Source organism: Hemitrygon akajei, chromosome 18 (genome assembly GCF_048418815.1).
Source record: "Hemitrygon akajei chromosome 18, sHemAka1.3, whole genome shotgun sequence".
Lineage (NCBI taxonomy): Eukaryota > Metazoa > Chordata > Chondrichthyes > Myliobatiformes > Dasyatidae > Hemitrygon > Hemitrygon akajei.
The window spans coordinates 18780481-18924659 of NC_133141.1; the positions used below are offsets into that span (position 1 = coordinate 18780481).

At 42.7% G+C, this 144179-nt stretch overlaps 4 protein-coding genes across 7 annotated transcripts; 3 read left to right on the forward strand and 1 right to left on the reverse strand.

Moving 5' to 3' along the window:
• The first annotated feature begins 9603 nt into the window (after positions 1 to 9603).
• On the forward strand, positions 9604 to 15795 carry LOC140741562 (uncharacterized). 2 transcript variants are annotated; one of them, XM_073071865.1, is made up of 5 exons: positions 9604 to 9986; positions 11913 to 12009; positions 13464 to 13570; positions 14365 to 14537; positions 15067 to 15795. In XM_073071865.1, exons 1-5 carry the CDS (start codon positions 9881 to 9883, stop codon positions 15343 to 15345), a joined length of 762 nt encoding a protein of 253 aa, XP_072927966.1. In that variant the 5' UTR covers positions 9604 to 9880; the 3' UTR covers positions 15346 to 15795. The 2 variants fall into 2 exon arrangements, with proteins under 2 accessions (XP_072927966.1, XP_072927967.1); XM_073071866.1 differs by having other exon boundaries at positions 15070 to 15795.
• An 8627-nt stretch (positions 15796 to 24422) lies between these two features.
• LOC140741564 (uncharacterized) lies at positions 24423 to 30611 on the forward strand. Of its 2 annotated transcripts, none has more exons than XM_073071867.1 (5): positions 24423 to 24812; positions 26732 to 26828; positions 28284 to 28390; positions 29186 to 29358; positions 29888 to 30611. In XM_073071867.1, the coding sequence occupies exons 1-5, from the start codon at positions 24707 to 24709 to the stop codon at positions 30164 to 30166; spliced, it is 762 nt and encodes a 253-aa protein (XP_072927968.1). In that variant the 5' UTR covers positions 24423 to 24706; the 3' UTR covers positions 30167 to 30611. The 2 variants fall into 2 exon arrangements, with proteins under 2 accessions (XP_072927968.1, XP_072927969.1); XM_073071868.1 differs by having other exon boundaries at positions 29891 to 30611.
• A 9018-nt stretch (positions 30612 to 39629) lies between these two features.
• Positions 39630 to 46044, forward strand: LOC140741565 (uncharacterized). Its single transcript, XM_073071870.1, has 5 exons — positions 39630 to 39835; positions 41758 to 41854; positions 43312 to 43418; positions 44180 to 44352; positions 45662 to 46044. Exons 1-5 carry the CDS (start codon positions 39730 to 39732, stop codon positions 45992 to 45994), a joined length of 816 nt encoding a protein of 271 aa, XP_072927971.1. The 5' UTR covers positions 39630 to 39729; the 3' UTR covers positions 45995 to 46044.
• Positions 46045 to 54671: 8627 nt separating this feature from the next.
• Positions 54672 to 111244, reverse strand: racgap1 (Rac GTPase activating protein 1). Of its 2 annotated transcripts, none has more exons than XM_073071026.1 (17): positions 111166 to 111244; positions 107165 to 107253; positions 102896 to 103098; positions 93902 to 94041; positions 91989 to 92058; positions 90761 to 90814; positions 90058 to 90123; positions 82558 to 82675; positions 76803 to 76939; positions 74180 to 74344; positions 70646 to 70741; positions 69883 to 70081; positions 66773 to 66878; positions 65547 to 65679; positions 64940 to 65066; positions 58147 to 58258; positions 54672 to 56801 (listed from the first exon to the last, which is right to left on the reverse strand). In XM_073071026.1, exons 2-17 carry the CDS (start codon positions 107235 to 107237, stop codon positions 56732 to 56734), a joined length of 1869 nt encoding a protein of 622 aa, XP_072927127.1. In that variant the 5' UTR covers positions 107238 to 107253; positions 111166 to 111244; the 3' UTR covers positions 54672 to 56731. The 2 variants fall into 2 exon arrangements, with proteins under 2 accessions (XP_072927127.1, XP_072927125.1); XM_073071024.1 differs by lacking the exon at positions 111166 to 111244 and adding an exon at positions 107900 to 108372.
• Positions 111245 to 144179: the final 32935 nt, after the last annotated feature.

Consider the following 144179-nt stretch of genomic DNA (forward strand, 5'->3'; position numbering starts at 1 on the left):
ATATTTCATCTCTTCCCTTCTAATAGCTTTTTAAATTGCCTTTTGTTGGATTTTAAAAGCTTCCCAATCATACAATTTCCCACTCAATTTTGCAACCTTATAAGTCCTTTCCTTGGCTTTTATGCAGTCCTTAACCTCCCTTATCAGCCACAGCTACTTACCCCTGCCATTTGAGAACCTATTCTTCTGTGGGACCTATCTGTTCTGTACCTTGTGAACTATCCCCAGAAAGTTCAGCCATCTCTGCTCTGCTGTCATACCCGCCAGTATCCTCGTCCAATCCACTGGGCAAGCTCCTCTCTCATGCCTCTGTTATTCCCCTTATTCCACTGATACTGAAATATTCCCCCTCTTGCAAACTGACACCAACTTGATTTTCCCAATCCCTTTGCATATTGAAGTCCCCTATTACAATTGTGTCATTGCTCTTATTACACTTTTCCAGCTCCCTTTGCAATCTCAATCCCACATCCTGTCTACTATTTGGAGGCCTATATATAATTCCCATAATGGTTTCTTTTATCCTCGCCAATTCTTAACTCTACCCACATTCTCTGACACTATGTCACCACTTACCAACAGAGCCATGCCACTGTCAATGCCTTCCATCCTGTTCTTCCAAAACAAAGTATATCCTTTGATGTTAAGCTCTCAACTATGCCTTACTTTCAGCCACGACTCAGTGATGCCCACAATGTCATAACAACCAACCTCTAACTGTGCCATGAGTTCATCCATCTTATTCCAAATGCTACACACATTTAAATACAGCACCTTATTCCTGCATTCTTTGCCCTTTTGAATTGTGCCTCTGTGGTACAATTTACCTCTTTGCTCTGTCTGCGTTTGTACCCAATCATTGGCTTGTCCTTCCTTACATTCATGTTACATCCATCATTTACTTGTAAACCTGCTATTTCATCCTCAGCTCTATCATACTGGTTCACATCTTCCTGCCATATTAGTTTAAACCATCTTCAACAGCTCTAGTAAATCTGCCTGCAAGTATATTGGTACCCCTCGCATTCAAGTCCCTTTTACACAGGTCCCACATGCCCCAGAAGAGGTCCCAATTGTCCAGAATCTGAATCCCTGCCTCCTGCTCCAATTCTTCAACCACACATTTATCTGCCGCCTCATTCTATTCCTATCCTCACTGTCAATGGCACAGACATCAAACCTGAGATAACTACCCTTGAGGTCCTGCTTCTCGGCTTCCTTCCTAATTCCCTGTATTCTTTCTTCAGGACCTTCTCTCTTTTTCCTACCTATGTCATTGGTACCAATATGTACTATGACTTTTGGCTGCTCACCCTCCCTTTTCAGAATGGCATTCAGAAACATCACGGACCCTGGACCTGAGAGGCAAACTTTCCTTTTCATCTCCACAGAATCGTCTGTCTGTCCTCTTAACTATAGAGTCCCCTATTACTGCTGCCATCTTCTTCAGTTCCCTACCCTTCTGAGCTACAGGGCCAGAGGCAAGGCCACTGTTGCTTCCCCCAGGTACAGTAGCTCGTTCCCCACCAACAGTACTCAAAATGGAGTAGTTAGGGGACTTCCGGTAAGATGGCGATTGTTTAGCTGCTCTGAACTTTTGTTCCGTTACTGTCGCTATCTTTGCACTAAATGTCTCCATTTTTTAAACCTTAGTTAGGAATTATTTCGGTATCTCTTATTTGCCTGTGAATATATATAACTTACAATGTCTAGCAAGAGTTCTAAATCCGGGAGAAAAGAATCTATGACCCCGTCGGATGAGACCCTGGTTGTGCTGGGAAAGCTCCGAGACGAAATCTTAAAGGAATTTAAAACCGCTTTCAAACAGTTAGAAGACAAACTGGATCGGATCAACGATAAACTGGACAAACATGCTGAACACTTATCTCGCATCGATTCAACTTCTGAAGATTTAGAAAGTCGTGTTCGATACTTGGAGACTCTCTGTTCCAGCTTAGAGGAAAAATCTAACAAACTTCTTTCCAAAATGGTGGATCTCAAAAATCGCAGCAGACGCTGCAATATCAGAATTCTGGGATTGCCAGAGGTGACCGAAAAGGGATCAACCGTGAAGTTTTTCGCCGAGTTTCTCTGTGAGTTATTCGGGAAAGATTTGCTTCCGAAGCCTCCCGAGCTCGAACGGGCACACAGAGTTTACGTTCCCCCCGGAATTCTGGGCTCCCGCCCGCGACCAGTAATCTTGTGTTTCCATCAATACCAGATAAAACACAATCTGATCGTAGAGGCGCGTCGCAGGGGGTCTCTTCCTTTCAAGGATACAACCATTCGCTTTGTGGAAGATTTTGCACCCCAGACCTTAAAGATGCGCGCTGAGTTTAAAGGCGCAATGAAAGTGCTTTTTGATCGTGGTTTCAAACCTTCCCTTCGTAACCCTGCCGATCTACGAATCAAGCTTAATACCGGGAAATACAAGTGGTTCAAATCAGCGAAGGAAGCTGAAGCGTTTGTGGCAAGTCTTCCGGCTATCCAGTCATCTTCGGAATCTGATCGGACCTCCTAAAATGGTGGATAAGTACTCCTCGTAGTAAAATTACTTTCTCTGGACTCGGAATTCACTTGAATCACTCAGACATTATTCATTGAAACTTTAAGGGCTGTTGACAATCTCTCCCGTGATTTGGTGTGTGTGTAATCTATTTTTATTCTTGTATAACTTTACCTACAGAGTCCTACAACTAACTCTAACTTGTTTTGGAGGTTCGAAGTCTTTAGTGAAGGCCTCCCTGTTTGTCGGTTCACAGTTCAACTGCTGATTTATTTTTCCTTTGTTTTAAATATTTATTTATTTTATCTTTTTCTTTTCTTCACCCCTTTTTTCTAATCTCTGAATTTTTTTCTCCCTTCTCTGTAAATGGTTGATAAATACTCGTCTTGAATTTATAATTTTCCCCTTCCTCTTCTTTTTTCTTTTTCCTTCTTACCTTTTTTTTCCCTTTCTCTTACTTTATTCTTCGATAATTTTTCGCGGGTAGGTTAGTTTTGGTTTTCTTCCAATTTTCTCTGTATTAAGTTTTATATTTCTGCAGAAGGTGTTCTAATCTGTAGTTATGTTTTCTAGTGCATAAACTAGTTATTATTTGCTATAGTATTTATACGGAACTGTTGTTAATGACACAGATCTGGAAGTTGTATTTGGGTTAATTTTTTTGGTAGAGCTAGCTACTTGTTTTGGTAGCCGTCTAGTTTTGGGTTGTGCGGATGGGGTGGATTTTCCAGTTCCAACATCTCTTTATTGCTTAGGACATGTTTATATTTTGACCTTACGAATCTATGTTTACATCTCTGCTCCCAGACTGCTATTGTACTGCTTGACTTTTTATATGCCTGCTGCCTTTTATGCATTAGTAATTGCTAATGGCTAGTGCACTTAAATTCGTGAGCTGGAATGTAAAGGGATTGAACCACCCTGTTAAAAGGAGGAAGGTATTCTCACATATTAAACAACTCAAAGCTGACATTGCTTTCCTCCAAGAAACTCATATTCGTTGTTTTGATAACTCCCGGCTTCTGTCAAAGTGGGCGGGTCAGCATTTTCATTCATCCTTTGCCGCTAAAGCTAGGGGAGTTTCCATTCTTATTAACTCAAATATTCCTTTTGAACTCCATAATAAAATATCTGATACAAATGGCCGTTTTATTATTGTTTCTGGTAAACTATATAACACTAAAGTTGCACTAGCAAACCTGTATGCCCCCAACTTTGATGATGTTAACTTTTTTGAACGGTTTTTTTCCTCACTACCAGACTTAAACTCATACTCTCTTATACTGGGTGGTGACTTCAACTGTTGGTTGGATCCTAAACTGGACCGATCGTCCTCTGTTACCAGATCACCTACTAAATCTGCCTTAGCTATTCAATCGTTTCTCTCTAATTTTGGTATCTCTGATATATGGTGTTTCCTCCATCCTACGGAGAGAGATTATTCTTTTTTCTCACATGTTCACCATACCTTCACTAGAATTGACTATTTCTTACTCGATAACCAACTTATCCCATTTGCCCACTCTTGTGACTATCAGAGTATACTGATTTCTGACCATGCCCCAATTACCCTCTCTCTGAACCTTCCTGGTCTCCCTCAGAGGAACAAACACTGGCGGTTCAATTCAACTTTATTATCGGATGATGATTTCGTAAAATTTATTAAGGATCAGATAACCTTTTATTTTAACACTAATACATCACCTGAAGTGCCATCCCAGATTGTCTGGGATGCCATGAAAGCATATCTGAGGGGTCAAATAATCTCTTACACAACAAATCTCAATAGAAGATCCCGTGCAGATCGAGCAGACCTCATTAACCAGATTAAAGATTTGGATCAAATATATGCCCAAACTAAGAACCCTGAATTATACAAGAAGCGCGTTGAACTCCAAACTAAATTTAACCTTCTGTCCACTCAACCTGTCGAACGCCAACTTCTCGAAAGCAAGAGCCGCTTTTACATTCATGGGGATAAGTCTGGTAAATTCCTAGCCAATCAGCTGAGGCGTTCCAAAGCCAAACAACATATTACAAAGATCTGGAAGGAGAACGGAGACTTTACATGGGATCATTTAGAAATTAATGATGCATTTAAAAAATTTTATTCTCGGCTTTACTCCTCTGAATCTCTGAATGACAATATCTCTGTGGATCAATTTTTACAGAATCTGAATATCCCCTCACTTTCATCTGATTTCAAAGCCAAACTCAATGCGCCTATATCACCTTTTGCAATTTCTGCACTGTCCTCAGGGAAATCTCCTGGACCTGATGGGTTCCCTGTGGAATTTTATAAATCATTCTCTTCACTTCTTTCTCCTCAGTTACTTTCAGTATTATCTGACTCGTTTAATTACGGCAAATTGCCACCCTTTTTCAATGAGGCATCTATTATTCTTCTTTTAAAAAAGGGCAAAGACCCAACAGAGTGCTCCTCGTACAGGCCGATCTCTCTGCTCAATGTTGATGTAAAGATCTTAGCTAAAGTGTTGGCTCATAGATTAGAAACCGTTATTCCCTCCATTATCTCTGATGACCAAACAGGCTTTATTAAAAACCGTCTCCTTTTTTTAACATTCGGCGTCTATTTAATATTTTATACTCAGTTCCAACTGGGACTCCTGAATGTGTTATCTCCCTTGATGCGGAGAAAGCATTTGACCGTATAGAGTGGAACTACCTTTTTGCAGTCTTAGAAAAATTTGACCTCGGCCAAAGTTTCATCTCTTGGATCCAATTGCTGTACCTGTGTCCTACTGCTTCTGTTCTAACTAATTTTCAGAAATCCCAAGTATTTAATCTCAAACGTGGCACCCGTCAGGGATGCCCCTTAAGTCCCTTTCTCTTTGATTTGGCTATAGAACCTCTGGCGATAGCATTTCGAAATTGTCCTGAATTGACCGGGATTTGGAGAGGGGGTGTTGAGCATAAAGTTTCTCTCTATGCTGATGACTTATTACTCTTTCTCTCAAATCCGTCTACATCCTTACCTCTAATGTTTTCACTTCTTGACCAGTTTAGCCAGATCTCTGGCTATAAACTCAACTTACATAAGAGTGAACTTTTCCCAATTAATAAAGAAGCACAAGAACTACCGGTAATATTTCGTGATCTCCCTTTTAAAGTAGTCCATAATCAATTTACTTATCTTGGAATTACAGTCACAAGGAAGTTTAAAGATCTCTTTCGTGAAAACTTTGTCAGTCTTTCATATGCTATAAAACAGAGTCTGGTACCCTCTATCTATGTCCTTGGTAGGTCGTATTAATGTTGTTAAAATGTATGTTCTCCCCAAATTTTTATACTTATTTCAATCTATCCCAATTTTTATTCCTAAATCTTTTTTTGATTCCTTAGACTCTATTATTTTGTCATATCTGTGGCAGAATAAGCGCTCTAGAATTAATAAAATCCACCTCCAAAAATCTAAAAAAGAGGGTGGCATGGCTTTACCTAACTTTCGCTTATATTACTGGGCAGCTAATATACGTTGTGCTGCCTTCTGGTCTTTTTTCCACGGTCAACCCGAGTGCCCTAACTGGGTGGCAATGGAGTTGAGCTCCACTAAAGAATTATCTATATCTGCACTTCTTGGCTCTGCACTCCCTAGCAGTCTGCCCAGATCAATAGCTAATCCTCTGGTTAGACACACTTTGTGTATATGGGCTCAGTTCAGGAAATGCTATGGTTTCCAGGGGTTTTCCGTTTCTAGCCCTGTCGCACATAATCACCTTTTTTTACCTACTACGTACGATTCAGCATTCCATGTTTGGTACAGGAAGGGCATTAGACATTTTGAAGATCTCTTCATTGATAATCGCTTCGCTTCTTTTCAGCAGCTCTCCGTTAAGTTCAACCTGCCTAACGCTCACTTTTTCAGATATCTCCAAATCCGACACTTTACTGCTCCTTTAATTCCTAACTTTCCTGAAATGCCTGCGAAAAATGCTATGGACCTATTTCTTTCCATTAATCCACTAGGTAAAGGTTTAATTTCAATTATCTGTGATAAACTAGCAGCCTTACGACGGGCCCCTGTGGATAAAATTAAAATGGCCTGGGAGCAGGATTTAAATATCTCCTTATCCGAGGAGAGCCGGGACTCGGTTCTCAAATCGGTTAACTCAACCTCCCTTTGTGCTCGCCATTGCCTCTTACAGTTTAAGATTGTTCATAGAGCCCATATGTCTAAATCTAAACTATCTCGATTCTACCCTGGCATTAGTCCGCTCTGTGATAAATGCAAGAGGGGCATGGCCTCTCTCATCCATATGTACTGGTTCTGTCCTAGCTTGGAGAAATTCTGGAAAGATATCTTCACTACATTATCGGGTATTCTGAATCAGCACCTAGAACCTAACCCCTTAATTGCTCTGTTCGGTTTTTGGGGCGAGACAGATTTATGTCTGGGTCCGACCAAATGCCGAATTTGGCTCTCTCCTGGCGAGACGCTTGATCCTCCTTAGATGGAGAGATGTTGCCCCGCCCACTCATGTGCAATGGCTTAACGACATTATGGCCTGCTTGGACCTCGAAAAAATTCATTATTCAGTTCTTAATTCGGATCTAAAGTTCCATAAGGTCTGGGGACCTTTTATCGAGTACTTTCATAACCTTCCTCTTGACTAGGGTTTTTTTTTTCTTGTTTTTTCTCTTCTTTTCGGTCCCTTGCTTTCAGCTCCCTTTTTTTTCTGGTAGTAGGCATTATTATCCTCTGTTGCTAAGTGTATTCACAGTCTAGGAGTTTGACTGTCCGGACTTATACTCTTTATACTGTGTGGTGGTTGGTCTGGAGTTGTTGTTTTTTTCTTGTGTTGGGGAGGACACTAAGCTCACTTGTCTTTAATTTAGGTGCTTTTTTGATAAATTCTCTTCCTTTGTAGCATATTGTTATTGTATGCTTAATCTTGCACTGTATTAATGCTCCTCATTGGGATTTGGGGTTTTTAATTTTGTAAAATGTTTTGAAAACTAATAAAAAATTTAAAAATAAAAAATAAAAAATGGAGTAGTTATTGTTGAGAGGGATGATCACAGAGGTGCCCTCCACTATCTGATGCTTTCTCTTCCCTCTCCTGACAAGTCACCTATTTCTGTCTCCTGTAGCCTTGGGGCATCTACCTCCCTGTAGCTCCTGTCTGTCACTGCTCCATGGTTGCATATATGTACTTTGCTAATAAATTTACTTTAAACTTTGAAATGGAACATTATTTTCAATATTGTTCTGAAAGGATAAATGAGATGTGTGTCGCTAATAGTCTGGTTTCAAAATTTAAGTTAGGAAAGATGTTGTAACAAACAGGTACGTTCCCTTGGGGAAATCTGTGTTGTTGTCTGTGAACATTTTAAGAGAACTACTGACCACTGCCTGAAGCATGGAGAGACAAACCCAGAGAGACAGAGACTCTTTGTGTTCTCTCATGAAGCCCTCCGGAAAGCCAAAGTTCGACTTACAAGAGATGTTGCATGTGGCGTGACAGTGGGATACAGCAGTGATTGTGAGTGAGCAAACAAGCATGGTAAATTGGCATCAAAGAACAGGTGCCAGACTTGCACCATTGGTTATGAAGTGGTTAATGAGAAAGGAAGAGAGAAGAAACCTGTCCTGCCGAAGGGTCTCGGCCCGAAACATCAACTGTACTTTTTTCCACAGAAGCTGCCTGGCCTGCTGAGTTCCTCAAGCATTTTGTGTGTGTCGCTCAGATTTCCAGCATCTGCAGAGTTTCTCGTGTTTAAGAGAGATAATTATTTTATCTCTGGTTTCTTGCCCAGTGGTAAATACTTCAACAAACCACACATTTCAATCATTTACCGTACCTGTTTATTGGATTTGTACCAGGTAATGGTACCCTCGTCTAGTCACTCTGGGATCCATGCTTGCTATACTCTCGTTTATGCTCAGTAAAGTATACCATTTCCTGACAAATAAACCCTCTTCAGTGCTGATTTCATAGATGCAAACAACACACACTAAACGCTGGAGGAACTCGGTAGGCCAGGCAGCATCAATGGAAAAAAATACAGTTGACATTTAGGGCTGAGACCCTTCATCAGGACTGGAGAAAAAAAGATGAGGAGCAGAGTGAAACTCCGGGGGAGGGGAAAAAGAAACACAAGGTGGGAGGTGAAATCGGAATGAGAAGGGATGAAGTGAGCAGCTGAGAAGTTGATTGGTGAAAGTGATACAGGGCTGGAGGAAGGGAAATCTAATAGGATAAGACAGAAGGCCATGGAAGAAAGAAAAGTGGGTAGGAGCAACAGAAGGAGGTGATGGGCAGGTGAGGAGATAAGGTGAGAGGGAAAAGGGTGTGGGGAATGACGAACGGTGGGGTATTACCAGAAGGTTGAGAAATCGATGTTCATGCCATCAGGTTGGAGGTTACCCAAACGGAATATAAGGTTTTGTTCCTCCAACCTGAGTGTGGCCTCATTGCAGCAGAAGAGCCCATGGGTTAACATATCGGAATGGGAATAGGATGTGGAATTAAAATGGGTTGCACTGGAAGATCCCGCTTCTCTGGAGGACAGAGCGTAAGTGTTCAGCAAAGCAGTCTCCCAACCTACGTCAGGTCTCACCAATATACAGGAAGCCACACCAGGAGCACCACACAGAGTGTATAATCCCAACAGACTCGCGGGTAAAGTGTCACCTCAGCTGAAAGGACTGTTTCGGGTCCTGAACGGTGGAGAGGGAGGAGGTGCAGACAAATTGAGCCAGTGAAATTTTGACAAGAATATTGCTATGCGAAAACAGTCCCTCTGTTATCTAAGTTGTGCAACACGACTCAACTTCAGCAAATGGTTTTCTTTATTTTACTAATTTGGGTTGCATTGTTAAATCATATATCAGGCAGCGGAAAGCCGACCTGAGGGCCCAACACATCATTCGCACACTTAGAATGGAATCAAACTAGACTTTGATGTCTTACTCTGAATGTGGAGGGAAAACAATAGGTTAACTGCGAGAATATACCGGGGTTAGACATTAAAGTGCGCACACTCACTACAACGACAAGGCAATGTGTGTGTGTGTGTGTGTGTGTGTGTGTGACTGCGCTTGTGTATAGAGTGCATCTGCCGAGTGTCTCTGTCACATTTAGTTACCAGGAACTGTATTATATAATAGAAATTCCACATTTCTGCATTACAACCATGACTCTCCAGGAAACAGGTGCTGATTTCTTGTTCTATATCACTGAATATTAGTTACTAGGGACTACATTGTACCATGCACTTTTTCTACAACAGCCGATTGCTGGTCGGGACGGAAACGCGCGCCATCTGAGGTAAAAAAAAAAGCCAACCGCTTCACGTCGCATTTGAGGCTTCATTGTGTGCTCTGTCGATTGACAACGGCTGGTCAGAAAGATGGAGCGCATTCTAGTGAAATGTGCGGCGACAGATCTGGCTATTCAGTGGTTCCTCTGGAATGCGGCAAGCATCTTCCAAACCAAGATGTTTCATGATTTGGCAGGTTGGTGTTGCGATGGCGCGCGGCGGTACCGGACTCCAGTGACAAGAAATTTACTGTTAAATGTGTAGGTGGTTTCCCTCCCACAAGTTGGGGCAATTGACCAGGAGTTTGAATTGACTCCCCCCCCCCCCCCCCCTCTCCATCACCTCTCTTTGTCGATACTAATAATACTTTCTCCGCTTAATAATTTGAAGGACTTCAAGTGGGCTTGCTTCGATCGTTTGACGTTGTGTTTGAAAAGATTCAAATAGTTGAGACCGTTTGATCTTCTTGACAGCAGTGGAATCCAAGAATCAGGCGTCGAACAAGATTTACATGGCGAATAGTGGTAAAATATCCATCAGTTGGTTATTGGAGGAAAGAGAAGAGATAAGATGACTATGTTTCATTCACTTCCTTGAAGGGCAGGGAGGGCAGATCCTAAATTAACAAACAACAAAAGAATTCGATGAGTATTCGGAAAGGGGGAAGTTTGATGGCTTGGGGAAGTAGTTGTCAGAGTGGGACAAAATGAAATCTTTTCAAAGAAACTGCAGAGGCATGGTGGATTGATAAGCTCTCCCCCTCCCACCACCACCACCACCACCCCGTGCCAGTGCTCTAGTTCTGTCATGATTTAGCTGCAGTTGCTTCAACTAAAAAGTCATTAAGAAGGTAACGATAGAATATGAAAGTAAGCAAGCCACTAATATTAAAGAGAATATCAAAAGTTTCTTCAGATACATAATGTGTAAAAGAAAGGCGAGGGTAGGATATCAGACCCCTGGAAAACAATGCTGTAGAGGTAGTAATGGGGACAGGGATATGGTAGATGAACTGAAGAAGTATTTTGGATCAGTCCTCACTGTGGGAGACACTAGCAGTAAGTTCAAAAGTGTCGGGGCAGAAGTGAATGAAATTACCATAACTAAGAGAGAAGGTGTTTGGGAAGCTGAAAGGTCTGAAGGGCGATAAGTCACCTGGAACAGATGGACTATACTCCCAAAGTTCTGAAAGAGGTGGCTGAAGAGATTGTGGAGGCATTAATAATGATCTGTCAAGAAGCACAAGACTCTGGAATGGATCCGGAAGACTGGAAAATTGCAAAAGTCACTCCACTCTTCAAGCAGGGAGAGAGGCAGAAGAAAGGAAACTATAGGCCAGTTGGCTTGACCTCAGTGGTTGGGAAGATGTTGGGGGTTGCCTATTAGGGATTTGGTTTTTGGATATTTGGAGACACAGGGTAAAATAGGCTGTAGTCAGCATGGTTTGTTTGAGACCACTAGAATTCAGAAGAATAAGGGGTGACCTAATTGAAACCTATTGAATAGTGAAAGGCCATGGTAGAGTGGACATGGAGAGGTTGTTGCCTCGGGTGGGAGAGTCGTTAGGAGAGAGGCATCCTTTCAGAATGGAGATTAGGAGGAATATCTTTCGGCAGAGAATGTTGAATCTGTGGAATTCATTGCCACAGGCAGCTGTGCAGGTCAAATCTTTTTGTACGTTTGAGACAGAGGTTGATAGATTCTTGATTGGTCAGAGCATGAAGGGATTCGGGGTGAAGGCAGTAGGTTGGGGCTGAGAGGGAAATGGATCAGCCATAATGAAATGGGGGATCAGACTCAATGGGCCATATGGCCTAATTCTGCTCCTATAACTTATGGTCTTGTGGATATGAGGACAGGTGGTATGTGGGATTTTGCATGCCATTCCTGCCAAAGATAGACATGGATACTGCAGTGTGTGCTTGTAATTTCTCTGCCAGCAGTTTCTGTGCTATATATGACAATAAACTCCACTTTAGCCATAAGTATTTAAGTTGGTAAGTAAAAGCTATGATAGGTGTTTCTCTTCTCTTTCTCAGGTTCGATAGTTTTATCTCTAAGCTGCTGACAAATATCTTTCAAATTCTTCATGTCAATTTACATGTAGTTCACTTTTTTCCAGGATCAGCGACTTTCCTATCGACTCTCCTGAGTTCCTGGTGGAATGGCACTAGTTCCTTGGGACATAAAATACCTCTGTTTACCACATGGGGCTTGAGGTGAGAGTACAGAAGAACAGATTGAGAATGTACATCTGAACCTAGTCTCCAGCCTGAAATGGTAAATGGCTGCAAATATACTAAGCAAATTGGCTTGATGCCATTTAATCAAAAGGATCATGGCTTGGCTTCGCGAACGAAGATTTAGGAAAGGGGCTGCCCATGTCTGCTGCAGGCTTGCTGGTGGCTGACAAGGCCAATACGGGACAGGCAGACCCGGCCGCAGCAGCTGTAGGGGAAAGTCAAAGACGTGGGCTTGTCCTTCAGACTGTGCAATGTTTTTTTTTAGATGGAGTGCTGGGTTCACGGTACTGGCCCCACCCTTTACACCCGGGGTCATCTGCCATAGCCTAGCAAGCTGGGACGGTGACAGCGAGGTCCTCGAGGCGTAGGAGTTACGTCGGAGAGTCCTTCTCCTAGGTGGATGGCCTGACAAGGCTGACAAGCCCCACCTGCCCGGGTTTGGAGTCAGAGTTGTCCTTCTCTTAGGCTGGCTGCCAACAAAGGCTAATGAGCCCAGCCCAGCCTACCCATCCAGTTTTACCGCCGGACACTCGGTCGCGCCATGACGTAGCAAGCTTGGTGGAAACAGGGGTCACCGATGAGAAGGTGTTGCTACGGATACAGTAGTGTAGGAGAGGCCATTTGCAATGCCTCCTGCCTAGCAAGCCAGACAGTGACCACGCAGCCAGCACTACACCGGGACAGGAGAGGCGATGTATTGCTCGTGCACTTTCCCTGGGTGAGTGGGACGTCAGGCCCAGACGTCACCCGCCCCCCCCCCCCAATCAAAAGAATAGTGCAGCTGAAAAAGGAGGCCATTCGGTTCATTGTGTGCTTGCTCCACTCCCCTTTACTCATATCCATATACTTTATTCAAAAATTTAGTACTTTTGGTTGGCTGGCTGTTTGACTGTAATGTGCATCGTCATTAAACCCAGTTCTGCCCACAATTGTGCATCTTCCATAAGGTATCAGAATCATTAATGACATCCTGCTCCTGTGCAGAAAGTAACAGTGTTAGTGTTTCAAAGCTGTTGGTCTTTGTCAGAAGGCCATAGTACTGAAATTGCAACACTTTCTTGATCCACAGCCTGTCAGATCTGCTGGCAGCTCTGCACCATTTTCTTGCTCCATTATTGTTGGGATGCTTTTGAAATCTTAAAATTAAAAATAAACAAATTAAAGGCATGGAATGATCAATAAATTGTCACTTCTTTAACACAATGCCTTTACCAATAGCCAGGAACTCAGACTAATTCTACCCTAATATTGACCAGGATATTGTGCTGTATCTCTCTACGACGTTATGTTCCCTTGGCCAATAACGAGCAGAGGAGCACTCCTGTCCACAACAATCACACCTATGATAACTTGTGCAGTGGCTCAATGAGGAACGGAACTGTGAAGCCCACTCCAGCGCAACGTCTGAATACTGTTTTGTTTGATTTCAGTGTGAGACTGTTCCTGTTCATAAGATTGATAAAAGAAGGTCAGTATCGATACTTCACTCAAGTTCATAACAACCGTAGACGCTTCTTTCCTTACTGGACTATTGAAGGTGAGCTTCCTTTGCACATTAAGTTTCCTTAAGTCTATTTACTGATTGTCTGCTCTTCACATTCAAATGTTTTGAGCTCCCTTCCTCTAGCTGGCAGGGTGATTGCCACTGGATCAGATAAAAGATGGAGCCAGGAACTGTGACTGGTGAGGAGCGCAGCAAAGGGTGTGTGGGAAATATATAGATCCCACACAGTATCAGTCCATCAGAAACTCACAAGGGAATTTGGAGATGGGTAAGAAATGCTGGCCTTGTCAGGAATGCCCATATCTCATAAATATACTTCAGAAAACCATTTAACAATCTTTTATTTCATTATATTGCAGGAGAAATAGTTACGCCAGTGCACTCCCAGTTCTGTTCTTTGTTTTCCTGAGGCTGACTAAAAGTCTGCTGCACTGTCCCATTTACCCCTGCTCAGTTGACGATGTTGTTGGGAATGGATAACAAATACAAGCATTGTCTACGTGCTGTGGGGAAAATTTAAAAGGAATTCATGTTGATTGGCTCCATATCAGTTATACTGCTACTTAATGGTAAATGGTGTTGCTGATCAGCTCCTGGTCCCGACAATCTGATGGAAGAATGCAATTGATTGAACGGCATCTGTAGGGAAAAAGAATGTTTGGCACTTCAGGACATGACGGAGGGTTCCAACCCAAAACATCGGCTATCCTTTCCTCTCACAGATGTTGCTCGACACCCTGGTTCTTGCAGCAGATTTTTGCTCCAGATTCCAGAATCTGTGGTGTCTTGTGTCTCCAGCTCTTGTTCCCAATGTTTCTGATTTTCAGGTATCTGGATCTTCATCACACTCCTCCTAGCAGTCATTTTAAACCTTCAGAAAGAGGATACACCTCTTTATATCCAAAACGTTGCAGGATGGACGATCTGGGCTTTCGGCTTCATGGTAGAGGCAATTGCAGACCATCAGAGGTGGAATTTCAAAAGTAATTCTATAAATGCTGTAAGTACTCCTGCATGGATTTGTACCCCATTCAGATCTGGTAAGCAATAGGTCAGTGGTTTATTATTGTATAGACTTTATTATAAAAAGATATTACACACCTAGACAATTCCTGGGATAGGTGTAGCAGGACTGAGCCAAGAGATTACATAGGCAGGGAATAGATTCCTTCACTTTTAGAAATTAATCTTATTTGAAGCAGTTATTAAAAGTTTTGATGTTGTTGAATAATGGAAATGTGATTCTGCTCGCACTAGGGAAAATAGAATAGCGGAGTAGCTCCATGCAATGAATTGGCCGGTCTCGACAGAGACAGGGAATTATTCTTCTGTAGCAAGTTATAAAATCGTGTATATTCCAGGCTCAAAATAATAGGTTCTTAAGTATTAAGGGAACTGATGCTGAGCTGATAGAATAGTTACATATTTAATTCTTACAACTTATCTTTTGTTTTGTTTTGTTGGGTAGAGGGCAAACCCAAGGCTATGTTCTTGCAAGGATTCACTGCATTGCAATTTTTTTCTCTCAGCAGGACAAATTCAGTTGCCATGGGCTCTGGGCTTACAGTCAGCATCCAAACTACTTGGGTGAATTGCTTCAGTGGATTGGCCTGTTCATCTCTGCTTCTAGTGTAATGAATGAAATAGAGTACATCGGTGTCTTTTCACTCGTAATTATGTGGGTCTTTTACTCTCAAACAAGTGGAATTCCCATTCTGGAAAAGGAAGCCATGAGAAGGTGGGGACATGATCCTGCTTACCTCAAGTATGTCAAACATACACCATCTGTCTGGCCATTCAGATTTTAATGCAAATTTCGTTCATTAAGACCCACAACTCACCCCACATCTCAGTTTCTGGTGTAAATTTGTTTTTGAAGTGATTTTTCAAAGCAGAGGGAGATCTGGAACATACCAACTGATCACCCCCATGCTTTAAGATTTGTTCTATTATTGCATTGTTTTATTCTCCTTAGGGGACGAGCACTGTTGTGATTGAGATTACAGTGGACTCGTGAGATGCAGCAGTATTTCTTCTGTTTGAAAACAGTTCTGGAACCAAAAGTTAATTGATGTTAATTGTTCATTGTCATTTACTGAAAGAAAAACATTAACTTGGCATGGTTTTTTTGCAACAGTTGGGTACAATTTTTCACCCTCAGTGATAACATTTATTCTCTCTTGCAGTTACCGTTACTTGGGGGGAGGGATTGGAGAGGTAATAGCTGTGAGTAGCAAAACTCTCGCTCGTTCAGTCTTGGGGAGGAATTAGAAAGCTTTGTAAATTGTTACTTGAAGTTAATATTTAAAAAAAAATACAAATTGCCTGATGAAATGCTTTGTTATTCTTGTCTGATTTATTTTCCCCCATGATCCCATTCTCCTGTCTTCTCCCTGAAAACTTTCATGCCCCTGCTAATCAAGCACCTATCATACTCCTTTTTAAATATACCCAATGAATTGGTCTCAACAGCCATCTGTGGCAATGAATTCCACAGATTCAGCACCCTCTGGCTAAAGAAATTCTTCTTCATTTCTGTTCTAAAGGGACATCAATTCCGAGGCTGTACCCTGTCATCCTAGACTTTCCCACAATTGGAAAAATCCTCTCCTCACCTAGGCCTTTCAATATTCGTTAGGTTTTAATATACGCCATATACTGTATATTTACATCTATTAGCAATTTACTGTGGTGTGTTAGTCAGGGAGTGACATGCAACAGAAAACGACATTCAGCAAATATAAAGAATTATTTAAAACAATAAATTTGGAGTACCAATATGGAATAAAATGTGCATAAATACATAATTACCAGCATGCGTTATAAAGAGTGGCTTAAAGTGTTTACAGTGCAGTGACGAGGTAATAGAAGGAGGTGGGGCTAACTAGAATTTCATGTACCCCATTTCAATCCTGCTCCTGTCTCATGTCTTTTAGTTCTCTTTACTGAAATACTGATACGTCTCTGACTTTACTTTTTTCCTTTCAAACTGCAGGGTGAATTCTATCATTTTATGATCACTGCCTCCTAAAGGTTCCTTAATGTTAAGCTCCCTAATTAAGTCTGGTTCATTACACAATAAAGAATCCCGAATTGCCTTTCCCCTGGAGGCTCAACCACAAGCTGCTCAATAAAGACATTTTGTGGGCATTCTACAAATTCCCTATCTTTGGTTCCAGCACCAACCTGATTTCCCAATCTACCCTCATATTGAAATTCCCCATGACTATCATAACATTCCTCTTTTAACATGCCTTTGCTATCTCTCATTCTAATTTTATCCCACATCCCAGCTGCAGTTTGGAGTCCTGCATATAACTTCAATCAGGGTCTTTTTACCCTTGCATTTCCTTAACTACGCATAAGGATTCTACAACTTCCGATCTTATGTCTCTTCCTTCCCAGGAACATAAAACATAAAAACCTACAGCACATTACAGGCCCTTCAGCCCACAAAGTTATGCTAACCATGTAACCTACTCTAGAAACTGCCTGGAATTTCCCTTCCGCATAGCCCTCTATTTTTCGACGCTCCGTGTTCCTATCTAAGGGTCTCTAAAAAGACTCTATTGTATCCGTATCCACCATCTTCACTGGCTGTGCATTCCATGCACCCACCACTGTCCATGTGAAAAACCTACCTCCGACATCCCCTTTCTACCTACTTCCATGCACCTTAGAACTATGTCCGCTCGTGTTAGCCATTTCAGCTCTGGGAAAAAGCCTCAGGCTATGCACATGATCAATGCCTCTCATCCTATACACCTCTGTCAGGTCACACTCATCCTCTGTCACTCCAAGGAAAAAAGGCCAAGTTCACTCACCTATTGTCATAAGCAATGCTCTCCAATCCAGCAATATCCTTGTAAATCTCCTCTGCACTCTCTCTATAGAATCCACTATAGGATTTGATTTCATTTTTTACCAACGGAGCCTCCTCACCTCTCTGCCTATCTACAGTACCTGCCTGGCCTTTCTATACAATGTGCATCCTTGGATAGTAAACACCCAACTATAATCTTCCAGCCATGACTCAGTGATGCCCACAATGTCATAACTGCTTTTTCTAGCTGTGCTACAAAATCATCTATATTACTCCGTACACTGCGTGCATTCAAATATCACACCTTTGTCCTGTATTCATCATCCTTATCCCTTTCTAACTTTATTCTTTTTTTATTCTGGAGATTTCTGTAACCTGTCATGTACTTTCCTTCCCGTTTATCTTATCCTTATTTTCCCAAACTGTGGAACTCACCCTCTGCCATTTATATTAAAGCCCTGGTTCTGTGATTCACCAGGGCCCTGGTTACAGTATAGATCAGGTGGAGCCCTTCCCATCAGAACAGCTCCCTCCTTCCCCAATACCGGTTTCAAGGTCCCATGAATTCAAACCCATTCTCCCGCACAAAACTTTGAGCCACAGATTTAGCTCTGTGATCTTAATTATCCTGTGCTGATTTGCACGGAGCTCAGTATTGTAGGTGCTGGCCTGCCCAGTCTAACTGAGTAAGTGTAACCAAGGACATTGAATGCCTGGGAGAGGACACTGATGATGGTTCACTTGTCCCTCCTGTGGATTTGGAGGATGTTGTGGAGACGGTGTTGGTGGGATCTCTCCAGGCCTTTGAGGTGCCTACAAGGACCAGGGTGCAGGATCAAAAGAGGCTGTAAGGTGTGCCAGCTACAACACAGGCACAACTTACCCCACCAATAAGGACATCTGCAAGACGTGGTGCCTCAAGAAGGTGGGTCACTGAGGACCTTCAAAGTCTGAGACGTGCCCTCTTCGTGATACTACCATCGAAGAGGAGGTACAAGTGCCTGAAAACACACTCAATGTTTGAGGAAAGGCATCTTGCACATTGACATCAGACTTCTAAACGGTCCATGAACAATACCTCAATATTCCTCTTATTCCTTATTTATGTTTTGTAACTTACAGTATTGCAAATGTATGTCAGTCCATCACAGCCTGCTTTCAATGTGCCCAGTTGAATTCCTCAACCAACACCCCTCTCAGCTCCTGCAGCTCCTGCTGGTCCTTCGATGACTGTGGTCCCACGTCGCCATAGATTTTGTTGGTTACCACCTTCAGGGGTGGGGGAGGGCATGCTCTTCCAGTCTTCACCCTGCTAAAAAGAGTCATCTGCCACTCAATTGCAGAAGTTATCCTATAAAAATTATTATAAAAGTTATCACTCGCTGCTCAGTCATCTCTGCGGCTCTGCATTTTATGATACACATATATCGAAAAACAGTGAACAGCAATGTTTTGCATGCAATCCATACAGATCACTTCAAAATCTTAGTACCTCAAGATAGTACAAAGGGAAAAAAAATAACAGAATGCAGAATAGATTGTATAATTAAATTTACAGAGAAGGTGGAGCCTCGATATCTGCATTAAATGGGTATAATCTCTTATTTTTAAAGTGACCCCTTGTTCTAGATTCTCTCACAAGAGGATATGTCTTCCACACATCCATCACGTCAAAGACTTGGTCAATACTTTGCAAAGCATTTATAGCACAAAATGGACCATTTGGCCAATAAGGTGCAAACTGGCATTTATGCTCGACTGAAGTCTCTCCCAATCATTGTCTATATGTTTCTCCTTCCTGTAGAAATCAGCTACCTTGTAAATACAAATGTGCTATTCTCCTGAACCACTCCACGTAATGGCAGGTTCGACTCCCTCCACCATCATTAGGATCATAGGAACAGGAGAAGGTCATTTAGTCCCTTGAGCTAGTTATACCACTCAATGGATTGTTGCTTTGCAAGAGTTGAACAAAGTCCAAGTTGACCCACAGATGTCTTTCATGACAGGAATGTTTCTTTTCCTCTCTCATAGCTCTGAATCGTCACTACTTCTGTCATCTTTTATAACAATAGATCCATCCAAACTATCAGAGGGCTCACTGGCCAAGTTGGTATGTTGGATATTCACAGAGGCATAGAAAAAGTGACAACCGAGATGGTGGAACTACTTGTTGGATCAGGCTGAAAGAAACAGACTTATAATGTTTTAAGCAAATGATCTTTCATATTTTACTGGCCTGAAATATTCATGCTGTTTCTCTTCCCACAGAGACTGCCTGACCTGCTGTGTGTTTCCAGCATTCTGTGTTATGCCTCCTTTCTATAGTGTAAATGATAGTGGTGTCCCTTTCAAGTAGTTTATCTATTTTGGTGTAAAAGCAAATCCTGCAGATGTTGGAAGTCTGAAAACAAAATAGATGCATCCAACATCTGCTAGATTTTATTCTTATGCCACAGAATTGACAGACAAGGTACTTGAAAGGGGCACCACCATCGATCATGCTATGGAAAGGAGGCAGCAGCTGCTTAGGACGTAGAGCTTTAGATAGGCTGGATGCCCAGAGAGCTGGGCATTATAAATGGCAGTCTCGTAGCATCAAGATTACTTACCTCAACCCTGAAGCTTACATTAAAAGCGAGTGATTCAACATTAAAATGCGTGTAGGTTATACCTATAATTAAGTTGTTCAGTGTTAAGAGTCATTCTGCAGCAAGCCACAGTGCCCAGGGTGTTGGATGCTCAGGTTGAAGGCTGTCGGGTGACCAGGGATATCTGCTCCAGTGGTGGCTAATGTCTCACCAAAAATAACTCGCTAATTTATCCAATTAGAAAATATTCACCAGGAAATAGATTTGGGCAGTTATAAACTTAGTTCATGATTGAAAGCAGGACATAAGATATATGATAAAATGCAGAGCAACAAAGTAGATTAAAAATAACTGCATGTTAATTCTACTTGCTACATTGATTCAGGAACTCAGGGCCATTCTGTCAGGTTTTCCAGAGTCGACGTCGTTGCTTATTGTTGGATCCCCTTGCTGTTCCTCAGCTGTTTACTCCTGATACTTTAGTATTTGTAAGTCTGACTGAATTGTATTGAGTTTCGGGATTAATGTATCATGTAAGATCGACATGACTTTGCCTTTAATCCATCTGATTATTCTTTTTTAATGTTCCCTTTTTTAAAAAAGTTAAAGCATATGAAAATTGAGCTAATGGGATTTTTTTTTGCAATTCAAATTTTTATTATTCTTTTACAAAGCAGCACAGCATATCATAGAGCAGATACAGTACAGCATATTTACACAGCCATCCCATGACAGGAAAACATATAAAACTAAGAAACAGAAACAAACTTCTAATTTAAGTTGAATTAACATTCAACCAAAACTGATCCCATGCGTCTTGCACTTTTCCCTCACTGTTAATTCTTCCCAACATGTGTTCATATGATGAAATCTGAACCATTCCCTCAGTCCATTCCCTCACAGTCGGACATTTGGATTTTTCCAGTTTTGCAATATAATTCTTGCAGCTGTGATGAGACCCACCTTCAAAATAGTAAATTTGTCATTGTTTACATTAGGTATCATTGTCCTATCACCCAGGAGACAAAGCCGTGGGCACAAGGGCAGTGTAGAACTCGACCAATTCCCCAACAAATCAAGAACTTTACACCAAAATGGACGAACCATGGAACACTCCCAAATCGTGTGAAAACATGTGCCCACCTCATTTTTACATTTCCAGCATAAATTATTATCAACAATCCCCATTTTGTAGAGTCTAGTTGGTGTCCAATAATATCTGTGTACTATCTGATACTGAATAAATTTCCCTCTCGCTTCCCTGATATGTCTACCCACATTTGATAAAATATTTGACCACTCATTATCTTCAATATCGCTTCTAAGATCCTTCTGCCATATTGCTTTGAGATTGTTACACGGTTCACCCACAGAGTGCTTGAACATTTTATAAAACACTGATGCTTTATGAACTTCCTGTGGTAGTGTAAAGTATTCAGTTAAAGGGTTACTTTGTGGGCCGCCATTCTTGAATATGCTACTAACGCAATATCTTATTTGTAAGTACTTCCAGAAATTCCCTTTATCTACAAAGTTATATTTCCTCTGCAAATCCACATACAACATAAAAACCCCATTCTCAGAGATCACCTGCTGTATTTACAACTTTAATCCTCCATTCTTTCCAGTACACATCCTTTTCCCAATGCATATCTCAGGGTTATTCCAGAGCGAGAAGTATAATTGATTTAAATGTGGCATTCTACAAGCTTTATGTAGTGTACTCCACCCACTCCTTGAGTGAAATAGTATAGGGTTTAGATTAGTCTTGTTTTCCTTTTTTTTTCTTTTTCTTTTTTTTAAATTAGTTTTTCAAAACATTTTACAAAATTAAAAACCCCAAATCCCAATGGGGAGCATTAATACAGTGCAAGATTAAGCATACAATAACAATATGCTACAAAGGAAGAGAATTTAACAAAAAAGCACCTAAATTAAAGACAAGTGAGCTTAGTATCCTCCCCAAACCCCACAACACAAGAAAAAAACAACAACTCCACACCAACCACCACACAGTATAAAGAGTATAAGTCTGGACAGTCAAACTCCCAGACTGTGAATACACTTAGTAACAGAGGGTAATAATGCCTACTACCAGAAAAAAAAGGAAGCTGAAAGCAAGGGACCGAAAAGAAGAAACAAAAAAGAAAAAAAACCCTAGTCAAGAGGAAGGTAATGGAAGTACTCGATAAAAGGTCCCCAGACCTTATGGAACTTTAGATCCGAATTAAGAACTGAATAATGAATTTTTTCGAGGTCCAAGCAGGCCATAATGTCGTTAAGCCATTGCGCATGAGTGGGCGGGGCAACATCTCTCCATCTAAGGAGGATCAAGCGTCTCGCCAGGAGAGAGGCAAAGGATAGTATTCGGCATTTGGTCGGACCCAGACATAAATCTGTCTCGCCCCAAAAACCGAACAGAGCAATTAAGGGGTTAGGTTCTAGGTGCTGATTCAGAATATCCGATAATGTAGTGAAGACATCTTTCCAGAATTTCTCCAAACTAGGACAGAACCATAGTCTTGTTTTCCACATTTTGTGAGAGAATGTTAAGGGGAGAATGTGGTGCAGCCAGGCTCCGTTCTATAACTACCCAGTCTAAATCAACATCAGCCCTGTCCCGATGTTTAGCTAACTTGGTCATTTCAAAGGATAATTTATATGCCCTGACATCTTGTAGACTGAGCCCACCCATGTCCCTGGACATACACATCTTACTCATTTTAATTCTGGGCTTCTTCTTATCCCATAAAAAATCACTAATAATTTTGGTGTATTGCTTGTAGATCAAATCTGAAATATTTAAAGGAAGTATCATAGAAAGATAGTTAAACTGAGGTGCTATGACCATTTTAACTACATTGACTTTACCCCAGAGTGACAGTCTCAGTGTCCCAACTTATCCAGATTATTTCTTATCCTACTCAATAATGGATCGTAATTTAAAGTAATTATTTCATCCAAATTCTGACTGAGTTTGACACCTAGATACTTTATTCCAACTGGCACCCATCTGAAATTAAACTAAGATACTGAATTTGAATAACATAATTTTGACATTGGCATAGCCTCAGATTTACTGCAGTTGATTTTATAACCAGACACTTCAGAATATAATTGAATTGTTTTCATTAGTGGGGGTAAGGAATTAGGAAGGTCACTAATCAGTAATAAAATATCGTCAGCATATACCATGGGGATCTGCCTTTAATGAAGCCAACCTGGTCAGTGTTAATTATAGATGGCAATACTTTCTCTAATCACAAAGCCAGTCAGTATCTTACAGTCCACATTAATTAAGCTTATAGGCCGATAATTGGAAGGAATCTATTGCATCCCTGTCTTTTTTTGGTATCAACAATATTAATGATTCATTAAATGTATTAGGTAAAGATTCCAAATTAAATGCTTCTGAATATATTTTTGTTAGAATAGGAGCCAATACATCCAGAAATTTCTTATAATATTCAACTGGGAAGCCATCCATGCCCGGAGATATCCCCATTTTCATAGCCGCAATAGCCCGTCTGACCTCATCCTCAGTAATTGGGGCATCCAAGGACTCAGCTTGTTGTGCGGTTAATGTAGGCAATTTTATATTAGCAAAAAACTGATTCAGCTCCTCCTGGTCATGATTAAATGGTGATGCATATGGATGTTCATAGAACTGTTGAAAGACTTCATTTATTTCTTTAGATGTTGACACTAATGTATAGCCAATGGGATTTTGCCAAGTTAAGAATTTTGCTATGCAAAACCAGTCCCTCTGTTGTCTAAGTTGTGCAAAACTACACAACTTCAGTGATTGGCCTGGGTCTGGTAATAGCCAAAGGAATAGTGGGTCTGCCAGGTTGTGTCATCCTATGTTAGATTCATGAGCAAGGGAAATAATGGCTGGAGTCATCTGGCAGGGCTGCGTCAAAAATCGATTTTGTGAAAACACTTTAAAGAAAAATACCACTATTTACAAGCCTAGATCTACAAGTAAACATAGTATTATCATCTCTGTGCTCATTGCGCGTCGAACGTGAATCCCTGACAGCCCCTTATCTCCCCCTCGCTGACGGGCAATGAGGTCCTTTGTCATTCGGCACTAGGACGCACCTGAATTAGAAGATGATCTGCTCCACAATGTGGAGCATCATATTACAGAATAAAGAGAACTGTTCACCTCAAACAGAGTTTACAAACAACGTTTGCATACCTCCATTACTAAAGAAATGGAATATTCCGCCGTGTATGGCGGGAACGGCAGCGGAAAGCCGACCTGAGGGCCCAACACATCATTCGCACACTTAGAATGGAATCAAACTAGACTTTGATGTCTTACTCTGAATGTGGAGGGAAAACAATAGGTTAACTGCGAGAATATACCGGGGTTAGACATTAAAGTGCGCACACTCACTACAACGACAAGGCAATGTGTGTGTGTGTGTGTGACTGCGCTTGTGTATAGAGTGCATCTGCCGAGTGTCTCTGTCACATTTAGTTACCAGGAACTGTATTATATAATAGAAATTCCACATTTCTGCATTACAACCATGACTCTCCAGGAAACAGGTGCTGATTTCTTGTTCTATATCACTGAATATTAGTTACTAGGGACTACATTGTACCATGCACTTTTTCTACAACAGCCGATTGCTGGTCGGGACGGAAACGCGCGCCATCTGAGGTAAAAAAAAGCCAACCGCTTCACGTCGCATTTGAGGCTTCATTGTGTGCTCTGTCGATTGACAACGGCTGGTCAGAAAGATGGAGCGCATTCTAGTGAAATGTGCGGCGACAGATCTGGCTATTCAGTGGTTCCTCTGGAATGCGGCAAGCATCTTCCAAACCAAGATGTTTCATGATTTGGCAGGTTGGTGTTGCGATGGCGCGCGGCGGTACCGGACTCCAGTGACAAGAAATTTACTGTTAAATGTGTAGGTGGTTTCCCTCCCACAAGTTGGGGCAATTGACCAGGAGTTTGAATTGACTCCCCCCCCCCTCTCCATCACCTCTCTTTGTCGATACTAATAATACTTTCTCCGCTTAATAATTTGAAGGACTTCAAGTGGGCTTGCTTCGATCGTTTGACGTTGTGTTTGAAAAGATTCAAATAGTTGAGACCGTTTGATCTTCTTGACAGCAGTGGAATCCAAGAATCAGGCGTCGAACAAGATTTACATGGCGAATAGTGGTAAAATATCCATCAGTTGGTTATTGGAGGAAAGAGAAGAGATAAGATGACTATGTTTCATTCACTTCCTTGAAGGGCAGGGAGGGCAGATCCTAAATTAACAAACAACAAAAGAATTCGATGAGTATTCGGAAAGGGGGAAGTTTGATGGCTTGGGGAAGTAGTTGTCAGAGTGGGACAAAATGAAATCTTTTCAAAGAAACTGCAGAGGCATGGTGGATTGATAAGCTCTCCCCCTCCCACCACCACCACCACCACCCCGTGCCAGTGCTCTAGTTCTGTCATGATTTAGCTGCAGTTGCTTCAACTAAAAAGTCATTAAGAAGGTAACGATAGAATATGAAAGTAAGCAAGCCACTAATATTAAAGAGAATATCAAAAGTTTCTTCAGATACATAATGTGTAAAAGAAAGGCGAGGGTAGGATATCAGACCCCTGGAAAACAATGCTGTAGAGGTAGTAATGGGGACAGGGATATGGTAGATGAACTGAAGAAGTATTTTGGATCAGTCCTCACTGTGGGAGACACTAGCAGTAAGTTCAAAAGTGTCGGGGCAGAAGTGAATGAAGTTACCATAACTAAGAGAGAAGGTGTTTGGGAAGCTGAAAGGTCTGAAGGGCGATAAGTCACCTGGAACAGATGGACTACACTCCCAAAGTTCTGAAAGAGGTGGCTGAAGAGATTGTGGAGGCATTAATAATGATCTGTCAAGAAGCACAAGACTCTGGAATGGATCCGGAAGACTGGAAAATTGCAAAAGTCACTCCACTCTTCAAGCAGGGAGAGAGGCAGAAGAAAGGAAACTATAGGCCAGTTGGCTTGACCTCAGTGGTTGGGAAGATGTTGGGGGTTGCCTATTAGGGATTTGGTTTTTGGATATTTGGAGACACAGGGTAAAATAGGCTGTAGTCAGCATGGTTTGCTTGAGACCACTAGAATTCAGAAGAATAAGGGGTGACCTAATTGAAACCTATTGAATAGTGAAAGGCCATGGTAGAGTGGACATGGAGAGGTTGTTGCCTCGGGTGGGAGAGTCGTTAGGAGAGAGGCATCCTTTCAGAATGGAGATTAGGAGGAATATCTTTCGGCAGAGAATGTTGAATCTGTGGAATTCATTGCCACAGGCAGCTGTGCAGGTCAAATCTTTTTGTACGTTTGAGACAGAGGTTGATAGATTCTTGATTGGTCAGAGCATCAAGGGATTCGGGGTGAAGGCAGTAAGTTGGGGCTGAGAGGGAAATGGATCAGCCATAATAAAATGGAGGATCAGACTCAATGGGCAGAATGGCCTAATTCTGCTCCTATAACTTATGGTCTTGTGGATATGAGGACAGGTGGTATGTGGGATTTTGCATGCCATTCCTGCCAAAGATAGACATGGATACTGCAGTGTGTGCTTGTAATTTCTCTGCCAGCAGTTTCTGTGCTATATATGACAATAAACTCCACTTTAGCCATAAGTATTTAAGTTGGTAAGTAAAGGCTATGATAGGTGTTTCTCTTCTCTTTCTCAGGTTCGATAGTTTTATCTCTAAGCTGCTGACAAATATCTTTCAAATTCTTCATGTCAATTTACATGTAGTTCACTTTTTTCCAGGATCAGCGACTTTCCTATCGACTCTCCTGAGTTCCTGGTGGAATGGCACTAGTTCCTTGGGACATAAAATACCTCTTTTTACCACATGGGGCTTGAGGTGAGAGTACAGAAGAACAGATTGAGAATGTACATCTGAACCTAGCCTCCAGCCTGAAATGGTAAATGGCTGCAAATATACTAATCAAATTGGCTTGATGCCATTTAATCAAAAGGATCATGGCTTGGCTTCGCAAACGAAGATTTAGGAAAGGGGCTGCCTACGTCTGCTGCAGGCTTGCTAGTGGCTTACAAAGCCAATACGGCTCAGGCAAACCCGGCCGCAGCAGCTGCAGGGAAAAGTCCTAGACATGGGCTTGTCCTTCAGACTGTGCAATGGTTTTTTTTAGATGGAGTGCTGGGTTCACGGTACTGGCCCCACCCTTTACACCCGGGGTCATCTGCCATAGCCTAGCAAGCTGGGACGGTGACAGCGAGGTCCTCGGGGCGTAGGAGTTACATCGGAGAGTCCTTCTCCTAGGTGGATGGCCTGACAAGGCTGACAAGCCACACCTGCCCGGGTTTGGAGTCATAGTTGTCCTTCTCTTAGGCTGGCTGCCAACAAAGGCTAATGAGCCCAGCCCAGCCTACCCATCCAGTTTTACCGCTGGACACTCGGTCGCGCCATGACTTAGCAAGCTTGGTGGAAACAGGGGTCACCGACGAGAAGGTGTTGCTACGGATACAGTAGTGTAGGAGAGGCCATTTGCAGTGCCTCCTGCCTAGCAAGCCAGACAGTGACCACGCAGCCAGCACTACACCGGGACAGGAGAGGCGATGTATTGCTCGTGCACTTTCCCTGGGTGAGTGGGACGTCAGACCCAGACGTCACCCCCCCCCCCCACCCCAATCAAAAGAATAGTGCAGCTGAAAAAGGAGGCCATTCGGTTCATTGTGTGCTTGCTCCACTCCCCATTCCTCTTATCCATATACTTTATTCAAAAACTTAGTACTTTTGTTTAGCTGGCTGTTTGACTGTAATGTGCATCGTCATTAAACCCAGTTCTGCCCACAATTGTGCATCTTCCATAAGGTACCAGAATCATTAATGACATCCTGCTCCTGTGCAGAAAGTAACAGCGTTAGTGTTTCAAAGCTGTTGGTCTTTGTCAGAAGGCCATAGTACTGAAATTGCAACACTTTCTTGATCCACAGCCTGTCAGATCTGCTGGCAGCTCTGCACCATTTTCTTGCTCCATTATTGTTGGGATGCTTTTGAAATCTTAAAATTAAAAATAAACAAATTAAAGGCATGGAATGATCAATAAATTGTCACTTCTTTAACACAATGCCTTTACCAATAGCCAGGAACTCAGACTAATTCTACCCTAATATTGACCAGGATATTGTGCTGTATCTCTCTACGACGTTATGTTCCCTTGGCCAATAACGAGCAGAGGAGCACTCCTGTCCACAACAATCACACCTATGATAACTTGTGCAGTGGCTCAATGAGGAACGGAACTGTGAAGCCCACTCCAGCGCAACGTCTGAATACTGTTTTGTTTGATTTCAGTGTGAGACTGTTCCTGTTCATAAGATTGATAAAAGAAGGTCAGTATCGATACTTCACTCAAGTTCATAACAACCGTAGACGCTTCTTTCCTTACTGGACTATTGAAGGTGAGCTTCCTTTGCACATTAAGTTTCCTTAAGTCTATTTACTGATTGTCTGCTCTTCACATTCAAATGTTTTGAGCTCCCTTCCTCTAGCTGGCAGGGTGATTGCCACTGGATCAGATAAAAGATGGAGCCAGGAACTGTGACTGGTGAGGAGCGCAGCAAAGGGTGTGTGGGAAATATATAGATCCCACACAGTATCAGTCCATCAGAAACTCACAAGGGAATTTGGAGATGGGTAAGAAATGCTGGCCTTGTCAGGAATGCCCATATCTCATAAATATACTTCAGAAAACCATTTAACAATCTTTTATTTCATTATATTGCAGGAGAAATAGTTACGCCAGTGCACTCCCAGTTCTGTTCTTTGTTTTCCTGAGGCTGACTAAAAGTCTGCTGCACTGTCCCATTTACCCCTGCTCAGTTGACGATGTTGTTGGGAATGAATAACAAATACAAGCATTGTCTACGTGCTGTGGGGAAAATTTAAAAGGAATTCATGTTGATTGGCTCCATATCAGCTATACTGCTACTTAATGGTAAATGGTGTTGCTGATCAGCTCCTGGTCCCGACAATCTGATGGAAGAATGCAATTGATTGAACGGCATCTGTAGGGAAAAAGAATGGTTGGCACTTCAGGACATGACGGAGGGTTCCAACCCAAAACATCATCTATCCTTTCCTCTCACAGATGTTGCTCGACACCCTGGGTTCTTGCAGCAGATTTTTGCTCCAGATTCCAGAATCTGTGGTGTCTTGTGTCTCCAGCTCTTGTTCCCAATGTTTCTGATTTTCAGGTATCTGGATCTTCATCACACTCCTCCTAGCAGTCATTTTAAACCTTCAGAAAGAGGATACACCTCTTTATATCCAAAACGTTGCAGGATGGACGATCTGGGCTTTCGGCTTCATGGTAGAGGCAATTGCAGACCATCAGAGGTGGAATTTCAAAAGTAATTCTATAAATGCTGTAAGTACTCCTGCATGGATTTGTACCCCATTCAGATCTGGTAAGCAATAGGTCAGTGGTTTATTATTGTATAGACTTTATTATAAAAAGATATTACACACCTAGACAATTCCTGGGATAGGTGTAGCAGGACTGAGCCAAGAGATTACATAGGCAGGGAATAGATTCCTTCACTTTTAGAAATTAATCTTATTTGAAGCAGTTATTAAAAGTTTTGATGTTGTTGAATAATGGAAATGTGATTCTGCTCGCACTAGGGAAAATAGAATAGCGGAGTAGCTCCATGCAATGAATTGGCCGGTCTCGACAGAGACAGGGAATTATTCTTCTGCAGCAAGTTATAAAATCGTGTATATTCCAGGCTCAAAATAATAGGTTCTTAAGTATTAAGGGAACTGATGCTGAGCTGATAGAATAGTTACATATTTAATTCTTACAACTTATCTTTTGTTTTGTTTTGTTGGGTAGAGGGCAAACCCAAGGCTATGTTCTTGCAAGGATTCACTGCATTGCAATTTTTTTCTCTCAGCAGGACAAATTCAGTTGCCATGGGCTCTGGGCTTACAGTCAGCATCCAAACTACTTGGGTGAATTGCTTCAGTGGATTGGCCTGTTCATCTCTGCTTCTAGTGTAATGAATGAAATAGAGTACATCGGTGTCTTTTCACTCGTAATTATGTGGGTCTTTTACTCTCAAACAAGTGGAATTCCCATTCTGGAAAAGGAAGCCATGAGAAGGTGGGGACATGATCCTGCTTACCTCAAGTATGTCAAACATACACCATCTGTCTGGCCATTCAGATTTTAATGCAAATTTCGTTCATTAAGACCCACAACTCACCCCACATCTCAGTTTCTGGTGTAAATTTGTTTTTGAAGTGATTTTTCAAAGCAAAGGGAGATCTGGAACATACCAACTGATCACCCCCATGCTTTAAGATTTTTTCTATTATTGCATTGTTTTATTCTCCTTAGGGGAGGAGCACTGTTGTGATTGAGATTACAGTGGACTCGTGAGATGCAGCAGTATTTCTTCTTTTGAAAACAGTTCTGGAACCAAAAGTTAATTGATGTTAATTGTTCATTGTCATTTACTGAAAGAAAAACATTAACTTGGCATGGTTTTTTTGCAACAGTTGGGTACAATTTTTCACCCTCAGTGATAACATTTATTCTCTCTTGCAGTTACCGTTACTTGGGGGGAGGGATTGGAGAGGTAATAGCTGTGAGTAGCAAAACTCTCGCTCGTTCAGTCTTGGGGAGGAATTAGAAAGCTTTGTAAATTGTTACTTGAAGTTAATATTTAAAAAAAAATACAAATTGCCTGATGAAATGCTTTGTTATTCTTGTCTGATTTATTTTCCCCCATGATCCCATTCTCCTGTCTTCTCCCTGAAAACTTTCATGCCCCTGCTAATCAAGCACCTATCATACTCCTTTTTAAATATACCCAATGAATTGGTCTCAACAGCCATCTGTGGCAATGAATTCCACAGATTCAGCACCCTCTGGCTAAAGAAATTCTTCTTCATTTCTGTTCTAAAGGGACATCAATTCCGAGGCTGTACCCTGTCATCCTAGACTTTCCCACAATTGGAAAAATCCTCTCCTCACCTAGGCCTTTCAATATTCGTTAGGTTTTAATATACGCCATATACTGTATATTTACATCTATTAGCAATTTACTGTGGTGTGTTAGTCAGGGAGTGACATGCAACAGAAAACGACATTCAGCAAATATAAAGAATTATTTAAAACAATAAATTTGGAGTACCAATATGGAATAAAATGTGCATAAATACATAATTACCAGCATGCGTTATAAAGAGTGGCTTAAAGTGTTTACAGTGCAGTGACGAGGTAATAGAAGGAGGTGGGGCTAACTAGAATTTCACGTACCCCATTTCAATCCTGCTCCTGTCTCATGTCTTTTAGTTCTCTTTACTGAAATACTGATACGTCTCTGACTTTACTTTTTTCCTTTCAAACTGCAGGGTGAATTCTATCATTTTATGATCACTGCCTCCTAAAGGTTCCTTAATGTTAAGCTCCCTAATTAAGTCTGGTTCATTACACAATAAAGAATCCCGAATTGCCTTTCCCCTGGAGGCTCAACCACAAGCTGCTCAATAAAGACATTTTGTGGGCATTCTACAAATTCCCTATCTTTGGTTCCAGCACCAACCTGATTTCCCAATCTACCCTCATATTGAAATTCCCCATGACTATCATAACATTCCTCTTTTAACATGCCTTTGCTATCTCTCATTCTAATTTTATCCCACATCCCAGCTGCAGTTTGGAGTCCTGCATATAACTTCAATCAGGGTCTTTTTACCCTTGCATTTCCTTAACTACGCATAAGGATTCTACAACTTCCGATCTTATGTCTCTTCCTTCCCAGGAACATAAAACATAAAAACCTACAGCACATTACAGGCCCTTCAGCCCACAAAGTTATGCTAACCATGTAACCTACTCTAGAAACTGCCTGGAATTTCCCTTCCGCATAGCCCTCTATTTTTCGACGCTCCGTGTTCCTATCTAAGGGTCTCTAAAAAGACTCTATTGTATCCGTATCCACCATCTTCACTGGCTGTGCATTCCATGCACCCACCACTGTCCATGTGAAAAACCTACCTCTGACATCCCCTTTCTACCTACTTCCATGCACCTTAGAACTATGTCCGCTCGTGTTAGCCATTTCAGCTCTGGGAAAAAGCCTCAGGCTATGCACATGATCAATGCCTCTCATCCTATACACCTCTGTCAGGTCACACTCATCCTCTGTCACTCCAAGGAAAAAAGGCCAAGTTCACTCACCTATTGTCATAAGCAATGCTCTCCAATCCAGCAATATCCTTGTAAATCTCCTCTGCACTCTCTCTATAGAATCCACTATAGGATTTGATTTCATTTTTTACCAACGGAGCCTCCTCACCTCTCTGCCTATCTACAGTACCTGCCTGGCCTTTCTATACAATGTGCATCCTTGGATAGTAAACACCCAACTATAATCTTCCAGCCATGACTCAGTGATGCCCACAATGTCATAACTGCTTTTTCTAGCTGTGCTACAAAATCATCTATATTACTCCGTACACTGCGTGCATTCAAATATCACACCTTTGTCCTGTATTCATCATCCTTATCCCTTTCTAACTTTATTCTTTTTTTATTCTGGAGATTTCTGTAACCTGTCATGTACTTTCCTTCCCGTTTATCTTATCCTTATTTTCCCAAACTGTGGAACTCACCCTCTGCCATTTATATTAAAGCCCTGGTTCTGTGATTCACCAGGGCCCTGGTTACAGTATAGATCAGGTGGAGCCCTTCCCATCAGAACAGCTCCCTCCTTCCCCAATACCGGTTTCAAGGTCCCATGAATTCAAACCCATTCTCCCACACAAAACTTTGAGCCACAGATTTAGCTCTGTGATCTTAATTATCCTGTGCTGATTTGCACGGAGCTCAGTATTGTAGGTGCTGGCCTGCCCAGTTTAACTGAGTAAGTGTAACCAAGGACATTGAATGCCTGGGAGAGGACACTGATGATGGTTCACTTGTCCCTCCTGTGGATTTGGAGGATGTTGTGGAGACGGTGTTGGTGGGATCTCTCCAGGCCTTTGAGGTGCCTACAAGGACCAGGGTGCAGGATCAAAAGAGGCTGTAAGGTGTGCCAGCTACAACACAGGCACAACTTACCGCACCAATAAGGACATCTGCAAGACATGGTGCCTCAAGAAGGTGGGTCACTGAGGACCTTCAAAATCTGAGACGTGCCCTCTTCGTGATACTACCATCGAAGAGGAGGTACAAGTGCCTGAAAACACACTCAATGTTTGAGGAAAGGCATCTTGCACATTGACATCAGACTTCTAAACGGTCCATGAACAATACCTCAATATTCCTCTTATTCCTTATTTATGTTTTGTAACTTACAGTATTGCAAATGTATGTCAGTCCATCACAGCCTGCTTTCAATGTGCCCAGTTGAATTCCTCAACCAACACCCCTCTCAGCTCCTGCAGCCCCTGCTGGTCCTTCGATGACTGTGGTCCCACGTCGCCATAGATTTTGTTGGTTACCAGCTTCAGGGGTGGGGGAGGGCATGCTCTTCCAGTCTTCACCCTGCTAAAAAGAGTCATCTGCCACTCAATTGCAGAAGTTATCCTATAAAAATTATTATAAAAGTTATCACTCACTGCTCAGTCATCTCTGCGGCTCTGCATTTTATGATACACATATATCGAAAAACAGTGAACAGCAATGTTTTGCATGCAATCCATACAGATCACTTCAAAATCTTAGTACCTCAAGATAGTACAAAGGGAAAAAAAATAACAGAATGCAGAATAGATTGTATAATTAAATTTACAGAGAAGGTGGAGCCTCGATATCTGCATTAAATGGGTATAATCTCTTATTTTTAAAGTGACCCCTTGTTCTAGATTCTCTCACAAGAGGATATGTCTTCCACACATCCATCACGTCAAAGACTCGGTCAATACTTTGCAAAGCATTTATAGCACAAAATGGACCATTTGGCCAATAAGGTGCAAACTGGCATTTATGCTCGACTGAAGTCTCTCCCAATCATTGTCTATATGTTTCTCCTTCCTGTAGAAATCAGCTACCTTGTAAATACAAATGTGCTATTCTCCTGAACCACTCCACGTAATGGCAGGTTCGACTCCCTCCACCATCATTAGGATCATAGGAACAGGAGAAGGTCATTTAGTCCCTTGAGCTAGTTATACTACTCAATGGATTGTTGCTTTGCAAGAGTTGAACAAAGTCCAAGTTGACCCACAGATGTCTTTCATGACAGGAATGTTTCTTTTCCTCTCTCATAGCTCTGAATCGTCACTACTTCTGTCATCTTTTATAACAATAGATCCATCCAAACTATCAGAGGGCTCACTGGCCAAGTTGGTATGTTGGATATTCACAGAGGCATAGAAAAAGTGACAACCGAGATGGTGGAACTACTTGTTGGATCAGGCTGAAAGAAACAGACTTATAATGTTTTAAGCAAGTGATCTTTCATATTTTACTGGCCTGAAATATTCATGCTGTTTCTCTTCCCACAGAGACTGCCTGACCTGCTGTGTGTTTCCAGCATTCTGTGTTATGCCTCCTTTCTATAGTGTAAATGATAGTGGTGTCCCTTTCGAGTAGTTTATCTATTTTGGTGTAAAAGCAAATCCTGCAGATGTTGGAAGTCTGAAAACAAAATAGATGCATCCAACATCTGCTAGATTTTATTCTTATGCCACAGAATTGACAGACAAGGTACTTGAAAGGGGCACCACCATCGATCATGCTATGGAAAGGAGGCAGCAGCTGCTTAGGACGTAGAGCTTTAGATAGGCTGGATGCCCAGAGAGCTGGGCATTATAAATGGCAGTCTCGTAGCATCAAGATTACTTACCTCAACCCTGAAGCTTACATTAAAAGCGAGTGATTCAACATTAAAATGCGTGTAGGTTATACCTATAATTAAGTTGTTCAGTGTTAAGAGTCATTCTGCAGCAAGCCACAGTGCCCAGGGTGTTGGATGCTCAGGTTGAAGGCTGTCGGGTGACCAGGGATATCTGCTCCAGTGGTGGCTAATGTCTCACCAAAAATAACTCGCTAATTTATCCAATTAGAAAATATTCACCAGGAAATAGATTTGGGCAGTTATAAACTTAGTTCATGATTGAAAGGAGGACATATAACTCGGAGTCCTGCCATGTGCAGAAGTTCGCTGATGACACGGCCATAGTGGGGTGTGTCAGGAATGGACAGGAGGAAGAGTATAGGAAACTGATACAGGACTTTGTGATATGGTGCAACTCAAACTACCTGCGTCTCAATATCACCAAGACCAAGGAGATGGTGGTGGACTTTAGGAGATCTAGGCCCCATATGGAGCCAGTGATCATTAATGGAGAAAGTGTGGAGCAGGTTAAGACCTACAAGTATCTGGGAGTACAGTTAGACGAGAAGCTAGACTGGACTGCCAACACAGATGCCTTGTGCAGGAAGGCACAGAGTCGACTGTACTTCCTTAGAAGGTTGGCGTCATTCAATGTTTGTAGTGAGATGCTGAAGATGTTCTATAGGTCAGTTGTGGAGAGCGCCCTCTTCTTTGTGGTGGCGTGTTGGGGAGGCAGCATTAAGAAGAGGGACGCCTCACGTCTTAATAAGCTGGTAAGGAAGGCGGGCTCTGTCGTGGGCAAAGTACTGGAGAGTATAACATCGGTAGCAGAGCGAAGGGCGCTGAGTAGGCTACGGTCAATTATGGAAAACCGTGAACATCCTCTACATAGCACCATCCAGAGACAGAGAAGCAGTTTCAGCGACAGGTTGCTATCGATGCAATGCTCCTCAGACAGGATGAAGAGATCAATACTCCCCAATGCCATTCGGCTTTACAATTCAACCGCCAGGAGTAAGATATGTTAAAGTGCCGGGGTTAGGAGTCAATGTATTTAAGTAAACTACTTAAGAACTTTTTAAAAGCTATTATTAATGCTTTTTGAGAGGGTGATTTTAGATGCATATCATATTTTTACTGAGTTAAATATTGTATGTAATTAGTTTTGCTACAATAAGTGTATGGGACATTGGAAAAAATGTTGAATTTCCCCATGGGGATGAATAAAGTATCTATCTATCTATCTATAAGATATATGATAAAATGCAGAGCAACAAAGTAGATTAAAAATAACTGCATGTTAATTCTACTTGCTACATTGATTCAGGAACTCAGGGCCATTCTGTCAGGTTTTCCAGAGTCGACGTCGTTGCTTATTGTTGGATCCCCTTGCTGTTCCTCAGCTGTTTACTCCTGATACTTTAGTATTTGTAAGTCTGACTGAATTGTATTGAGTTTCGGGATTAATGTATCATGTAAGATCGACATGACTTTGCCTTTAATCCATCTGATTATTCTTTTTTAATGTTCCCTTTTTTTAAAAAGTTAAAGCATATGAAAATTGAGCTAATGGGATTTTTTTTGTAATTCAAATTTTTATTATTATTTTACAAAGCAGCACAGCATATCATAGAGCAGATACAGTACAGCATATTTACACAGCCATCCCATGACAGGAAAACATATAAAACTAAGAAACAGAAACAAACTTCTAATTTAAGTTGAATTAACATTCAACCAAAATTGATCCCATGCGTCTTGCACTTTTCCCTCACTGTTAATTCTTCCCAACATGTGTTCATATGATGAAATCTGAACCATTCCCTCAGTCCATTCCCTCACAGTGGGACATTTGGATTTTTCCAGTTTTGCAATATAATCCTTGCAGCTGTGATGAGACCCACCTTCAAAATAGTAAATTTGTCATTGTTTACATTAGGTATCATTGTCCTATCACCCAGGAGACAAAGCCGTGGGCACAAGGGCAGTGTAGAACTCGACCAATTCCCCAACAAATCAAGAACTTTGCACCAAAATGGACGAACCATGGAACACTCCCAAATCGTGTGAAAACATGTGCCCACCTCATTTTTACATTTCCAGCATAAATTATTATCAACAATCCCCATTTTGTAGAGTCTAGTTGGTGTCCAATAATATCTGTGTACTATCTGATACTGAATAAATTTCCCTCTCGCTTCCCTGATATGTCTACCCACATTTGATAAAATATTTGACCACTCATTATCTTCAATATCGTTTCTAAGATCCTTCTGCCATATTGCTTTGAGATTGTTACACGGTTCACCCACAGAGTGCTTGAACATTTTATAAAACACTGATGCTTTATGAACTTCCTGTGGTAGTGTAAAGTATTCAGTTAAAGGGTTACTTTGTGGGCCGCCATTCTTGAATATGCTACTAACGCAATATCTTATTTGTAAGTACTTCCAGAAATTCCCTTTATCTACAAAGTTATATTTCCTCTGCAAATCCACATACAACATAAAAACCCCATTCTCAGAGATCACCTGCTGTATTTACAACTTTAATCCTCCATTCTTTCCAGTACACCATCCTTTTCCCAATGCATATCTTAGGGTTATTCCAGAGCGAGGAGTATAACTGATTTAAATGTGACATTCTACAAGCTTTATGTAGTGTACTCCACCCACTCCTTGAGTGAAATAGTATAGGGTTTAGATTAGTCTTGCTTTCCACATGTTGTGAGAGAATGTTAAGGGGAGAATGTGGTGCAGCCAAGCTCCGTTCTATAACTACCCAGTCTAAATCAACATCAGCCCTGTCCCGATGTTTAGCTAACTTGGTCATTTCAAAGGATAATTTATATGCCCTGACATCTTGTAGACTGAGCCCACCCATGTCCCTGGACATACACATCTTACTCATTTTAATTCTGGGCTTCTTCTTATCCCATAGAAAATCACTAATAATTTTGGTGTATTGCTTGTAGATCAAATCTGAAATATTTAAAGGAAGCATCATAGAAAGATAGTTAAACTGAGGTGCTATGACCATTTTAACTACATTGACTTTACCCCAGAGTGACAGGCTCAGTGTCCCAACTTACCCAGATTATTTCTTATCCTACTCAATAATGGATCATAATTTAAAGTAATTATTTCATCCAAATTCTGACTGAGTTTGACCCCTAGATACTTTATTCCAACTGGCACCCATCTGAAATTAAACTAAGATACTGAATTTGAATAACATAATTTTGACATTGGCATAGCCTCAGATTTACTGCAGTTGATTTTATAACCAGACACTTCAGAATATAATTGAATTGTTTTCATTAGTGGGGGTAAGGAATTAGGAAGGTCACTAATCAGTAATAAAATATCGTCAGCATATACCATGGGGATCTGCCTTTAATGAAGCCAACCTGGTCAGTGTTAATTATAGATGGCAATACTTTCTCTAATCGCAAAGCCAGTCAGTATCTTACAGTCCACATTAATTAAGCTTATAGGCCGATAATTGGAAGGAATCTATTGTATCCCTGTCTTTTTTTGGGATCAACAATATTAATGATTCATTAAATGTATTAGGTAAAGATTCCAAATTAAATGCTTCTGAATATATTTTTGTTAGAATAGGAGCCAATACATCCAGAAATTTCTTATAATATTCAACTGGGAAGCCATCCATGCCCAGAGATATCCCCATTTTCATAGCCGCAATAGCCCGTCTGACCTCATCCTCAGTAATTGGGGCATCCAAGGACTCAGCTTGTTGTGCGGTTAATGTAGGCAATTTTATATTAGCAAAAAACTGATTCAGCTCCTCCTGGTCATGATTAAATGGTGATGCATATGGATGTTCATAGAACTGTTGAAAGACTTCATTTATTTCTTTAGATGTTGACACTAATGTATAGCCAATGGGATTTTGCCAAGTTAAGAATTTTGCTATGCAAAACCAGTCCCTCTGTTGTCTAAGTTGTGCAAAACTACACAACTTCAGTGATTGGCCTGGGTCTGGTAATAGCCAAAGGAATAGTGGGTCTGCCAGGTTGTGTCATCCTATGTTAGATTCATGAGCAAGGGAAATAATGGCTGGAGTCATCTGGCAGGGCTGCGTCAAAAATCGATTTTGTGAAAACACTTTAAAGAAAAATACCACTATTTACAAGCCTAGATCTACAAGTAAACATAGTATTATCATCTCTGTGCTCATTGCGCGTCGAACGTGAATCCCTGACAGCCCCTTATCTCCCCCTCGCTGACGGGCAATGAGGTCCTTTGTCATTCGGCACTAGGACGCACCTGAATTAGAAGATGATCTGCTCCACAATGTATTTAGCATCATATTACAGAATAAAGAGAACTGTTCACCTCAAACAGAGTTTACAAACAACGTTTGCATACCTCCATTACTAAAGAAATGGAATATTCCGCCGTGTATGGCGGGAACGGCAGCGGAAAGCCGACCTGAGGGCCCAACACATCATTCGCACACTTAGAATGGAATCAAACTAGACTTTGATGTCTTACTCTGAATGTGGAGGGAAAACAGTAGGTTAACTGCGAGAATATACCGGGGTTAGACATTAAAGTGCGCACACTCACTACAACGACAAGGCAATGTGTGTGTGTGTGTGTGACTGCGCTTGTGTATAGAGTGCATCTGCCGAGTGTCTCTGTCACATTTAGTTACCAGGAACTGTATTATATAATAGAAATTCCACATTTCTGCATTACAACCATGACTCTCCAGGAAACAGGTGCTGATTTCTTGTTCTATATCACTGAATATTAGTTACTAGGGACTACATTGTACCATGCACTTTTTCTACAACAGCCGATTGCTGGTCGGGACGGAAACGCGCGCCATCTGAGGTAAAAAAAAAGCCAACCGCTTCACGTCGCATTTGAGGCTTCATTGTGTGCTCTGTCGATTGACAACGGCTGGTCAGAAAGATGGAGCGCATTCTAGTGAAATGTGCGGCGACAGATCTGGCTATTCAGTGGTTCCTCTGGAATGCGGCAAGCATCTTCCAAACCAAGATGTTTCATGATTTGGCAGGTTGGTGTTGCGATGGCGCGCGGCGGTACCGGACTCCAGTGACAAGAAATTTACTGTTAAATGTGTAGGTGGTTTCCCTCCCACAAGTTGGGGCAATTGACCAGGAGTTTGAATTGACTCCCCCCCCCCCCCTCTCCATCACCTCTCTTTGTCGATACTAATAATACTTTCTCCGCTTAATAATTTGAAGGACTTCAAGTGGGCTTGCTTCGATCGTTTGACGTTGTGTTTGAAAAGATTCAAATAGTTGAGACCGTTTGATCTTCTTGACAGCAGTGGAATCCAAGAATCAGGCGTCGAACAAGATTTACATGGCGAATAGTGGTAAAATATCCATCAGTTGGTTATTGGAGGAAAGAGAAGAGATAAGATGACTATGTTTCATTCACTTCCTTGAAGGGCAGGGAGGGCAGATCCTAAATTAACAAACAACAAAAGAATTCGATGAGTATTCGGAAAGGGGGAAGTTTGATGGCTTGGGGAAGTAGTTGTCAGAGTGGGACAAAATGAAATCTTTTCAAAGAAACTGCAGAGGCATGGTGGATTGATAAGCTCTCCCCCTCCCACCACCACCACCACCACCCCGTGCCAGTGCTCTAGTTCTGTCATGATTTAGCTGCAGTTGCTTCAACTAAAAAGTCATTAAGAAGGTAACGATAGAATATGAAAGTAAGCAAGCCACTAATATTAAAGAGAATATCAAAAGTTTCTTCAGATACATAATGTGTAAAAGAAAGGCGAGGGTAGGATATCAGACCCCTGGAAAACAATGCTGTAGAGGTAGTAATGGGGACAGGGATATGGTAGATGAACTGAAGAAGTATTTTGGATCAGTCCTCACTGTGGGAGACACTAGCAGTAAGTTCAAAAGTGTCGGGGCAGAAGTGAATGAAATTACCATAACTAAGAGAGAAGGTGTTTGGGAAGCTGAAAGGTCTGAAGGGCGATAAGTCACCTGGAACAGATGGACTATACTCCCAAAGTTCTGAAAGAGGTGGCTGAAGAGATTGTGGAGGCATTAATAATGATCTGTCAAGAAGCACAAGACTCTGGAATGGATCCGGAAGACTGGAAAATTGCAAAAGTCACTCCACTCTTCAAGCAGGGAGAGAGGCAGAAGAAAGGAAACTATAGGCCAGTTGGCTTGACCTCAGTGGTTGGGAAGATGTTGGGGGTTGCCTATTAGGGATTTGGTTTTTGGATATTTGGAGACACTGGGTAAAATAGGCTGTAGTCAGCATGGTTTGTTTGAGACCACTAGAATTCAGAAGAATAAGGGGTGACCTAATTGAAACCTATTGAATAGTGAAAGGCCATGGTAGAGTGGACATGGAGAGGTTGTTGCCTCGGGTGGGAGAGTCATTAGGAGAGAGGCGTCCTTTCAGAATGGAGATTAGGAGGAATATCTTTCGGCAGAGAATGTTGAATCTGTGGAATTCATTGCCACAGGCAGCTGTGCAGGTCAAATCTTTTTGTACGTTTGAGACAGAGGTTGATAGATTCTTGATTGGTCAGAGCATCAAGGGATTCGGGGTGAAGGCAGTAAGTTGGGGCTGAGAGGGAAATGGATCAGCCATAATAAAATGGAGGATCAGACTCAATGGGCAGAATGGCCTAATTCTGCTCCTATAACTTATGGTCTTGTGGATATGAGGACAGGTGGTATGTGGGATTTTGCATGCCATTCCTGCCAAAGATAGACATGGATACTGCAGTGTGTGCTTGTAATTTCTCTGCCAGCAGTTTCTGTGCTATATATGACAATAAACTCCACTTTAGCCATAAGTATTTAAGTTGGTAAGTAAAGGCTATGATAGGTGTTTCTCTTCTCTTTTTCAGGTTCGATAGTTTTATCTCTAAGCTGCTGACAAATATCTTTCAAATTCTTCATGTCAATTTACATGTAGTTCACTTTTTTCCAGGATCAGGGACTTTCCTATCGACTCTCCTGAGTTCTTGGTGGAATGGCACTAGTTTCTTGGGACAGAAAATACCTCTGTTTACCACATGGGGCTTGAGGTGAGAGTACAGAAGAACAGACTGAGAATGTACATCTGAACCTAGTCTCCAGCCTGAAATGGTAAATGGCTGCAAATATACTAATCAAATTGGCTTGATGCCATTTAATCAAAAGGATCATGGCTTGGCTTCGCGAATGAAGATTTAGGAAAGGGGCTGCCCATGTCTGCTGCAGGCTTGCTGGTGGCTGACAAGGCCAATACGGGACAGGCAGACCCGGCCGCAGCAGCTGTAGGGGAAAGTTGAAGACATGGGCTTGTCCTTCAGACTGTGCAATGGTTTTTTTTAGATGGAGTGCTGGGTTCACGGTACTGGCCCCACCCTTTACACCCGGGGTCATCTGCCATAGCCTAGCAAGCTGGGACGGTGACAGCGAGGTCCTTGGGTCGTAGGAGTTACATCGGAGAGTCCTTCTCCTAGGTGGATGGCCTGACAAGGCTGACAAGCCCCACCTGCCCGGGTTTGGAGTCAGAGTTGTCCTTCTCTTAGGCTGGCTGCCCACAAAGGCTAATGAGCCCAGCCCAGCCTACCCATCCAGTTTTACTGCCGGACACTCGGTCGCGCCATGACGTAGCAAGCTTGGTGGAAACAGGGGTCACCGACGAGAAGGTGTTGCTACGGATACAGTAGTGTAGGAGAGGCCATTTGCAGTGCCTCCTGCCTAGCAAGCCAGACAGTGACCACGCAGCCAGCACTACACCGGGACAGGAGAGGCGATGTATTGCTCGTGCACTTTCCCTGGGTGAGCGGGACGTCAGGCCCAGACGTCACCCGCCCCCCCCCCCCCCCAATCAAAAGAATAGTGCAGCTGAAAAAGGAGGCCATTCAGTTCATTGTGTGCTTGCTCCACTCCCCTTTCCTCATATCCATATACTTTATTCAAAAACTTAGTACTTTTGGTTGGCTGGCTGTTTGACTGTAATGTGCATCATCATTAAACCCAGTTCTGCCCACAATTGTGCATCTTCCATAAGGTACCAGAATCATTAATGACATCCTGCTCCTGTGCAGAAAGTAACAGCGTTAGTGTTTCAAAGCTGTTGGTCTTTGTCAGAAGGCCATAGTACTGAAATTGCAACACTTTCTTGATCCACAGCCTGTCAGATCTGCTGGCGGCTCTGCACCATTTTCTTGCTCCATTATTGTTGGGATGCTTTTGAAATCTTAAAATTAAAAATAAACAAATTAAAGGCATGGAATGATCAATAGATTGTCACGTCTCTAACACAATGCCTTTACCAATAGCCAGGAACTCAGACTAATTCTACCCTAATATTGACCAGGATATTGTGCTGTATCTCTCTACGACGTTATGTTCCCTTGGCCAATAACGAGCAGAGGAGCACTCCTGTCCACAACAATCACACCTATGATAACTTGTGCAGTGGCTCAATGAGGAACGGAACTGTGAAGCCCACTCCAGCGCAACGTCTGAATACTGTTTTGTTTGATTTCAGTGTGAGACTGTTCCTGTTCATAAGATTGATAAAAGAAGGTCAGTATCGACACTTCACTCAAGTTCATAACAACCGTAGACGCTTCTTTCCTTACTGGACTATTGAAGGTGAGCTTCCTTTGCACATTAAGTTTCCTTAAGTCTATTTACTGATTGTCTGCTCTTCACATTCAAATGTTTTGAGCTCCCTTCCTCTAGCTGGCAGGGTGATTGCCACTGGATCAGATAAAAGATGGAGCCAGGAACTGTGACTGGTGAGGAGCGCAGCAAAGGGTGTGTGGGAAATATATAGATCCCACACAGTATCAGTCCATCAGAAACTCACAAGGGAATTTGGAGATGGGTAAGAAATGCTGGCCTTGTCAGGAATGCCCATATCTCATAAATATACTTTAGAAAACCATTTAACAATCTTTTATTTCATTATATTGTAGGAGAAATAGTTACGCCAGTGCACTCCCAGTTCTGTTCTTTGTTTTCCTGAGGCTGACTAAAAGTCTGCTGCACTGTCCCATTTACCCCTGCTCAGTTGACAATGTTGTTGGGAATGAATAACAAATACAAGCATTGTCTACGTGCTGTGGGGAAAATTTTAAAGGAATTCATGTTGATTGGCTCCATATCAGCTATATTGCTACTTAATGGTAAATGGTGTTGCTGATCAGCTCCTGGTCCTGACAATCTGATGGAAGAATGCAATTGATTGAACGGCATCTGTAGGGAAAAAGAATGGTTGGCACTTCAGGACATGACGGAGGGTTTCAACCCAAAACATCGGCTATCCTTTCCTCTCACAGTTGTTGCTCGACACCCTGGGTCTGTGGTCTCTTGTCTCTCCAGCTCTTGTTCCCAATGTTTCTGATTTTCAGGTATCTGGATCTTCATCACACTCCTCCTAGCAGTCATTTTAAACCTTCAGAAAGAGGATACACCTCTTTATATCCAAAACGTTGCAGGATGGACGATCTGGGCTTTCGGCTTCATGGTAGAGGCAATTGCAGACCATCAGAGGTGGAATTTCAAAAGTAATTCTATAAATGCTGTAAGTACTCCTGCATGGATTTGTACCCCATTCAGATCTGGTAAGCAATAGGTCAGTGGTTTATTATTGTATAGACTTTATTATAAAAAGATATTACACACCTAGACAATTCCTGGGATAGGTGTAGCAGGACTGATCCAAGAGATTACATAGGCAGGGAATAGATTCCTTCAATTTTAGAAATTACTTTTAAATCTCTTACTATCTTTCCTTTCGATTAGTCCTGACGAAGGGTCTCGGCCCGAAACGTCGACAGCACTTCTCCCTATAGATGCTGCCTAGCCTGCTGTGTTCTACCAGCATTTTGTGTGTGTTGTTGTTTGAATTTCCAGCCTTTGCAGATTTCCTCGTGTTTGCTCTTAAAATTCGTGGATGTTCAAGTCCCTTTTTCAACCTGTATCAATGCGGTGTATCTTAGACCCAGCGGAACCCAAGACCTTATTTAACCTGTCTCAGTGCGGTAGACATTAGGACCCCACGGCAGAGATCTGAATCCACAGTGTTTCTGTTCACGAAAATAATCACGATTGAAAATTGATAACGATTGAAAATAAAGTGGAAATAATAAAGCGATCGGAAAGAGGTGAAACGCCATCGGTCATTGGAAAATCGTTAGGCTACGTCGGTCAACGATCAGAACAATTTTAAAGGATAAAGTGTGAAAGGCTGTGTCCCGATGAAAGCTACAATTATTATTAAGCAACGCAGTGGTTTAATTATTGGGTTTTGGGTTATTGATCCTCCACACCAACCCAGCACGGTAGAGAGCGCACTCCATAGCGATCTGTCACTAGGTCGAACTCGGGAACTTCCTGAGCCCGGCGCTGAACCATACGTTATTAAGTGTGTATATGCATAGAACGGTAAAGTATATACTATATACAAATGCAAACGTTTGACTAACTGATGCTAAATAATACCGGATGTACCTATTCCGACTTACTTAGTAAGAGAATTTACGATTTTTTTCGATCCCGAACCACAATAACCCATGCACATCTTCCCATATACTTTAAATCATCTCTAGATTACTTATAATACCTAATACAATGTAAATGCTATGTAAAATAGTTGTTATACTGCATTGTATAGGGAATAATGACAAGAAAAAATGTCAGTACATACTCGAGCAGCAAGTGCTGGAAGAGCACTTCCAGGTTTTCGCGATTCGTGGTTGGTTGAATTCGCGGACGCGGGGCTGACTGTATTTAATTCTTACAAGTTATCTTTTGTTTTGTTGGGTAGAGGGCAAACCCAAGGCTATGTTCTTGCAAGGATTCACAGCATTGCAATTTTTTTCTCTCAGCAGGACAAATTCATTTGCCATGGGCTCTGGGCTTATAGTCAGCATCCAAACTACTTGGGTGAATTGCTTCAGTGGATTGGCCTGTTCATCTCTGCTTCTAGTGTAATGAATGAAATAGAGTACATCAGTGTCTTCTCACTCGTAATTATGTGGGTCTTTCATGCCCAAACAAGTGGAATTCCCATTCTGGAAAAGGAAGCCATGAAAAAGTGGGGACATGATCCTGCTTACCTCGAATATGTCAATAATACACCATCTGTCTGGCCATTCAGATTTTTATGCAAATTTCGTTCATTAAGCCACACAACTCACCCCACCTCTCAGTTTCTGGTGTAAATTTGTTCTTGAAGTGATTTTTCAAAGCAGAGGGAGATCTGGAACATACCAACTGATCACCCCCATGCTTTAAGATTTGTTCTATTATTGCATTGTTTTATTCTCCTTAGGGGAGGAGCACTGTTGTGATTGAGATTACAGTGGACTCGTGAGATGCAGCAGTATTTCTTCTGTTTGAAAACAGTTCTGGAACCAAAAGTTAATTGATGTTAATTGTTCATTGTCAGTTACTGTAAGAAAAACATTAACTCAGCAGGGTTTTTTTTGCAACAGTTGGATACAATTTCTCACCCACAGTGATAACATTTATTCTCTCTTGCAGTTACCATTACTTGGGGGGAGGGATTAGAAAGCTTTGTAAATTGTTACTTGAAGTTAATATTTAAAAAAAATACAAATTGCCTGATGAAATGCTTTGTTATTCTTGTCTGATTTATTTTCCCCCACGATCCCATTCTCCTGTCTTCTCCCTGAAAACTTACATGCCCCTGCTAATCAAGCACCTATCAAACTTCTTTTAAAATATACCCAATGAATTGGTCTCAACAGCCATCTGTGGCAATGAATTCCACAGATTCAGCACCCTCTGGCTAAAGAAATTCTTCTTCATTTCTGTTCTAAAGGGACATCAATTCCGAGGCTGTACCCTGTCATCCTAGACTTTCCCACAATTGGAAAAATCCTCTCCTCACCTAGGCCTTTCAATATTCGTTAGGTTTTAATATACGCCATATACTGTATATTTATATCTATTAGCAATTTACTGTGGTGTGTTAGGGAGTGACATGCAACAGAAAACAGCATTCTGCAAATATAAAGAATTATTTAAAAAAATAAAGTTGGAGTACCAATATGGAATAAAATGTGCATACATAATTACCAGCATGCGTTATAAAGAGTGGCTTAACTAGAATTTCACGTACCCCATTTCAATCCTGCTCCTGTCTCATGTCTTTTAGTTCTCTTTACTGAAATACTGATACGTCTCTGACTTTACTTTTTTCCTTTCAAACTGCAGGGTGAATTCTATCATTTTATGATCACTGCCTCCTAAAGGTTCCTTAATGTTAAGCTCCCTAATTAAGTCTGGTTCATTACACAATAAAGAACCCTGAATTGCTTTTCCCCTAGTGGGCTCAACCACAAACTGTTCAATAAAGACATTTTGTGGGCATTCTACAAATTCCCTCTTTGGTTCCAGCACCAACCTGATTTCCCAATCTACCTGCATATTGAAATTCCCCACGACCATCATAACATTCCTTTGCTATCTCTCATTCTAATTTTATCCCACATCCCAGCTGCAGTTTGGAGTCCTGTATATAACTTCAATCAGGGTCTTTTTACCCATGCATTTCCTTAACTACGCATAAGGATTCTACAACTTCCGATCTTATGTCTCTTCCTTCCCAGGAACATAAAACATAAAAACCTACAGCACATTACAGGCCCTTCAGCCTACAATGTTGTGCCAACCATGTAACCTATTCTAAGCCTCCGTCGAGTCAGGCATCAGCACATTGCACAGCTCCTTCATTATCTCCACCAGTGAGCAACTTGCTGATGGTGTAGAGCTGCAGTATTTTGAGTTCTTAACGTATAGCAGGATCTTGCAATCATTAGCGGTACATTTAAATAGAACGGTTGCACCTTTTGTTGGCCCCATAGAAGTCGTCGTGACTAGTCATGCAGCCATCTTGCCAAATGTGTGTCTGTCTGCAACAGGTAGTGTAAGATTATTCTGGTGATCTGTTCTCTTGAGGGTTGGGATTCATTGGGATGTCAGACAGGGTACACTTGCACTACTCAATCAGTTCTGCAGAGACTGGTGTTGATACGGCCACTGCAATCAGATGACAATCGATTTCCCCAGTTAGATGCTAGCCCACATAATCTCAATCCATGAGTTGAAATCTGAAGTACCAGCCCTGAACTGTTCAATGTACTGTACAAAATGTAGTGGCAGCATTGTTCTGAAAATCTTGTTGCTTCCTCATCTGCCTGAAACTTTCATCTTCATCCATGTACCCCGTATCCTAACCCATGTGGTCCCGGTATCCTAAGATAAGGCATTTGGTCACGGCTTTGAGTGGCTGCTTGGTAGGTGCCGAGCACTACTCAGGTAGTATAATCAACATCAGATTGAGGGTCAGGGACAGCAACACATGCAGAATATCGTTGTAAATGCCTTCTTGAGTGAGGACCAGGGCTGTCCCATGACTGAGGCGTAAGGAAGGGGGTGGAATATGGACAGGTCAATATGGAGATGACAGTTGCATTATGTCTTCATAGTTTCCCCTTTGTGCCTAGGGAACACACACAAAACACTGAAGGAACTTAGTGTGTCAGGCAGCATCTATGGAGGGAAATGGACAGATATTGGCATGTTTTCTTTTAACCAACAGAGTTGGGGGCGGCATAGTAGGGTAGCAGTCAGTGTAATATTACTATGGAGTCAGCAACCCAGGTATCTTAATGAAATAATTCGTCCTTGAAGACGGTTGGGAATTAAAGATGATGAGGTGACGTTAAAAGCATTTGGTTTCGTCAGGTTTATCAAAGGAAAAGGTGCTTTAGCTACAATTCAGAAACTTTGCTTTGTCTTTAGTTTAGAAATGTGGAAGAACAAAGGCACAATCCAATCAGGACATAGGAATACATTTCCGGGATTTAAAATTTTCCAAAGCTGCTGAGTAAGACAAAATTGCATTTGTGTATGTAATGCCCTGGTTCACATGTTTACTACTATGTTTGCAGTTAGTTCATTTTAACAGTTCTGTAAGAGCAGTGTGTTCTGCTTTCAGCCTTTTTGGGTTATCATTGAAGATAAGGGATGTGTGTCATCCAGTTAGCGTGGTAGAACTGGAAGAAGGATCCAGAGAATGCTGGGGAGGAGAGGTTGTGTGAGGGACACTAAGGTTGGTCTTGGTCTTTTGTTCAGTAGGAGATAGTGAAATAAAACACTGGAGAGAACTGGTTGTAGGATTCGATCTGGTGGGAGAACTCAAGTTGATGAAGCCAAGGTGCAAGAATCAGTGAATATGGCTTTGAGAAGATCTGAGCTCCTTCCTGTGCACATTTGACCATATTAATTGTAATGGGTCCTTTTTGTTTTTTTCTTTCTTTACTAACTCTTTGGTTAAGTTAACATTCATAAATACACTTCTTTATAATTGTATGCAGTGTACAATCTGTTATTTGATGCCAACGGGCTACTCTAGAGGCAGTAAATCACACAAACCGGGGTCTGGTTGGGTGAAACATCCCAACCGCACAGATTTAACACCATTCAGCCCATCAAGTCTGCTCTGCCATTCCATCATGGCCGATCCTGAATCCCACTCAAACCCATACACCTGCCTTCTTGCCATATCCTGTGATGACTTGACCCATTAGGAAATAATCAACGTCCGCTTTCGATATACCCATGGACTTTGCCTGCACCCCAGTCTGTGGCAGAGCATTCCATAGATCCACTGTTCTCTGGCTAAAAAAATCCTCCTGACCTCTTTTCTAAAAGGCTGCCCTCTCTGGTTCTGGATACCCCTGCCATAGGAAATGTACTCTCCACAACCACCCTAGCTAGTCCTTTCAACATTTCAATGAGATTCCCCCCCCCCCCCACATTGTTCTAAATTCCACTGAGTACAGGCCCAAGGCTGCCTATCGCTCCTCATATATTAACCCCTGCACTCCTGGAATCATCCTCGTGAGCCTCCTCTGGACTCTCTCCAATGACAACACATCTTTTCTGAGATATGGACTCAAAATTGTTAACGATACTCCAAGTGTGGCCTGACCAGTGTCTTATAAAGGTCAGCATGATCTGTTTGCTCTTTATATTCTATTCCCTTTGAAATGAATGCCAACATTGCATTTGCATTCTTTACCACAGACTCAACCTGTAAATTAACCTTCTGGGAGTCTTGTACGAGGACTCCTAAGCCCCTCTGCATCTCTGATGTTTGAACCTTCTCCCCATTTAGATAATAGTCTACACTATTGTTCCTTTTACCAAAATGCATTATCGTACATTTCCCAACACTGTATTCTGTCTGCCACATTTTTGCCCATTCTTCCAATTTGCCTAAGTCCTGCTGCAATTGCTTTGCTTCCTCGGCACTACCTACCCCTCCACCTATCTTTGTATCATCCACAAACATTACCACAAAGCCATCAATTCCATTATCCAAATCATTGATAAACAATGTGTAAACTAGCGGTCCCAATACTGAGCCTTCAGGAATACCATTAGTCACTGGTAGCCGACCAGAAAAGGCCCCCTTTAATCCCACTCGCTACCTCGTGTCTGTCATTCATTCCTCTATCCATGCCAGTCACTTTCCTGTAACGCAAATGGCACTCACTCTGCTCCCCGACTCTCACAGACCTCTGGCACAGTGCTAGTATCTTCCACAGTGAAGCTAGATGCAAAGTACCCATTAAGTTCATCTGCCATTTCTTTGTTCCCCATAACTACCTCACCAGCTTCATTTTCCAGTGGTCCAATACTAATCTTAACCTCCCTTTTACTCTTTAAATAACTGAAAAAACTTTTGGTATCCTGCTTTATATTTTTGGCTAGTTTGCCCTCATATTTCATCTCTTCCCTTCTAATAGCTTTTTAAATTGCCTTTTGTTGGATTTTAAAAGCTTCCCAATCATACAATTTCCCACTCAATTTTGCAACCTTATAAGTCCTTTCCTTGGCTTTTATGCAGTCCTTAACCTCCCTTATCAGCCACAGCTACTTACCCCTGCCATTTGAGAACCTATTCTTCTGTGGGACCTATCTGTTCTGTACCTTGTGAACTATCCCCAGAAAGTTCAGCCATCTCTGCTCTGCTGTCATACCCGCCAGTATCCTCGTCCAATCCACTGGGCAAGCTCCTCTCTCATGCCTCTGTTATTCCCCTTATTCCACTGATACTGAAATATTCCCTCTCTTGCAAACTGACACCAACTTGATTTTCCCAATCCCTTTGCATATTGAAGTCCCCTATTACAATTGTGTCATTGCTCTTATTACACTTTTCCAGCTCCCTTTGCAATCTCAATCCCACATCCTGTCTACTATTTGGAGGCCTATATATAATTCCCATAATGGTTTCTTTTATCCTCGCCAATTCTTAACTCTACCCACATTCTCTGACACTATGTCACCACTTACCAACAGAGCCATGCCACTGTCAATGCCTTCCATCCTGTTCTTCCAAAACAAAGTATATCCTTTGATGTTAAGCTCTCAACTATGCCTTACTTTCAGCCACGACTCAGTGATGCCCACAATGTCATAACCAACCAACCTCTAACTGTGCCATGAGTTCATCCATCTTATTCCAAATGCTACACACATTTAAATACAGCACCTTATTCCTGGATTCTTTGCCCTTTTGAATTGTGCCTCTGTGGTACAATTTACCTCTTTGCTCTGTCTGCGTTTGTACCCAGTCATTGGCTTGTCCTTCCTTATATTCATGTTACATCCATCATTTACTTGTAAACCTGCTGTTTCATCCTCAGCTCTATCATATTGGTTCACATCCTCCTGCCATATTAGTTTAAACCATCTTCAACAGCTCTAGTAAATCTGCCTGCAAGTATATTGGTACCCCTCGGATTCAAGTCCCTTATGCCCCAGAAGAGGTCCCAATTGTCCAGAATCTGAATCCCTGCCTCCTGCTCCAATTCTTCAACCACACATTTATCTGCCGCCTCATTCTATTCCTATCCTCACTGTCAATGGCACAGACATCAAACCTGAGATAACTACCCTTGAGGTCCTGCTTCTCGGCTTCCTTCCTAATTCCCTGTATTCTTTCTTCAGGACCTTCTCTCTTTTTCCTACCTATGTCATTGGTACCAATATGTACTATGACTTTTGGCTGCTCACCCTCCCTTTTCAAAATGGCATTCAGAAACATCACGGACCCTGGACCTGAGAGGTAAACTTTCCTTTTCATCTCCACAGAATCGTCTGTCTGTCCTCTTAACTATAGAGTCCCCTATTACTGCTGCCATCTTCTTCAGTTCCCTACCCTTCTGAGCTACAGGGCCAGAGGCAAGGCCACTGTTGCTTCCCCCAGGTACAGTAGCTCGTTCCCCACCAACTATACTCAAAATGGAGTAATTATTGTTGGGAGGTACAATCACAGGGGTGCCCTCCACTATCTGATGCTTTCTCTTCCCTCTCCTGACAAGTCACCTATTTCTGTCTCCTGTAGCCTTGGGGCATCTACCTCCCTGTAGCTCCTGTCACTGCTCCATGGTTGCATATATGTACTTTGCTAATAAATTTACTTTAAACTTTGAAATGGAACATTATTTTCAATATTGTTCTGAAAGGATAAATGAGATGTGTGTCAATAATAGTTTGGTTTCAAAGTTTAAGTTAGGAAAGACGTTGTAACAAACAGGTACGTTCCCTTGGGGAAATCTGTGTTGTTGTCTGTGAACATTTTAAGAGAACTACTGACCACTGCCTGAAGCATGGAGAGACAAACCCAGAGAGACAGAGACTCTTTGTATTCTCTCATGAAGCCCTCCGGAAAGCCAAAGTTCGACTTACAAGAGATGTTGCATGTGGCGTGACAGTGGGATACAGCAGTGATTGTGAGTGAGCAAACAAGCATGGTAAATTGGCATCAAAGAACAGGCGCCAGACTTGCACCATTGGTTATGAAGTGGTTAATGAGAAAGGAAGAGAGAAGAAACCTGTCCTGCCGAAGGGTCTCGGCCTGAAACACCAATTGTACTTTTTTCCACAGAAGCTGCCTGGCCTGCTGAGTTCCTCAAGCATTTTGTGTGTGTTGCTCGGATTTCCAGCATCTGCAGAGTTTCTCTTGTTTGAGAGAGAGAGAGAGAGATAATTATTTTAATCATCAAGGCACTGATTAAGTCCATAGAGAAAATGAATTTGAAACAAATGAGATGGAAGTTAAAACACATGGGTGGCCTTGGGGCAAGTTAACAATATAGCAGTACATCAATTTTAAGACAGGGAGAGTTGAAAGCTAAGGATGGATCATACTTTCTAAAGATCTCCTCGAGGAAGGAAACATTTAAAAAGGAGCATTTATGCAATGAGCCACAATGATTGTAGGGAGGTTTATACCAGAGTTGCAGGGGGATGGGAAGCAGAGCGCCAGAACAGACAGTGGAGAGGTTGCGGAGACATGTTGTTAAGCCAACATACAAAGTCAGTAATCAAAAAGTTGAGCATGGTGGGTCTAATGTTTGAAGCTGCAAATATTTCAATGCAAGGAGTGCTGTAAGAAAGTTAGGTGAACTCAGGGCACAGGTCAGCATGTGAAATTATGATATTGTAGCCATAGTGAGATTTGGTTGCAGGAGGGGCAGGATTGGCAGCTCAAATTTCCTGGGTGCTGATGTTTTAAACGTGACAGAGCAGGAGGGATTAAAGGGGGAGGAGTGGCATTATAACATTGATAAGTGATATTTATCACTCAGTGATAACATTTATTGCCTCTTGCAGTTACCATTACTTGGGGGGGGGGGGGGGGAGTGGAGAGGTGATAGCAGTGAGTAGCGAAACTCCCGCTTGTTCAGTCTTGGGGAGGAATTAGAAAGCATGATCACATCAGAGCTCTCCAGCTGAAACAGCAACCTTTCGGAAGATGAAATCCAGGCTCTGTAATACAGTGAAACAAGAAAGTTTTGTCACCTAATACCTTTGTCTGTTGTTAAAATAATTTATATCAGTCAGTATTAATTGATTCTCTTACTTTTGTGTGGTGCAATTACCCCTCCAGCATAGAACTTATAATCAATGAAAATGGCCTTTAAGCCACTTTGATAAATTCCATCTTTTTCTATATGACACCCAAGACTAAGGCCATTTAATTCCATGATTAAATCAGAACCAGGTTGACGTTAAAAGGCTGCTGTTACAAACTTTTAACATTTCTGAAATGAATCAGCATTTAGTTAAAATTACACATATTTTGTTCAGTTTCACTTACCGGTAAGTTGCAAGACCTATGTTAGTGGAACTAACTTCTGTAATTACATTACCAAATCAAGACAGGATTTATTTTCAATTCTGTTCAGTGACCAAATGTTTAAGAATGCAAGGTTTTAATACAAGTTGGAGGGCTTCAACATGGCAGAAATCTTTGAATAAAGATCATAAAATAGTGGAGTAACCAGTTGCTAATGCTAGAGGAGCAATAGTGGATTCTTGGATACGATTCCACACTCAGTACCTTTACAATGATTACAGAATGATCAGACAGCATTTAAATTTTCCCCAAGCTGGACCAGAGAGCCAACAAAGATGTTATGTTTTATGACTCCAGTACTTCTAATTGATGTAACAGAAATTAACTCTCTTAAGGCCATTTATTGTGCCACTAAAATGGTTTGCAGTAATGATGTGGTCTGATCAGTGTCATTGCAATACCATTGTAAATCAGAACATTTACAGCACTCTTCCTTGTATCCTACATTTTTGCTAAGTGATACTTAACCATTTTAATGTTATTTCAGTACCTACAGGTTGAGAATGATTTTTGCAACTGGATGAATTATGAACTATGTGCAAGGTTCAGCACATAGCCCAATGTTCAGATCAGATTAAATATAAAAACCTGGGAAAGGATCAATAGAAATGTATCTATCTTGAGAGACTGCCCCCAGATACTAAAAAGACAGCATAAAGCATTCCAATATGTTTTTATTGTTTCACAAAATATTCAAATGCTTATCTACTCCAATATACTGAAGGAAGGAGAAAAACGCAGGGAGATCAACAACAGATCTTTTGTTGGAGATCTCCAAGTCAATAGTAGTTCATCAGTTAAGAAGGAATGTAACAAAATACTTACTTCTGAGGGGCACTATCTGGGGTAAGCCACATGAAAATTGTCTGTATGGAATGTCCAAATGAGACTAGGAAAGTTACAAAATAGTACAAGGATACCAGAGACACAGGAGGTACTGCAGATGCTGGAAGAGCAGAGCAAGTCAGGCAGCATCAATGGATGGAAATAAACAGTGTTTTGAGCAGAGACCCTTCATCAGGTGTGCATTGCACAAGGATACCAGAACAAAGTGGCTTTAACTAGCAGGAAAAGTAGAACATGGAGCCCTTCACTCGAAAAGGATGCTGGTTTGAGGTTGGAACGAATATCTGATGGGAGTTTTTAAGATCACAAAGCAGCTTAAGCTTAATGGGGTAACTACTTCCACTAATGCGGAAGTTCCACAATAAAAGGAGACATTATTGCCAAATACTACTTAACACGAGTTGAAAAAAAAACCAAATGCAAAATACTGGAAATATGTAGGTCAGGACGATACTTCTCCCACTGGATTGCTGGAATGGCTGGAGGAAATCAGATGCTTTTAAGGGTCAGCCAGATGAGTATTGATGGAGGAAAAAAAAAGGTTATGTTGACAGGGTTAGCCAATGATGAGAAGCAGATGGCATGGAGCATCAACAGCATTTGGAAGAGTTTTGCAGAATAATGTGAAGTCTTCTGAAGGGCAGATCAATACTCAATGAAGTGGATTTGGGCACACGACCCAATGTTGATTTATCAACAATTCCCTGTAAGCACTTGTACACACAAAATACTTCAGAATAGCACATGATAGCATTGTGAAAGTGCATTGCTCTGTGTCACAATTTATCAAAATAAAGCAACTTCAGACTATTTAGTTCAATTACTTGAGGATGAGTAGAAAACAAATTTCACAGAATGAAGTGATTCCACAATAGATGAAAAAAAGCAAACACAAGAGTTCTTCACTGTTGTAATTAAAACTGAAACTCTTGAAATATTGGGGCATAACATGATAGTGAAAACTACATACAAAGCACACTTTACCATTTAAGAATGCATTCAATTTTACCATTCATCAATGAATCAGCAATGATCTTCCACCGACATTCTCAATTGGTTACGAGCAATTCAGAGACTTAACTTTCATTAGTTAACATGATTGGCTCTTCAAGTTTCCAAGAACATGTTTTACCACAGCTCAAGAAATACGCTTGATGACAAAATTATGTTACGGTATTGGTAAGGCAAATTTCAAGGAGGACAGGAAATCTTTGATGCAGGCCATTTTATAATTGCCATAATTCAAATAACCAAAAAAAATTTAAAATACAAGGAAAAGGTATTTACATGCTGTATAAAATCTTGATAAATATTGCAACATAATCTAGAATCGTGTCTGCATAATTCAGAGACAATGTGCTTTAACTTTTGGTCAAAAAATTCTACTTAGGCATTGAATGTATTCAATAATTCAGCACAATATTACTACCACATTATAGAAGCATATTACTACCTATCACAAGTATATTTGTGTTGCCCTTAAGGCAATATAGAGGCAGCAGCATTATCTCCTGGATTAATCTTTTGATTTAGCTGTAAGTATCTCCCATCCTGCATTTAACAGCTCTCAAAGCCTTAGACTGAGAAACAAGCTTTTTTCCTCACCTATTAGTGTTAGTTTCTACCGACACAATATTGGTTAGCAATGGTTTTAGGAACATTGTAGCCATTTAAAAATAGTCTCAGCATTTTTAAACAAAGTACCACCATTAACAACATCAACTATATTTAAAGCCATATGGAAAGTATATTCTATCATATTAAAATAGTTGTATTATGTAGCTGATAATAAAAACAGCAGTTAACACAGAATTGGTTAATGTGATGGTCCTAGGAACTTTGAGATATATTAATTAATTTTCAATTATTTTTACGTTGGAGATGCAAAAAAGGTTCCAGTTCGATTGAAGTTGATAGCTGATTTGCTTTTGCTTCCAAACCTGCAAGAAAAAAAAAGAAAAACATTAATCTGGGAAGGGAAGACTTCTGGCAACAAAACAACTGTTTTGCAAGTTTAAATAAATAAATAAACAAACACACACACACACAACAATGAAATCTGATAACAGCTTTGTGGATCAGAGCTTTTAATTCCCTTAAAAGAACATCAAGACTTGCAGTACTTTACTAAGTATACATACAAAATCATTGGTCATGTTCAGAATTTCAGGTCAGCCCTAATTACATGGTTATGAATGATGTTACTTATGTTTTAAAGTGTATATAAATTCAGATTTCCACATCTTCAAACTAGTGATATGATGACTGTGTCCAGTACTTGTTCCTTTATGACCAGTGGTTATTCAACAAAATGAAATTATTGCAAGCATATGTAGCGCTATACAATATGGATAGCAATATAGATGTATCTGATTTAAAGAAATTGGCTTATGGACATTTCTCAGGAACAGAACCCTTCTGTAACCTGGGGACTGCCTGTAAATGCTCCAAGTCAGCAATTCAGAGCATGGAATTAATTTTTAACATTCTTCTTATAAAAAAAAAGACTTATCAGGATCTTTTACTCATCTTTGGCTTTTAGCAAATAAATTTCTGGAGCAGTGATTGAATTTGCTGTATGAATTGAGAAGACAGGCTCACTCAGAGTAAGGAACTTTATCCGAAAGGTGAGGGAGAGGGGGAAGAAATGGATAACTTCTGAAGGTTGATCACATTGTGCCACTTTGCCAGAACCAGTTACCCATCCTGTCACGCTTTTTGGGTTGGGGTAGTGAAGAAAATTGTCAACTGTTTGTTAACAGGAGATACCAGAAAAACAACCATCATTGTAATTTGAGAAACTGAAGCACAAGATTGCACCATTTTACCTTATGGCAAGACATACATTGTTAGGTACTTGCATGGACTAATCAACTAAATTTTAATTAGTCTACCATTCAGAATATGCCATATTTGACCTATGAATGGTATTCTGCAGATACATATTATATTCTTCATAAAGAGAAAGGGGCAGTTTTGTGCCCACAATATTCCCAATTTCAGTTCACCAAGTGTAACCAAATGTCACTCAGAAGTTCATATGAGAAGCAGAGAAAAATAGGTCAAGAGAGAAGCTCATGAGCAAATACATGCCAAGTACTCAAGGGAGAACATGCTATATCGGGGCATTGCAAATCATTAGGAGGCACTGATAATGGATTGTAAGTCAACGACAACCCTAGAAGTGACCGAAATAAAAGCTGGCACATCACAAAAAAAATAGCATATTCCAATTATCACTCCTCACAGTGAATTCCAAAATGTAGGAGTGTAGAAAGTACTTACTTGGGAGTGGTCTTGGTAAGACTGGATTTGACTCGTGCTGATAAAGAGCTGGATGAAGGAGTCTTGCCAACCATTTGGTGCTCGGGGGTGGTTAGTGGTCCAAGCATGCTTACTAAGGAAGGAAAATCTAAATTAGGAGATGCAAGCAAAAATGAGACCCCAATGTGATGACTGTCAGCAGAAGCTTGAATGGATTTAAGATTTTTTTAAAAATTACCTTTCCTTGGAATTTTGATCATCTTGGGTTTCATTAAAACCAAGATCTGCTCACAAGTAACCTTTATACCCTGGGCCAGCTCCATCAGCAGGTTCAATCTGTATTTTGGAAGAGCTTTGTCTGGAATATCTGCAGTTTTTGATCTATGTAACAACATATCACAGGCTAACACTTCTTGCTTCTGGACCAGCACTTGCGCTATCTCATGCATTGTTGAGGCTATTCCAGGTGAGTTTTTATGAAATTAATAAAAGCCTGTAACTGCCTAATTAGAACTACATTAAAATGCAAACACTTTTCTCCTAATTATTGTTCTTGCCTTCTCTCAACAATGAAAATCAGAGTACATTTGGACTTTACATCAGTTACTGTAAGAGACTTAAAATAGTATAAAGTCATATTTCTCATCTTTAATAAACCAAGCGAAAGATACAGCTTTATCAGACACTTGCAGAGTCATTTACACATTGGTAGTTACCCTATTTACAGATAAATTACTAGTAATTTACTCTGTACCTCTCTGCAACTGGATCCTTGACTGTCTTTATTGGGAGGCCAGTCAGTGCAGATCTTCTCACTGACCATCAATACAGGAACACCTCAAACATGTACTAAGCCTCCTGCTTTGCTCCCTCTACATTCATAACTCTGCAGCTAAGCACAGCACTAAAGTAATTTACAAATTCGCAGCTGACTCCACTGTCATTGGAAAAAAAATTTAAAAATCAGCTGGTTGAGTGGCATCGCAACAACCTTGCACTCAACATCAGCAACACCAGGGAATTGATACTGAACTTCAGGAAGTGGAAGTTGGGAGAACACATATCAGTCCTCATTGAAGGGTCAGCTATGGAAAGTGTGTGTAGTTACTGGACGTCAACGTATCAGAAGATCTATCCTGGGCCCAACGTATTCATGCAATCGTGAAGGCAGCAAACCAATGGCTCTACTTTGTTGGAGTTTGAAGAGATTCTGTAGGTTACCAAAGATTCTTGCAAGTTTCTATAGATGTACACTGGAGAGCATTCTAACCGAGTACATCACAGCCTGGTATGGAGACTCCAGTGCACAGCATCACAAGAGGCTACAGACTGAGCCAGCTTCATCACTGGACATGCCCATTTCTAGTTATTATCGTTGGGGAGGTAGTACAAGAGCCTGAAGATCCAAAATGATTTTGGAACAGCTTCTTCCCCTCCATCAGATTTCTTTTTTTTTTTTAATTAAATTTTTTTATTAGTTTTTCGAAACATTTTACAAATTAAAACCCCCAAATCCCAATGAGGAACATTAATACAGTGCAAGATTAAGCATACAATAACAATATGCTACAAAGGAAGAGAATTTAACAAAAAAGCACCTAAATTAAAGACAGTTAAGCTTAGTATCCTCCCCAAGCCCCACAACACAAGAAAAAAACAACTCCAGACCGACCACAACACAGTATAGAGAGTATAAGTCAGGACAGTCAAACTCCCAGACTGTGAATACACTTAGCAACAGAGGATAATAATGCCTACTACCAGAAAAAAAAAGGGAGCTGAAAGCAAGGGACCGAAAAGAAGAGAAAAAACAAGAAAAAAAAAGGACCCTAGTCAAGAGGAAGGTTATGAAAGTACTCGATAAAAGGTCCCCAGACCTTATGGAACTTTAGATCCGAATTAAGAACTGAATAATGAATTTTTTCGAGGTCCAAGCAGGCCATAATGTCGTTAAGCCATTGCGCATGGGTGGGCGGGGCAACATCTCTCCATCTAAGGAGGATCAAGCGTCTAGCCAGGAGAGAGGCAAAGGATAGTTTTCGACATTTGGTCGGACCCAGACATAAATCTGTCTCGCCCCAAAAACCGAACAGAGCAATTAAGGGGTTTGGTTCTAGGTGCTGATTCAGAATACACGATAATGTAGTGAAGACATCTTTCCAGAATTTCTCCAAGCTAGGACAGAACCAGTACATATGGATGAGAGAGGCCACGCCCCTCTTGCATTTATCACAGAGCGGACTAATGCCAGGGTAGAATCGAGGTAGTTTAGATTTAGACATATGGGCTCTATGAACAATCTTAAACTGTAAAAGGCAATGGCGAGCACAAAGAGAGGTTGAGTTAACCGATTTGAGAACTGAGTCCCAGCTCTCCTCGGATAAGGAGATATTTAAATCCTGCTCCCAGGCCATTTTAATTTTATCCACAGGGGCCCGTCGTAAGGCTGCTAGTTTATCTCGGATAATTGATATTAAACCTTTACCTAGTGGATTAATGGAAAGAAATAGGTCCATAGCATTTTTCGCAGGCATTTCAGGAAAGTTAGGAATTAAAGGAGCAATAAAGTGTCGGATTTGGAGATATCTGAAAAAATGAGCGTTAGGCAGATTGAACTTAACAGAGAGCTGCTGAAAAGAGGCGAAGCGATTATCAATGAAAAGATCTTCAAAATGTCTAATGCCCTTCCTATACCAAACATGGAATGCTGAATCGTACGTAGTAGGTAAAAAAAGGTGATTATGTGCGACAGGGCTGGAAACGGAAAACCCCTGGAAACCATAGCATTTCCTGAACTGAGCCCATATACGCAAAGTGTGTCTAACAAGAGGATTAGCTATTGATCTGGGCAGACTACTAGGGAGTGCAGAGCCAAGAAGTGCAGAGAACTCCATCAGATTTCTGAATGGTCCATGACTGTTATTCCTTTTTTCTTGCACTATTTTGAAATTTATAATTTATGTCTTTGCAATATACTGCTGCCAGAAAACAAATTTCACACAAGACAGTTATAATAAACTTGATTCTGATATTAAAGTGCTTGCCAACTTGTATTTTTGCATTTATTGCAATGATTTCATTAGTTAATTTACCTGTGTATCAACTTTATGACAAAATGAGCCAGAATAGTTCAAATGAAGTAGGCAGAGGGCAAAATTTAGGAATGATAACCAAGACTTGTTCTCCATGTTAAAATTCTGCAGTGGCCTCTTGTAGTTAAGAATTCACAGCTACTCAAAATATCTATAAGTAAACAATATCATGTCTGTGCTCATTGCGCGTCGAACGTGAATCCCTGACAGCCCCTTATCTCCCCCTCACTGACGGGCAATGAGCTCCTTTTTATTCAGCACTAGGACACACCACCTTTAATTACCAACACAATTAACTTAAGATTACATACAAATTAGAATATGATACACCCTACAATGTATTTACACTCATTACAAAATAAAAGTACATTAAATACAGCATAAAAACATACACAGTGTCTATGCTGGCTACTGGTCAACCTATCCTGCCAATTCCATTACACCATTCTCCTCAGGATCCCAGGTAGTGAATACCAGACCGTAAACCACTCCAAAAGCTTTCTTTACAAATCCAACAATTCTATTTGCTTTACTAATCACTTCCTTAACTGGATCTTGTACTTTGAAGGATTTATGTACACGTACCCCTGCTGTCCCAACATACTCTTCAGTAGCACTCCTTGTGTTCTTTCTGCCAAAGTTTTTCACTTTATAAACACAAAAGATTCTGCAGAAACTGGTGGAACTCAGCATGTCAGATGGCATAGTGAAGAGGAATAAACAGTTGACATTCAAGGCCAAGACCCTTCTTAAGGACAGGAAAGACAGTGGGCAGAAGTCAGAAGGTGGCAGGGGGGAGGGGAAGGACTACAAGATGGCAGGTGATAGGTGAGACCAACTGAGGGCAAAGGAAGATGAATTAAGAAGTGGAGAGGGATAAATGGAAGAGATAAAGGGCTTGAGAAGGAATCTAATAGGAGAGGATGTTGGACTATGTTAGAAAGAGAAGGGGGAAGGGCACCAATGAAGGTGATCAGCAGGTGAAGAGAGGAGTAGGATAAAGAGGAAACCAGAATGTGTAATGTAATAAGAATGAAGGATGAATGTTGAAAGTTAGAAAAATTGTTGTTTGTGTCATCATGTTAGAGGCTACCCAGACAGAAATGAGGTGTCGCTCCTCCAACCTGAGTGCGGATTCATCACGGCAGTGGAGGAGGCTATGAACCAACATGTCAAAATAGGAGTGGCAGGTCAAGTTGAAATGGGTGGCCACCAGGAAATCCCACATTTTGCAGCAGAGCAAAAGTGCTCAACGAAGCAGTCCCTTAATCTATGTCAGATCTCACCGATTACAGCAAGCTGCACTAGATACTGTAAATGAACCTGACAGACTCTCAGATGAAGTGCTGCCTCACCTGGAAGGACTGTTTGGGGACCTGAATGGTGGTTTTGGGGGGGGGGGGGGGGGGGGAAAGAGAGAGAGAGAAAAGAGTAACACTTGTCATGCTTACAGAGATAAGTGTCAGGAGGGAGATCAGTGGGGAAGGATGAGTGGATGAGTCAAGTCAAGTCGCTTTTATTGTCATTGCGACCATAACTTGCTGGTACAGTACATAGTGAAAACGAAACAACGTTCCTCCAGGACTACATAAAGTGCACAAAACAGTGCAAGGCAGTACAATAATTAATTAATAACAACAAGACAATAGGCACAGTAGAGGACAAATTTCAATATAATAATAAATGATGTAGATGTCAGTCTAGACTCTGGGTATTGAGGAGTCCGATGGCTTGGGGGAAGAAACTGTTGCACAGTCTGGTTGTGAGAGTCCGAATGCTTCGGTACCTTTTACCAGATGGCAGGAGGGAGAAGAGTTTGCGTGAGGGGTACGTGGGGTCCTTCACAATGCTGTTAGCTTTGCGGGTGCAGCATGTGGTGTAAATGTCTGTAATGGAGGGAAGAGAGACCCCGATGATCTTCTCAGCTGACCTCACTATCCGCTGCAGGGTCTTGCGATCCGAGACAGTGCAATTCCCAAACCAGGCAGTGATACAGCTGCTCAGGATGCTCTCCATACATCCTCTGTAGAATGTGGTGAGGATGGGGGGGGGGGGGGGGGTGGAAGATGGGCTTTTCTCAGCCTTCGCAGAAAGTAGAGACGCTGCTGGGCTTTCTTGGCTATGGAGCTGGTGCTGAGGGACCAGGTGACATTCTCCACCAGGTGAACCCTAAGAAATTTGGTGCTTTTAACAATCTCAACAGAGGAGTTATCAATGTTCAGCGGAGAGTGGTCACTCCGTGCTCTCCTGAAGTCAACAACCATCTCTTGTTTTGTTCACATTCAGAGATAGGTTGTTGGCTCTGCACCAGTCTGTTAGCTGCTGCACCTCCTCTCTGTATGCTGACTCGTCGTTCTTGCTGATGAGACTCACCACAGTCGTGTCATCGGCGAACTTGATATGATTCGAGCTGTGTATTGCTGCACAGTCATGGGTCAGCAGAGTGAACAGCAGTGGACTGAGCACACAGCCCTTGGGGGTCCCCCCGTACTCAGTGTGATGGTGTTGGAGATGCTGTTCCCGATCCAGACTGACAGGTCTCCCAGTCAGGAAGTCTAGGATCCAGTTGCAGAGGGAGCAGTTTCAGCTTTCCAATCAAGTGCTGAGGAATGATTGTGTTGAATGCTGAACGGAAGTCTATGAACAGCATTCAAACATATGTGTCTTTTTTGTCCAGGTGGAAGGTCATGGCAATGGTATCGTCTGTTGAGCGGTTGGGACAATACGCAAACTGCAGGGGGTCCAGTGAGGGGGGGCAACAGGATGCTCTGTGCTCTTTACAGAAAGTGAAAATGGGGTGGGGGGTTGGAGGGAGAAGGGAAAGATGTGCTTAGTGGTAGAATCCTGTTGGAGATGGCAGAAATTATAGTGAACAAAATGCTGGTTACAGAAGCTTGTGGGGTGGTAGTTAAGGCCTTCACCCACATATCTTCCATTTCCCACACATCTGTCCTCATCCCATCCTTGTTATGGCGGGAGGAGGATGGGACGAGGGTAGATATGCAGGAAATGGAAGATATGTGGGTGAGAGCAGCATTGATGGTGATGAAAAGGAAACCCTGATCTTTGAAGGAGAACACCTCAGATGTTCCAGAATGGAAAGCCTTATCCTGAGAACTGATACAGTGGAAATGGAGAAACAAAGAGAAAAAAAATGAATAGCAGTTTTACAATAACAGGATGAGGAGAAATATACTAAGATAACTGAGTCAGTAGGTTTATAAACAATATCAGTAGATAGTTTGCTCCCAGAGATGTCTTGGCTCTTCTAATTATTAAAATAAACTAGTGCATCTCTGGACCTTATCTTTAGAAGAGAAGCAATGCAAAATTTATAGATTTTTCTTTAATACTGAAGAAATCATATTTACCAAGTAACTAATGATCATTTAATTGGCAGTAAACAAAAATGCATTTAAAAGATTTTGACTTGTAGCTTGCTGCCAGATGCCAATCGTAACATAAAAACTCAGACTAAGCTGGCAACATGTTAAGCTTGTCAGACTTGCCACTTTATACGCAAGTCCCCGATATTGGTGAACAGCCCAGACATTTTTGTGAGTGTAACATCTTCAAACTATGTTGACCATGGCATGATCTTTGAATTGTGCCAGGAGATCATTTATATCCAGTTAAATATTCAGTAAGTAATTTCAACCATAAGATATACACACACAGAGCAGAAAACCAATCTATCAATCAAAGTAAACATTAAATGGTACCTTTTACTTCAGGAGTGCTATAAGCATTGGAATTTTCAATTATGTGATTTGGATGCACATTCCCCTGTTCCACCACTGTAAACTGGCTCCAGTACTCCATTGGCAAAGATAGCAGACGCTCAACCACCTAACCATGGGGGTAAAAAAAATGTTTTTGATTAGCCAAGTTCTTAAATAGATGCACAAAAGTGTCTGCTTGGTATCATTTTACTTGCAAACTTTGTGGCAATGAATAATTATCAATAGCATAAAACTGCATCCTGGTCAAAAGATTGAGTTTGAGTAATACCCCATTAGCCCATTGCAAAATGGCTAACGTTCCCAACAAGGATGATAAAGATCATTACTACTCCCAAGAATGTTGCGTGTAACACAATGTACAAAGTGGCAACGTCAAATAGATTTCCAACAGGAAGAACCAGAATCCCTTTCAGTCTGTGCTTTCGATGACTAAGTTATAAGGTGTTGGAGAGATTGCAGTAGACACAAAGAATTTCAAATTCAGCTCACAAGAAGCTTTGGGCGAAGAACCAAATTCAAAGACTAGATAACCCATTTACTTCTTTCTTTCTCAACTTTTGTTAAAGTTCGTGACAATTTACGGTACCTTTGGTTGTTGCTTGGTTTCCTGCAGTATTGACACAGGAGATGGATCAGGCGTCGAGAAACCAACAATTGTTGGGCCAAAGACCTTGGCAAGGTTGGCTATGTTCATCTTGCAGTTTGGACTATCAGCTACTCTAAAAGAGAAAAAGAGATTGGATCTTCAATCAAATGTGAACTTAAAATTTGGCTACTTTCTAGAAACACTTAGCTAGTTATGATCTAATGAAATTCTGCTTTTTTAAAATGAAACCTTCTTAAAATTAAGTAGTCATTAAGGAAAAAGTTAAAGTGCTTTAAAAATATCAAATCCACAATTCAGAGCACTTTGAAGCTCTCTATAGTTGTCAGGCTGTCTAAGAGCAGCACATGTCTGTGAGGACAAGGCATGAGAGCCAGTCCGTTGGCTGGTCTGGGGGTTGAACCAAAGATTGAAGCCCAGTTGGAGGTTGAAAGTAGCCCTATGACTGAAGCCAGGAGGCCCAGAGGCCTGTCCATGTGTGGATGGGAGGGAGATGAGAAAGAGAAAAGGGACTTCTTTTGATGGTTGTTGTGTTCTGTGTTGTTCTGCCCAACATTGTGGGCATGCTATGTTGGCATCAGAAAGTGGGTAACACTTGTGGGCTGCTCCCAGCACATCCTTAGGTGTGTTGGTTGTTAATGCAAACAACGCATTTCACCATGTTTCGATGTATATATGATAAAGAAATGCAAATCTTAATCTAAACAAGCACTACTGAAGTTCCAAGAGACAAAAAAAATTCAAAATTACAAACTACTTGGACAAGTTGCCCAGAACTACGAAGCAAATAGGTTTGTAACTACCGACCTCCATCCACAATCACAATACCCAACTGAAAAAGGACACCAGGAGTCCAATTGATTTACTTTGTGGATTTTAGATTTTAAGTGCTGGCTGCATTTAAGTGAGCTTGGCTAGCTCTTGTTTGCTTAATACTAAAAGCAGGTTGGTTCTGCACTTAATTCCAAGTCCATGAAAGCAAGAAACCAGAACACTTGGAAACTAGACTTGCTCCCAAACAGATGGTACCATTTACCATAGCAAAAGAGGAATAAAGAGGGAAAAATATATATGACCAAAATGAGAATTAGACACACCTGATGATCAGGATTCTGACCTACAACACTTTAGTAATCCACCCACTTACTGGCAAGCTAAGGCAAAAACCCGGAGTCAATGTCCTGAACAGATCTCAAGCCCAAACATACCTTTGCAGGTGAATTATCAGAAATGCCAAAGTATCCCTGTTGGGCTGTGGCAGCTCACTAATTGTCTGGTACATTGCTGCAATGCTATTATCTTCATCAGGGATTTCTGTAGGATGAGATAACATTGGTGAAATAACTTTTGGGCATAGGTCAGTCAAAGCTATCAAACTTCTGTTAGAGAAATGAATTACATTTACAACTCCCAAGACAGAACACATGCAGTTTCAATCTATATTGCATAATTTCAACCCGTCACCCCTTCAAAAGAAGAGAAGCACAATGATGTACCACATCATCATTTAGGATAAAATGTTAAGTGGGCCAAATAATCACGTGTTTGGAAATAGTTCAGAAAACGTGCAACTCAGGTGGTTGTTTGTTGCATTGAGTTGTTCTACGATCTTAGCAATTTACTTGCAAACGTTTCATCACTATGTGAGGAGACACCATCAGTGCGTTGTTGAATGTGGTGTATCCTCTGAATGTGTTCTTAATACACTATTATATTAAACAAGACCAATGCGGTCTACAAAATCCACTGCGGGGACTGCGAGCAAGTATTACGCCGGCCAAACTGTAAGAAAACTATCCACAAGGATCCATGAACATCAACTGGCATTCATGATGCGTGACCAATTCTCCCTAGTCTCTACCCACGATGATCAAGAGGGGCACAAATTTGACTGGGCATCAGTGAAAGTTATGGTGCAAGTGAACACACAGCATGCAAGATAATTTCTGGAAGTATGGTTTTCTGATAAAATATGTAAAAGGTTAACACAGTCAGTTAAACAATAGCAGCCTGTTTTTCTGTAAGAAACTGCTGATGATCAACAGAAATGCTGAGCCATATTTCTTCTTGGAGTTAGACAGTGTTTCATGGTCCCGTCTCCTTGTGCAGTCGTGCACATAGATAAGACCGCTCCAGCCTGTTTGGTGTATGTGAGCCATTCTACCTATACTGTAATTTGCCTCTCGGTACTGTCATGCACATAGATAAGTCTGGCTCCAGCCTGTTTTGTGTGGGGGTATCTGAACAACTATATCTATTCTGTAGGGGGAACTAGCAGTTAGTTGGTGGAACCGAGCAGAAACAGTCACTGCCTGTTCCTGTTTGAGCCACTAACTGAACTGCCCCGGAGGCTTTGAATAAAGAGTTTGTACTTATACGGTCTCTGAGTGACTTTATCCGGATTCAACTTCCACATTTCCACGAACAATTCTGTAAACATAGACCTCAACCCTATTTATGAGCCAATGCGGGCAAAAGCCAATGGTGATGAGGGGACGTACAGGAGTGAGATATGCCAACTAGTGGAGTGGTGCCGCAGCACCAACCTGGCACTCAACGTCAGAAAGATGAAAGAGCTGATTGTGGACTTCAGGAAGGGTAAAACGAAGGAACACATACCAATCCTCATAGAGGGATCAGACGTGGAGAGAGTGAGCAGTTTCAAGTTCCTGGGTGTCAAGATCTCTGAGGGTCTAACCTGGTTCTAGCATATTGATGTAGTTATAAAGAAGGCAAGACAGCAGCTATACTTTATTTGGAGTTTGAAGCGATTTGGCATGTCAACAAATACACTCAAAAACTTCTATAGTTGTACCGTGGAGAGCGTTCTGACAGGCTGCATCACTGTCTGGAATGGAGGGGCTACTGCACAGGACTGAAAGAAGCTGCAGAAGGTTGTAAATCTAGTCAGCTCCATCTCGGGTTCTAGCCTACAAAGTACCCAGGACATCTTCAGGGAGTGGTGTCTCAGAAAGGCAGTGTCCATTATTAGGGACCTCCAGCACACAGGGCATGCCCTTTTCTCACTGTTACCATCAGGTAGGAGATGCAGAAGCCTGAAGATACACACTCAGAGATTCAGGAACAGCTTCTTCCCCTCTGCCATCCGATTCCTAAATGGACATTGAAGCTTTGGACACTACCTTGCTTTTAAAAAAACAACCAGTATTTCTGTTTTTGCACATTTAGTCTATTCAATATACGTAATTGATTTCCTTGTTTATTTATTATTTTTCTGCTAGATTATGTATTGCATTGAACTGCTGCTGCTAAATTAACAAATTTCATTTCACATGCCAGTGATACTAAACCTGATTCTGAAAAGTCTAGACGACAGTGCACAAAGTTCGCCACACAGCCAATCAGCAATGATATTTCCTCCCCACATCACAACTGTTTCTGAAATGACAGCTAATCAGCTGATTGGAAAGTATATAAAGGCCATGCATTCAGAGGACACTGCATTGACTCAACCCAATAATCATGTGTTTCCCTGAATATAATGAGCAAGGCTGCTTTAAAAGCATACTTAAGATATTTGAAGCAAATGCCTAGATAGTAGGAAAAAGTGTCAAGAGATAAGCTTCAAGAAAATGAGCAACTACTTTCTAATCTAACATTCTCATACCCAATGTTAAATGAAAAAAGGTGTTGTTTTAATGGCATGATTTCAACTAAACAGAAACCTAATATGACTTTTAAAAATCTAGAAATGGAAATTTTGCATTCATTTTCTCATCCATCCCACTCCAATCAGTCATCACTGTCAGTTATGTCTTATCTCCTCTTCTGGAGTGTGATCTCAGAAGTGGAAGCTAATGTTTGGGTAACCTGTGAAAGGCTGTTCAACACACCTCTCCCCCATGACAAAACATGATCTAGCCACCTGACACACAGAAGGCACCACACAGAGATGCTTCGCAGCAACGTCAGGAACTCGACTGGTTGGTGTCCCTATGCTGATCCAAAAGGGTCAAGACTAATTTGAGCCATGCAAGTTACCATAAGCAAGATTTGACACTATCGACTAGACTTCCAACCCAGGAAGCTGTTTGGAATAGAAGCCTCATTTCTTTGGATTTACCAATTTGTTTTCCTCAGTTTAGATAACTATAATTATTAAGGAATCAATAAGGGGCCAGACCCTCTCACCAGCAGCGATAGCAAGAAAAAGCTTCCAATGTGTATTGGAACATCCAGTACACATCTTTGAAATGCATAACAGTCGGATTGTTCACTATCTATACCGAGGGAAATCTATACAGTATTCAATACAAGGTTGTTCAATTCTCAACACTGTAACTAAAGATCTACTAACCTGCTGCCTTCACAAATGCTGTATACAGTCTGAAAGTGATAAGGGGCTCCTTCAAATTCCTTAGAAAGTCCTTCAGAAGCCCACAGACAGCATGAATGTCATCCACTTTACTGAGTAGGGGCAAATTCTTCCCTCTCAGGAACTTCTCCTTCAGTTCTTTCACTGTGCGATCACACCCAGAGATTCTGTATAGACCACTCTGTAGGAGATAACAATTATATGAACCTTATATTGAAACTTAATGCATCACAAGTTCAAACTAAATATTTCTTGGAAATCTTTAACACACCTTTCAAATGATGCAATGATCTGACATATGGCCCAACTAACAGTCAGATTTAACAGATTGTTAATAGTCTCAAATGGAGTGAGCAGCCCTGGCATTCTACAAGCCTGTGATGCAGGCAGTGTAGCTTTGAAAAGTGCCAACTGCTCATCAGTTGAGCAGTATGCCCCTTCAAGGTGGCAGCCCATTACAATATGCTGTCCATGGGCTTGGCTTGCAGCTTCGTCCAATTTCCAAAGTCTGATTGATGCAAAATGTGAGACAATTTGCTGAAGGGGCTCAAGTAACAGGTCTGGAGGAACTCTTCTAACAAAATTACCTGGTCTTTTGCTACTCTGATTTGTACATCACTCAGAGCTTGAATTCTTCAATCTTAAAAACAAGTCTTGCATACAAGTGCTTTGGAAATTTAATACCTGTATAATAAAATTAAGCTAGAGAAATACAGAAATCTTTGCAAATAAAAAGTAATCTTACCTCAGACAAGCCTCTCTGCTCAATTTCCTTGACACAAAGTACCACAATAGAAGGGATCATAGGTGATGTTTGAGAGATGTAATCAGCCAACACTCCCTAAAAGCAACACAAATTCAACGTATAACCTTTCAAAATGGCCTGAAAATTTGTATTATTGAGCCACATTTACCATAATGAAAACAGAGCGGAACATTTAATAACCACTATATTGCAAATTGCTGTTCATCTTTGTATTGAGACTAAGTTGGACAAAATGGGTTCTATACAAATTTAACACGAGGAAATCTGCAGATGCTGGAAATTCAGGCAACACACACAAAATGCGGGTGGAACGCAGCAGGCCAGGCAGCATCTATAGGAAGTACAGTCGACGTTTCGGGCTGAGACTCTTCGCCAGGACTAACTGAAAGAGATTTCAAAGTGGGAGGGGGAGGGGGAGATCCAAAATGATAGAAGACGACAGGAGGGGGAGTGATGAAGCTAAGAGTTGGAAATTTGATTGGCAAAAGTGATACAGAGCTGGAGAAGGGAAAGGATCATGGGACGGGAGGCCGAGGGAGAAAGAAAGGGGGAGAGGAGCACCAGAGGGAGATGGAGAACAGGCAAAAAGTGATTGTGAGAGGGACAGAGAGAAAAAAAAGAAAAGAAAAAAGGGGGGGGAACAATAATAAATAAGGGATGGGGTAAGAAGGGGAGGGGGGCATTAATGGAAGTTAGAGAAATCAATGTTCATGCCATCAGGTTGGAGGCTACCCAGACGGAATACAAGGTTTTGTACCTCCAACCCGAGTATGGCTTCATCTTGACAGTAAGGGAGGCCATGGATAGACATATCAGAATGGGAATGGGACGTGGAATTAAAATGTGTGGCCACTGGGAGATCCTGCTTTCTCTGGCAGACAGAGCATAGGTGTTCAGCAAAACGATCTCCCAGTCTGCGTTGGGTCTCACCAATATATAAAAGGCCACACCGGGAGCACCGGATGCAGTATACCACACCAGCCGACTCACAGGCAAAATGTCACCTCACCTGGAAGGACTGTCTGGGGCCCTGAATGGTGGTGAGGAAGTCTAAGGGCTGGTGTAGCATTTATTCTGCTTACAAGGATAAGTGCTGGGAGGGAGATCGATGGGAAGGGATTGGGGGGAGAGAATGACTGGACAAGGGAGTCACGTAGGGAGCGTTCCCCACGGAAAGCAGAAGTGGGGGGGGGGGGGGAAGAGAGGGAAAGATGTGCTGGGTGGTGGGATCCCGTTGGAGGTGGCGGAAGTTATGGAAAATTATATGTTGGACCCAGAGGCTGGTGGGGTGGTAGGTGAGGACAAGGGGAACCCTATCCCTAGTGGGGTGGCGGGAGGATGGGGTGAGAGCAGATGTGCGTGAAATGGCAGAGATGCATTTGAGAGCAGAGTTGGAGGAATGAAAGCCCCTTTCTTTAAAAAAGGAAGACGTCTCCTTCATCCTGGAATGAAAAGCCTCATCCTGAGAACAGATGCGGCGGAGACTGAGGAATTGTGAGAAGGGGATGGCATTTTTGAAAGAGACAGGGTGGGAAGAGGAATAGTCCAGGTAGCTGTGAGAGTCCATAGGCTTATAGTAGATATCAGTATATCTGGCCATCTCCAGAGATAGAGACAGAAAGATCAAGAAAGGGGAGGGAGGTGTCGGAAACAGACCAGGTAAATTCGAAGGCAGGGTGAAAGTTGGAGGCAAAGTTAATGAAGTCAACAAACTCAGCATGCGTGCAGGAGACAGCGCCAATGCAGTCGTCGATGTAGCGAAGGAAAAGAGGGAGACGGATACCCGTATAGAGTTGGAACATGGACTGTTCCACAAAGCCAACAAAAAGGCAGGCATAACTGGGACCCATATGGGTGCCCATGGCTACACCCTTGGTTCGGAGGAAGTGGGAGGAGCCAAAGGAGAAATTATTGAGAGTAATGATTAATTCTGCTAGACGGAGGAGAGTGGTGGTAGAGGGGAATTGGTTAGGTCTGGAATCCAAAAAGAAGCGGAGAGCTTTGAGAACTTCCTGGTGGGGATTGGAGGTATATCGGGACTGGACATCCATGGAGAAAATAAGGCAGTGGGGGGCCAGGGAACTTAAAACCATTGAAAAAATTCTAAGCGTGAGAAGTGTCACGAACATAGGTGGGAAGGGAATGAATGGGGGGGGCGGAATAAAACAGTTTTGAGGTATGCAGAAATGAGTTCGGTGGGGCAGCAGCAAGCTGAGACAATGGGTCTACTTGGACAGGCAGGTTTGTGGATCTTGGGTAGGAGGTAGAAACGTTAAGTGCGGGGTGTGGGAGCTATGAGGTAGGTGGCAGTGGATGGGAGATCCCCAGAGCTGATAACATTGGTGATGGTGTGGGAGACAATGGCCTGGTGCTCCTTAGTGGGGTCATGATCGAGGGGTAAATAAGAGGAGGTATCAACGAGTTGTCGCTGTGCCTCAGCCAGTACGCCAGACTACAACGCCCCCCCTTATCAGTGGGTTTTATAGCAAGGTTGGGATTGGTGTGGAGGGACTGGAGAGCAGAGCGTTCGGAAGGAGTGAGGTTGGAATTGGAACAACGTGTGGTGAAGTCAAGACAGTTGATGTCCCGTTGGCAGTTAGCAATAAAGAGATCCAGAGCAGGCAGAAGACCAGAGTGGGGTGTCCATGAAGAGGAAGAGGGTTGAAGACAGGAGAAGGGGTCATCGGTGGGGGTGGGAGAGTCCTTGCCAAAGTAGTAAGCTCGGAGACAGAGCTGGCAGAAGAAGAGTTCTGCGTCATGGCATATGCGGAACTTGCTGAGGTGTGGGCGAAGGGGGACAAAGGTGAGGCCCTTACTGAGGACAGAGCGCTCTCCCTCAGAGAGTTGAAGGTCGAAGGGAATGGCAAAGACCCAGCAAGGATGAGAGCTGGGATCAGAGAGGGGGAGGGAGGCTGGTGGTGTTGGTGGAGAGGGGAGGGTTGGGGCGAGAGGAAGGTGGAGCCTCTGAGGGTCCAGGAGCCGACAATTGGATCTGAGGGAGAGGGGATTACAGAGTGGTGGGTGGGGGAAGGGGAGACGGGAGTCACAATCACAGCACGTGAAGACCCGGCCTGGAGTTCAAGGCTGGAGTTGCAGTTGGAGACTGTACAATTGCTTTGAAGGTGTCCATGGTCATTGGAACCAGCATTGATGGTGCTGGAGTCCGGGTTTTGAATATGCCCTGGGTTGGTGGGGCAGCCAAGATCGACGGCCGGGGCAGTGATTCGAAGTTCATGCCTGCTAACGGTGGAGCAGGGACCTTGAAGATCTTGAAGGGACTTGGATAGGGATACCAGGAGAGTGTCACCCTCAGAGCTCGATGGGAGAAACAACGGGAGGCAGAATCAATTAAATGCGAGTACCTGGGATCCTCAGGAGGTCCAAATTGAGACGTTCGAAAACGAATCCTGAAGCCAACTGAAGTAAGTTGGCGGCGGAGACAATTTATCCTATTGTACATTTTGACTTCAAATTGTGCATTTTGGTTGAAATCTAGACCATCATAAATCTCACCTCTCCAATTTTTACAGGTGTTCCTGCCATGGTTGGGATGCAGGGGAGTGGACAGCGATCTCTGCACTCTGGGTGAGATATAACTCTGCAGTCTCGACATTTCAAGGCCAACTTCCCAAACTTGACCCTTTTTCCACAAGGAACGCATGACCCAGGCTTGATCACCTACAGAAATAGAGAAACAGGTTGGCACTCAGAACACTGCAGTGCTGGAAAGGGCATGGGACAGTATATATCACTGTACCACATAAATGCATGCCCATTTTAATCTGTATTGCTATATCATGGGAGACTTAACCCAGACTGACCACAAATGCCTCCAAGTGGCCTCGTCGAAGAAACTTGGGTAAAGGCCTGTGATAATGTAGAATCTGTGCTATTGTAAATTAGGCCTAAAGAAATTGGAAATGGAAACACTGCTCTCATCTAGGAAGTTACTTAAGGATAGATACTTTCTTCAACTTGTATGATACCATCAAGGACTCTTCACTGCTTCCCTATCAACACACCATGGATCAACCAGTGATCTAAAGGCTCTTCTCGATCAGATAAAGAGCCTTTAAGATCAGGAGACAGGGAGAAATTGAAACATGTGCAGAGGGAGCTAAAGGAGAAGATCAAGGTGGCTAAAAAGGAATACAGGAGAGAGCTGGAGAACAAGCTTGGGCAGAGTAACAATGGGAGGTGTGGAGAGGCATGAAGAACATCACTGGCTTCAATCAGCCTGGCTGTGGAGCCTCAGAATGCAGCTGTGAATGGGCTAATGAGTTAAACCAATTCTTCAATAGGCTTGACAATTGCCCTCCTGTTCGTACTCCCCTCAGCACACCTGTCCAGGTGCAGAGGTACTCAGTGCTCCCCCAGCACCAATGCCACCACTCCCTCCCCTCCAATTCAACTTATGGATGAACAAAACATCTGTCTACATCCCTTCCTTGCCCTGCACATACCAACTGCTATTGACCCGATCTTCACCTCCCCCAGCCCCCACATCCCATCAACTCCCCGGTCATCGTGGACTCTCCTTCACCTCTGAGCAGGTGAGAAGGGCTCTGGGGAAACTCAGACACGGCAGAGCACTGGGACCAGATGGTGTGAACCCCAGGGTCCTGAAGGAGTGTGCTGAGCAGCCATGTGGAGTTCTCCAGCACATTTTCAATCTGAGTTTCAGCCTGAAAAGGGTCCTGACTGCGTGGAAAACATCATGTGTGGTCCCAGTACCCAGGAAGGGCCAACCAAAAGGCGGTCATTCAGTGGCCCTGACCTCACACAACATGAAGACCCTAGAGGCGCTGGACCCAGCTCACCTCTGACCCCTGGTCAGATCAGCCCTCAATCCTCCAGTTTGCCAACCAGGAGCACATTGCTGTCATCTACCTGCTGAACAGTACCTACTTCCATTTGGATAAGCAGGGAAGTACTGTGAGGATTACGTTTTTTTTTAAAATTTCTGAAGTGCCTTCAATACCATACAGCCCTCATTGTTGGGGAAAAGCTCTGTTCAATACAGATTGGCACTTCCATTGTATCCTGGATAATAGACTAACAGACTGGCAGACCACAGGGTGTGTGGTTTCAGAGTTGTGTGTCAGAATTGGCTATAAACAGCACTGGGCAACAGGAGACTGCATTGGCTCCCTTCCCGTTTACCCTGTATACCTTGGATTTTAGGTACAACACTGAGTCACGTCATTTGCAGAAATTCTCTGGTGACTCAGCAATGGTTGGGTATATAAAGGGAGGATGGGAGGTTGAATACAGGGTCCTGGTGGAGGACTTTGTCAAATGGTACAAGCTGAATCATCTGCAGCTCAAAAATCAGTAAGATAAAAGAGATGGTGATGGACTTTAGGAAGACAAAGTCTGCATTGTTCCCTGTTACTATTGATGGTGAGGAACTACAAGTACCTGGGGTGCACCTGGATGACAGATTTGAGTGGAGCACCAACACAGAGGCTGTGTACAAGGGCCAGTCACCTCTACTTCATGAGGAGACCGAGGTCCTTTAGAGTATGCAGGCTTCTCCTTCACATGTTCTATCAGCCCGTTGTCACCAGTACAAACTTCTATACAGTGGTGTGCTGGGGCAATGGCATTAACATGGGTGATGCCAACAGGCTCAATAAACTGATTAGAAAGGCTGGCTCTGTTACAGGACTCAAACTGGACACACTGGAGGCTGTGGTAGAACAAAGGACCCTGTGGAAAATCCTGGCAATTCTGAACAATGTTTCTCACCCTCTGCATGCCACCTTGGCTGAAAAGAGGCGCTCTATGATGAATCAAGCTATAGCCGGGGAAGTGATGACCCCCCCCCCCCCCCCCCCCCCCGTTAGGCTGTTTGTGGTAACTTTCTTATTCTTTCTACTTCCCTAATACTTGTATATTTTACTCTTATTTCTCTTCTAATACTTATATATCTGTGCACTTGTAATGCTACTGTGACACGAATCTCCTTTGTGATCAATAAAGTATCTATCTATAATTTTAAGATATCTTAATAAAAACATCCTTGTGTAAAAAAAAAATAAACTGAAGTCAACAGCTCCTGCACAGCAAAGAAAATTAACCAAAAATGTCAATACGTAAAAATTAAGTTGAATGAGGTAGAAATTAGAAATACCGTCTTGGAAACAAACTCATGAGTTTTTGTTCCTCCATTAGTCTGAGGTGTACCACACTGATCATATCCGTTGGTAGTTGATGGCGTGGTAGAAGGGGTGTCTGAAATGGCATCAAGTTCCCGTACCTTCAGATTTGCTGCGGGAAAGAAATTGAACAGGTAATGCAAATTTGCCGTCACTGTACATCTGGAAAAGGAGTAAAACTAAAGCTTACAATCATACCCTGTTAAGATTCTAATACCTACCTACAGATATCCAATTTCCAGGTGATCTTATAGACCACTTGGTAATTCAGTTTTAAGCTATTAATAATGTTCTGTAAAATCATAACATGCACAATGCCAATTTTGACTCTTAATATTAACTACCCTATTGTAGCGATGTACTACATACAGAGCTAGAGACAACGACACGCAGTTAGTAAGTCATTTCGAGACTAGTTTATTCAAACTTCGCGGCGTTGGCATTTAATCCCTAGTGCCCGCCCTCTCGGGGCGGAAATGACATCAGAGGTGCATTACCAAAGTCTCTCCCCGTGTGCTGACTATTTGTGAGCCAGTTCGCCTGTGCAGAAAGTGGGTCGCCACATAACCCCCGCCCAGAACCAGCGATACACCCCCCAATGTCCACAGTCTGGATCAGCCTCTGTTTGGGAGGTCTACCCCTGCGCCGTGGTGCCTGAACCTCGACTGGTTGCGCCAAGTCCACATGGGCTGGTTTGAGTCAGTCCACCGTGAAAACCTCCTCTTTCCCCCCCAATGTCCAGAACGTACACGGACCAGTTGTTGTTGATCACCTTGAACGGCCCCTCGTACGGCCGCTGTAGCGGTGCCCGGTGTCCGTCCCTTCTAACAAACACAAACTTACAGTTCTGCATGTCTTTGGGTACATGGGTCGGGGTCCGTCCGTGCTGTGAAGTTGGTACAGGGGCCAGGTTGCCGAGCCTTTCGCGTAGTCTGTCCAGGACTGCTGCGGGTTCTTCCTCTTGCCCCCTTGAGGCTGGTATGAACTCTCCTGGGACGGCCAGGGGTGCGCCATACACCAACTTGGCTGACGAGGTGTGCAGATCCTCTTTGGGCACTGTGCGAATTCCAATCAGTACACAAGGAAGCTCGTCCACCCAATTAGGTCCTCTCAGGCGGGCCATGAGAGCCGACTTCAAGTGACGGTGAAAGCGTTCCACTAGTCTGTTCGACTGTGGGTAGTAGGCAGTTGTGTGGTGTAGCTGCGTTCCCAACAGGCTGGCCACAGCCAACCACAGGCTGGAGGTGAACAGGGCACCTCTGTCAGAGGTAATGTGGGCCGGTACCCCGAAGCGTGCTACCCAGGTTGCAATCAGTGCTCGGGCGCAGGAATCGGCAGATGTGTCGGTGAGCGGGACCACCTCTGGCCACCTCGTGAACCGGTCTACCATAGTTAGGAGGTACCGCACTCCCTGGGACACTGGTAGGGGGCCCACGATATCCACATGAATGTGGTCGAACCTCCGGTGGGTGGGTTCGAACTGCTGTGGTGTGGCTTTAGTGTGCCACTGCACCTTGGCTGTTTGGCACTGCGCGCACATTCTGGCCCATTCACTGACCTGCTTGCGAAGTCCGAGCCACGCAAACTTGCTGGAGACCAGCCGGACGGTCGTCCTGATAGATGGGTGCGCCAAACCATGTATGGAGTCGAAAACTCGCCGCCTCCAGGCTGCCGGGACGATGGGGTGAGGTTGGCCGGTAGCCACGTCGCACAGGAAGGTCCTCTCACCTGGGCCTACGAGAAAGTCCTGCAGCTGCAAACCCGAGACTGCGGTCCTGTAGCTGGGCATCTCGTTGTCTGCCTGCTGCGCCTCCGCCAGTGCTGCATAGTCCACCCCCAGGGACAGGGCCTGGACAGCTGGTCTGGAGAGTGCGTCCGCCACGACGTTGTCCTTTCCCCGAGACATGCTGGATGTCCGTCGTGTACTCAGAGATGTCGGACAGATGTCGCTGCTGGCGAGCCGACCAGGGATCAGACACCTTCGTGAACGCGAAGGTCAACGGTTTGTGGTCCGTGAACGCGGTGAACGGCCTGCCTTCTAAGAAGTACCTGAAATGCCGGATTGCCAGATACAGTGCCAACAGCTCCCGGTCGAAGGCACTGTACTTGAGTTCGGGTGGTCGTAGGTGCTTGCTGAAGAACGCCAGAGGTTGCCAGCGCCCCTCGATGAGTTGCTCCAGCACTCCACCGACTGCTGTGTCAGATGCGTCCACCGTGAGGGCGGTTGGAACGTCCGTTCTGGGGTGCACCAGCATTACGGCATCTGCTGAGGCTACCATGGCTTTAACAAAAGCGACCGCGGCCTCCTCGTCCCAAGTAAGGTCCTTGCCTTTACCCGACATCAGGGTGTACAAAGAGCGCATGATACGGGCTACTGAGGGGAGGAAATGGTGATAGAAGTTCACCATACCAATGAACTCCTGCAGGCCTTTGACCGTGTTGGGCCGGGCAAAGTGGCGGATTGCGTCTACCTTGGCGGGCAGAGGTGTTGCCCTGTCTTTGGAAAATCCTGTGGCCCAGGAAGTCGATGGTATAGAGACTGAACTGGCATTTGGCCAGGTTGATCGTGAGGCCGAAATCACTCAGGCGGGAGTAGAGCTGGCGGAGGTGGGCCAGATGCTCCTGACGACAACTGCTGGCTATAAGGATGTCGTCCAAATAGATGAATGCAAAGTCCAGGTCGCGTCCCACCGCATCCATTAGCTGCTGGAACGTCCGTGCGGCATTCTTTAGGCCGAACGGCATTTGGAGGAACTCGAACAGGCTGAACGGGGTGATGAGTGCTGTTTTGGGGATATCTTCAGGGTGTACCGGGATTTGATGGTATCCCCGGACGAGGTCTACTTTGGAAAAGATTCTTGCCCCGTGCAGGTTTGCTGCCAAGTCCTGTATGTGCGGCACGGGGTAGCTGTCTAGAGTTGTAGCCTCGTTCAGTCTGCGGTAGTCGCCGCATGGTCTCCAACCCCCGGCTGCTTTGTGCACCACGTGCAGGGGGGAGGCCCATGGGCTGTCGGACCTCCGTACGATCCCCAATTCCTCCATCCGCTTGAACTCCTCCTTCGCCAGGCGGAGCTTTTCCGGGGGAAGCCTTCATGCCCGGGTGTGGAGGGGTGGTCCCTGGGTCGGGATATGGTGCTGTACCGTGTCTGGGCATGGCTGCCGTGAACTGCGGTGCCAGAATCGATGGAAAGTCCGCCAGGATTCTGGTGAATTCGTTGTCTGACAGCGTGATGGATTCCAGGTGTGGGGCTGGCAACTTGGCTTCACCCAGGGAGAACGTCTGGGAAGTCTCAGCATGTACCAGCCTTTTCCCTTGCAAGTCAACCAGCAGGCTGTGAGCTCACAAGAAGTCCGCCCCCAGGAGTGGTTGGGCCACCACGGCCAGTGTGAATTCCCACATGAACCGGCTGGCGCCGAACTGCAGCTGCACTGTGTGGGTGCCGTAGGTCTGTATCGTGCTGCCGTTTGTGGCCCTCAGGGTGGGTCCTGTCTTCCTGTTGCGGGTGTTGTACCCCGTCGGGGGCAAGACACTGATTTCCACTCCGGTGTCGACCAAGAAGCGGCGTCCTGACTGTTTGTCCCAGACGTACAAGAGGCTGTCCTGGTGGCCAGCCGCCACAGCCATCAGCGGCAGCTGGCCCTGGCAGGGTGGGCGACAACGGCGGGCTTCTGTGCCCCACCGCCGGTGGTAGAAACACCACTGTTCACTGTCCTCCTCACTCCTGCCTCTGTGTTGTGTGCGCCCCCCTGCCGGGCCTGGTCTGGTCTGGTCTGCTGTTGGGCGCGTGGCCTGGTAATCTGACTGACGGATGCCACGCTCTCCCTCTTGGCTTTCCACAGAACGTTTGCCCGGGCTGCCACCTTCCGGGGGTTGCTGAAATCTGTGCCAGCCAGCAGCAGATGTATGTCCTCGGGCAGTTGCTCTAGGAATGCTTGTTCGAACATGAGGCAGGGCTTGTGTCCGTCAGCCAGGGGCAGAATCTTGTTCATCAATGCTGACGGCAGTCTGTCTCCCAAACCGTCCAGGTGAAGCAGGCGGGCACCCCGCTCACGCCGTGAGAGGCCAAAGGTCCCAATGAGCAGCACCTTGAATGCTTCATATTTGTCTTCTTCCGGGGGCGACTGTATGAAATCTGCAACCTGGGTGGCCGTCTCCTGGTCAAGGGCGCTCACCATGTGATAGTAACGCGTGGAATCAGAAGATATCTGCCGAATCTGGAACTGGGCTTCTGCTTGGCTAAACCACACGCGTGGTCGCAGCGTCCAGAAAGTCGGCAGTTTTAGCGAAACTGTGTGAACAGATGAAGAGTCGGTCATCTTTGGTCCAAATCCCATTTGGACCGTCGGGGTCACCAATGTAGCGATGTACTACATACAGAGCTAGAGACAACGACACGGAGTCGGTAAGTCGTTTGGAGACTAGTTTATTCAAACTTCGCGGCGCTGGCATTTAATCCCTAGCGCCCGCCCTCTCTGGGCGGAAATGACATCAGAGGTGCATTACCAAAGTCTCTCCTCGCGCACTGGCTATTTGTGAGCCGGTTCGCCTGTGCAGAAAGTGGGTCGCCACACTGTGTCATCAAGAAGTCATTCTAACAAATTCCCAGCTGGGAGCAAGAACATGTCATTGTTCCAGTATTCAGCAGTTCCTACAAACATAACAGTAAGCAGCAACATAGCAACATTATCTGTAATTGTGCAGAGCTATGGGGAGTGTGGCAAGAAGATAGATAATAGGTAAGCATGGTACAATTACCAAATCTATATATAAAGGCATACTGAAAAAAAACAGCAAACAGGGGAAACACTGATCTTTCACAAGCATGACAATTCACATTAGTGCAATATTTCTAGGTGTGTCAAACTCACATGAAAATGGAATGCAACAGAAAGGAAATGAGTGTTTTGTGCAAGCAAGCAGATTCAACACAGCTGATGCACTCCCATCTTCAACCGGCTCCATCAAATTAAACTGAAACCTACTGAGTGGGATTAATTTTATCAACTTACATGGCAACCTTTCAATTAAAGGACAATTCTGACCAGATTTATTGAACCCCTTTTTAAAATTACTGGTAATGTAAAAAAAAAAAAATCAATCCATGTCTAGAACCAAGGATTTCGGCTTCTCCAAAAGTTCAACCGATTAAAAATGTGGTAATTTGATTCAAAGGTAGTGAAAACACTCAAATCTAACAACTGGCCTGTGCAGAGTTTGCTGGGGTCATTGGGACAAAGCAATGGTTCTGATTGTCCAAAGCAGCACATATCCTAAATTAAGGGATAAAATGTGTCCATTATTCCCTTTTCTGAAGTACACTGCATCAACCTACTGACTGCCATGCCTCAACCATCACTTACAATTGGGAGGGTACACACTTCAGAAGAATTGGGCAGAGACAATGCTTTCTTATTTTGGTTGTGGTTTTGCCTGATCCAAGATTATTCTAAAAAGAAAAGCAGCCACCTGGTTGAAGTCTAGTTCCACAAGCCATATCCTGCTTAGAAGGTGGAGAACAGGGTTTCTAATAGTGATATGAAATCAGAAAAGGCCAAGACAATTATAGAAAGCATCCAGCTTATCCAACAATGCTAAACTCCCAAAATCCCTGCAAGAAATAAAGCTATGAAACACTTCACCCCCTCACAACTAAAAATTGTTCTCAGGAACATTGTTTTCCAGTTCTAAGCATAAAGCTGTGCCTCAAGCATTTTGTTAATGGGATTTACCTGTTCGACGTCTACTTCTGGTCCAGTATGGCACAGTCTCAATTGTGGAAACTGCCTCAATTGGTCCACCATTATTAGGCAATGTCAGGGTTGTTTTAGCCACAATAGAATCGTTTACCTGAAAAGATCACCAAATCAATCACCTTCTTGATAGATATTTTTACCTACAAAATCTTTCTTTATCCCCGGTCCTCTCCCTACCCACATTACCCATTTGGAAACAGCAATGCACTTTTCTTTGGTAAACTTTCAGGATTCACTCCATTTAAAAAAAATATATAAACAGAGTGCTTCAAGAACTTGATTCTGAGGTCTAGATTTAATTAAATGGCAGACCACTAACAAAAAACTTGTTAGGGCAGTCATTGATTCAAATCCTTAGTCAGCTGGAAACAGAAATGGCCAAAATTCTCACTGGCATGCAAAAGAATAGAAAATTTAAACCACAGCTTCAAGATGACATACTCATTGGGGGTAGGGTGGGATATTATGCTAAGAATAATCTTTCTTTTCAATTTTTTCTTTCAAAAACCCAATTGCAGAAAAGCAATCATTTTACAGTAAAAGTAATAGCAATAAAAATGCATGTTGTGAAGATGAAAACAAAATTTTTCACCAACAAAGTTAATTTGGAGTTCAGAACAACGACCTCAGATTTTTAAAAACTTAGAACTTGGTGGTGCAGGGAGCTGGACAGACTTCTCAATAGTAGGTTAAAGCAGTGAAACAAGATCCCAAGTGTGGTAATTTATGGAGTCTGGAGCTTTTATGTAGACTGCACAAGGTTATGGTGAACATTTATCTTGCCCACAGACCAAAATCAATTCTGATGGCCAATCATCCAAGTAAAAACGAACTACCATTGACCAGTCAGTGATGAAACCACTTCAGTGACAGGAAAATTGAACGCCCAATTTATTCAGCAAATCTAATGATAGAATGTATAATTAATCCTTTAAAGTGATTGTTAGCAACATTTAACTTAGCTTTTCACAAAAATTTAAGGTGATGCTCTACATTTATGCTTTCTGGACAACTGATGGAAATTAATATATTGCTTTAAGTGAACATAAGAGTTGAATTTGCATAATCCTTCAATTACAGTCAAGCTTTTAAAACAGGGCCCACATTAATCAATGATAACTAAAATAATTTAACTAGACTTTGTTTGATTAAAAGGAGTCAACATTGTTTTGTGCATGGGAAGTCATGCTTAACAAAAGTTGTAGAGTTCATAGAAACATTGAAAACCTACAGCACAATACAGGCCCTTTGGCCCACAAAGCTATGCTGAACATGTCCCTACCATAGAAATCACCTAGGGTTACCCATAGCCCTCTATTTTTCTGAGCTTCATGTACCTGTCCAGGAGTCTCTTAAAAGACCCTATCATATTCGCCTCCACTACTGTTACCGGCAGCCCATTCCATGCACTCACCACTCTGTGTAAAAAAAACAAAAAAAAAAATACACTAACCCCTGACATCTCCTCTGTACCTACTTCCAAGCACCTTAAAACTGTGCCCTCTCGTGCTAGACATTCCAGCCCTGGGAAAAAGCCTGACTATCCACACGATCAATGCCTCTCATCATCTTATACACCTCTATCAGGTCACCTCTCATCCTCTGTTGCTCCAAGGAGAAAAGGTTGTTCACTCAACCTATTCTCATAAGGCATACTCCTCAATCCAGGCAACATCCTTGTAAATCTCCTCTGCACCCTTTATGGCTTCCACATCCTTCCTGTAGTCAAGTTGCTTTTTATTGTCATTTCGACCATAAACTGCTGGTACAGTACACAGTAAAAACAAAACAACGTTCCTCCAGGTCCCTGGTGCTACATGAAACAACACAAAACTACACTAGACGATATGAGACAACTCAAGGCTACACTAGACTATAAAACAACACAAGAACTATACTAGACTACAGACCTACACAGGACTACATAAAGTGCACAAAACTGTGAGGCGACCAGATCTGAGCACAGTACTCCAAGTGGGGTCTGACTACGGTCCTATATAGCTGCAACATTACCTCTTGGCTCCTAAACTCAATCCCACAATTGATGAAGGTCAATGCACCTTATGCTTTCTTAACCAGAGTCAACCTGCGCAGCAGCTTTGTGTGTCCTATGGACTCGGACCCCAGGATCCCTCTGATCCTCCACACTGCCAAGAGTCTTACCATTAATATTATATTCTGCCATCATATTTGACCTACCAAAATGAACCACCTCACACTTATCTGGGTTGAACTCCATCTGCCACCTCTCAGCCCAGTTTTGCATCCTATCAATGTCCCACTGTAACTTCTGACAGCCCTCCACACTATCCACAACACCCCCAACCTTTGAGTCACCAGTAAATTTACTAACCCATCCCTCCACTTCCTCATCCAGGTCATTTATAAAAATCATGAACAGCAGGGGTCCTACAACAGATCCTTGAGGCATGCCATTGGTCACCCACCTCCATGCAGAATATGACCTGTCTACAACCACTCTTTGCCTTCTGTGGGCCAGCCAATTCTGGATCCACAAAGCAATGTCCCCTTGGATCCCATACCTCCTTACTTTCTCAATAAGCCTTGCATGGGGTACCTTGTCAAATGCCTTGCTGAAATCCATATACACTACATCTAACGCTCTACCTTCAATGTGTTTAGTCACATCCTCAAAAAATTTATTCAGGCTTGTAAGGCACGGCCTGCCTTTGACAAAGCCATGCTGACTGTTCCTAATCATATTATGCCTCTCCAAATGTTCATGAATCCTGCCTCTCAGGATCTTTTCCATCAAATTACCAACCACTGAGGTAAGACTCACTGGTCTATAATTTCCTGGGCTATCTCTACTCCCTTTCTTGAATAAAGGAACAACACCTGCAACCCTCCAATCCTCCAGAACCTCTCCCGTCCCCATTGATGAGGCTCGCCAGAGGCTCAGCAATCTCCTCCCTCGCCTCCCACAGTAGCCTGGGTTACATCTTGTACGGTCCCAGTGACTTATCCAACTTGAGGATCTTAAAGGAAGTAACAATAAAGATAGAGGAGCACAAAGCTGTGGATGTTTTCTATTTGGACTTTAGCAAGGCCTTAGACAAGGTCCCATATGGTCGACTTGTCTGGAAAGCAAGGTCACATGGAACTCAGGAGAGCTGGTTAGGTGGATTCAAAACTGTTTTAAAGGCAGGAGGCAGAGGCTGATGGTTGAAGGCTATTTCTCAGAATGGAGGCCAGTGACTAGTGGTGTGCAGCAATGTTTGGACCCACGGTAATCACTAATATAAATGATTTGGATACAAGGCTTGATCAGCAAGTTTCCAGATGACATGAATATAGGAGATGCTATTGACAGTGAAGAAGGTTATTGTAAATTATATGGGGGACCTAGATCAGTTTCTAAAGTGGGTTAAAGAGGGGCAAATGGATTGCAATAGAGATAAGTGTGAGGTAATGCACTTGCAAAATTAAACCATAGTAGAAGTAATACCATGAATACACTGGGGAGTGTAATGGAACAGAGGAATATAAGTATACAAGTTTAATTTGTTGAAAGCAGTGTCACAGGTGGACAGTAGAGAAAAACATATTTAGCACACTGGACTTCAGTCAGTATTAAGTATAGAAATTGGGACATTATGTTTCAATTGTACAAGTTGTTGGCGAGGCTGCACGGAGTATTGTGTACAGTTTTGGTCAACTTGTAGGAAAGGTGCAGTTAAACCTGAAAGAGTGCAGAAAAGATTTACAAGGATGTTGCCAGGACTAGAGGGCTTGAGTTTATAGGGAGAGATTGGCCTGGCTAAGTCTTTCTCCCTTAGAATGTAGGAGAATGATGGACAATCTTATAGAGATGTTTATAAAATTATGCGGGGCATAGATAAGGTGGATGGCAAGTCTTCGCCCCAGAGTCAATGAGTACAAAATGATGGGGCATTGATTTAGGGTGAGCGAGGCAAGATTTAAAAAGGGACTCGAGGTACAACTTTTTCATTGCAGAAGGTGGTGACTTATGAAACATACTGTCAAAGGAAATGGTTGATATTATCATTCAGAAAACTTGGATAGGTGCATGGAGTGGTGAGGCTTAGAAGGATATGGGCTGAATAAAAGAAATTAGGACGAGCTGGGTTATCACTATGGTCAACATGGATTCATTGTATCCATGCTGTATTGCTCTAAGATTCCAACTGCAGTGAATGCAATTACAAGTGTCCAGGCAAAAACCCGAGAATTCCAAATTGATTTCTCTAACAAATATTACCCCTTTGTCATGTTTTTCATGCTACTTTTGTTACTAACAAGCAACAATGAAAATTGATACTTGTATCCTTACAAATTTCTCTGTCAAATTCCATTACCCCCCCTTCTATCAAGCACAGGTGTGTTTAAACTAACAAGTGTGGGGGGGGGGGGGGGGAAGTAGATGAACTGGAAATATAAAGATGGGAGTTAAAGGGAAAGAGAGAATAAGAAATACAACAGAATTAAAGGGGCAGAAAGCTCAGGAAAGGATTGGAGAGTATGGCCAAGTGCAATAGGGATCGATGTCAGAAGCGAGGGGAGTAATGGATTAAAAGTATTATATATGAATTCACGAAGTATAAGAAATAAAGTGGATGAGCTTGAAGCTCAGTTGGAAATTGGCAAGTATGATGTTGTAGGAATAACAGAGACATGGCTGCAAGAGGACAGGGCTGGGAAATGAATATTCAAGGGTATACGTCCTATCGAAAGGACAGACAGGTGGGCAGAGGGGGTGGGTGGCTCTGCTGGAGAGGAATGAAATTCAGTCCCTTACGAGGGGTGACATAGAATAAGGAGATGTAGAGTCAGTATGGATAGAACTGAGAAATTGTAAGGGCAAAAAGACCCTAATGGGAGTTATCTACAGGCCCCCAAATAGTAGCCTGGATATAGGGCGCAAGTTGAATCAAAGAGTTAAAATTAGCATGTCGCAAAGGTAATGCTACGGTTGTAGTGGGGATTTCAACATGCAGGTGGACTGGGAAAAATCAGGTTGGTACTGGACCCCAGGAAAGGGAGTTTGTGGAGTGCCTCCGAGATGGATTCTTAGAGCAGCTTGTACTGGAGCCTACCAGGGAGAAGGCAATTCTGGATCTAGTGTTGTGTAATGAACTGGATTTGATAAGGGAACTCGAGGTAAAGGAGCCATTAGGAGGTAGTGACCATTATATAAGTTTTAATCTACAATTTGAGAGGGAGAAGGGAAAATCGGAAGTGTCAGTATTACAGTTGAACAAAGGGGACTATGGAGCCATGAGGGAGGAACTAGCCAAAGTTGACTGAAAGGATACCCTCGCAGGGATGACAGTGGAACATCATTGGCAGGTATTTCTGGGAATAATACAGAAGATGCAGGATCAGTTCATTCCAAAGAGGAAGGAAGATTCTAAGGGGAGTAGGAGGCGACCGTGGCTGACAAAGACAGTATAAAAATAAAAAAGTATAACATAGCAAAGATGAGTGGGAAGCCAGAGGATTGGGAAACTTTTAAAGAGCAACAGAAGATAACTAAAAAGGCAATACGGGCAGAAAAGATGAGGTACGAAGGTAAGCTAGCCAAGAATATAAAGGAGGATAGTAAAAGCTTCTTTAAGGTATGTGAAGAGGAAAAAATTAGTTAAGACCAAAGTTGGGCCCTTGAAGGCAGAAACGGGTGAATTTATTATGGGGAACAAGGAAATGGCAGACGAGTTGAACAGGTACTTTGGATCTGTCTTCACTAGGGAAGACACAAACAATATCCCAGATGTAATAGTGGCCAAAGGAACTAGGGTAAAGGATGAACTGAAGGAAATTTATATTAGGCAAGAAACGGTGTTGGGTAGACTGATAGGACTGAAGGCTGATAAATCCCCAGGGCCTGATGGTCTGCATCCCAGGGTACTTAAGGAGGTGGTTCTAGAAATCGTGGATGCATTGGTAATCATTTTCCAATGTTCTATAGATTCAGAATCAGTTCCTGAGGATTGGAGGGTAGCTAATGTTATCCCACTTTTTAAGAAAGGAGGGAGAGAGAAAACAGGGAATTATATACCAGTTAGCCTGACATCAGTGGTGGGGAAGATGCTGGAGTCAATTATAAAAGATGAAATAGCAGCACATTTGGATAGCAGTAACAGGATTGGTCCTAGTCAGCATGGATTTACGAAGGGGAAATCATGCTTGACTAATCTTCTGGAATTTTTTGAGGATGTAACTATGAAAATGGACAAGGGAGAGCCAGTGGATGTAGTGTACCTGGACTTTCAGAAAGCTTTTGATAAAGTCGCACATAGGAGATTAGTGGGCAAAATTAGGGCACATGGTATTGGGGGCAGAATACTGACATGGATTGAAAATTGACTGGCTGACAGGAAACAGAGTAGTGATTAACGGGTCCCTTTCGGAATGGTAGGCTGTGACCAGTGGGGTACCGCAAGGTTCGGTGCTGGGACCACAGCTGTTTACAATATACATTAATGATTTAGATGAAGGGATTAAAAGTAACATTAGCAAATTTGCAGATGACACAAAGCTGGGTGGCAGTGTGAAATATGAGGAGGATGTTAGGAGAATGCAGGGTGACTTGGACAGGTTGGGTGAGTGGGCAGAATCAGTGTAATGTGGATAAATGTGAGGTTATCCACTTTGGTGGCAAGAACAGGAAGGCAAATTACTATCTGAATGGTGTCAAGTTAGGAAAAGGGGAAGTACAACGAGATCTAGGTGTCCTTGTTCATCAGTCACTGAAAGTAAGCATGCAAGTACAGCAGGCAGTGAAGAAAGCTAATGGCATGTTGGCCTTCATAACAAGGGGAATTGAGTATAGAAGCAAAGAGGTCCTTCTGCAGTTGTACAGGGCCCTGGTGAGTCCACACCTGGAGTATTGTGTTCAGTTTTGGTCTCCAAATTTGAGGAAGGGCATTCTTGCTATTGAGGGAGTGCAGCGTAGGTTCACAAGGTTAATTCCCGGAATGGCGGGACTGTCATATGTTGAAAGATTGGAGCGACTGGGCTTGTATACACTGGAATTTAGAAGGATGAGAGGGGATCTGGTCGAAACATATAAGATTATTAAGGGATTGGACACGCTAGAGGCAGGAAACATGTGCCCGATGTTGGGGGGAGTCCAGAACCAGAGGCCACAGTTTAAGAATAAGGGGAAGGCCTTTTAGAACGAAGTTGAGGAAAAGCTTTTTCACCCAGAGAGTTGTGGATCTGTGGAATGCTCTGCCTCAGAAGGCAATGGAGGCCAATTCTCTGGATGCTTTCAAGAGTTAGATGGAGCTCTTAAAGATAGCGGAGTCAAGGGATATGGGGAGAAGGCAGGAATGGAGTACTGATTGTGGATGATCAGCCATGATCACATTGAATGGCTGTGCTGGCTCAAAGGGTCGAATGGCCTACTCCTGCATCTATTGTCAAGCAGTTGGATAACATCTATTTTGATATTGACAATTGCCACATATTGTCTTGGTCATTAACGCCCACCTTTTCAGTTGATCGTGACCGTTTAGCTGGTCCTGGCTGGACATCAACAAGAACTCTGGAAGAACGCTGGAAAGAATACAATGGTAAGCAGGTACAATGTTCTTTATACATAGCCACACTTGATTGATTAACTAGTAAATAATCTGGTACACTGCAACACTGTTTTATATTAGCATAATATGGAGAAGCCTTTTCAGATAAATTAAAATGGCATAATGTTTGACAGCCTTGAGTGAATGTAATTAAGTAAATGCCAGATTAGTTTTTAATTCAGATATAAACAACGTCTCAGCTTAGTGTTAACCAGAAATCCATTACCAAAGGCAAAACCAGCTTATAACAAAATATCACAGAAAATGCAAAATGGAAAGTGCAACTTATTAGATTCAACACGACAGATAACACGACTCTGAAGAGCCTCAATCAAGAACTTCACAAGTTACGAGTTCATATTATATTTAAACTGATGTGCTTACGATACTAACTTCCAAAGAAATGTGCAGTATTTAAACAATTACATGATGTGTAAGAAGTCTTTAATTTATTTAATTAAACAGAAGGAATTAATGAGGGGACTTACCATACTTTTAACTTAAATTTAATTAGACTGACATAATTCTGTTAATGCATCTGTGCCCATTGTTTATAGACGATTACTAATTCTACAAAGCTGAGCATAACAAGATGAAAGTGTGGAACTTACTCTTTTCTCTCTTTTCTTTAACTTGACAGTCTTAACAATGGAGGAATCCCAGTCCTGCATTAACAAAAAGACAATCATTTTATCTCAAGTCAAAAAGCTGAAAAAAATCCACCTTAAACATATTTATGAAAGGCGTGCCGATTATGTTTTTCAAAATAAAATACAAATACCAAGCTAGTAAATTAGTTCATATGCTCCAATGCCAATCATGCATCACAGACTGCATGATTGGCAAAAGAGTACCAGGACAATGTTCACACAAGGTCAAGTGTAAGTGCCCTTTACCTCAGAATGGACTTAGACCCAGTTATTTTAGACAATCATATCCTCTTTAAATATAGACCGCCCATGCCCTAATCTTTTAAGCCAGCTGATGATTGTTAAGCCAAGTTATATTGTTCTGATTTTCCTACTTTCTTGGTGGACAGTGATGAGCATAAACTTGTTGCCTACCAACACTGGAGAATAATTCAATGTGGAAATTCAGCCTGCCAGCCTGCAGCAGTGCATGTTAGATCTCTGACATGCCACGTCTTTATTATGAGTTATGACACAAGCAACATTAACATAGCACAACATTAATCAGGTCATGGCACCATCTTTTATTGGTACTAATGACAGCCCTCAATAAATTCCACAGCTTGTTTCAATATTTAGATTCAAAGCAGCAATTTAATCATGATTTTAATAAAACCTATTCAACACTACGTGCAGAATACCATCTAAAAACTAAAGGACTAACGTTCAGAAGCAAGTAGAAATAATCAGAGAAGAACAAGCTTCTGTTTAAAAAGTGTGATGCTCCAATGAAACAAGTCATCAACTTATTTAAAAACAATTTCCTGCAGAACCTTAAGCAATTTATGCTTTTGAACAGACAACAAAATTCTGTCCACTAGTGCTTTTGGATGAGTATTCTGCAAGGTTATCCAACATCAGCATTAGCACCCTCCCCCAGACTATACAACAGCCCATTATTCAACTGCTTCTAAATGCAAAATCCAAGTCACTTGGCAATCACATTTTTAACAGGACTATTTTTTTCCTAAGCCATTTCATACATTTACAATTTGCTTTGCTGAATCATTCATAATTTTGCAATGCAAATAAGAACTGAACAAGGTATCAAATCACTTCAGATTCACCTGTAGTGTTACATATTCTTCAATCAAATCCCACTAACGTGGTCCCAAGATTACTTAAAAAACAACTGATAAAAAGAGATTACCATTGAGTCATCAGTCTTGTCGTAACTAATGTCGGATTGAAATGATTCGGACTCATCAATTGTAGACAGTCTATTAAAAAGAAGAAAGATATGTAGTAACAATCAACTTTCAGTAAATGTTTGACTTATTGCTTTACCTAGTTCCAAGCCTCTACACTGGTAATATATCCAAAACTATATATGCTCATCTCCCCAAATTATCCAAAATACCACTCCTTTGTCCCACATACAACGATTAATAGCAAAGCAGGTAGACTCAATTATTTGGTCTCATTCTGCACTGAAAATAAATGGCACTTTTTACAGACTAATACAGAAAATCTCTTACTTATTTGCGCTTTCACTTCAAGCCTTAGGATTGAAGTTAACTGCAAAAGGATGTGGCAACTCATAGCCAGGGGCAAAGTTATGCCAAATGATAGGAAAGAATCATGTTTACTCCAAGCACTGGACATTTTAAATAGTCACAGTTAGCTGAAAGATAATTGCCGCAGTTAATTTGCGCACAGCAAAGTCCCAAATAAAAGATTAGATGAATAATCAGTCAATTTGTTCTGGTGACACAGGTTGAAGAAATATTGCTTTGGCTGAGTCTCCTCACTGGATAGAGCCAAGGGATGTCCAAAATCCAGTGCAAGAAGCAAAGAGCTTCATTTTAAAGCCTGCATCTTGAACACTGCAGCACTCCCTCAGAATTGTATCCACCTAGGTACATGCTGAAGATCTGGAATGGGGGTTAAACATGTTCACACAAAATATGCATCATGGGCAATAGTAAATAAAATCCACACTTTAGGTCCTTTAACACCAATTTGCAAAATTTACTGATCATGCTTTAAACAATTCTGAGTTGCAAGTGCCTTATCTAGAACACTAAATTTGACTTGGAACTATTCATACAGCAAGCAAAAAAACCTTGCAAATATATATTATGTAATAATGTCTTTAGCACAAACATTCAGTAATCTGAGGAAGCCCACCAATACATCTTGAGGATTTCCAACTTAACATCAAAACCCATTAAGCTAGTGAACTCAACAAGTACTGAACACTAACTCAACACTTAATGTTCCATGAACCATTGAAGAAAAAGCAAAACTTGAGGGAGAGGTCAGCAGAAGGGGGAAGGGGGAATAGTCTTTTCAGCATGTCTTTCTAAGAGAAAGAATGCTTTCAAATAAATTATCTTTATTGATATTAAGATATTGGAACAAAGTGTCCACCTTGACAGGGTTGCTGTGACTAATATCACTGTAACTGGGATCCAGGTCTGACACAGTTGAGATGAAACTTCAAGCCAAGCAGGAGCACTGCTCTGAAGAATTAATCTCAAAAACAGACAGAAATTTATCTCAGTCCCATTTCATGGCTTCCTGGGAGTGGACAACTTCCATTTAAAATAGTCTTAAATGGTGCCTCCAGCTTTATCAAGTACAGGTGTTCCCCGCTTTACGAATGTTCGCTTTACACCACTTCGCTTCTACAAAAGACCTATACTAGTAACCTGTTTTGGCATTACAAAGAGGATTTTTGCTTTTATGAAAATTTTTCCCATGTAGATTAATGGCTCTTCACTTTACACCATTTTGGCTTAAGAAAGGTTTCATAGGAATGCTCTACCTTTGTTGGGGGGGGGGGGGGTGGTGGTGGGAGAAAACACCTGTACAGGGTAGAGGGAGACTGGAATGGGGGATGGGGCAGCCATTGCTTTTCGTAATTGTAGCTGAAACAGCTAAAGAAAAGCAGGGAGAGAAAGGAGAGTAGTCATTCAGAAAACTTAATGTTCTTCCGGAAAATTTTATTCAAGGATGCTTGTTTAGAACACTGAAGCATTGCACCAATACTTTCCCATTTAGACGATTTATCCTAAAACCAACAGAGCAAACAATTGTTGGGTGACTCAAGAGTACTACCGTCTGTTGGATGCATATCCATTAGAATTTGAGCATTTGGGGTCGAGAAAAGCAAGAGCAGACTTCTGTTCTTCATTTAACTGAATGCTGGTCGAGCCTTCTGTTATGAGGAGCTCTCGGATTAGCTGAATCTGTCGTTCCTTAAACGAAAGAAGGCAATTACTACAAATGGAAAGAGGCACTGGCTTATTAAATTAACTGTCAATGAGGTCACAGATCATGATCATTCATGCACAAAGACTGCTGAAGACAACATTGCATTCGGCTACAACAGTCAAACTATCTGCCATTGCTCACACATTCTAAGCTTGGGCCTGAAGAATAAGCACTGGAGGAAAAGTATCAGTTTATTCCTAGTTCTTAGTAGCTGGGAAAATAGAAATCAAACTAGTCTGTCTGAGGAAGCCAACAAGGAAAGGAGGCCTTATGTGACATTTGCATGCATGATACTGGGAAACAATTCTATTGGAGAAGCGGGAGACTAAATGGGGAGAAAAATACTTTGAAATGACCACCATTGTTTTGATTTTAAGATTTTGTTTTAAACCATACAAAGATCTTTTATAGAAATTCAGCCACTTGAAACATGCTCAACATTTGAATTCGATCGTCACCCCTAGTTGCCCTTGGACCGAAGATAATATTGTAGCTTCAATTCATGGCATCCCAAGTAAGATGTGCAGGCAGCAGATAACAAAAATCAAGTTTAGCTCCAAATAAGCTAGCTCCAAGAAAAAGATGTCTAATTTTACAAGCAGAACAGTAAATCAGCCTGTGACAACACTATGTAAAATACTTCTGTCCCCAAATTCATTAAAAAAATAACAAGTATTACCCATGGTGAAAGGCTTGCCAAGGCTGGAGAGCTCACCTGCTCATCCAAGTCTCAAAGCTAAGCTTCAATCAAGACATCTGTGTTTCAGTGCCCCTTTTGTGATATCACATCAGAATCAGGTTTAATATCACCAGCATATGTTGTGAAATTTGTTAACTTTGCAGCAGCAGTACAATGCAATACATGATAAATACAGAAAAGAACTGAATCAAGTGTGTGTATATGCACACACACACACACACACAAAGACAAGTACTGTAGCGCAAAAACAGAAAAACCAGAAAATTAAAAAAATTGTGAGGTAGTGTTCATGGATTCAATGTCCATTTTGAAATCTGATTGCAGAGGGGAAGAAGCTCTTCCTGAATGACTGAGTGTGATGTGGGCCTTCAGGCTTCTGTTCCTCCTTCCTTACGGTAACAATGAAAAGATGGCATGTCCTGGGTGGTAGTGGTGTCGGCGTCCTCGATGATGAGAGCTGCTTTTCTGAGGCACCACTCCTTGAAGGTGTCTTACTATGGAGGCTAGTACTCATGAGGGAGCTGACTAATATTATAATTCTGCAGTTTGCTTTGACCCCGCCCCCCCATACCAGACGGTGATACAGCCTCTCAATGTTCTCCATGGTACATCTGAAGAAATTTGAGTATTTTAGATGACAAACCAAACCACCTCTGCCTTCTGATGAAATATAGCTGCTGTCTTGCCTTCTTTATAGCTGCATCGATATGTTGGGACCAGGATCCTCAGATATATTGACACCCAGGAACTTGAAATTGCTCACTCTCCACTTCTGATTCCTCTATGAGAATTGGTTTGTGTTCCTTCATCTCATCCTTTCTGAAGTCCACAATGCTCTACAAACTTTCTCCCACTGCAGGCATTCCTTAAATATCAAATATCAAAAACTTGCAAAAAACCCCAAGGGAAAAAATAAATGCCTGCAGACCCATTGTTTGAAATTTTCAAATTCAGGAAAGCACCAGAAGATTGAAAACAGGCAATGTGACTTCCTTGCTTTAAAAAGACAGAAGACAAGCAACTAGAGGTTAGCTTGTTTAACATCTATTGTTGGCACGAGGCAAGAGTTGAATATTCAAGAGGAAACAATCACTTAAGAAAACTGAATATAATCAAAGCCAGAGTATTATGAAAAGGTAAACTTCTTTTGACAAATTTGATCAGACTCTTGAGGATGTAACAGGGACAGTTGAGAGGGGAACTTGCAGATGCAGTACATTTAGATTTCCAAAAGGCATTTGACAAGGTGCTATATATGAGGCTGGTGCATACATTAAAAGCCAAAGTATTAGAGAAAGTGTATTAGCATGGATTGAAAACTGGCTGTTATACAGAAAAACAATAGGAATAAATGTGTCCTTTTCAGGCTTGAGGGATTTAACTAATGGAGGAGCCCAGGGATTGGTCCTTGACTAATTACTTACATTAATAACCCGGAGGAGGGAAATAAGGTAATTTGCAAATTAACTTGAATGTGTGGAAATGTGAAGGCATGCACATGGATAAGAGGAATCAAAGTCTAGGTTACCATATAAATGGAGAGAGATTGCAAATAAATTCAGATGGGTCTAGTGCTCGAGTGTGTGAATCACAAAAAGTCAAGGCAACAAACAATATGTTGTTGACCTTTAATGCAAAGGGGTTAGAGTTTAACAATGGAGAGGTTTTGTTAACATTTTCTGGAGTGTTGAAGGCATACTTGGAATATCATGTACTAATGTTTCTCTTAGTGAGAAACAAAGGATATACAGTCGACCTTCAATAATCCAACTACCTGTAATCTGGTTCCTTTGATAATTGGCACCGATTTCAAATTTTCCACGCAACTGTAATTTCAAATTTCCCAGACCACCGTACCAATCTGCTGCGCATTGTTTTGGTTGCGCTAGATCTATTCACATGTTGGCGTGCTCTTGTAAGCACAGACAGGCTATTCCTGATTGTTTTCCTGCATTTATAATATCATTTGCTCTTTTTTAGCCCCAATTATGGGCCCAGTGAGCAAAGGAAATGCACCTCATGCTGTGAAGCAAAAACACCGCACATTATCCATTAAAGATAAGGTTGCACTCTTGGAAAAAAAAACAGGACAGGTGTATCGGTGTAAAGCTTGTGCGAGTGTTACAACATTGGCTCTTCCACAGTGTACAATATAAAGAAACAAAGAAAAACTGCTACACTTTTTTGCTTGATAGTGGGTCAAAGAAACAGATGTGCGTAAGAAAAACAATGAAAGACGGAAGAAGTTCAGAACTAGATAAAGTGCTGATAACATGGTTTAATCTTCATGTAAGTGAAGGTGTTGAACTATCTGGAGATATGGTGAAGGAACAAGCAAAAGTGTTTCATGAAGGACTAGATTGAGTGTGACTATAGTGAAGGCTGGCTTCATTGGTTCAAGCAGTGTCATGGCTTACAGTTTCGTGCAGTGTGTGGTGAAAAACGTTCAGCAGACAAGGAAGCAGCAGCAAAGTTTGTTGACGAGTTTGCTAAGTTAGTCTCTGATGAAAAATTAAGCCCCGAGCAGGTGTACAATGCTGATGAGACTGCTTTGTATTGGAGATGTACACCAAGAAGAACACTAACAACAGCAGATGCAGAATCGTCAACAGGGTATAAGGCATCGAGAGATTGTGTGACTTTGCTAGGCTGCTCTAATGCTGCAGGAACCCACAGATGCAAGTTACTGGTCATTGGCAAAAGTTTACAATTTCCTGTAATTTACTGTGCTAACAAAACCAGATGGATTACAACTAGCATCACACTAGGATGGTTTGAAAATTATTTTGTTCCCGAAGCACGAGCTCGCTGTGACTCTGTTGGCCTGCACCACAACTGTAAGATAATGCTTACCACACCCGAAAGCAGAATTCCTGGTAAAAAAAACCAATGTCTTCGGTATCTTCCTGCCACCTAACTGTACGTCATTAATTTAACCTCTGGACAATGGCATATTACATTCTCTCAAGTCTAAGTATAATTCCCTGTTTATGAGGCGCCTTTTGAATGCAGTTAATGCTGGCAGACCGGTAAAGGAATTTATAAAGGATTTTAATATGCAAGAGACGATTTACTGTGCTGCTAACGCTTGAAGGTCTGTAGAGCTATCCACACTGAAGAATGGTTGGCATAAATTATGGCCAGGTTCAAAGTTTGAGTCTGCACCTGGTGAAGACACTGGAAATGACTTTACAGGTAGACTTTCCAAGGAAAAACAGATGATACGTGAACTACTTTCTTTTGCTCAAGAGCTAAGTAATCCTGCTGCCAAGGATCTTGCATCAAGGTTCAATGATGACAATGTTGAAGAATGGATGAATATAGATTCGGATGAGCCTACTGTTCATCATTATTCTGTACATCCAGAGAAGGAAGATATTGAAGGAGAAAGCAGTGATGAACATGAGGAAGTTGTAGCAGAAAGACTTTCTATTGACAGGCTAATTAAGTTGACAAGTGAACTGCTGAAAGGAATTGGAGCAATGATGTTTTATAACTGAGCAAGAAATAATGAGGATAAGCTGCAGGATAAGCTAATCAGAGAGAGACCAAAATATATGAAACAGCTTACCTTGGAAGATATGTTCAAAAAAATTGCTAGAAAAAGTGCAACAGGAGAGCTAACACTTCAAAATCCAGTGCCATCAACTTCTGCTCACTCAGATGTGCTGCCACCAACATCAACAGTTTTTGAAGAAACTGCTGTGCCAGTTTCAGCACCAGTTCCTGATATTTCACTCATTTTTCAAGATGAAGATGTTGATGATCCTGACAACCCCACACTTGCAGACATGTAACTTTGCCTGAAGGTATATTAAATGTCTCACTTTAGAAGCGAAAGTGCTCAACTTTTCTGTACAAGTTAATTTCTGTACATTTACCTGTACCCTTTATTTTACCTGTGCCTGTACAGTATATTACTTTATTAAAATTTCACTTGCTACTTGTTTAATATTTCTGTTTCATTATTATCTGACTTGTACTGGTTTACATGATATTTTAAAGGTATTATGAGGCGGTTAGCTATGGCTTAATGTGATTCAGCATTTTCACTAATCAGGCACTCCTCAGGTCCCAATGGATTAGTGAAGGTCAACCTGTAGTAGCATTAGAGGGGCATAGGTGGGAAAAAAAAGAGAGGCCAGTAATTTAAAAGTGAGGAGCATTGAAATTTCCTGAGTGAGTGGTAAATTCCCAGAATTTTCTGATCTCCCAGGGGCAATGGAGGCACACCAGAGAGATTTAAGGTGGAAATAAACATTTCAAACATCAAGGAACATAAACATAAATAGGCTTTATGTGATGCCTATTTACTTTCAAGGAAAATGCTGCTTTTAGGATTGGTACTTCACCATTAACTAAAGAAAGCACATCATGTGCCCATCTATTCTATGATACTTCCAGCTTTAATACAGATCAGACTACCAGAATGAATAGCTGTGTTTACTTGACATCACATCCAATGTGATACTCAGTTCCAGATTAGTTCCATAGAACCCACACCACACCTAAATAGATTTTTTTAAAAAAGACTTTATTAACCTACATCATTACTTATGGTGATTTCTCTTTCTGTAACCCATTAAGATACATCTCCAGAACTGTAATGGAAATTTCCTAGCAAATATATCACAGGGAAATGCTGTGTCTATTAGAGTAGAAGCATCCATCTATATTCACACTGCAAAGCATCAATTTAGTGTACAGGGAAGCAGAAGGGATGTCAATAGCATTAAAACATTTTGATTTTTTAATTGTTTGTGCAAGTATAGCTACATAAATCTCAACAGAAATCACCTGTAGAAAGGACAGAAGGACTAATTTGCTGTCAATAGCCAAATACAAAAAATTCATATCCAAAACATTAACTTCACAATCATCAGCACGATCGCTGTTGACTGCTTAATAGTTACAGGAGTTCACTTTTTAAAAGTTTTATTTCCAGTAATTGTAGGTTGTGTTTCCTTTCAATTATTCTGAGGCAGACAAAGTGAGGAGACAATAGCAACAGCATGTAGCAATAACAGCCTTCATCTCTCCAATTATGAAGTTAATAGGAAAATTAAGATAGAAATTGCATTCATTTTAACAATCATCATGTCTTCAGGCCATCTTAAAGTGGTCAAAGCAATATTGCTTTGGTAAATACAAGAGCCATTTTGCATTCAGCAAATGCAATTGTCAATACAAAGCAATCATTGACTGAATGTTGAATGTAGTCTGGATGTTAGAATTTATTTATTAGGAGATACAGCCCAATGAGACCACGCTGCTCAATTACACCCATGTGACCAATTAACCTACTAACCTGTACATATCTGGAACATGAGAAGAAACCAGGGCACCCAGAGGAAGCCCATGCGGTTATTGGAAGAATGTACAAACTCCTTACAGCGGTGGAAATAAACCAGGTCACTGCCACTTTAATAGCAGTACATTAACCATGACAGTACTATAGTTCTTTGGTCTTTTAACGATACAATGAAAGCTGAACAAGCATATTCATGTTTTACTTAAGGGAAACAAAGTTATGCTTAGTACACAGTACTGCATTGCAGTGCCATCCAATATCAAGGCTCCTGTTTCAGTCGGGTTGGAGTGTTATCAAGCAAGTCAAGTGTGTAGAAGTTGTGAAATGGGTCAAGGAAATATGCAAAGAATGCTGCTCCAATGCCGAAAACCTCAGCCAGATAGAATTACACTGACATTAATGGTTTTATGACAAAACAAGGCCCATGATGTAAAACTTTTGACCTTTGAGTGAATTGAAACTTGCATTATCTATGCACAAACATTCAAGGGGTATGTGCAAGATGATCAGACTGCACACAAAAAATCCAGCAAAATGTTACTTGCTGACATACTGCAGAACATAGTAACACTTTGTGAAGCTCATTCATATTCCATAGTCTACAATTAGACTTGGGTCCAGTAATGTTACTGTGGACATATTGACCATGTGGTTTTATTGTGTGCAACTTTAATGGGAGAAAGAAGTTGGACATTCCATAGTAAATGTCCTGAAACCTCAGTCTTTTCACCATCCACAAGGCACAACAGGAATCTAATGGAATCCTCACTACTTTATTGGCTAAGTGCCAGTCTATTACCACCCAGGACAAAGCAGCCGACTTCAGTGAAACCACATCCACCGCCCCAACAGTATCTAGAAGATGCACTGCAGCGACTTGCCAAGGTTTCTTCAATGCCGCATTCCAAAATTGTGACTTCTAATACCAAAGACAAGGATAGAAGAAGCACGAGAATTCTGCCAGTTCCATGACACATACCACCTGGAACTGGAAGTACAGGCAATCCCCGGGTTACGGACGAGTTCCGTTCCTGAGTCCGCCTTTAAGTCGGATTTGTACATAAGTCGGAACAAGTACATCCAATATTATTTAGCGTTAGTTAGTCAAACGTTTGTCTTAATATATAGTATATATTTTACCTTTCTATGCATATAAAACACTTAAGAAATGTATGTATTCCAATAATTAAACCACCGTGTTGCTTAGTAATAATTGTAGCTTTCATCGGGGCAGGGCCTTTCACATGCTCCATTATTCTCACTTTATCCGTTATCCTTTAAAATTGTTCCAATCGTTGACTGACTGTAGCCTAACGCTTTTCCAATGACCGATGGCGTTCCACCTCTTTCCAAACGCTTTATTATTTCCACTTTATTTTCAATCACGATCGCTTCCCGTCAATGGAACAGAAACACTATGGGCGGTGGGTCCCGACCTGCGCTGGCTCCCGAGGTCCACTGGGTCCTAAGGACCACCGCACTGAATTCCCCGGGTCCTAAACTCCACCGCTCTGAGACAGGTTAAATGGGACAAGTGGGGTCTGTGCTGGGTTTGGGTATTTAATCCTCCACAATATTCTGTGTGGGAATTTAAACTGGAGGTGGCAGTGTTTTTTTTTTTATGAGGTTGAGTTGTGAGCTCGACATCAACCCAGCACGGATGGTACGGGAGTCACTGGATCGAACTCGGGAACCTCCGTTCTCTAGCCCAGTGCTGATCTGACTGCACCACCAGCCGACCGGAACCGGGGGGGGGGGGGGGGGGGGGGGGGGAAGAGAGGGCGGGGTCAGGGTGAATCTTACTAAGAAAAATTTAAGCCAGATACAAAGTTAAACACTCGACACAGCGTCAACGGCAACAACTTAAAATGGCGGACAGCGCTCTCCTTCCTCAGTTCGTAAGTACGAGTTGTCCGCAAGTCAGACGTTCGTAACTTGGGGACTACCTGTATTTGCTGATCCTTGTTCATAGCTGGGTCTATATCTTAGAACTCCATTCTCAAAAACACAATGGAAGCACCGTTAAGGAATTACAGTGGTGTAAGCTCACCACTAAATTCAAAGGCACTGCAGTGTGGGCATCAATGCTGACCTTGCCAGTTACACCCACTTCCCATGAAGGCAAAAAAAAATTGCTACCACGCATCTAATTTAAATATACACTCAATGTATGTTCATGGTCTTCTGCTGCTGTAGCCCATACACTTCAAGGTATGATGTGTTCTTCTGCACAACATTGTTGTAATGTGTGGTTATTTGAGTTGCTGTCAGCTTGAACCAGCCTGGCAATTCTCCTCCGATCTCTCTCATTAACAAAGGGTTTTTTGCTGCTCACTGGACTTTTTGCACCATTCTCTGTAAACTCTAGAGACTGCTGTATGTGGAAATCCCAGGAGATCAGCAGTTTCTGAGATACTCAAACCACCCTGTCTGGCACCAACAATAATTCCATGGTCAGTCACTTAGATCACATTTCTTCCCCATTCTGATGTTTGGTCTGAACAACTGAATCTCTTGATCATATCTGCATGCAGTTATGCATTGAGTTGCTGCCACATGATTGATTGATTAGATTATTGCATTAACAAGCAGGTGTACTGGTGCACCTAATAAAGTGGCCAGTGAGTGTCTGCATTTTGGTGCAAGGTGGCGGACAAAGGTAAGAGCAAATTTTTTAAAATCTCAAATCGTCACAGTGTAACGCTAAGTGTAAAGCTGCTTCAATGTTACACGCGCCTATGCATCTAATTGTTAATTGTGTACAAAGGAAGAAGCCCATAGCCGTTTGAACTGATAGTTTAAAAACAAAATTTACAATCACACATACCAGCCGCTCACACTCTGTTTCTGCCTTCTGACGACGTTTCATCTCCACGTCAACCTGGTTACGAGCATGCTTCAGCTTGACATCAAGGGCATTCCGCTCTGTTTCAGCTTTGGTTAGGCGCTCTGTAGCACATGACAGTTCCAGCTGAGTCTTTTGCCACTGTCGTCGACACTCTTCAAAGTTTTTAGCTAACTGAATGAATTCTGCAAGGAAACAATCACAGATATAAATGCACCATCCCAGGACGAAGGAGATGTCTTCCTTTTATATACAAAGGGGCTTCCCTGCCTCCACCATCAACTCTGCTCTCAAACACATCTGCTCTTACCCTATCCGCCCGCCACCCCACTCGGGATAGGGTTCCCCTTGTCACCTACCACCCCACCAGCCTCCAGGTCCAACATACAATTCTCCGTAATTTCCGCCACCTCCAACTGGATCCCACTACCAAGCACATCTTTCCCTTCCCCCCCTTTTGCTTTCCACTGGGATCACTCCCAACACGACACCCTTGTCCATTTGTCTCCCCCAACCCTTCCCACCGATCTCCCTCCTGGCACTTATCCTTGTAACTGGAACAAGTGCTACACCAGCCCTTACACTTCCTCCCTCACCACCATTCAGGGCCCCAGACAGTCCTTCCAGGTGAGGCGACACTTCACCTGTGAGTCGGCTGGTGTGGTATACTGCGTCTGGTGCTCTCGGTGCAGCCTTTTATATATTGGTGAGACCCGACGCAGACTGGGAGACCGTTTCACTGAACACCTACGCTGTCCGCGAGAGAAAACAGGATCTCCAAGTGGCCACATATTTTAATTCCACTTCCCAGTCCCATTCCCATTCTGATATGTCTACCCATGGCCTCCTCTACTGTCAAGATGAAGCCACACTCAGATTGGAGGAACAACACCTTATATTCCATCTGGGTAGCCTCCAACCTGATGGCATGAACATTTTTTTCTCTAGCTTCCATTAATACTCCTCCTCACCCCATCCCCTATTTATTTATTTATCCCCCCCACTCCTTTTTCCCCCTCTCTCAATCACTCTTTGCCTGTTCTCCATCTCCCTCTGGTGCTCCCCTCCCCCTTTCTTTCTCCCTAGGTCTCCTGTGCTATGATCCTTTCCCTTCTCCAGCTGTGTATCCCTTTCACCAATCACCTTTCCAGCTCTCCCCCTCCTGTCTTCTATCATTTCAGATTTCCCCTTCCTACTTTCAAATCTCTTACTATCTTTCCTTTCAGTTAGTCCTGACGAAGGGTCTCGGCCTGAAACATCGACTGTGCTTCTTCCTATAGATGCTGCCTGGCCTGCTGCATTCCACCAGCATTTTGTGTGTGTTGACAGATATAAATGGCATCTTTTTTTGAAAAAAGAAAAAGGTTTTGCCAAATTCAAAATTACCTTCTATAAATAAGAAACTTATTTCTTGGTACAATGTTGTGTTGATGGAAATCTGGCATCAAAGCTATCTGAAATCTAACCGTACAAACATGACTTGGATGGTATACTGTATAAATCATCCTTTGTCATTCTGCATTTGACTCAAGTTTATAACACCAATTCTATTCCTTGAACTTCTCAAACCCAGCTACTCAAAAGGGTCTACATGTGGGGTCATTTCAGTTCACAGATCCAAAGTGAGTAGAGACATGAACTGATACATTCAAGTCACCAGGGTCCAAAAATTTCTAGGAGAAACACTGTCATGCACACAGTAGAAAAGAATTTTTTCCTGAGGTGGGGTGGGGAATTATTATTGAAACATTATTTATAGCTGGCTTGAAAACCAGTACATAGATGAATGCGAGCACATCAAATCGGAGCACTACACAAGTACACTGGGACAATGGGAGTCATTTAGTTTAGACAAATGAGAAGTTCAGCAATAGTCAGAGAAATGTGTGTTTACTATAACTGCATTCCACTGTTGATCAGACATGAAGGACCAAGTGAAAGAGAAATATCTGAATCAAGCAGGAATGTGTACCTCAGATAGAGAATCAGCCATGAATTTGCTGAAGGCAGCCATTCTCAAGGAACCTTACAGCTTATTTTTGGTTATACTACTTCTGCTCTTAAGACACGAGAAAATTACTGATATATTGATAAACAATTTAATAGATGTTGCAAACGTATTTACCTGCCATGAGCAAAGACAATGAGACGAGACATGAGAAATATTAACAATTTTCAAAATAAAAAATTACTCTATCTTGAAGGGATTACAGGGCTTCACAATGCACTGAACCAGAATGGAATCCAGCTCACTGAATTCACACAACATATTTTCCACATAAGAGATTAAGAGATTCCACATTAGAGATTAGAAAAGCTAAAAGTTATGAGTTTGGTTTGGCAAATAAGGTGGAAGTAAATCCGAAAGGTTTCTACAGTTATATTAAAAGCAAGAGGATAGTGAGGGATAAAATTGGTCCCTTAGAGAATCAGGGTGGTCAGCTATGTGTGGAGCCGAGGGAGATGGGAGAGATTTTGAACGATTTCTTCTCTTCGGTATTCACTAAGGAGAAGGATATTGAATGGTGTAAGGTGTGGGAAACAAGTAAGGAAGTTATGGAACCTATGACAATTAAAGAGGTGGAAGTACTGGCGCTTTAAAGAAATTTAAAAGTGGATAAATCTCCAGGTCCTGACAGGATATTCCCCAGGACCTTGAGGGAAGTTTGTGTAGAGATAGCAGGAGCTCTGACAGAAATCTTTCAGATGTCATTAGAAACTGGGATTGTGCCGAAGGATTGGCGTATTGCTCATGTGGTTCCATTGTTTAAAAAGGGTTCTAGAAGTAAGCCTAGCAATTATAGATCTGTCAGTTTGACATCAGTGGTGGGTAAATTAATGGAAAGTATTCTTAGAGATAGTATTTATAATTATCTGGATAGACAGGATCTGATTAGGAGTAGCCAGCATGGATTTGTGCGTGGAAAGTCATGTTTGACAAACCTTATTGAATTTTTTGAAGTAGTTACGAGGAATGTTGACGAGGGTAAGGCAGTGGATGTAGTCTATATGGACTTCAGCAAGGCCTTTGACGAAGTTCCACATGGAAGGTTAGTTAAGAAGGTTCAGTCGTTAGGTATTAATGCTGGAGTAATAAAATGGATTCAACAGTGGCTAGATGGGAGATGCCAGAGAGTAGTGGTGGATAATTGTTTATCGGGATGGAGGCCGGTGACTAGCGGGGTGCCTCAGGGATCTGTTTTGGGCCCAATGTTGTTTGTAATATACATAAATGATCTGGATGATGGGGTGGTAAATTGGATTAGTAAGTATGCCGATGATACTAAGGTAGGAGGTGTTGTGGATAATGAGGTGGGTTTTCAAAGCTTGCAGGGAGATTTATGCCGGTTAGAAGAATGGGCTGAACGTTGGCAGATGGAGTTTAATGCTGAGAAGTGTGAGGTTCTACATTTTGGCAGGAATAATCCAAATAGAACATACAGGGTAAATGGTAGGGCATTGAGGAATGCAGTGGAACAGAGAGATCTAGGAATAACAGTGCATAGTTCCCTGAAGGTGGAGTCTCATGTAGATAGGGTGGTGAAGAAGGCTTTTGGAACGCTGGCCTTTATAAATCAGAGCATTGAGTACAGAAGTTGGGATGTAATGTTAAAATTGTACAAGGCATTGGTAAGGCCAAATTTGGAATATTGTGTACAGTTCTGGTCACCGAATTATAGGAAAGATATCAATAAATTAGAGAGAGTGCAGAGACGATTTACTAGGATGTTACCTGGGTTTCAGCACTTAAGTTACAGAGAAAGGTTGAACAAGTTAGGTCTCTATTCATTGGAGCGTAGAAGGTTGAGGGGGGATTTGATTGAGGTATTTAAAATGTTGAGAGGGATAGATAGAGTTGACGTGAATAGGCTGTTTCCATTGAGAGTAAGGGAGATTCAAACGAGAGGACATGATTTGAGAGTTAGCGGGCAAAAGTTTAAGGGAAACACGAGGGGGTATTTCTTTACTCAGAGAGTGATAGCTGTGTGGAATGAGCTTCCTGTAGAAGTAGTACAGGCCAGTTCAGTTGTGTCATTTAAGGTAAAATTGGATAGGTATATGGACAGGAAAGGAGTGGAGGGTTATGGGCTGAGTGCGGGTAGGTGGGACTAGGTGAGATTAAGAGTTCGGCACGGACTAGGAGGGCCGGAATGACCTGTTTCCGTGCTGTGATTGTTATATGGTTATAAAGATACACAATTACACTGGTCACTACCGTATTTCATTATGACCAAAGTAAAGCATGCTTACGGGGTTCTATTCCTTCATTTAATACTTCCATCTGTCTGAGCATCTGTTCGAGCATGTCACGCAGAGTCACCATTGTGGATTCGATTATCCTGAAATTAAAACATTCATGTTACAAAGCAATACAATCACAACAGCTTATGAAATACCTTCTTACACATATTAGGATCATAAGGAAAGCAAACAAAGAGTCGGGTCTTAGAAATAACATTTACTGTGATTAATAGGGAAGTGGTGGATGCAATATATTTAAGTTTCCCAAAAGGCATTTGATTAGGTGCCACAAAGAATTACAAAATATTCTTTGTGATTCTCAGTGTTGGAGACAATGACACGCATAGAAGATTGGCTGGTTAACTGGAAATAGGCATTTTTGTTTGATCGGCAAGCTACAATGAGTGGGTGGATAAATGCTGGGGTCTCAAATTTTATAATTTATATATGGCCGCTAAACTTTCTGATGACACAATAGAATATGACAATAAAAAAAAGGTCAAGTCTCCATCGTTCACAGTACATCCCTGAATTCCCATAACGCCCAGAAACTTAATAACCCATGTTGAATTAACTGAATAACACTCAATAGCGCTCTGGATCGAGAATTCTACAGATTCACTAGCATCTGCAAAAAGAAATTTCTCATCTCAGCCAGAGGAAACATTCTCTCCATATCCAGTTTGTAGGGATTTCACAAGATTCAATGAAATTGCCTCTTATTACATTTACTAATAATCTCACCTAGTTTTGCATTGACTACAAACTCAGAAATATGGCATTTGGTTCCCACAGCTGAATTAATATAGATTGTGAATAGCTGAGGCCCAACCAATTATCATGGCAGTACCCCACTAGTTAAAGTTCAAGGAATGATTGGTTTCTTCTCTGATAACTGATTTTCAGCCCATCACTATATTATTCAACTTGATTGTTCCACAGGAGGCTGGCCAATAGAAAATGCAAATATACTACATCCATTAGTCTTATTTAAGGCCGATTTTCACTTCTGCGTCGCTCTACGCCGTAGCGAGCATGCGTTCGTGTGCGCCAAAACGCTTGTTGGCGGTGGAGTTTCTATGCCACCGTGTTGAGTTTCTTCGTGAGAGACATGGACGAGGAAACGCATTTCAAACATTTTCGCATGTCGGCAGGTAGATTTGACGATTTGGTTCATCTATTTCGTATCGGTGTACACACAGCCTACAAACATGGCGGAGAAGAAGCAACCGGAAATACGATGTTACCAAGCGGACCAATCACAGTTGTTGTGGTCCGCGTTGCCACGACGCGCCAACTCCAACATGATGCGCTCAAGTCGCCATTAGAAATCCACCGCCAACTAGCGTTTAAAACTAGCGTTTTAGCAATTCAGTGAATTGCAGAGCGACGCAGACACTTACGAAGCTGCGGCGTAGGCTAACACACAGAAATATAAATCAGCCTCAACTTTTCTGGAGAGGTGCACGTCACACTACTGCGGGTACAGCGTAGGGTACGCGAAACCTACAGCGTAGATGCGACGCACAAGTATAAATCAGCTTTTATTCTACATCCTCAAAGAACTCCAGTAGATCATAACAAGAATTCGATTTATTTTGCTGTAAATTGATACCAACTCCGCTCAGTCCTGTTATTCCATCATTTCCCTACCACTGACATTAGGATAGACCACAAAGCAAGCTGTGAAGACACGGAGGCTGCAGGGGGCCTCTGTTAGGTTAAACTAGTGGGCAAAAATCTTACACATGAAGGGCTAATGTGGGAAACTATAATGCCCAGTTTGGTAGGGCAAAAAGATAAGTGGTGACAGACTGCAGAGGGATCAGGGTGTTCTCATGCAAGAATGCAGGTAGAGTGGGAAAGCTGAAAAAACGTTTGAGAGGGGAATTGCACACCAGGTGTTAGGCTTCAGTTGGAAAGAATATTGATGAGACCATTGCTGGAGTACTATGTACAGATGTGGCTTAGATTTAAGACCTATTTATTTCTCTTTCAGATAGTGTCTTTTAACTCTTTTCCTTAAAAGGTCAGTGCAAGAAAGTCTTTGAATATTTTATAGCAGGTTTAGATACCTAGATACTTGACAAATAAAGGTTTGAAAGGATACCACAGTTAAGTGGAAATGCAGAGTTAAGATTACAACCAGACCAGTCAATGGTGGGGCAATGTTAAAGTGCTTGCTGCTGTACCTAATCTGTCTTCAAAAGAATTCATTTTCAAACAATAACACTTAAAACCATCAATAAGATGAAATTCTTGTTTCCTGCTACCTCCCTCATCTGCTGGAAATCAACAATTGGCTAGAAATATCAAACTCAAGATAGTCTAAATATATTTTTAACTGAATAAAATAACTGCAGATATTCCCCTGAAAAAAATTATAATATGGCTGACTTCTAAAAATTGAAGATCACAGCTGTTCAACATCAACATCCTCAGATGCAGGAACTCAAGCTGAGGGGCAGGAATGACAAGAACACGACAGTATTTTTTTTGGAAAAAAAGTTGGACAGCAGGTTATTTCTCGCACAATTTCAGCCACAACTAGATAACACAAATTTGACGAAATCGTAAAAAAAAGTTAAGATAAACTTTTGCATGATCACGAATAATCAAGGTTTGAGAAATAACTCCCAAAAGTAACAAAGATTCCATATGAACTGGATCGGTTACAACTCTACCAGCAACACAATGTGCTCAGTGTATGATTAATATTTTTTTTAAAAATATCTTACATTTCTTAACAGACAACCCTAGTTGAAAAAAAATGCTGCCAAACTTTCAAACTGTACGAAGCAACTGTCAACTGCTCAAATATACAACGGCGCTGAAAGACATTTGGGCTGAAGCCCAAATTAAATTGCTAACTAATGACAAACTAAGAACTGGTGTCCCTTACTGAATATGTCACGTGGAAGATTCAACGTCTGCAACGGACACGGAAACTAAAGTGGTCAGCAAATCGAGACATCCTACCTCTCCCTCATATTGATAGCGGCTCCCTGACGCCCGCAAATTATATACAATATCCCGGAAATCAATTTTTTGAGAACGAGCACACCATGGCAGAGTGTTCCAAAAAAAGAAAATATACTTCACCCCAGACTACACTAAAGTGTACCCCAGCCTAATAGGGGTCAAAAATAATGACAGTGTTGCTTGCTGCACTGTTTACAACAGTGACCTTTCTATTGCTCATGGAGGGTTAAAATGTAAAAGACATATTGAGGTGAGTTTAACAGGTGTCATTCATTCATAACAGCAGAGCTAACGTTATTTAAACTAGCTGCTAAAGAGCTACTCTATTGCAGACATCCCACCTCTCCCGGGAGTCTCCCGCAAATTGATGGTGCTACCTCCCTGAAATGAGTTTTTGCAGGATGGGATGTCTGAAAATCCATAGAAGTATTAAATACTGCATCCAGTGGGATACGTTTGTATCAGAACTAAAAACAAGTATAAACTGAAATTTCCCCAACGCGACAGCAAGAAATTTACAATCACCTTGATGGTGTTACGCAATGGTATATCCTTTTCACCACCTTCCTTCCTCTCTCCCCACCTCAAACAGCAAGCCCTGCAACCTGATATTCACAATAACTCCAGCCCGCATCGAAGACCCATCTGTCAACCAGGTTAAGAAGGTAAATTATACTGGACTTTACCGGCAGAGAGGACCAACCCTGCAGTCGGCTCTGGTGTGGCTTAACAACGGTCGATAACGAGGAGCCGCCAAGTTATCGCTACAACGGGATGATGGAAGGGAGGGAACGGGGAGCCGGGCGAAGACCGCGGACCCATTGGCCTTCCCGGTGGTGTGAAAGTAAACACCAGCCGAGAAAGTAAAAGGCCAATATACCAGCATCTCCCGTCTTGGGACAACGGCCCCGGTACAGGGACAAGATACCGCCGGAAGACTAGCAGCAATCAGGTAATTTATAAAAGGATTATTTTTCTCTTTACACTCGATCTAACGGAGAGATAACACAATTTCCTTCCATACTTACGATCCCTCTCGGGCTCCGCCGCCTGCTACTGCTCACTTCTAATGCACCGCCAATAATTTTTCGCGGCACGATTTGAAATCTCCCCAATGGCCAATCAGGGCGATGTTGTTCCGCGAAGCCCGCCTTTGCGTCCTGCATGACGTAATCGCACACTTCTCAGGCAACGTCCGCCAGGTGGCGCTAAATTGAGGGATTTAGTTCTGTGGATAAAATACTCTGGCAGACATTTAAATTAATTAAGGTTATTGAAAGAGAGGTAAATTGCTTCTGTTGGTGGAGGGAATGTGAGGTAAAAGTGACCAAAATAAAAGAGCCAAAAGCAGCAAGAAGAAAAACTTATTCACAGAACAAGTGGTCAGGCTCTAAGTGCACTGCTGAGATGTTAATGGAAGGGGGTTCAAAAGGAAGCTGGATAAGTATCTGAAAGAAAAATATTCAAAGATATGGGGAGAAGGAGGGCGAGTGGGACTAACTGGATCTTACATAGTGCTGGAGGCAACTTGATGGGCAAATGGCCTTTCTCTGTAAACATTCTGCCATGCCATTACCTGCCCCTCTCTGCCTCCGCCCCCCCCCCCCCCCCCCCCCCAGCCTCATCCCCAACTGCATTGGAGCAACAGAGCAACAAGAAAAGGGATATGGGCTTGCATATCTGCAGCATCATCCTGGATGTTAGACCACAATATTATATCCACTTCTGGTTGCCACACCTTTGCAAGGATGTAAAGGATTTTGGGAGGGGGGTGCAGAAATTATATACTACTTTGGCTGCTGGATTTATTCTTGGAGCAAGGAAAATTGAGAGGGAATTTGACAAGGCTTTTTTTTCATTCATGGGATGTTAATGTGCCTAGCAACACCTTCATCCAGAATTGATGCTGAAAAGGGTAACATAGAGGGAAAATGTTCCCACTGGTTCAAAGACTAGCGGGGACAAATTTAAAATATTGGCTAAAAGATACATGATCGGATTGGTTATCATCTGGAACTCATCGTGTGAAGAGGTGGTGCAAATAGACTCAATCATTGTAAACACAAAGTACACTGCAGATGCTGTGGTCAAATCAAGACGTACAAAAAGGTTGGATGGACTCAGCAGGTCGGGCAGCATCCGTTGAAAGGAGCAGTCAACGTTTCGGGCCGAGACCCTTCGTCTGGACTAAAGAAGGAGGGGGCAGGGGCCCTATAAAGAAGGTGGGGGGTGGGTGGAATGTGCCAGGTGAAAAACCAATCAGAGGAAAGATCAAGGGGTGGGGGAGGGGAAGCAGGGAGGGGATAGGCAGGAGAGGTGAAGAAGGAATGTAAGGGGAAAGCACTATGGGTAGTAGAAGAAGGCAGAGTCATGAGAGAGGTGATAGGCAGCTAGAAGAGGAGACAGAGTAAAGATGGGATGGGGGAAGGGAGAGGGAGGGAATTACCGGAAGTTGGAAATTCAATGTTCATACCAAGGGGCTGGAGACTACCCAGACGGTATATGAGATGTTGTTCCTCCAACCGAAGTTTGGCCTCATTATGGCAGTAGAGGAGGCCACGTATGGACATATCCGAATGGGAATGTGAAGGAGAGTTGAAGTGAGTGGCAACCGGGAGATCCTGTCTGTTGTGGTGGATGGAGCGGAGGTGCTCGATGAAGCGGTCCCCCAATCTGCGTCGGGTCTCGCTGATGTAGAGGAGGCCGCACCGGGAGCACCGGATGCAGTAGATGACCCCACTAGACTCACAAGTGTTGTGTTGCCTCACCTGGAAGGACTGTTTGTGGCCTTGAATGGTGGTAAGAGAGGAGGTGTAGGGACAGGTGTAGCACTTATGCTTGCAAGGATAAGTGCCAAGTGGGAGATCTGTGGGGAGGGACGTGTGGACCAGGCAGTCGCGGAGGGAACAATCCCTGTGAAAAGCGGAGAGGGAAAGATGTCCTTAGTGGTGGGGTCCTGTTGAAGGTGGCGGAAGTTGCGGAGAATAATATGCTGGATCCAGAGGCTGGTGGGGTGATAAGTGAGGACAAGGGGAACACGGTCCCTGTTGTGGTGACGGGAGGATGGGGTGAGGGCCGAAGTGCGGAAAATGGAGGAGATGGAGGAGATTCAATCATTGCCCTCGAGGAAAATGAATAGGCATCTGAGAGGATAATTTGCAGAACAATAGTGAAAGGGCAGGGGGAATGTCACTGACATAACAAATCAGTGCATTATTGAAACACCGCTTCCAATTTACACTCACAAAGTGGATCCAATGTGGCAATAACTTGATCACCTATTTTAGGAATGTAAATTGAGGCAGAAACTTTGGCCAGGACATTGAGGATAACTTCCTACTCCTGTATAAAGTAAAACTGGGATTTAAATCCACCTGAAAAAGCAGAGATAGATAGATAGATAGATAGATACTTTATTCATCCCCATGGGGAAATTCCAACTTTTTTCCAATGTCCCATACACTTGTTGTAGCAAAACTAATTACATACAATACTTAACTCAGTAAAAAAAAATATGATATGCATCTAAATCACTAACTCAGAAGCATTAATAATAGCTTTTAAAAAGTTCTTAAGTCCTGGCGGTAGAATTGTAAAACCTAATGGCATTGGGGAGTATTGACCTCTTCATCCTGTCTGAGGAGCATTGCATCGATAGTAACCTGTCGCTGAAACTGCTTCTCTGTCTCTGGATGGATACTGTCTTGGTTTATATGGAGAGAGCAGGTGAATGGGACCGATGGATTTGAATATCAAAATGGTCTCCTCCTGTATCATTACAGTTCCGTGATCCAAACAGCAACACCTCTGACGTTATGCCCCCCCTCTCAAAACTGCAGTGGTGTCAGACAAAGATCTTTGTGCTGAAGTCTGTGGAGCATGACCTCTGCTACATTTCAGTTCCTTATTACAGTACATCCAGAATTCATCTTGATCAGACAATACCAGGATACAATTTCAAATGGCAGTGGGTTGCAGGTTCTGGGCAATATGTCAGACTTTGGGTGAGATTATTGATAGAACATATAACAGTACAGCACAGGTACAGGCCCTTCATCCCATGATGTCTCCTGGGCATGTTGCCAAATTAAACTAATCTCTTCTGCCTACACATAATCCATCTCCCCATATTCATGTGTCTGTCTAACAGCCTCTTAAACACCATTTTGTATCTGCTTCCCCCACCACCCCTGGCAATGCATTCCAGTTACCTACCACTCTCTGTGTTTAAAAACTTGCCCCTTGTATCCCCTTTCAACTTTTCTCTTCTTAACCTTGAAGCTATGCTCTCCATTATTTGACATTTCTATGCTGGGAAAAGGATTTTGACTATCTACCCAATCTACGCCTCTCGTAATGTTACAAACTTGTATCAGGTCTCCCCTCTGCCTCTGATGCTCCAGGGAAAATAATCCAAGTTTGTCCAATCCCTTCTTATAGCTAATCCGGCAGCGTCCTGGACCCCTTCTGAAACCTCTCCAAAGCCTCCAAACCTTCCTGTATTGGGGCAAGTAGCAAAACTCGAAGTGCAGCCTAACCATAGTTTTATACATGACTTCCTGACTCTGATACTCTTGGCCCCTAGCAATGAGAGCAAGCATGCCATATGCCTTCTTTAATATTTTATCTACTTGCATTACCACTTTCAGGGAGGTATGGTCTTGGGGCCCCAAAATCCTTCTGCACATCAATGTTGCGAAGGGATTGCCACGAACTGTATACTTTCCTCTTACTTTTGGCCTCCTAAAGTGCAACACCTCACACTTGCTCCAATTAAACTCCATCTACCATTTCTCCATCCGTAACTGTAACTGGCCTATTTCCACTTTATCCTTTGATGACCCTCTTCACTATCTGCAACTCCACCAATTTTTGCGTCATTTGCAAACTTATTAATACATCTATATTTCTATCCAAGTCAGTTGTACTAATATATCACAAACAAGTTCTCCCAAATGAAACACTGTAAACAGCTGAGCTGTCTTGTAACAGCTCATCACAAAATAACTTAACCATTTAAATTGGCTCCTCTGGGTTGCACATTCCCATCTATATATTGACACTGTATAGAAACCAGGAAAATCCTGTAGTTTTTTACATTTCCCTTAATAGGATTTATAGGGCCAACTGTAAATTTTCCAGATCTGTCTTTTGCTAAATCCATCAGGAAAAAGATAAAGCCAAATTCTGCAGCTGTTGGAATTCCAAAATAAAAACAAAATGCAGGAAATGCTCAGTGGGTCAGACAGCATCAAGGGTTGGCACCTCATGATGATCTGAAACATAAACACTGATGCTGCCTGACCTGCTGAGTACTTCTAACATTTTCTGTTTTTATAATAGGTAATGTGATAGATGGGTGGTGGGGTGGAGATACATTGCTACCAAAGGAGGTGTAAGCCAATCCTTTACCCTGCCAGCCTGCAGGTCACCCTTGGGCAAGGTATAGTACCTGCTTAGCCCCCCGATCAGGGTCATGTGAAACCATGGGAGCAGGTGGTGGATGATCGTATGAGCAGCTGGTGCATATCACAAGTCCCGGTTATGTGACCACTGACGCCAGGCAGACAATCTCTGTAGAGTATTGATAATGACTGGGGTCACTCGTTTTGTAAAGACACTGCTCAGAGAAGGCAATGCCAAACCACTTCTGTAGGAAATTTGCCAAGGACAATCATGGTCATGAAAAGACCATGATCACCCACGTCTTACCATGTGGCACATAATGAGTGAACGGAGGAGATACAGTATTGTATCATCAATGGCTTCCTTTTAAGGAGCATGATTAAAAGGGTGTGTGGTAAACTGGTTAACTTCCTGTACTTGTGACCAGAAGCCTACACTGGAAGTCTAAGGAGGTGAGTTCATATCCCAAAGTTCAAAGTAAATTTATTATTAAAATACATATACGTTACCATATACAACCCTGAGTTTCATTTTATTGTGGGCATATACAGTAAATCCAAGAAACATAACTGAATAAATGAAAGATCGCACCCAACAGGACGGACAAACAACCAGTGTGTAAAAGACAACAACCTGTGCAAATACAAAAAGAAAGAAACTAAAGAAATAGTAATGATGATAATAATAATAATAAATGAGCAATAAATATCAGAAGCATGAGATGAAGAGCTCTTCAAAGTGAGTCCATAAGTTGTTGGAACAGTTCAGTGATGGGGCAAGTGAAGTTGAGTGAAGTTATGCCCACTGGCTCAAAAGCCCGATGGTTGAGGGGTAATAACTGTTCATGAACCTGGTGGTGTGGGTCCTAAGGCTCCTGTACCTTCATCCCGATGGCAGCAGCGAGAAGAGAGCATGACCTGGGATGGATGCTGTTTTTCTGCAACGGTGTTCCTTGTCGATGAGCTCAGTGGTGGGGAGGGCTTTACCTGTGATGGACTGGGCCGTATCCACTACCTTTTGTAGAATTTTCCATTCAAGGGCATTGGTGTTTCCATACTAGGTCGTGATGTGACCAGTCAATATACTCTCTATCACACATCTTTAGAAGTTTGTCAAAGTTTTAGATGTCATGCCGAATCTTCACAAACTCTTAAGGAAGCAAATGCACTGCCTCTGAAATGATAACACCAAGGAATTTAAAGTTGCTGACCCTCTCCACCTCTGATCCCCTGATGAGAACTGGCTCGATGACCTCCAATTTCAATAAACTTCCTGAAATCAATAATCAGCTGCTTGGTCTTGCTGACATTGAGTGAGAGGTTGTTGTTGTGGCACCACTCAGCCCGATTTTTAATCTCCCTCACATGTACTGATTCATCACCACTTTGATTCGGCCTATGACAGTGGTGTCATCAGCAAACATAAATATGGCATTGCAGCTGTGCTTGGCCTCACAGTCATAGTACAGAGTGAGTAGAGCAGGGGTCTAAGCATGTGGTCTTGTGGTGCACCTGTGCTCATGGAGATCGTGAGGTATGAGATGTTATTGCCAATCTGAATTGACTGGGATCTGCAAGTGAGGAAATCGAGGATTCATTTGCACAAAGAGGCATTGAAATCAAGAACTTGATGCGTATTGGTTAGTTCTGAGAGGATAATGGTATTGAATACCGAGCTATAGATGATAAAGAGCCTCTTTGCTGTGCTGATGTTCCATGGTTGAGTGAAGATGTCCAGATGCTTCTGGGTTTCTGTGTCCCAGCACAACAACTGATGAATTTAAATTAATGAATTTTAAGCAATCTATATAATATCTTACCATCAGGAATTAAGACTGTGAAACCACAAAAATATCATTAGGAGGCCTTCTGTTTCATGAATATTGTGTAGGAAAGGACGTCACTGGGGCTTACATATGACTCTAGACTCCAGATAGCTAAATTTTAACTGCCCCCTGAAATGCTCAGGCTCTTAGTTATTGCAATTAGCAGTGACAGTTTAAAACACATATAATTGTAATTTTCTATCTAACCCTGTGCTTCATGGTGACAATTGTATAACTAAGCAGAAGAACGAATACACAAGGACCACACATTTATTCCTTTGAAATTAGGAAAAAGTTGTTGAATGCTACTGATTTCATGCTGTTCTGTCCCATACAAGCTGAGGAAACTTTCTCAGTTGTGCCAACAAATTGGGCTTCACCTGTGACACTCACACCCACTGGGATCACCAACAGCAACACGTAAAATTGGGCAAAACCTCTCTAGAAGCAGCATGGTGATGTTGTGCACACTGATCTCTGCAAAAAGGCAGGACCAGTGCTGACAAAAGGCAGTCAAAGCTAGGACCTGTGTGAGTGCTCATGGCTACACCTTTGGTTTGAAGGAAGTGGGAGGAGCTGCAGGAGAAATTATTGAGAGTGAGGATCAGTTCTGCCACACAGAGAGAGCAGTGGTGGAGGGGAGCAGGTTTGGTCTGTTATCTAGAAAGAAGCAGAGAGCATTAAGGCCCTCCCGATGGGGGATGGAGGTGTATAGGGACTGGACATCAAAGCACTGGTCCTCACTCTCAATAATTTCTCCTTTGGCTCCTCTCACTTCCTTAAAACCAGAAGTGTAGCCTTGGGCATGGCTATGACTGCATTTTGTCAGCTACATGGAACAGTCTATGTTCCAAGCCTACATCAGTATCACTCCCCAACTTTTCCTATGCTACATCGATGACTGCATTGGGGCTGCTTCCTGCACCCATGTTGAGCTTGTTGACTTCACCAACTTTGCCTCCAACTTCCACCCTGCCCTCAAATTTACCTGGTCCATTTCCAACACCTCTCTCCCATTTCTCAATCTCTCTGTCTCTATCCCTGGAAACAGTTTATCTACTGATATCTTTTATAAACCCATTGATTCTTATAGCTACCTGGACTATACCTCTTCCCACCCTGTCACTTTCAAAAATGCCATCTCCTTCTCTCAGTTCCTCCGTCTCTGCCGTATCTGCTCTCAGGGTGAGACTTTTCATTCTAGAACTAATGAGGTGTCCTCCTTCTTCAAAAGAAGGAGTTTTCCTTCCTTCACCATCAACGCTGCCCTCACCCGCATCTCTTCTATTTCACACATGTCTCCCCTCACCCCATTCTCCTGTCACCCCACCAGGGTTAGGGTTCCTCTTGTTCTCACCTACTACCCCACTAGCCTCAGCATCCAGCAGATAATTCTCCGTAACTTCCACCATCTCCAACGGGATCCCATCATCAAGCACATCTTCCCCTTGCAACCCCTCATATTCCGCTTTCTGCAGGAATTGCTTCAACGCAACACCCTTGTCCATTTACCCCTCCCCACTGATCTCCCTCCTGGTACTTATCCTTGCAAGTGGAACAATTGCCATTCCTATCCCTACACATCTTCCCTCACTACCAAACAATCTTTCACCTGTGAGTTCGTTGGGATCATCTACTGTATCTGGTGCTCCCAGTGTGGCTTCCTGTATATCAGTGAGACCCGACGTAGATTGGGAGACTATTTTGCCAAGCACCTACGCTCCATCTACCTGAAAAAGTGGGATCTCCCAGTGGCCACCCATTTCAATTTTACTCCCCATTCCCATTCCAACGTATCAGTCCACGGCTTCCTCTACTGTTGCAATGAGGGCCACATGCAGGTTGGAGGAGCAACACCTTATATTCCATCTAGGTAGCCTCCAACCTGATAACATGGACATTGATTTCTTGAATTTCCAGTAATTGTCCCTGCTTCTCCTTCACCATTCCCATTCCCATTTCCCTCTCTCACCTCATCTCCTTACCTGCCCATCACTTCCTTTTCTTCCTTGGTATTCTGTCCTCTCCTATCAGAATCCCACTTCTCCAGCCCTTTACCTCTTTCAGCTATCAACTTCCCAGCTCTTCACTTCACCCCTTCCCCCTCCCGGTTTCACCTATCACCTACCAGCTTGTACTTTTTCTTCCCCTCCCTCCACTTTCTTACTCTGACTTTTCATCTTTTTCTCCAGTTCTGTCGAAGGGTCTCGGTCTGAACTGTCCACTGTATTTTTTTTCCATTGTTACGCCTGCAGCCCCCTCCTTTTTGAGAATCGCAGGATCGCTATTGATTTGGGTCAGGAGACCCAGGAAATGAGACAGAGACGTTTGGAATGTCTTGACCCCCCCGGCGATATAAAGCTACGGGAAACGGCCATTGTCTCTTGGAGACGGAATTGTGTATTAAAATACTGTGCTTCATGGAAGCCCTCAGGCAAAGTGGGCTGGTTGGTGGAGGGATTGCATCATCCCAACCTGATTGACATCTGAGACCCTGTGAGTCAGGATAAAAGAGGGTCTGGGGAACAGCCCCTTCAGACGCACCAGAAGAAACGCTAGAACTCCTGTAACAGCGTAATAGTGAAAGCCGGTGGAAACAGCCCACGTGCGTCCTTTTCCATTTGCCTCAGAATTGGTGGGTCTTGCCACGGAAGAACGGCTTTAGCTAACCCAAAAGGAGAAATTCAGCCCCAACGACTCTCGAAGGATTGACCTCATAAAAGAAATGGGCAAGTTTAACTCTCTCTCTTGACTCCAACCAAAGGCTACAGCCTACAGCTTGAATGAACTAAAGTGACTTTTATATTTCCATCGGACAATACATTGTCCCCTAGACAACGATAGAGCTATTTCTTATTGATTATTATTATACCCGTGCTTTTAGATTTAGTATTGATGACGTATATTATCTGTATGTTTGCATTGACATTATTTTTGTGTATTTTATCAATAAATACTGTTAAAAATAGTACCATCAGACTTCAACGGACCTCTCTATCTTTGCTGGTAAGTGACCCAGTTACGGGGTACGTAACACCATAGATGCTGCCTGGCCTGCTGAGATCATCCAGCATTTTGTGTGTGTTGCTTGGATTTCCTGCATCTGCAGATTTTCTCGTGTTTGCCCCAGCACATTGTGACCCAGGTAGTGAACATTTGCTTAGTCCTTTAAAATGGCACTTAGTTGTCTGAAACAAAATGGCTTCATGGCTTATAGTGAAGATGCTAAAAAAGCAATTTGGTCATGTAAACAAAGAATCCATTTGCAATATCTCTGTTGGCCAGTAGGTGGTAGGTAGGTCACACAAATCAGTTGCATACCACATTTAGAAAGAGAGTGAATTTTATTTGAGCAATTTAGAAGTTGGTGACTTTCACATTATACTGTCAGCAGTAAGCAAAGCAAAATCTTTAAAAGTGACATGATTTTTCTTTCAAATAAATAATTTTAATAAAATTGCATTTCTACAGTGTCTTTCATGACAAGTTAGTGTTTTACACCCAATGTAGCACAGACACTATTGTTATGTAGAAAATATTCCAGCCAAAATGTGCACAGAAGGCTCCCACAAACAGCAATGAAATATTAACCTGTTTTTAAAAAGTGTTAATTGATGGATAAATGTTGGTCAAGACTTCAGGGAGAACTATGTGGCTTTTTCTCAGGAATAGGGCTGTGGGTTCTTTTCCATCCACCTGACAGAACAGAAAGGACCTTGTTTCAACATCTCATGTTGTCATTGCCAGCTACATTGAAATATGAAGTCTCCAGAGTGGGATTTAAACCCACAAACTTCTGATAGAGCAGCAAAGGGGATAACCTACAAGCCACTGATTGGTCACAAAAGCCACAGCCTCTTTGATGGAGACTTATGAAGTGTCCTGTTAAAAATATTGTGGATATCCAACCTTGCATAGCGGAACTGAGTGAGAGTGGCTGCAGGGTTAAATCTGAGGATAAGAGAGAAGGAGGAACAAGGAATGAGTGGGAGACTCAAAAAGAGACAGGGCCATGTTTTAAGAGGTTATCTTTTGTTTGTTGACGCAAACAGCACATTTCACTGTATGTTTTGATGTTTCAATGTAAGTGTGAGAAATAAAGCCAATTTTTTTTAATCTTTAAAAGCACAAGAAATTCTGCAGCTGCTAGAAATCCCAAGGAATGCATACACAATGCTGGAGGAACTCAGCAGGTCAGGCAGCATCTATGGAAAGGAATAAAGAGTCAACGTTTCAGGCCAAGACCGGTCCTGATGAAAGGTCCTTCGTTATGGTGCTACAACTTGTCCTTTGTAACATGAATTGATGTCTCATGGTGGTGCTTAGATTTGCTCATCCCTTGCCCCTTTGTTTATCTGTCTCCTTCTCTATCTAAACCTTTCTGTCTGTCAGTATCTACATCTCTCTCATGCGCTCCTCTTCCCTCTTCCTTTCTCCTCTTTGCTTTCTCCTTCTTCTTCTTTAATACTGGCCATAAAAAGGTCTGAGTCCGCAGTGATGAAGAAATGTTACATTTTCATTTTGTGGCCAGGAATGATCATTTTTAGACAAAACTCTTAACATTTCTTTTATAATAATGGACTTCTTAAAATGATTGACATTCAAACTGCATTATAAACTGCGTTTGGAAGTCTATTCCAAGGGTTTCACTTTGGTTATTTCCAGCATCATGCTTGAGTACAATGCATGCAGTGGGGGAGAGGTGAGAGGTGACAGCATTCCAGATAATCTGAATTCTGAAGCATTTGTTAGAATAAAGCTGTTGAGACTTAACTTTCTTTGGTCATAATTCAACCTAGCTCAGATAAAGTCCAATGCAAAACTCACCTAAATGGTAAATTGAGATAGTTTTTAGTTGCTGGAAATATTGCCAAGTGTGACCCAGCCAATGCATCCGGGCACAGTTCTTGCCTCTGTGAATTCCAAATGATTTTGAGGCACTTGTGATTGAGGCAAAAAGAAAGATTCACAGGAGCTACCGGGAAAAATTGAAAGGATGTGACTCTTGCTCAGATGGAACAGGTGCATTCAGAAAGTTAGGTAACTACATTAAAGTGGAAGCAAAGGGAAGATGTACCCTTTGGGGGCTGTTCCTACACTATGTTTAAGGACTGCAGCTCCCCGATTCCTGGTTGAATTAGTAGGGCCCGACTGTTTGGCCTCTGGTATGGGTGATATTGCAGTCGGCAATGTGCTACATCTTCAGGATGAAGAGCCAAAGTTTTTCATGATATCACTTTGCAACATTAACACAGCAGTGTTGAGAACTGAGAACATTGGCAAGTTCTCAGCGAGTGGAGGAACATCCTGGTAGGTATGCAGATCAGCCAGATTGCCAAGTGCATTCCTAGTCTGTGTTGAGTTATTTGGGATGGCAGGAGGACTGGAACAACTGACCTTAACATGGTCCATATGCAGGGAATGATACTATGGTCTTGCTCGAACAATGGGGCGGTTGTTCAAGGAAGAACCAGTGGAGCTCAGGCACAACCAGCACAGCGGTGGTGAGAGAACGGAAATGAGTCTGAGTTAGGACACTGACAGGAGATATACAGAGGGGAGAGTGAGGGGGGCCAGCCAGGAGAATGCTGGAATTTTCAGGCCCAGAAGAAGCAAAGGCTTAGTTGAGCTAGACAGAATGAAGCAAGCTAGCCAGGAGTGCACTGGAAAGCAATCTCTACCAATGGTGGGTGTGTACAGGGTGGGGTTGTACCATGTGTTTGGCTTCACACTATCTTATTACGGCTTACCTTCTTAACAATTCTCATTAAGAATTCCCATCAGAAGTGAATGAAGCCCTTTGTGTTATTTTAAACTGACTGAAACCTCATAACATGTGTCTTGTGGTGTTATGGTTTAAAACCAAATGTCAAATTAATTTTGTGAAGGTCTCAGCAGCAGTAATGATTCAGGAATAATGGGCTATAATTAGTCCTGTACACCTGTTCTGTTAATTTATTCAGAAAGCTGCTGAAGGGTACAGCCACGGTGAAGGAGGGAACAGCAGATGAAAGACGCGCAGTGTGAGCTGTACTGCTCAAGTGCGCTGATGACTGGCAGCTATCGCCTGCTGACACACGTGGACAGATTTACAATCTGCAGCATGGATGTTTTGAAAAGTGCCCTGGGGTTTCGGTACACTTGCATGCAAAGAGATGTCATCAGGCTTCATAAAATGTTACAATGGGCAGTGGCCATTTGACCCTTCTTATTTGTGCTGGGTCTCTGAAAGAGCTCTCCAGTCAGTCCCAATCTCTAGCATCTCCTGACCAATTTTGGCCTTCAGATAAGTCCTTTGCCCAAATCCCCTCTGAAAGTTACTGTTGAATCTATTTCTATTTTCTTCAGCTTGTGAGAATGTTATGTGTAAGAATAAACTATCCTCAGCTCATTCCCACTTCTGTCACCAATTGTCTTCACTCTGTGTCTCCTCTCGTTCCTAACCTGCTTTTCAAAAGAGAATTTGATAAACACTTGATAAAGAAACATAGTCAGGGCTATTGAAAAAACACACATTAAGTGCTGGAGGAACTCAGCATCTCTGGAAATGAATAAACAGTCGATGTTTCTGGCTGAGACCCTTCTTCAGGACTGGAAAAGAAGGGGGAAAATGCCAGAATAAAAAGGTGGGGAGGGGGAAGGAGGATAGCTAGCAGGTGAGAGGTGAAGCCAGGTGGGTGGGAAAGGTAAAAGGCTGGAGAGGGAGGAATCTGATAGAAGAGGAGAGTGGACCTTAGGAGAAAGGGAAGGAGGAGGGGACACGGGAAAGGTGATAGACAGCTGAGGGGTCAGAGTGGGGAATAGAAGAAGAGGGATTTTCTTTTACCAGAAGGAGAAATCAATATTTATGCCATCAGGTTGGAGGATACCCAGACGGAATATATGGTGTTGCTCTTCCACCCTGAGGGTAGCCTCATCTCGGCACACAAGAATGGGAATGCGAATTGGAATTAAAATGTTTGGCCTCCGGGAAGTTCTGCTTTTGGCGGATGGAGCAGAAGTGCTCAATAAGCGATTCCCCCAATTTATGATGGGCCTCACCAATGTAGGAGGCTGCATCAGGAGCACTGGATGCAATAGACAACCCCAACAGCTTCATAGGTGAAGTGATCCCCCACCTGGAAGGACTGTTTGGGGCCCTGAATGGAGGTGAGGGAGGAGGTAAATGGGCAGGTGTAACACTTAGGCTGCTTTCAGGGATAAGTGCCAGGAGGGAGATTAGAGGGGAGGGGACAAGGGAAACGTGGCAGGAGTGATCTCTGTGGAAAGTGGAGAGTGGAGGGAGAGGGAGGTAAAGATATGTTTGGTGGCAGGACCCCTTTGGAGATGGCAGAAGTTGCGGAGAATGATTGAATGTGTCTTTCAGGATGCTATGGGAAGCAAGTGTAGAGATTGCTTGATTTCTGGAGGTTTACATCTTCATTAGCCATAGATGAGGTACAGATATCTGGAGGATAGCTAACGTTGTTCCATTATTCAACAATAAGCCCTCTAATTACAGGCTAGAGAGCCCAACAGGGAAATTATAGGAAACATTCAAAAGGACAGGTTTTAGGGCAATTCAACATGGTTTTGTGCAGAGGAGATCATGTCTCATAAATTTGATTGAGCTTTTTAGATAAGTGACTAAGAAAGTTGATGAATGCAAGCCAGTAGACATGGCTTGCATGGACCATACCAAGGTTTATGATAAAGTCCTGTGGAATAAGCTGATCCAGATGGTTAGAGTACATCGGATCCAAGTTATGTTGCAAACTGGATAAAACATTGGCTTGGTGGTAGAAGTCAGAGAGTTGTGGTCATGATTTGCTAGCTGGAAATTTGTAACTGGCAGAGTACTATAGGTATCAGTACAGGCACTTTTCTTGTTTGTCATATATGTACTGTAAATAACTTGAATGAAACTGTAGGTGGCTGATTAGTAAGTTTGCAGATGACCCAAAAATTGGCAGGTTGTGGACAGTGAAGACGGTTGTCAAAGGATACAGAAGGGTGGAGTGGTGGCAGATAGAATTCAATCCCAACAAGTGTGGGGCAATATGTTTTGTGATTTCAAATACTAACAGGACATATAGAGCAAATTGCAGTAAATCTGTGGAATTTGTTGCCACAGGCGGCTGTGGAGGCTAAGTCATTGGGAATATTTAAGGCAGAGGTTAAGTAATTCTTGATTAGTCAGGGCATGAAGGGATATGGGGAGAAGGCAGGAGATTGGGACTGAGAGGAAAAATGGATCAGCCATGATGAAGTGGCAGAGCAGATTTGATGGGCCAAATGGCCTAATTCTACTCCTGTAACTAATGGTGTTACGGACTCCGATGTGGTGATTACAAAGGGATCTTTGGGTGTAAGTCCATAGCTCCCTGAAAATGGTGATCTAGGTGGATAGGGCAATGCAGAAGGCATTTGGCATGCTTGCTCTCATAGGCTGAGGCACTGAGTATATGTCATATTGCAGTTGTCAGGCCGCACTTGGAATAGTGTATACAGTTCTGGTCACCATACTGCAAGGAGGACGATGCTTGGAGTGGAGGGCTGTAGTTATGATGAGTGATTGGATAGATTGGCTTTATATTCATAATGTAGAGGACTGAGGAGTGACCTTACTGAAGTTCATGAAATCATGAGGGGCATAATCTTTTCTGAGAGTCCAGAACAGGATTGGTGTGGAGAAGCAAAGATTTGAGTTGAGAGGGGAGATATTTACAGGAGATCTGAGGGATAAGTTATTCACACAGAGGTATGGAGGTATCTGAAAGGAACTGCCAGAGGAAGTGGTAGTGACAGATACAATATTTAAAAGGCATTCGGACAAGCATTTGTCTTGGAAAGGATTTGGGCCTCAGTGGGCAAATGGGATGAGAATGGAAAGGTGTCACTGTTGGCATCAGTGAATTGGAAATGGAATTTGTTTATTATTATCACATTTGCTGAGATACAGTGAAAAGCTTAGATATGGTTCATACAGATCAAATCATTGCACAGTGCATTGAGGTAGAACAAGGTAAAACAGTAACAGATAAAGTGTAATAGGTACAGAGCTATAAAGTGAACAGAATAAGTGTAATAGTGTGATAGCTATGAGAAAGTGCTACGTAGATAAACAAGAAGGTGCAAGGTCATAATGAGGTAGGTTGTGAGGTCAAGGGGGCATCGTATCGTCTTACAACAGCAGGGTAGAAACTGACCTTGAGCCTGGTAGTACGTGCTCTTAGGCTTCTGTATTTTCCACCCGATGGGTGAGGGGAGAAGAGAGAATGCCCGGGGTGGGTGGGGGGTCTTTGATTATGCTGGCTGCTTTACTGAGGCAGCGAGAAGTATAGACAGAGTCCATGGAGGGGAAGCTGGTTGGGCTGATGGCCATTTCTTATACAAGCTAGCACAAACAAGATGGGCTGAGAGGCCTGTATAACCGCAGTGATTCTGTGACATATTCCTTGGCTCCATTACCAGTGGAAACAGTTTCTCAAAAGGGACAAATCAGTGAATAGGAAATGTGCCAAAGTGAAAGGTGAGAGTGAGCTGGCGTAATGTACCAGTAAAAAGGTTGCCAATGCCACTGATACAACGGGGTTAAATTGGCAATGTTAGCAATATGATCAGACCAGTAAGATATTTACATTACTTTCATCCCTGATAAAGGCTAAATTACAGAGTGTCCTAAGAATGAGCTACCACACTACTTCCCTTAGCTGAGCAGGACCCTGGTTTATCAAGTCAAGTCAAGTCACTTTTATTGTCATTTCGACCATAACTGCTGGTACAGTGCACAGTAAAAATGAGACAACATTTTTCAGGACCATGGTGTTATATGACACAGTACAAAAAAATAGACTGAACTACGTAATAAAAAAAAACAACACAGAGAAAGCTACACTCAACTACAGACCTACACTGGACTGCATAAAGTGCACAAAAACAGTGCAGGCATTACAATAAATAATAAACAGGACAGTAGGGCGAGGTGTCAGTCCAGGCTCTGGGTATTGAGGATTCTGACAGCTTGGGGGAAGAAACTGTTATATAGTCTGGTCATGAGAGCCTGAATGCTTTGGAGCCTTTTCCCAGACGGCAGGAGGGAGAAGAGATTGTATGAGGGGTACATGGGGTCCTTCATAATGCTGTATCCTTTGTGGATGCAGCGTGTAGTGTAAATGTCCGTGATGGCGGGAAGAGAGACCCCGATGATCTTCTCAGCTGACCTCACTAACCGCAGCAGGGTCTTGCGATCCGAGATGGTGCAATTTTCGAACAGGCAGTGATGCAGCTGCTCAGGATGCTCTCAATACAACCCCTGTAGAATGTGATGAGGGTGGGGGGTGGGAGATGGACTTTCCTCAGCCTTCGCAGAAAGTAGAGACGCTGCTGGGCTTTCTTTGCTATGGAGCTGGTGTTGAGGGACCAGGTGAGATTCTCCGTCAGGTGAACACCAAGAAATTTGGTGCTCTTTACAATCTCTACCGAGGAGCCGTCGATGTTCAGCGGGGAGTGGTCGCTCCGTGCCCTCCTGAAGTCAACAACCATCTCCTCTGTTTTGTTCACATTAAGAGACAGGTTGTTGGCTCTGCACCAGTCTGTTAACTGCTACACCTCCTCTCTGTAAGCTGACTCGTTGTTCTTGCTGATGAGACCCACCACGGTCGTCTCATTGGCGAACTTGATGATGTGGTTCAAGCTGTGTGTTGCAGCACAGTCATGGGTCAGCAGAGTGAACAGCAGTGGACTGAGCACACAGCTCTGGGGGGCTCCCGTGCTCAGTGTGATGGTGTTGGAGATGCTGCTCCCAATCCGGACTGACTGAGGTCTCCCAGTCGGGAATTCTAGAATCCAGTTGCAGAGGGAGGTGTTCAGGCCCAGTAGGCTCAGCTTTCCAATCAGTTTCTGAGGGATGATTGTGTTGAATGCTGAACTGAAGGCTATGAACAGCATCCGAATGTATGTGTCTTTTTTTGTCCAGGTGGGTTTATAGTGGAGTCTCACAACTTTTGCTCCAGTAGAGGGCAATAGAGCTGAATAACATCCCAGCAATAAGCAGGAAGGTACTTGGGAACACCACCCCTTTTGGTTCGCCCATCCAAGTCACACCTCATCCTGACTGGGAAATACACTGTTATTCCTTTATTACCACCAGTCTCAGAACTCCCTTCACAGCAGGGGCTCGCTACCATTTCCTGGAACAGTTAGGGATTAGCAGTAAATGCTGGCCTTGTCAGTGATGTCTAGACTCTGAAATTGAATCAGAAACATTGTTTTCAAACTGCTCCTTATATTTCTCCTTTGTTGCTTGATATCCAGAACATGCTTCTCTTTCATGTTGACCTGAGGGGGAGAGGGCAGTGTAACCACAACCCATGCAGGAACCTTCAGCTATTCGTTGACTGAAGAGCCTGGACTCTATTGCTTCCGATCCCAGGTGCTGAGAGGTCTGCAGGGCATTCCCAGCAGTTTATTCAAGACAACTTTAGCAGCTCGCTTTAATGGCGGACTGTTGGCCACTGGGCGGCGCGCGCGGACCGCGCTGCGGGTTCACATCGCCCTCCAGTGCCGCGAGCCCAGCATTACAGCATCCCGGCACGGCAGAGGCACTCCGCAGTGACACCCCGTGCCTTTTAATTCGTCCCCTTCGGCGGCATTGGAGGTTAAAAGCTGCAGAAGCCGAGCCGGTCCGTCAGGATCGAAGGTGGCTGGCTTGTACTGCAGTTCTATGAGTTCTGAGGTGACAGGTGGGGCCAGTGTGGTGCCCATAGACTCTTCCGCAGGAGGCGGGTGACGAGGCCGATGTGCAGTTCGTGAGGGTGGCCCACTCCTGACATTTATATTGCATTTAGAGTCGTGCAGCACCACGTTCACGAAGGAGCAGAGGCTGCATAGTGGCCATAGAAGCGTGTGGTTTACCATGCAGTACAGTGCACTCTTAATTATCATCTGAAGTGGTTCAGCCAGCCTCATGTGCAATCGCAGTGGCTGCTGCATTGTACTGTCCTGGGCAGCACTGTAGGACTGCGGTGGTTTAAGTCAGCTCACCTCCATCACCTGCTCGAGGGCAGTTAAAGATGGACAATAAGATGCCCAAATCCCATGTGAACGAAAAAGCACCATCTGTTGAGAAGGTGCTGCAGGAAGATTGGAGAGATGCGTCAAGTTGAACTATCATTTTTGAACCTTGGCTGCTTCTTGTGCATTTCATGGACACAGAGTCCGGCTCAAACGACTGCTAGTGAAATGAAGGAAAAAGGTACACTTTAGCATACGTGGCTTGCAGATAGTTGATATGCTAAGTGAGCACCTTGCACTTATAATCCTTGGTCCTGGGCTCTGTAAACAGAATCTTCTGGGAAGTGCACAGTTCATTTTCCTTATCAGCACAAAGAGCAGGCCTTTATATCCAGGTATAATCTAATACATGCAAAACCAGGCGTCACGTTCCGAATGGGATTTCCACTGCTCTGCATAGAAATAGCCAATTTTACTTGGCCTCTTAACCTCTTTCCTTCTCTTTTGTTTAAGTCTCTTTAGCCAGTCAAAATGATTTAACACCATAAAGGCTTTGCTGTGACAAAAAGCCATTCATAAAAATGCAGTCTTTTACTACACTATTAATGTAGAAAAGATAAGACTTGCTCTGCAATTCCCTGCCTTTAGATAAAATTAGGCAGCAGATTGACGGATTCTTTTGTGCTGTGCAATGAAAATTATTAACTTAAAATGATTTATGCTTGAGTCAGGGCTAAACTGTTACAGGAATTCTGTATAATGAAGGAGTATATGATGAGCAAGACAAAGTTTTATATTTGTACTCTGTGCTTGGTCATTTATTCAGAAGTTATATTGCATAAAGCAAAATCATTAATCAACGACACAAGCTCTCTCCCAACTCCATTTGTGATCAGCAGAAAATTACAGTTTGCATAGTCTAATCCAATTTTTCCAAAGCATCCATAAGTGAAGGAGAGTGACATCCATCAAATGGACCTGCAGCTTGGAAATCCACTTTTGGGAGCAGGTCGCACCGAAGGATTCACCCTATGCATTCTTACAGGATGCCCACCTGTCTCCAGGATTGGTGGAAAAACACACAGTATATTCTCAACACATAGTACAGGATTTATGATGAAAAATATATTTATACCGAAGTAAACTGTGAGCAGTAACAAAGTGCTTAAATTATGTTGTTGCATTAAGTAAAACTTCCATTTACTTCAGGTGCAGGCCAAATTAATTGAAGGATTTTCTCAAACAAGTGGTAATTTCTATCGCTTTTTACTGACTATGGTTAACAACCTGATCCCTATCTGGAGCAGTGTTTACCAGGTCAAACCTTATAGATTTTCCATCTGGCTTCACAACATAATAGTTGCAGAAAACACATTGAGCTCTATTCATACGACCAGCTTCTCATTTGCTGCATTGTTATTTCACAGAATGAAGACACTGGCGAGGTTTTATAAAATACTTGCATCTCTATAGTGCTTTCCACATCCTTTTCAGGCTATTCCAAAGCATGTTACTGCTAAATACTGTACATTTGAAGTGCAGTAATCCAGGAAATGTGACAGCCAATTTGTTCACAGCAAGCTCCCACAAACAATGTGATAATGTAGAGCCGATCATTTCAGTAAATATAGTGTGATACAGCACGGACACACACAAGAGATCACCGTGTCCACAATCACAGGAAATCGTCCCTTCCACACTCACTGGTGATCATTGTGTCCATACACAGGAGATTGCTGTGTTCACACACAATCACTGTGTCCACACACACTGGTGGTCACCGTATCCACACACGCAAGAGATCACCATGGTCCAGATACACAGGAAATTGCCGTATCAGTCATAAAGTGATATAGCACACAATCAGGCCATTCAGCCCTTTGAATCCTTGCTGACTTTCAGCCACCCATTCACATTGATCCCATTTTATTCTTCTCAGACTCCCATCAATTCACCAGTACATCTACAAACTAGGGATGAGTTATAGCAGCCAACTAACCCACCAACTCACACATATTTGAGATGTGGGACAAAACTGGGGCACCAGGGGGAAACACACACAGTGAGAGCCAGAGTATGCAAGCTCCACATGGAAGTCAAGATCGAACCCAAATCTCTGGTACTGTGAGGCAGTGTCTCTACCAGATATGCCACTGTGTCTCCTGAGGTGAATTAGGCTATTACAGAAAGGCAAGACGGTCTTTACTCAGGCTCTGATATGAGCTCAGACATCAGTGACCCAACGTGTGCGAATCTGCAAGTCCTCTGGAGGCTGGTGGCCCAGAGGCAACCTGTGTGTGAGAGCGATGGGTGGATTCAAGATTAAAGTGTATTTGTCACACATACATCAAAACATACCATGAAATGTGTTGCTTCCCTTAACAATCAATACATCCAATGGTACACTGGGGGCAGCCCACAAGTGTCACCACACATTTCAGTGCCTACATAGCATACCCACAATGCTCAGCAGAACAATACAGAACACAAGACCAATAGCACCATTAAGCCCCGTTCCTCCGTCCCACCCACGCACATACACAATCTCTAACCCCAGGACAAGCCACTGCCTCCAGTGGACACGGACTTGGGCCTGCAGGCACCAGGTGTCGACCTCCCCAGTGGACTTGCAGAGATTTGCAGACTCGGCTTTGGCCAGCGGGTCTCAACTTCTGGTCTTTTGATCCAGCCCTTGGGCCTCGATCCTCAGCATCGATCACTGAGCAGTAGGCCTTGAACTCTGGTCTCACCGATTCATGAACTCAGGGCGTCTTTGGAATGCCCACACTGAACTCTGACTCCGGAACCCGCTGACAACTCGCTGACCTCTGACGGAGGTTGGGGGCAATCCCTCGTCCACTCTCTGCCGGTCCGGCATGCGACATCCAATGTCTGACCAAGGATGTCGTAAATCTGCATCTCTGGTCTTCAAACATGGAACGGAGACTTAGTCTCCGGTCTGACCTTTAATTCCCTCACAACCCTGTCCCTATTCCGTGAGCTGACTCCTAACTCCCTCTCTGTCCCCAAAATCATCCTTCTGAATCTAAAAGAAACAGTTAAAAATAAAACAACTAAAAAAATCAACCGAGGTCACAGCTCGATGTCATCTAGGAATCTTGAGTGGGAGGGAGGAAAGAGGCTCCTTTTGCTGTTCTTGTTGTCGCTTGTGTTGTTCTGCTGAACATTGTGGGCATGCTGTGTTGGTGCCAGAATGTGTGGCAGAACTTATGGACTTACCCCCACCTCCCCCCCCCATCACACCCGTATGATGGTCATTAACGCAAACAATGCATTACACTGTAGGCTTCGATGTACATGTGATAAATTAAAAAAATGAATCTCGGGATAAGAACTTTAGAAACAGAAGAAGGAAAAGGCAGTTTAGTCTCTTCTGCCTGCTCTGCTATTCACTAAGATCATGGCTGGTCTTTTATTTCAACACCATTTTTCTGTACTGTCCCCATATCCCTTATTTTCCTTTTACATCCTGACACAGTGCTAAATTGAACTGAACTGAACATTCCTAGACTGTTTCAAGGACTCTGTGGTTTGATGTTTTATATTCTGCGTGGCTTTTTTTGCTTGTTTTTTGCCGTTTGCGCGATTTGTTTTTTGCAGGTTGGGTGTTTGATGGTTCCTTTGAACGGGTTCCATGGTGTTTCTTTGTTTCATGGCTGTCTGTGGGAAGACAAATCTCAGGGTTTTATACTGCATACATACTTTGATGATAAATGTACTTTGAACTTCGAAAGCCATTAATTCTTGTTTTGAATGAACTCAGTGACTGATCATCCACAGTCCTCTTGGGTAGAGAATCCACGGATTTACCACCCTTTGGGTGAAGACGTTTCTTCCCCTCCTCTGAGACTGTGGCTCCTGGGTCAGGATACACCGGTAAGAGGCAACATCAACTCTGCATCTAGGCCACCAAGTCCATCAGTATTTTTGGACCTTGAAATGTGACCACCTTCAAATTCTTTAAATGTCAAGAGTATAGGCACCTTCTCCTTGTAGAATGACTCCCCATCATTCACCACAAACCAAGAATTAATCTGACAAACTTCCCTCTATCACAATGATATCCTTCCTTAGGTAGGGACACCATGTATGTAATATTTTCGGTGCAGTCTCACCAACGCTCTGTATAATTGGAGCAAGAAGTCTTTGCTCTTGTACTCAGAATCCTGTGGGACTCATTTTAGATTTCAGCTCAAAGGGTTACATAGTTAACACAGCAACTGAACAAAAAAATATGGAAGGTTATTTGTCTTTTGCTGAAGTGTTGAATAATGCCTTTGAAGTAGCTCCTTCAAATTATACACGTTTGAGACCAAAACAATGGGACAGAATTCACAGCCAGTGGGAAAGCACTGATGCTCCCATTCCCAACTTTAAAGATTCATCATCCCTTTTACCAAGTGGTTCACTTCAGTATGAGCTTATGGGAGCAAGCTGCTCTATTCTTTAAGGTGAGGTTCTGTTTGAGGGGCAAGGTCTCGCATGCTATAATGAGGTACATGCATGGGGTCAAAGCAAGGCCTGACTGCAAAGTAGGTGAAGAAGCACTGGCATCGTTTTGAAGCAGACCACGCTCATCATGACTCCACTCCACCCCAGCAAGTTAGCCAGAAACTTGCTGTTTTGGAAAATATTACAAATCAAATATTAAATATTAAAATATTAAGAAACTTAAAAAAACTTTCAGCACTTCAATAAACCAAAATTAATGCATATTTAATTATATCCCTCGGAGCTGTCCCCTCCATAGAAACGGCAGGGAACCTCCACATCTTCCTGCTTTCACACTTCAAGGCCATCCCAGGAATCAATCAAGTAAATGTCCATTTCACTCCCTCAGTCACAAGTGGAGAGACCAGATCTGTACATGATATTCCAGGTGAGGTCTCAGGGCTTAACAGAACCAATAATCATTAGGGGGGAGCGGGGCGGGGAAAGAAGGTTTACTTGCCCGGGCTACACTACTGGCTCTTTCCAAACCCTCAGCCTCTTCCTCCAAGGGGGACAAGTGTAACTTTGCGCAAGGAAAACCAGAACCTGCAAATTTTCTTTTCTCTAAGCTGCATACTATTCTGACCTTGACGTGCATCACCGTTACTTATTTGTCACAGAGTGTGACTCCTGGAAATCCTTGCCCAGCAGCATTTCCAAACACCTTCTCATTACAAAGGGAAATTAGAAATGGTAATAAATGCTGGATTTGCCAGTTATTTTCAAATCTGATAAATGAATTGAAAAGCAAGTTCAGATAAGGTCAAGTAACATCCAAAAGGAAATGACATTGTATTTATGCAACAGAAATAGACCAGTCATCCCATTTTGTCCATGCTGGGGTTTGTGCTCCACACCAATCCCTCCTGCCCCTCTCCCTCTTACTGTTATGCTTTGTAATTCTGGAAACTAATCAAAAGAAAAACACAGGAGCCGGGATAATGTGTCAACTTAGCTTGTTCTTTAGTGAGGTGTACGCATACAATGCCATATGTATGCCATTCACATACTTCTTGCATATAACCCATAATGATTTGCATAAACAAATAAAGAATGCTTAATCAGAATCAGGTTTATTGTCACCAGCATGTGATGTGAAATTTGTTAACTTAGCAGCAGCAGTTCAATGCAATACATAATCTAGCAGAGAGTGAGAGAAAAAAATAAATAAAATAAAATTTTAAAATAATAATAAATAAGTAAATCAATTACGGTATGCATATATTGAATAGATTAAAATTGTGCAAAAACAGAAATACTGTATATTAAAAAAAAGTGAGGTAGTGTCCAAAGATTCACTGTCCATTTAGGAATCGGATGGCAGAGAGGAAAAAGCTGTTCCTGAATCGCTGAGTGTGTGCCTTCAGGCTTCTGTACCTCCTACCTGATGGTAACAGTGAGAAAAGGGCATGCCCTGGGTGCTGGAGGTCCTTAATAATGGATGCTGTCTTTCTGAGACACCGCTCCCTAAAGATGTCCTGGGTAGGCTAGAACCCAAGATGGAACCGACTAAATTTACAATTCTCTCTGCAGCTTCTTTCGGTCCTGTGCAGTAGCCCCTCCATACCAGACAGTGATGCAGCCTGTCAGAATGCCCTCAACGGCACAACTATAGAAGTTTTTGAGTGTATTTGTTGACATGCCAAATCTCGTCAAACTCCTAATAAAGTATAGCCGCTGTCTTGCCTTCTTTATAACTACATTGATATGTTGGGACCAGGTTAGATCCTCAGAGATCTTGACACCCAGGGACTTGAAACTGGTCACTCTCTCCACTTCTGATCCCTCTATAAGGATTGGTATGTGTTCCTTCATCTTACCCTTCCTGAAGTCCACAATCAGCTCTGTCGTCTTACTGACGTTGAGTGCCAGGTTGTTGCTGAGGCACCACTCCACTAGTTGGCATATCTCGCTCATGTTTTCCCTCTTGTCTCCATCTGAGATTCCACCAACAATGGGTGCACCATCAGCAAATTTATAGATGGTATTTGAGCTATGCCTAGCCACACAGTCATGTGTGTATAGAGTGTAGAGCAGTGGGCTAAGCACACACCCCTGAGGTGCACCAGTGTTGATCGCCAATGAGGAGGAGATGTTATCACCAATCTGCACAGATTGTGGTCTTCTGTTTAGGAAGTCGAGGATCCAATTGCAGAGGGAGGTACAGAGGCCCAGGTTCTGCAACTTCTCAGTCAGGATTGTGGGAATGATGGTATTAAATGCTGAGGTATAGTCAATGAACAGCATCCTGATGTAGGTGTTTGTGTTGTCTAGGTGGTCTAAAGCCACGTGGAGAGCCATTGGGATTATGTCTGCCATTGATCTATTGTGGCAATAGGCAAATTACAATGGGTCCAAGTCCTTGCTGAGGCAGGAGTTCAGTCTAGTCATGACCAACCTCTCAAAGCATTTCATCACTGTAAATGTGAGTGCTACTAGGTGATAGTCATTAAGGCAGCCCACATTTTTTCTTAGGCGCTGGTATAATTGTTGTCTTTTTGAAGCAAGTGGGAACTTCTGCCCATAGCAGTGAGAGGTTGAAAATGTCCTTGAATACTCCCACTAGTTGGTTGGCACAGGTTTTCAGACCCTTACCAGGTACTCCATCAGGACCTTCCACCCTGCGAGTGTTCACTCTCTTTAAAAACAGCCTAACATCAGCCTCTGAGACAGAGATCACAGGGTCATCAGGTGCAGCAGGGATCTTCACAGCTGTAGTTATATTCTCCCTTACAAAGTGGGCATAGAAGGCGTTGAGTTCATCTGGCAGTGAAGCATCACTGCCATTCATACTATTGGGTTTAACTTTGTGGGAAGTAATGTCTTGCAACCCTGCCAGAGTTGCCATGCATCCGATGTCACCTCCAACCTTGTTTGAAATTGTCTCTTCACCCTTGAACTAGCCCTCGGCAAATCATACCTGGTTTTCTGGTACAGGCCTGGGTCGCCGGACTTGAATGCCACAGGTCTAGCCTTCAGCAGGTGACATACCTCCTGGTTCATCCATGGCTTTTGGCTTGGGAATGTACAGTTAGTCTTTGTGGCCTGAGGTGGAATGTAAACTGCTACCAAAATGACCCCAGAGAACTCCTATGGTAGGTAAAAAGGACTGCTGGAGCTTCCAGGTCTGGTGAGCAGAATTGGGACAGCACTGATATATTTGTGCACCAAGAAGAGTTGATCATGAGGCACACTCCTCCACCTCTGATTTCAGACAATATATTGACAATATTACTCAAATATTACTGAAATATTAAATACATTACACTCCTCCCTGCTTAGCTAGAAACAACTCAGTATAGAATACATCTCAGCTCAAATATTTAATGCATTGCTCTCTAGTCATCTTATATACACAATATACCATATACTATATCAACATCCACTGCATAGTAAATTTTTAAATCATCCCATTCAGGCCTAAAGATTTAATCGCTGTGGAGGATTTCTTACCATTGGGGGTAACGTCTTTCCTGACAAGGGGGATCACATTGCCTGGCAGGTGAGACTTGTGGCTGTGAAATAACCTCAGTTTCTGGGGCCTCCTCCATGGTGGTTGTAAGAGTTGACTCTGGGACTGCAGGAAGAGGACTCGAATATAAAAGCAAGGATGTAGGGCTTTGGCTTTATAAGGCACTGGTGAGTCCTTTCTTGGAGTATTGTGAGCAGTTTTGGACCCTTTATTTAAGAAAGGATGTGCTGACATTGGAGAGGGTTCAGAGGAGGTTCACAAGAATGATTCCAGGAATGAAAGGCTTATCATATGAGGAGCAATTGATGGCTCTGGGCCTGTACTTACTGAAGTTTAGAAGAATGATGGGGGATCTCATTGAAACCTATATGATGTTGAAATATCTGGATAGAGTGGATATAGAGAGGATGTTTCCTATGGTGGAGAAGTCTAGGACAAGAGGACACAGTCTCAGAATAGGGGGACGTCCATTTAGAATGGAGATGAGGATGAATTTCTTTAACCAGAGAGTGGTGAATTGGTGGAATTCGTGGCCATGGGTGTATTTAAGATGGAGTCTGATGGATTATTGATCAGTCAGGGTGTGAAAGGCAGGAGAATGGGGTTGAGAGGGAAATGGATCAGCCGTGATGAAACGGTGGAGCAAGCTTGATGAGCCAAATGGCTTGATTCTGCTCCTATGTCTTATTTTCTTATGGTCATATAATACAATCTGTAAATTACAATAAGATGTATGTATATGTGTAAAAAAAGAAAATTAATTTCAATAAGTAGTGAAAAAGTGAAGAAAATAGTGAGGCAGTGTTCATGGGTTCATTGTCCATTCAGAAATATGATGACGGAGGGGAATTAGCTGTTCCTAAAACATTGTGTGTGTAGCTTCAGGCTCTTGTACCTCCTCTTTGATGTCAGCAATGAGAAGAGGACATGTCCTGGGTGATGGAGGTCTTTAATGATGGATACCACCTTTTTGAATCATCACGTTTTGAAGATGTTCTGGGTGCTGGGGAGGCTGGTGCCCGTGGTGGAGCTGGCTGAGTTCACAACTTTCTGCAGCTTTTTCAGATCCTGTGCAGTGGCCAATCCATACAAGACAGTGATGCAACCAGTTAGAATGCTCTACATCTGTAGAAATTTTGAGTGTCTTTGGTGCCATATTTAATTCTCCTCAAATTCTTAATGAAATATAGCCACTGTCATGCCTCATTTGTAATTGCATCAATATGTTGGGCCCAGGATAGATCCTCTGAGATGTTGACACACAGGAATTTGAAACTATTCACCCTTTTCACTACTGATCTCTCAATGAGGACTGGTATGTGTTCCCTCAACTTCCCCTTCCTGAAGTCTGCAATCGATTCCTTGGTCTTACTGATGTTGGTTCCAAAGTTGTTGCTGTGACATCACTCAACCAGATCATTGATGTTGCTCCTCTATGTCTCCTCATCACCATCTGTAATTCTGCCAACAATAGTTGTGTTGTAGAGTAGAGCAGCGGGCTAAGCACACATCCCTGAGGAAGAGATGTTATTTCTGATCTGCACTGACTGTAGTCTCCTGGTGAGGAAGCTGAGGATCCAGTTGCAGAGGGAGGTACAGAGGCCTTGATGTTGGAGGTTGGTGATTAGAGCTAAGAGTATGCTTGTGTTGAATGCTGAGCTGTAATCATTAAACAGCAGCCTGACATAGGTATTTCTATTGTCCAGGTGATCCAAGGCCAAGTGGAGAGCTGGTAAGATTGCATCCGCTGTTTACCTGTTGCAGTGGGTCCAGGTTCTTGCTTAGGCAGGAGTTGATTCTAGCTGTGACCAATCACTCAAACATTTCATCACAGCAGTTGTGAGTGCCACTGAGTGATAGTCATTGAGGCAGCTCTCCCTGCTTTTCTTGGGCACTGGTATGATTATCATCTTTTTGAAGCAGGTTGGAACCTCTGACTGCAGCAGTGAGAGATTGAAAATGTCCTTGAACACTCCTGCCACTTGGTTGGCACAGGCTTTCAGATCTCACCATTACACCATTAGGGCCTGACACCTTGCGAGGGTTCACCCTCATGTAAGATGTTCTGATGTCGGCCTCTGAGACAGAGATCATGGGGTCACCAGATGCTGCAGGGACGTGCACAGGTGTAGTTTTATTCTCCCTTTTAAAGCGTGCATAAAAGGTGTTGAACTCATCTGGGAGTGAAGCATCACTGCTATTCATGATGTTAGCTTTCACTTTGTAGGGAGTAATGGCCTGCAAACCCTCCCAGAGCTGATGTGCATCCAATTCTGTCTCTAACCTCAATCAGAATTACTTTCTTGCCCTTAAAATAGCCCTCCATAGGTCGTACCTGGACTTCTTGTGTACTTCTGGATCACCGGTCTTGAATGCCACAGATCTAGCAAAACATGAATCTCCTGGTTCGTCTACGGCTTTTGGTTTAGGTATGACCGGTATGTTCTTGAAGGCACACACTCAGCCACACAGGTTTTGATGAAATCGGTGACAACTGTGATGAATTCATTCAGACTTAAAGATGAATCCCTGAATATTGTCCAGTCCACTGGCTCAAAGCAGTCCTGTAAGCGCTCCTCCACCTCCCTTGACCATACCTTCTTGGTCCTCTCTACTGGTGCTGTAGTATTTAGTCTCTCTCAGTGTAGTGCTGCAGTATAATTAAGCACAAGTGGACAGTCTTATTCAGATTGGATATATGTGGAGGTGTAGAAAATAGGATTATCAGTTTGACACAAGATTTGGGGTGAGCAGAGGAAAGATGATAGTTGTTTGATTAAATTTTGGATTTAACTACATTGTAGTGGAGGAACAGAGAAAGCTTTAGACTTTTGGACATTCCGTGTTATTCTTGACCCAAGTACATTTGAGTTAGTTACAGTGCCTTCAGCTCAGCATGTAACCACTACAGCCAGCCATTTCCATCCAGGCTCAACAAGAGGCTCAGAGACCTCGGCCTGTCTTGTATAGCTGGACCCTGGACTTCCTGTCAGATTGCCAGCAGGTGGTAAGAGTGGGCTCCCTCACCTCTGCCCCTCTGATCCTCAACACAGGTACCCCTCAGGGCTGTGTACTAAGCCCCCTCCTTTACTCCCTGTATACCCATGACTTTGTCGCCACCCACAGCTCCAATCTGCTAATTAAATTTGCTGACGATACTACACTGATTGGCCTAATCTCAAATAATAATGAGGCAGCCTACAGAGAAGAAGTCATCTCTCTGACACAGTGGTGCCAAAAAAACAACCTCTCCCTCAATGTCGTGAAAACAAAGGAGCTGATTGTGGACTACAGGAGGAATGGAGTTAGGCTAACTCCTATAGACATCAATGGATCTCTGGGGTTGAGAGAGTGAACAGCTTTAAGTTCCTTGGCACAAACATCACCGAGGATCTCACGTGGTCTGTACACACCAGCTGTGTGGTGAAAAAGGCACAACAGCATCTCTTTCACCTCAGACGGTTGAAGAAGTTTGATATGGCCCTCCAAATTCTAAGAACTTTCTATAGGGGTATGATTAAGAGCATCCTCACTGGCTGCATCACTGCCTGGTATGGGAACTGTACTTCCCTCAATCGCAGGACTCTGCAGAGAGTGGTGCGGACAGCCCAGCACATCTGTAGATGTGAACTTCCCACTATTCAGACATTTACAGAGACAGGTGTGTAAAAAGGGCCCGAAGGATCACTGGGGACCGGAGTCACCCCAACCACAATCTATTCCAGCTGCTGCCATCTGGGAAATGGTACCACAGCATAAACGCCAGGTCCAACAGGCTCTGGGACAGCTTCTTCCATCAGGCCATCAGACTGATTAATTCATACAGACACAACTGTATTTCTATGTTATAGTGACTATCCTGTTGTACATACTATTTATTATAAATTACTATAAATCGCGCATTGCATATTTAGACGGAGACGTAATATAAAGATTTTTACTCCACGTGTATATGAAGGATTTAAGTAATAAAGTCAATTCAATTCAAAGCACCTTTCAGCTGCCTACTGCTTTGCTGGAAGCAGATATTAGGCATGGGCAGGACAGGACAGCTCTCTGATATCCTGCACCAGCTGGAGGTCTGCAGGCATACCCAGTCAAGATTTGCTCTTGAAGGCTGAGCCTTGGATGTATACTGTGCATCAGCTGAGACAAATGGCATCTAGAGAGGATGAGAGAAATCTAGAGAAACAAATTTCTACAAGTCCTATGAAATAAGCACCTTGCAATATCCTGCTACAAGTAAATTGTATCCACGTTCCAGTTAGACATTAAACGTATTCCACACAAGGCAGACAATTTTAACCTAACTAACCTGGCTGGAGACCCACAGGATGGGGGCAGGATACCAATTTTACATCCTGTTCATTATATATATCTTAATATTGCTCTTCATGGACTTCAAGGATCGTCACCTTGTCATGGTGGAGAGGTTTGTGAGTCCCTGATATTCCAAGAATGACACTGTCTGGAGCTTAGCTCCTGGTAGGGTCACCCATGGCAGGAAGGTCAAGAGGGATGTTCCAGATAAAGAGTGATCAAACCAAGACCTCAATAGTGGAGTTGGAAGGAGACGATGATATGCCACAATGGTAGTGAAGGCAGAAGAAGGCTGCAGCAGTGATGGGTCCCCATTCATTTTGGACTCCATGCCACTGGACCCTGACCCCAATTTGTCAAAGACTGTGTGCTGACTGCCCGTGTATCAGCATTAAACAAAGTCACGCACAGGAGAACATCACACAGCTGTACAGGCCAATCCCCCGTACAGTGGATGCAGTGGATTGCAGAAGCGTTGATGAATTCCAACCATACCATTGACTTCAGAGGACAATGGAGACAGGAGATCACTGATGGCCTATGCTCCACTGGGAGCTAAGGGCCCAAAGCTAATTGAGTAAGTAAGAACATCATACTCCATCCTGAGTGATTGCATTATAATAGACTTAAAACTTAGAGTAAAAGTGGGTGGAAAAGGGGCTAATCAGGTCAGCTTCCTGATGGCCAGATTCCCCTCAAGGATTCTATGCTCTTCGTTTAGAGGGGTGCAGCCAATGGCACACAAAGTTGGTGGCACTGCTCAGAGTAACTAACATGCTATACGGTATTACAGACCCATGGAAATGTGGGATCTTTAAAATCTGTGGTCAGACTTCTGCATGACAAATTCAATGAGCCAGATCTATGATTTTGTCCTCAATAAAAATCTGGATAGTGAAGGCTGATAGCATTATGTGGTCTGGCACCCACCGGAAATGTTAAAAGGACATGAAAACAAAATTTTTTTTTCCCCAGGTATGTGTAAAAGCAATTTCTGTTTTGTTCTGCCTTTAACCTAATTTATGTAGGCATCAGTGTCACACTTTGTTTCTCAAGACAGATCTCATGGTTACATATGTTGTTCATTGTGGGGCTCATTTCAGTGGCTAACTGCGTTCTATAATAAGGCAATGTTTAGTGAAAAGCATGTTACATCTATCTTGCGTGGATGTACAATAGTTGCCACAATTTCAGGGCTAGTACAAATAGCTAGTAAGCCATGTGCTTTCTCATCATGTGCTTTATGCACAATGCATTCCCATCAGGAAGTTTCCATTATTTCTTGTGTGCTTTGTCCTAACAAAGTTGCATTGTTGGGCTCTGGCAGCAGAAAATATTTTTATGTAACAATGTACTTGCCTTCAAGGAGTCAGTGGTGGATTGTCTTCCTGAACCTTGTGGGCATACGGGGGTAACATTTCATCACATGTTCTCTCTCAAATATCGTGACCTGGATATATATCCAGGATATATTACCCTCTCTGTCACTGGATGAAGGAGTTTATGGGGCTCGTCAGCCATGGTTAGCAGCTTACCTTGGAGAAGGAAAACTCTGATCTCAAACTTCTGCTGCCTTGCGGCTATAGCCACTCATGAGGAAGGCTTCGGGAGAAAACCTGAGGGCAAATGCACCTACGCTAAGGTAGTCCTCCATTGAGTTCAATGCTGACTGGCAACTCCTGTGACGCTGCTGGTACCGTACTCTGCCGTTCCTTTGGGTTCATCAGATGCATGGAGAGGGGGAGCTTGTTACATAGGCAACAGCTTGCTCTCCATATCGTACTGCCCAGTCTTGCGTATCCAAACAGTTAGGACGCAACATCCATGGTCAACTATGACCGACGGAGGCCCTCACTGGGTGAAAAGCCAGGAACAGCCTACTTAATAGCTTTGTGGGAGCAGCTTCACCATAAGGGCAGGATCATCTTTCAAAAGAGCAGGTTGTTTATTGTGTCGCAGTTCTATGTAATGGAGTGATGAAATAACTGGCCAATTAGATAGGCATGAAATTCTGAAATGTGCCCAATGATAAGTGTGAACTGATAACATAGATGGTGAATGAGTGATGTAATTGGTGTTGTTTCCTCAATTTTGGGAATAGGGTGGCAATTAGTACACAGCTCCAGTGATCCAGGTTCATTCCAGAGCTCTGATGTTGTCCATGTGGAGTTTACAGGTTCTCCGTGTCTTCCTGAGTGCTCCAGTTTCTTCCCACATCCCAAAGATGGTTAATTGGCTGTTGTAAATTGCTCAGAGTCTTGGCAAGTGGTAGAACCTGGGGGGAAGTTGTTGGGAACGTGGGGAGAGTAGGTTACTGGGCAATAAATTTTGTGTGTGTGTGAAATGCTCTAAGAGTCAGCATAGATTTGATGAGCCAAAATGCGAAAATATAAGAAACTAAGTTTTAAATTAAAAGTGACATATGGGCAGAGCTGACCTGGGCCGTACTTATTCACCAACTGAGGAGGAAGATGTGGACTTGAAATTACTTGTGACTGTTTGTATAAGTGTGA

Bases quoted from the DNA above. Each gene is read 5' to 3' on its own strand.
- LOC140741562 (XM_073071865.1), top strand. From the start codon at position 9,881: ATGGAGCGCATTCTAGTGAAATGTGCGGCGACAGATCTGGCTATTCAG. The intron at 12,010-13,463 runs GTGAGAGTACAG...GTTTGATTTCAG, and splicing joins TTTACCACATGGGGCTTGAG to TGTGAGACTGTTCCTGTTCA. The intron at 14,538-15,066 runs GTAAGTACTCCT...TTTTTCTCTCAG, and splicing joins AAAGTAATTCTATAAATGCT to CAGGACAAATTCAGTTGCCA.
- LOC140741564 (XM_073071867.1), top strand. From the start codon at position 24,707: ATGGAGCGCATTCTAGTGAAATGTGCGGCGACAGATCTGGCTATTCAG. The intron at 26,829-28,283 runs GTGAGAGTACAG...GTTTGATTTCAG, and splicing joins TTTACCACATGGGGCTTGAG to TGTGAGACTGTTCCTGTTCA. The intron at 29,359-29,887 runs GTAAGTACTCCT...TTTTTCTCTCAG, and splicing joins AAAGTAATTCTATAAATGCT to CAGGACAAATTCAGTTGCCA.
- LOC140741565 (XM_073071870.1), top strand. From the start codon at position 39,730: ATGGAGCGCATTCTAGTGAAATGTGCGGCGACAGATCTGGCTATTCAG. The intron at 43,419-44,179 runs GTGAGCTTCCTT...TCTGATTTTCAG, and splicing joins TCCTTACTGGACTATTGAAG to GTATCTGGATCTTCATCACA. The intron at 44,353-45,661 runs GTAAGTACTCCT...TTCTCTCAGCAG, and splicing joins AAAGTAATTCTATAAATGCT to GACAAATTCATTTGCCATGG.
- racgap1 (XM_073071026.1), bottom strand. From the start codon at position 107,237: ATGGTGACTCTGCGTGACATGCTCGAACAGATGCTCAGACAGATGGAA. The intron at 65,067-65,546 runs GTACCGTAAATT...CCCCATGGTTAG, and splicing joins AAACCAAGCAACAACCAAAG to GTGGTTGAGCGTCTGCTATC. The intron at 58,259-64,939 runs GTACCATTTAAT...TTCCTTCCTTAG, and splicing joins TAGCACTCCTGAAGTAAAAG to TAAGCATGCTTGGACCACTA.